The sequence below is a fragment of the Lytechinus variegatus genome, chromosome 5 (genome assembly GCF_018143015.1).
Source record: "Lytechinus variegatus isolate NC3 chromosome 5, Lvar_3.0, whole genome shotgun sequence".
Classification (NCBI taxonomy): Eukaryota; Metazoa; Echinodermata; class Echinoidea; order Temnopleuroida; family Toxopneustidae; genus Lytechinus; species Lytechinus variegatus.
In genome coordinates this window covers 24,876,966-25,021,144 of record NC_054744.1, presented here as the reverse complement: position 1 = coordinate 25,021,144, position 144,179 = coordinate 24,876,966, and the positions used below count along the sequence as shown (strand labels likewise).

Below are 144,179 nucleotides of genomic sequence, written 5' to 3'. Positions count from 1 at the left end.
TACCGACAAGGATTCGAATATAACTGCTTTGTGAAAGCAAGCGAAACTTACATCCGATTTCGAAGAAATTTTCAGTGTTATGCTTGTTGGATTTTTCTCTTTTTATTCGAATCAACATTTTGTTGGATGGACTTGTGCTTTAAAAAATCAATGTTGGTACGATTATCGCACAGGAATTTGTATTTATATATAACGAGTTATATGACCCATAGACGATACATACTAATCCAAGACCACAAAAAGACAAACTTCACCCCGGCATTAGGAACGATAGGCCAGTCATGAAAATACCAGAAAAGAAAGTCCAATACCAAAATGAATACACCCAATAGCGATATTTGACTTGGTGATGTCAATTGGTATAAAGGAAATAATATAGCTTATCGGGGAAAATCATCTTGCACTGACAGAATGCGTCATCCCTCGTAGTGTAAAAACAAATTGCATTGAACATTTTTAAATGAAGATATCACAAAGTGGCGTCAGTCGAAATCGTTTCACTTACGAGAATATGTTTCTGCGTTTCTTCTCTCACTGCAAAATGACAGCATCTCCGAATCTTGTGGGTAAAGTGTACCAGGCAATAATACTTCAAAATGTTAGGATAATACTCTAGGAATTAACATTCGAAGTGCCATAGCCGTGGAAAAGACAAGATCAGGTTTATTTCTATGAAAGCGATTGGCGCCCATGGATGGAAAAGAATTATCTCTCTTTCCGGAACGAAACTGGTAGCAGATCAGAATGTGTATTAAGTCATCTGATCATTATCACATTGAATGCAAACTTCCTTTCCGATATTTTCATTTTGGTTGACATGTGTAAGCATACAAATGTGATACTCCCATATATTCACTGAACCCTCAAACATGGCTAGTAGGAATATACCATGAGTGTATGCTACCATAAATATTTGTCCTATTTCACTGAGAAAACAATCGTGTGGTAAAATCGTGCACGTTTTTAGTATTTGCAAATCGTTGCGTTATATTGAAGTTTCAAAAGTTGATAGGACCTATGACATTATTCGCAAATCGCAATCATTCTAAAATTTATTTCAGGTTTTTCATTAGAAAAAAATATATGTAATCAAACCACATTAAAGATCGAACCTTTACGCATCTAAACAAATGCTGATAAGTATTTCCAGTTTCAGAGGAGCTGCATCTTTATCTTCCAGAGAGTCAAACATCAATGACAAACAGAAAAATTATGTTCACCGCTTGCTTGGCAAAACTCATCTACATTTCGGATTTCCGTTAGCATTTCGTTTACATCTGCAACTTCACTCCACCAGTTTCACACTCCTCTTGATCCCGAGCGTCAATATTCATTATTTCCCATTGCAATACCCTAAAAAAATCATCGGTGATGCTTTTTAAGGCTCATTAGAAATTTCAAGGATCCTGCGTGGTCATCTATTACACGCCTGATTTCATAATGTCTAGGACGTCTCATTCGCTTCGCCACCTTGGCCAATTGTCTTCACACCGATCATCGATGCCCCGTCACGCTGAAGTACGAAACCAACAATACCTGGTCTTTTTATGGGCTCCCGCCACTCAGTCCGAGTAAAATAATACATTTGTTCATCAGTGTCCGTTACAGACGAGTTCAAGCTATATACTACCAAAGAACATGAACACCGAATTTCAATTCAATACAAATCAGAATCGACTATCTACATGTTATCTTTAAGTTCCGTTTAAACACATCTCTTCAACAGGTCCCTTCCTATACGGTATACCAATGAAACCGATTCCAAACCGACTGATGATTACATTGGAAATAAGTCGGGTTCACCGGTGTGGAGCAATATCGATAGGTGTCGGTCTGAGGGATAGACTCTTATCGGTTTTCATTTGGTAAAACTTTACAAGGCTTAACAACTAAGATTTGTGATTTTTTTTTGTTTCAGCGATTCACAACTTCATTTTATTAAATCGACATTTTGGTGGAGTTTTAAATATTTCGTTGCTATCAAGGTATCCATAAATACTAAACGCTGGTACAACTTAAACTCTGATACTCTTCGAACCGGAAATTTGGCACTGTCCTACATATTGCATGGCTTTTAAGTTGTAAGAACTTAGTTGTCTGAACAAATATCAAGTATTTTAGATTAATATGTAGTAAAAGTATCAGTATACATGTACATAAAAGACTAATGACAATCTTTGGACGATCGGGGGTTCTGTTATAACTTGGTTTGCCAAAATGTTGCAATTTAAAATAATGCACACGCTCGTTCTTGCACAACGCACACATGCAGAACCTGCCTCTAAATGCATTTCGACGTTTACCATCCTTTTTATCACTATCTAAGAAATCTAAGAAGTGTCATACGAACGTTTCACGAGGTGTTTGGATAGCCTACTTTTTAAGAAATCCACTACTTTTTCCCACTGATTTTTCAATTCCCATGAATGCCATCGATCAACAAACATGAATCACAAACTTGAAATACATCTCAAAAGCCTTTTTGACTAATGGGTAATTTAGGTGTAGATGTGATCAAAACCAGAAATTCTAAATGGATCGTCAACCATAGCTACATGAAATTCAATGTTCAACAAAATATGCATAGATGTGAGGGCTGCAAACGAGGATGTACATGTTGGATACAAATGGCGCGAAAGAGAAAGAAAATTGTTTTCGATTTCACAGCATAATCTGCCATTACCGGGCCGACGGTAGGCATCAACATGGTCACCAAGTCAATTGCACTAAAATGATCATCTATTAAGTCTTAAATCATTCTTTCTACAGCTTTCCTTCCCTAAACTGTGACGAGTAATTCATTACATCATGTCAAGAAGTTAGAAAAGCCAATGACCATCAAATGCCATTTGTATTGAAATACATACGGGAGTTAATGGATATCCGGTACCCGCCCCTTCCTCGTCAGACGTCGCACCCATTTGACAATGTCAGAAGATTAGTTGGCGCTTCCAAGAATTCTCTCTTCTAGTCAATCTCCTTCGTCATTCGATACCATTTCGCACTACTTGGCCGTCCAGTGAGAAAGGACGCTTTGCTCAAAACTTGTATGTTAATGAAACTCCCTGAAACTTAATCCCATAGAATGCAGCCTTAATGGATATTCACTTTTCACAATCTCGTTACATCCGTTTGGTTTTTTTTTTATTAGACGCGTGTGCAATGTTATTCATACGGTAGATCATAACGAACCTATACAAGTCATGAACATCAAAATTAGTATATCGCATAGAAGATACAACTCATCGTATGACACTTAAATGAGAGACAATGAAAAACCATGTATATTCCAACATTTCTAATCAACTGTAAATAATTATTATTAGGTTATTAATGAAGGAATTATGATATTAAATGGCATAACGGCCAGTAAGTATGATGTTAAGTGATAACTGACACTACATCACCATCGTTAGAATATCGTCATTATTAATCGTTGTTGATATCACATGCATAAAAAGAGGCGTATTTTCAGTTTGCCCTTTTGAAATTGCAGAATGGCATTCTCCCATTTTTAATCAACATAATTATGTTTGCTTTCTTAGTCTCGTTAGACCTCAGTGCAGCTTTATATAAGTGACCATGTCTTATCACTGGATTTCATTATATTACGTTTAACTCAACTTAAAGTCCTCCCGAACTGTTTGGTCGTCAAGGGAAGGCCTTGCTCTGGATCTATCTAAACCCGCGTGGGTTACCAAATATGGTGTACTCCAAGAGTCCGTTGTAGGGCCCATTCTTTTTAGTCTTTACACCATTCCCGTTTATCGCAAGATCAAACTCGGTCTCCGTTATATCACTTTATTGCTAAGCCGATTATATTTAACCGCATTTAGCCTTTGACAATTGCGGACAGGCAGGACTGACAACCGTGATAGGACCTAATCCGCCCTCCGAGAGGTAATAATCATTTGTACTTCTGAAAGTATAGCAGAAGAGCAATGTATATGAGAAATCTTCCGATTTTTATTATGATGATAATAATAATGGATATTTACATATGCCTAAACACAAAAGTATCACAACGCTTGAAATTATTTTCAGACAGAATATAAATATGAATTTTAAGTAAATTAAATTGTGTACATTAAACTGAATCCTCTATAAGTATTTTCAGTTGCGCCAGGTGAGGCCTAGTGACCTCTTGCTTGCTGCTCCGTTCACCAACAATTTAAGGGACAAGCCCGGTCAGCACATCATTCACAGATGCCCTAGTACAGTACTTGAGGCCACCAGGCCCCAGATGGGTTAGCCAATCAAACCAAACAGTGATAGCAAAAATTATCGAATAATATATAAATGAATACAGTATACTATAGGTATTTGGGAAAAGATAGGACTGGAGTTGAGTTATTCCTGAAACTTTACATCCGTTCTGCATAATCAAACAGAAGAGAGAAAAAGCAGTAAGAACATGAAGAAGGGCAAGAACACGAAGGATTGGAAGAACGAGAAAAAGGAAAGACCGAAGAAGAAGGAAAAAAAAGAAAAGGTGGTGGTGAAAAAAAAGTGGGAAAAGGAGGGGAAGGACAGGGGATCCAATAAAACTATGATATTTAAAAGGTTTTTTTTTCTCAACAACGTAGACGCCCTATAATTGTTCTCTGCCCTAGCCAACCAACATTCATTCCTGATTTATTAATAGCAGAAAGTAGAGAAAATGGATGTTTCGTTGGCAACTCTGTTTAAATAGCACGGTTCTTTTCGTTCCACGGAAAAGTACAAACTGCATTCAGACAAAATACAAGATCAGGCCTCTACGTAATAGATAGTTCTACGTGCAAGTATTAACATGTGCGTGATCGGCATACGGTTTTTAGTGCAGGCGTTCGTTTTCTTACATTTGAGCACACGAATCTTGCAAAAGATTAAAGTTATCGACAAACCGCCAAAAGGAAGTGAAGTACTCTTGACGTGCAAGGAATTTAAAATGTGCATAATAAAATTTAAAAAAATCTACAATACCATTTTGACTGCGACGACAATATTTGTGAATCAACAGGACGGGCGTAAATCCCGGGTATGGGGGATATATCCACCCACTTTCGGCTCCCTTGTTCCGATAATCATTTCGGGTTTTCTTTTTTTCCATTATCATCTCAACTCTGAGCAAGAATCATATGTTTTTCATTGACCAAATCTAGACTTAAACCTCATTTGCGATTTTTGGTTTATCAACTATATATTTCTTTTTTCCCTTTTCTTCTAGAGCTTTGATTTTTGATATGTTAACCTGTTCATGCTCCCGTATGTATAATACCATGTATATTTTAAACGACTGAAGCAACTTTTTCAAAGCTCGCTCGCCGCATTTCGCCCATAATTACACATCCCTTGAAAGACAGCTTTAGACATTCTGTCTTCTAACTACTGAAAATATACTCGCTCGCTCGCATTAGGATATTAACCGAAATTCAGCAGCTTATATCATTACAAAACAATGAAATAGCCATCGAAAAAAGTGTAATAGCCCTTTAATGTCAGCACCAAAAGTGGTAGTCTCATTTACACAGCTATATACTCCCGTATACATGTACATCGCCGTTGATGTGATAATTACACACTACTCGAAGGATGATTTTAAACACCATTCTGTCTTCCAGCTTCTGAAAATTTAATCGCTTGCATAGTGATATTAACTGCAATTCAGTAATTTATACAACAAAACGATTACAATATATTCATCGAAATAAAGTCGTAATAGGCCTATAAGTGTTTTTGATGCCCCCCAAAAAAGTCAATATATTGATATTTTTCGGACTGTTCGGACCCAATTTACGCCACTGATAATCAGACCTTTTTTGTTTCACTATTTAAACCATGCTGTCAAACATTGGCGGCGGAAGCCACCAATTTTAGGGGTGACCACCAACATTTTTTGACAAGCAAGCAAAATAAAAAGGTTATTAACCAAAAATTTTAGGGGGGACGCAGGAAAAAACGATTGTCAAGCAATATAAAAAAAGGTTATCAACTAAAATTTTAGGGAGGATCGCCCAACACCTAAAATTTAGGGGGGACGTCCCCCCCCCCCTGCTTCAGCCACCTATGCTGTCACACCAGTGTGACTTGATTCGTGTCTTTCGCCGGGAGTGAAACGTCTCAAAGTATTCATTTTCTTAACGTAAATTTTGCTTTTTAACAGCAAGGTAAAAAACATGACAACGAAATGTTTAGGAATATGAATTAATTATCTGTGTGGGGTCTGTTCTTACAAATTAACTTGACATATCTGCATATTTTTTGTGGAGTATGGGGTTTCGAGAGGTGCAGATATGACTGTTTGCCATGCCTGTTTTCTTTCTATCGTGTTGCGTTTTGAAAGCCTAGCATTAAAGTGGGAAAAAACGTGTTGACATTTCATATATTGTACATAAGATATCAATATATTCCGTACGGAAATGGCTCACTGAAACAAGTGCGAAATTTTAAGCATACTTTACAATATTGATAAAGCAGCACTTACCGCTTTTATAAAGAACAATGTTACCTGATTAAAGACTTAATGCTTCCTTACAATTATACTACACTGGAAACTTCAGACTTACAACGCTAAATCCCTCAAGGCAAAATTGATATGTACCCAATACGTATTTTCTTAACTAAGTTCCGCAACAGCTAATATTAACGTGCAATATGAGCGTGCCACAGTTGAAAATCCACCAGCGATTCCCCAAGAAGAAAATTATGATAACACCTTTGCTAAAATTAGACCATGCCAGTGGAACAATCCTACCCTGTGCCGAACTGCAAGAGAACAAAAAAAATCGGAAAGAAATGCCTTGAAACCACGATGCGAGCCTGCCCCCAATTTTCAGATTATCGGTAAGGAAAATACAATGTCACATTTCTGGGGCTCAATTAGTGGTATTGGATAGCAACGCCATGGGACAATCCCGCCAAGCTATTCTGTTTCAATCTGAAAGAACAACGTCAGGCACTCCAACAAAATTCTGCCTCCTTGTAAGATACGACATAATTAGCATAAGCAATACAATCAATGCGAGAACCGTGCAATGTTCGAATCGTATATATAGGTTCAATTAGCGATATTGATTTTTGAAGCAGGTAGGAATAGATATTATTTGGCTAAATTATTAAGATAATTTTTATATCTCGGATAATAATATACACTATACTATATAGCCATGAGAGCGAAAAGAGGGTTATGATTATGTACTTATACAGTACCTTATTTTTGGACGTCATCTTACCCGCTTATATTAGAAAAACAGTCAATAATGGCCATGTGTTTTATGATTTGGAATCATTAATCGCCTTTCACTCACTCCTTGCCGGGTGTATTGGTGGAATGACAACAAAAATCCTAGTGAAATCCCGTATTGCCACACCAACGACAGAATATGTATATTTTTACAATGTAAATTGGCCAACAAATAATTATTGACTCTTGGTGTACAAGTATATCTTGAAATATTCGAAAAATGACAAAAGACAAATTTGGTCGGAATATTCCACCACAAAGAGTGCAAACCGGTACATCTGCTTATCCATGTTATCTGCAAGACGAAAAAGCATTTATATCGATACACGCACAGCGACAACTGCTCTTAATTCTGCAAATATTCTACTACTTATAATACTACTGCCATTGCTGCTACTACTGCTGTTACTAATTACTGTTGCTACTAATTCTACTGCTAATACTACTTCTACTACTACTACTACTACTACTGCTACTACTACTACTTCTACTACTATTACTACTACTACTTCTTCTTCTTTTTATGCTACTACTACTATACTACGACTACTACTCTTACTAATGATGCTGCTACTAGTACTACTAATACTTCTACTTACGTATTAAAACTGCAACAATGTTCAAATGACCAGTAACGTACCGTGGGTCACTGCATGGGGGACACCAGCAAAAATTTTGAGTCACTTAGTGGCCGCGCGAAGTGCGCTCAATTGCCAGGTATACTGACCTAATAGAGACATTTTACGGACTGTGCCATTAAACGGATATGTATCTCACTGATCAAATAATGCGAGCGCGAAGCGCGAGCTAAAAACCTTTGATATTCAGACTTGAAAATGAACATCATGAGCATTTTTTTATAATGATATGTACCTGTCTCGCTAAACAAAAAATACGAGCGCGAAGCGCTAGCTGAATTTTTTTCATATATTTACCCCAAACAGGGACATTTTAAGGACTACTTTTTAGGAATCCATTAAGAGTATACATATCTCACCATAGTCATCTAATGTAAGTGTCAAGCGCTTGCTGATTTTTGTTAGAATTGCATCTAAACACATAAGCACTTTCTGTAGTCATTGTAATTATGATTATCATATACGCATCTCACTCATCAAATATTGCGATTGCGAGCTGAAAATGTAGGGAATTCAGACCTGGAGGGGCTTGTTTGAAGGAATTCTCTATAAGACCATACGTATTTTTTTTCAAATATATTTAATCAGGATCAGTTTAAAAACTGTTTTACATAATGTTCCCGACATTAAAAATGTAAATAATAATTTATTTAAAATAAGATAAAAATCAAAGTGATATCTGAAAATTTTTGCTTAAAGTGATACAATGCAAAACAAGAAAATTAACAAAATGTTATATAAAGAAATAAAGTAAATGTAATATAAAAAGGGATATGTAATAAATATTAACGAATTAACGAATCTATGTGTACTTGAGGAAAATGGTATATAAAATGTACATGAGACTGCATATCGGAGTTTGGAATATAAAATCTTTCCTTAACATTTGAAACCGTAAAGTAATGTAGTACATATGAACTGCACATCAGGGTTTCACTAATCAAATGTTGCGAGCGCGAATCGCGATCTAGAAAATTGTGATATTCAGATCAGAAAAGGGGACATTTTAAGGACTGATTTTAAGAATTCATGAAGAGCAGACATATCTCATCAATCCACTAATGCGAACTTAAGCACGGAATGGAAATGTTTTATATTCAAAATTCAGATTCAGACCTTAAAATTAGTCATGAAAAAGATGCATATGTCACTATAAAACAATAACAACTCGAAGTGCGAGGAAATATAATTGGTGTATATTGACTTGAAAACGGAATGTTTTCGTAAACAAGGATTATATATCTCTTTAAACAGACAATGCGAGCGCCAGGAACGATGAACAGATAGACCCTGAGCAAATTATGTTTCATGAAGTTATGAAACAAGTTATTTATTAGATGTAACATAATACATATAGATGTATAATAATGAATTACAATATAACATATAATGTATAATGATTTCTTATTTCCCACTTCGTTTCTCTTCCTTTCTCTCTCTCTCTCTCTCTCTCTCTCTCTTTCCCCTTTTCCCCGGTAGTTATATACCCAATATACACAAAAGCAAGCTCTCTATTTTCTTTGTTAACTATCTCCATAAGTTGATCGTTAATTTATATTTCTAACGAAACGCGTATAGTTCAAATTCAAAATCTTTAACAAACACCAAACAAGAAAAGGACAATTACATTAAATATGTATCTAGGTCTTTTTTAACCGACATAGAATTGGCGTCCTGCGTTCACACCACAAACGATACAAACCAACCCGATACCTTTGTTTACCTGCAAGATGAGCCGGCTTGAAATTACAACACCTTTCTCGAAATCGGCTTGTAATTATACCATTCCCACTAAAGTGTGACGTACATAAGAAGTCCATCTGAGAATTGTAAAGTCGGTAATAACGAACCGTAGGTGATAGAGCGCGAATCGACTGGTTAATACCAAGCGACTCTCAGGTCGTTTTTTTGTGTGTTAACCGAAAGGATACTGGGAAGACACTGAGAGACCGAGGTGCGAAAACACAGTTCATACACGTCACGTGAGCGATACAGAGAACAAAAAAAGATTGGTTTGTTCAACCAAAACAAGGATTATTTCAAGGTATTCTTATGAAGTCTGTTAACTTGGTCCGTCATGAAAAGTATATAATGACGTACAGTGTTGACGAAGTGTTCGATACAGTTCACTGTAAGGAAAAAAAAAGAAATAAGAACGAGCGAAGCGAGCGAGTACATAAAATGACTATATACATGATATATAAACATGTTCAATTTCAGTAATTCTTTTGCCCTGTACCAAGTATCTAATAAGTCCAATACTCAAGTATTTTTCATGATAACAATCACATTTTATACTACAATGCAATGATTTTATCAAAATTACAATATTTTCAATGGGGGCCGAGGACTCCAAAATATTCAAGTCCCATCCCGTTTACCACCGGTAAACCGGTGAAAATAATCAGTTATAATTACATCATACAAAACAAACTGAACTATTTATTGCGTATTATTTGGTAAACAATTCCCATTTTTATTTATGTTAAGTATATTCACCTTGTCAATATGTTCATATCTAATGCTGATAGGAATGAAAGTTATATTCTTTTCTATCTTAATTATCTAAAAATGATATATAGGTATTGGAAATCAACATCATCAACATGATCAATTATTCTAGTTTTGGGGGCCTAGAATCAATATAGATTTACTTAAAAATTGTTTCAGTCTGCAGTAATTCATTAGAATACATGTCAAAATTTGCCCCCCCCCCCCCTCTTTAAAATTATATCTTATCTGAAGTACAATCATTTATGAGTTATGCGCTATATAAAAACTTTATTATAGTAATTTTTTATTATTATTTTCATTATCACTATCATCATTATTTTTATTATTATTATTAATATTATCAATATTGTTGTTGTTTTTGTTGTTGTTGATGTTATTTCATTATCTTGTTTCAGTATATTTATCACCTTTAAATCTAGATCCTTCAATTTTGCGAAACATCAAGGAGTTTCTTTTGCCACTGGTGTTGATTTTCACATTTGGGACCAAATGGGCGTTGAGGATATCAGCTAGCCTGAAGGACTCTGGGTAAAATGATTACCCCACGAGCTCCATTACTAGGAGATAATTTCACAGTCAGGAGCCCTCTCAGGGGCAGCCCCCACCCCCTCCCTTCTTACGATCCCCTCATCATATGAAATTTAAAAGATGCGTTGAGGGGGGAATGTGAGATTGATAACCGTAGAGGTGGATTCCCGATTCCCTAATTCTCCTCCTTTTCGTAAATGCCCCCATCAATTCACAAAACGTCACCCCATCCAAACCCCTCTAATAAAATCCCTTGCCATATCACTAACCGTGTGTACGTACTAACCACTTTACAAGGCGAGATTGCTTCCCAATGTCTAGATTGCTTTTTGAAAGGTTCACTAAACCCTTCGAGACGGGGTCTGCTTCTAAACGACGCTCGTTAATGAGAAATCTGAAATAAGGCTCTCCGTAACCATGGTTAAGAAATCCTTATCCTTCGAAATCTGCCATCAAATCAAACGTCTTTAAAACGCGGTATATATTTGGGAATTTTCGATTGGATTACCATGAATCTACTTCTTTAGAATTTGTAGAGATTTCTATCTGTGTAGTTAATTTGGAAAAATTCATTTTTATAGTCGATTTCTCAAACAGATTAGATTTCCTTACCAATGGTTGTTTACGGGTGTGGGTATTTCAATAAAAAGCTTATACACCTGTTTGGGAAAGTGTTATGACAAAAGGTTTATAATAAAAAAAACAGAAAATAGTATTTAAAAAACTGTACGTATTGGTGAAGGTTTGAGGAAAATCCATTAAAGATTACAAAAGTTATTCGTTTTTTAATTTGTGATGCCAGCATCTTCCCCATATATCATGTAGTAAAAAATAAATCAATTAAATGTAATTTTCTCCCCAAAAAATGTTTTTAATTGTATTTTCACAATATCAAGAAACGTTTTTTACACCCACTCCTGAAGGATTTTTTTTCTTGGACTATCAAAAAATGTATATACCTTATATTACATAACAAAATGGGACAGATGCTTGTATATGACATCGCAAATCAAAAACTTCAAATTATAATAAATTTCTTAATCTTTTTCAAACATTCAAAAATATTTCATAGTATTTTACAGCAAACTTTCCCTCATGGTAAATCCCCCCTCCCCCGTTTAAACTTCCATTCCTGTCGTAATGAAGAAAATAATAGAATATTATACCCAATGAGAATAGATTAGGAAATGCATAAATCACGTGATACTAACCCTTTCGACGACGAATGGCACGTCGCTCCAAATGTGACTTTGCAACAGTTTAACCCCCTTACATACCTTTGAATTTAAAAAAAATACATTATTTGCCTGTTTCAGTGATAATTCATTTTTTCATGTTACGAATCAACCATTGTTTTACTGCGATGATTTTGAAAAAGAAAAAAAAATAATAAAAGTATCCAAAAATCACCCAAAATGACATCTTAATTTAAAGTAAGTTGACTCGTTTCTTCATGGTAATCTATCAGAATCCATATCGACTGGGGAATAACAAAAGTAGTACATTTCGCATAGGAACATTCAAATCTGCGTTCACAATGCAATTCATGTTTGTTCAAAAACATCTACTGTATTCGAAAGCCTGCCCAAATAATCAATAAACCAAATCAATGTAGGCGTACTATAAATTAAGAGCGGTAAACGGATTGTTTATAACACTAGGTTATGTCCATCAGCGCACGAGAGAGGTCTTTGCAAATAGGTAATTGTTAATTTCCGCTTTGTTTTGATCTTTCATGTGATGAAATATTTTTTCATAAACAAAACATGCCCACGTGTATCCTACTGTAATGCTGTTTACCATTTTCCAGTAGGCCATAGAGGCCCATACAAAAGTTGATTTAAACTGTTATTTTTAAATCCTGAATGCCTCACCTTAGGAAGGAATAGATTGTTATAGGATTGATATTGAGCCATGTCTCCATGCCTCTCGTCAAAAATTGAATAAAAATTCAACCTCCGTTTTTCAAACAATATTATCTGAAGGCTATTTTTTAATTGTTTGTAAACTTTTACACCTAGGTATTTTTTATGTATTTGCTTAATTTGAATTATTTAGATCTTGTAATCATAATTCAATATGATTCATTTTACCTTGTTGACGTGTCTCCGGCTGACAATTCAAATTCAGAAGGATTTTAGCGATGAAATGATATTTCCACAATGGAAAACTTTATATATATTTTATAATTGTATGAAAAATCAAGTCATTCGTATGTGTACTGTTTCTCAACCGCCTTTCTTACATTATTTATCGGTTTATAGTGGTATATTCATCTATATTCATTCATCCAATTAGAAATTCATTTTTGTGGATTTATTTCCTCCTAATATACCACATGAAGCATCCACCATATGTCATTCCAATACATTTTAATGTATTTTATAGGCCTATTGTATGCATCAAGTTTGTTTCTTGCACGTTGATTTAATGAAAGGGGAAAACATCTAAACGTACTTGGCGTCATGGCACACTGTAACAACACAGTCCCACCGACAAGGTCGACTCGATATCGACCAAAAGCCAGTGGTATACATCGGTCGGTTTGGAGGCGGTTTCGTTGGTGTGACTATATCATTAGACCGTGTATGACCATGGTTTGACCATCCATGAACCCCGATGGAATCTGACCTTCATTTTTAGTCTACCCTAATGCGACGGTTACACCGATGAAAACAGACTCTAAGCCGATCAAATAAGACCATCATTCGGTCCGTTTGGAGACGGTTTCGTTTGGTGTGACTGTAGCGTTTAAACAGACGACCAATCAATTAAAATATTCTCCTTTGTTTCAATGGTACCCTCGATGTCATGTTGTGCATTACAATAACAGAGGGGGACTGTCCATCATTGTCATTGGCATGCTAAGTTGCGTTTACAATTAATGTTAACATGTTGTAACGTCGGGCAACATTGGCGACAGCTTGATATATTCACTGCAAAAACACCGGTGTTGATTTAACACCAGCCCGGTATCTAGATCGGTACACACCAGAAAGGTGTTGAAACAACACCAGTTAAGAATCAGACAGATATTGGTTTAACACTAATTGGTGTTGCTGTCAAATTGGTGTTAGCCTAACGCCAAACCGGTTTTTTTTTCAACACCTCTAGTGTGGACCGACATAAATACCAGGCTGGTATTAAATTAACACCGGCGTTTTTTTTTTTCATTTTATAGTTGATAAAACGATAATTCAAACTCTCATAGCGCCAAAAGCAATCCACGGCATTGGATGTCATATTAATTCGCATCAGTACCCCTCTCATTACCTTTGGATATTTCTGTGTTATTTTTCATTTTTCACATATTTTGCTGTTGAATAGAAATGTGTCCTATGCAGAAAAGGGGTTTGGCCCCAAAACATATCAAAGCTTTATAGGGCCTGATTACAATTATGTTTCATTCACTCTAAAAATTTCAAAAAAAAGTTGGAGAAATTTGCGATCAAATATTGCAAATATTCTCTTGCAATTTTACAACTGATAGATCAACATTAGTGGTAACTTTTTGTTTCAAGGAGCATATTAGCAATCAATCACTAATTTGCAATTAACTGCAAGACATATGATTGATTTAGGGACCAAAATTGACTTGCAATTGTTTCTTGCAACACCCCATTAGAATGGTTGATTCAGCTTTATACAAGGTTGGATATAACATTAAGAAACGGCTGTCACTCCTCCAACCTTTTAATTCTTGATTTTAAGATTTCTTTTTTTTTTAGTGTTCAAATTCATGAGTAATTAGCGCTTTTTAGTTATTCATATTTGAATTATTTGAAATCTTAATTCGGTTTGTCCTGTTATTGTTTTATTCTAGGTGTGGTTGTGAGTTAGAGTAGTCCTGTAACACCGATGGGAAAGGCTATATTGTAGAACTAGCAAGTTTTTTAAGTCATAGGATTAATTACACGGATTCAACCAAAAAATCAATATTATACCGTATACACGCAAAAGAATATTAGCCTGTCTGAAAACCCCGTTATGTACGCATCATGGTTTCACAACGAAAATATAATCTAAAATAAGAAATGAAATTACTAAACACTCTACTTCCTTTCCATCTCTGCTGATTTCTTAATTGTCTTTATTTCTTGATAATCAATAACTGAAGTTACGTGGTGGATTCGTCAAGGTCGCCGTCAGCGCTCCATGGCATGACCTAACAAAAAGGGACTATCCCTTGATGAATATAGCCATATGAAATATTCAATCGCAATGTGAGTCCATCAATTTCATTATCCCCCTCAGCGTTGATTCTTGATTTTCTTTGAATGTGAAGATTCTCACCCACTTTTGTTTCGATTTCCTTCCTCGCTGATTGGACCTTCTGGGAAGGTGCTATCCAGTTATCCGTTTTTATTTCCTGTTTGAAGTTTGATAATATACGCTTTCGAAAAATATCTCCGTGTTAAAAATTGCTTCAAAATGCCCGCAGCGGACTTTAAAAAAGATATCCAAAAAGTTATCCGAAGTTAAAAGTTATCTTTACAAAAGAAGCTGACGGGATTTTCCCCACCTCCGTTAACATAATCAGAGAGCCGCTGTATTTGACGATGTGATTACTGTTATTCAGAACAGACTGGAGAGTTTCACTTTGTTTCGAGTAATTAAACGTCATTGTGTTTGTTTAAAGGCCGGTTCCATTCCATCTATATAGTAATAGTAGTAGAAGTAGTAGTAGTAGTAGTAGTAGTAGTAGTAGTATAGTAGTAGTAGTAGTAGTAGTAGTAGTAGTAGTAGTAGTAGTAGTAGTAGTAGTAGTAGTAGTAGTAGTAGTAGTAGTAGTAGTAGCAGTAGTAGTAGTATGGTGGTAGTAGTAGTAGTAGTAGTAGTAGTAGTAGTAGTAGTAGTAGTAGTAGTAGTAGTAGTAGTAGTAGTAGTAGTAGTAGTAGTAGTAGTAGTAGTAGTAGTAGTAGTAGTAGTAGTAGTAGTAGTAGTAGTAGTAGTAGTAGTAGTAGTAGTATAGTAGTAGTAGTAGTAGTAGTAGTAGTAGTAGTAGTAGTAGTAGTAGTAGTAGTAGTAGTAGTAGTAGTAGTAGTAGTAGTAGTAGTAGTAGTAGTAGTAGTAGTAGTAGTAGTATAGTAGTAGTAGTAGTAGTAGTAGTAGTAGTAGTATAGTAGTAGTAGTAGTAGTAGTAGTAGTAGTATAGTAGTAGTAGTAGTAGTAGTAGTAGTAGTAGTAGTAGTAGTAGTAGTAGTAGTAGTAGTAGTAGTAGTAGTAGTAGTAGTAGTAGCAGTAGTAGTAGTATGGTGGTAGTAGTAGTAGGAGGAGGAGGAGGAGGAGAAGGCCAAGTGGCAGCAGAAGAAGTGTAGACATATTATAACTAATAGTAGTAGTAGTAGTAGTAGTAGTAGAAGTAGTAGTAGTAGTAGTAGTAGTAGTTGTAGTAGTAGTAAGGTGGTAGTAGTAGTAGTAGTAGTATGGTGGTAGTAGTAGTAGTAGTAGAAGTAGTAGGAGGAGGAGGAGGAGGCCAAGTGGCAGCAGAAGAAGTGTAGACATATTAGAACTTAGTAGTAGTATTAGTAGTAATAGTAGTAGTAGTAGTAGTAGTAGTAGTAGTTAAAGTAGTAGTAGTAGTAGTAGTAGTAGTAGTAGTAGTAGTAGTAGTAGTAGTAGTAGTAGTAGTAGTAGTTGTATTAGTAGTAGTAGTAGTAGTAGTAGTAGTAGTAGTAGTAGTAGTAGTAGTAGTAGAAGAAGAAGTAGTAGTAGTAGTAGTAATAGTAGTAGTAGTAGTAGTAGTAGTAGGAGGAGGAGGAGGGGTTTTAAGCAGGAGAAAGAAACCCATGGCATAGGTGGGCAGTTGGCTATCTTTGAAAAAAAAACACGACTACAAAAATATATGTTGTAAAGATCACAGTAAATGGATCACTGATCTGCATCCATATAAAGATTGGGTTTTTGTAAAATGAATGTATGACATTAAACTATATTTTAAAAGGAGTAAGGGCAAGTAAATTTATATTTAGCATGCAGTGAACAATCATTTACTTTTCAATCCTCGGCTGGGTGCACAGTTGCCAGACAACTCACCACTATGACGTCATTTTCCCGCCAAAAGAGGAAAACCGATTTTAACTGCCTGTATTAAATTATCATTCCCATTATATTGTTTGATGGAAGCAAATTTAGCAGCAAACGTACTAAATGCCAAATGGTAATGTCACTTTTCAAAAAATGGCTTTGGTGTATAATTACTTCTTACTAATGTCTTTTAGATTTTTTAAAAAGATAAATGGGCCACTTTATGGGCCCAGGACGCAAATGTTATTGTATCGAGAACAAGAACGCATCTTTATTTTAGTAATGTTGTTTCTTTGAATGCCTGTTTTCGGCTGCATTCAAATACCTTAACTGATCTGTTCGATTTATTAAGGTAGTTTTAGTAATATCATAATGCTTAAAAATAAGGAAATTAATGAAATGGTAGAAAGTCATTTCGAAGTGATTAAGACATGTACACTGCAAAATCTCCTGTGTTGATTTAAAAGAGAAGTGTAATACAAGATCAGTTTGGTTTGGTCTAACACCAGATAGGTGTTTATACAACACCAAATAGTATTAAAACAGCATCGGGTTGATACCAAACTGGTGTTGTTTAACACTTCTCTGGTGTGGATTGTGAATATGTAGATTAATGATTTATGCAATGTTACTATTATTTCATTTTGTCCTCTTTGCAGATGACACAAACTTAATTACTTAAAGTTGTTATACTCTTGTGAAAAATACAAATAAAGAATTTAGTTAGATTCCGACTTGGTTCCAAGCCAATGAATAAGAATAAGTAATAAACCATGATAAGACAACGTTTATGTACTTCAGTAAAGATTTTATAAAGCATTGTTTTTCTGATGTTAATATATTCATGAATGGAGTACCTTTGAGTACTTCGGAAACCACAAAATTTCTTGGATTTACTTTAGATGATTCATCCTATGACAACCATTGTTCTATTATAGCTAATGAAATTGCAAACAAAAGATGCTGGTATTCTTTTTAAACTAAGTAAGTTTTTGCCACAGAAAGAGTTGTTTATGATTTAAAACAGTCTTACCTTATCTTATCTGCAATGTTGCAATATTGTTGAGTTTTTGCAGCGTAGGAGAGAGAAAACATTTGCATAGAACTATGACAAATGAAGTACAAGGGTTTAAGGTAAAGATTTCAAAATAATGATGTAACAGAATGTATAACGATAATCAAAATGTTACATGTTTCACCATAGCTATTAAGCTATACACATATCTTAGACCAAGAAAAGGCCACGCAGGAAAATGACATGGGGTAGAAAGACAAAAGCTTTAATGAACAGACCAGACGAGTCAAACTTCAACTTTACTTCAGCTCATTACGTTGACAATGCTATAATTAAAAGTGCACTGCAAAGTCTATCATACCAAGCTATTGCTGAAACACATGCCGAGATGTCTTTCCGCTTTTGCCATTATAAGAAGAAAGTGCGGTACATGTGCAGAGATATCTTCCAACTGATCTCTTTTGGGGTATCATTGGTTCATGAATTTAAGATCCAATGTAGGCAAACATTTATCTGAAATTGGGAATACCCAACCATTCTATAAAAAAATACTTAACTGTATTTCAAACAACATTCAGAATCACTTGTACCGTCAATTTTATTCTTATGAATTAAAAACAAGTATCATTTCAAGAGAGTATCAGCACGTAAGCTCCGTCATCAAAGTTATAAATGGTTTTATACTAAAAAGAAAAACAATAAGGCTTTCGGAAACAATTTCATTTTTTAATTCAAATTGAGTAAGGTCATACATGTATCTAAAGTGACATTATACATTTATAAGTGTTAACAAGTTTTTTTATCCGTGTTTAAACTAACTGCATCTCGGATGCAATGTAGGCCTAGAAATAAAACATAATTATAGAAAAAGGAGGGACGGCGACAGATAAGAGAGGGGTGTGAATTAATAAATGCGCAATAATTCATAATGGTAGGCATATTATACTGAATTATAAGCAGGCTTCATGGTAATTTGTAGGTAATAGATTAAAGCTAAATGTCGTTTATCACATTCGAAAAGGTCATGCCTAGACGCCATTTTGGAATGACGACAATTATTGATTGTATTTTATAGCCTTAAATTGGGCAATGAATTATACGGATATAGACCTTTTATAGGGGTGTTATTACCATGTGAACCTTTACATCGTATCCTATAGTTAGCAATTCTAACGGGGATCCATCTATCATGCTGTCCTATATGGGGTCCCTTGTGAAACCGCCTCACCCTAAGATTGATGAATCGTCCTGAAATTCCCCTGTGAAATCAACCCCCTAGACGATTATCAACTCTGCATATTTTCATTCATTCACTAATAGACACGGTGGCAGCAGCGGAAGTGTAAGGACCGGTCATTTCAAGGTATTTGCATAATTCAGCAAGACTTATTTCCAGAATTTACAATGTAAATTTTGGGGGCTTTTGACCAACCATTCTCGTGAACTTATTAAAATGTATGTCACCTACTGGAACTGGCTCAGTTGCTGAAAAAGTGGATTGCGAATATATACATAATGCTTCAAACCCTTTTCCAAAATTACCGTAAGTTCCTAAGCTATATAACCTTTCCTACAAAGTATAAGATCGCATCAGGTCCTTCGGATAGGACATTAAGATCATCATCTCTGTGGTTTCATTTTTTACGAGCATTCATGCATTCTCAGCAGCCGGATGAACAAAATCTTTGCCATCCCGTTTGAAATCTCCAAGAACAAACCAAACAATATTGTTGTTTATAGGGCATAATAAAAATAAAGAAGAAGCACTTTTTGTCAAACAGAAGAGTAAGAAAAGGGAAAGGTGAACGTTCGAAAGAAATCAGACAAATAAAGTGCCATGGATAAATGACTGACAAACAAATGTGATCACTAAATCTGTGCAAGTTTCAAATTTACAATTTAGTAGGTCTGTTCTGAAAATATATAGATGGAGCAACCCTTCTTTCTTTTTCCTTTTCTATAAATCATGTACTTGAATATAATTGTTCATGGGGTTCTCCTATAAAAAGCACAATTTATTTCCCAATGAACGGTAATAAAAAATCATATTTGATCTCTGCAAAAAGACCCTGACCGTACAATTACTACAAGTTCATCAACTTTGATTAATGGTGTGGTCGCAGATAAAAGTCTTATCAATAAAATGATTTGTATAATATAATGTCGAAGAGTTTATAATAACGTGTCCTTACAATCTGAACTACATATTAATACCAATATATATATAGGCTCCGACTTGCTTTAACTGACCCAATTTTGCAAAAGCAAATATTATCATTTATGTTTCAGGGTCATATTTACGATGAAAGCTTGAACATGTTACTTAATAAGCTCTCTGATACTTGAGACATCTTTTAGGCTAGAAGCTACGAAAACCAGCAATTAGCTTGTGCAATGGCATGATTTCTGCAGCGGGAATCCATGCTGTAGCGGCAAAATATTGTTTACTCTCACATTTTTTACTCATGTTTACTCAACAGTAAGTATGAATAACAAATCGTGTTCGCGATAATGCTTTCTGAACAATGGGGTCTGTGAATTTATGTTCAAGTATTGCTATCAGGGCATGAGACATACAGTTGATGATTTAAAAGGAAAACCCATAAACATGCAACGTTTGACGTAACACAATTTTAATGACGTCATAATTCAATACATATTCAATTTAAGCACTTGGGTGTTAAATCGACATCTATAAAGAGTCCTGAATTGAATTGAATGGCTAAAAGCGGCAGGCTGGTATTTAAGATGTGTTGGAACTAACACAATGTAATCAAACAAACTGTAGCGTAATTACTTTTGGTCTTCAAATATTGATATGAAACTTTTTTCTTAAAAGAATGTGCAAATCTATATTGTAGGTAATTTGGAAATGTGCACTCCCTCACCCCCTCCCCGCCCCCACCCCCAAAAAATATTCTTGATGGTATAGTGTGTCATTGTAAAACACACAGACAAGAATATATGATACGGCTTAGCATGAACATAGGAGCTGCTAATTTTTATGTGAATAATAATTAAAGTTATGAAGACGATACTATACTCAATAAAAAAGTTATCTTTTAACTCCATTTAAGTTGCGTTCATTAAACAAATTATAAGCTTTGAATCTTGAAAAAAAAATATTCATTGTGTTTTGCGTGATGGTTATAACCAAAACGCAAATCAGAACTGGGAAGAAAAGAATCGTTAATATACCAGCATTTCAAGGTTGAAAGAATGCATCTTAGCTAATATTATTCAGCTGTACTTTCAGGATGATGAAAATGGCGTTAAGTCTGCGAGTTAAAGTCTCTTTTTTAACCACAAAACCCATGGTAATACTTTAAAACCGTTTGGGTAAGTGGTTTCCATAAACATATGGCCACATTCACCAGTTCGATATCATTGTACAGCTTATTCAAATCCAAATCAAAAGATTTTTATTTTCCGAATAATTGGCATGTGGCAAAGACAATCAATCAAGTATTAAGCGTTACATACACCTGCTGGTATAGTTGTAAACCGTTCAATAAAACTTTGGTTTTGAAAAGAGATGTGACAGATACCGTTTTTGTTATTTATTTGTATTGTAACCTGTATTGTGATTTATAATACACTCTAAATTCCAAGGATTTAAAATAAAGCCAAGATCGGCAGTGAATACTGACCAGCCGAATTTTCAATTTGTTTTAAATCTTAGGGATTAATTTTTAAATCCCAAGAGATTTAAATTCAAAGCTTGTAGCTTTATGTATAAATCAACAAGGTTTAAATCTAGATCTGATATTCGGCTGGTCACTATTCACAACCGATCTGAATTTATTTCAAATCCTTGGAATTCAGAGTGTAGAATGTGATAAAAACGAATGACTCTGACACCTCAGCCATGTGCATTCATCATGGGAGGGGGGGGGTAATATTCTAACATTTGATACTTTGCTGAATTATTAGTTACTTTTTGTGTTTATAGTAGGCTTTTTTGCAGTAGAGGTCACATTAAAGGGTTGATGAGGCATTATGTGACGCGATGTCCAGCCACGTAAACGAAACTGACAGATGATATGTTATTCGATATGTCATATTTGTTTTGATCGCAGGGGCGAAAATCTCTCCCAAAAGGTAGGGGGGACAAAGGTCTGAAAAATTTGACAAGCAAAAAAAATTACCTAAAACTTAAGGTCATTTCGACGAAAACATTTTTGACAAGCAAAAAAAAAAAAAAAAAAGGTCATCTCGTCCCAAAACGCACGTTTTATTCCAATTTTTAGTGACATATTCTTAGCATCACCAAAGGCCCAAATTTGTAGGGGGAACATTTGATATTGTGTCCCCCCTACTATTTTTAGTAGGGGGGACACGTCCCCCCTGGGATTTCCGCCCATGTTTGATCGGTATAGGTGTGGCTGTGACATGAATGCGAAAGGAGTGATAATCATATTGTGAAAAGATGCCGTCTGACACAAACCCAACAAAAGTGGTGACATTTACGAGCATAAATATTGGTCGGACAATCTTTTTTTTCTTCCCTATTTGACAATGAATAACCACCTATAAAACTTCAAATAAACTGAAGAGTTTCCTTCAGCTCAAAGAAATTAGTTGGTTATTTGAAAAGACGCATTTTTCACATTTCTGTCAATGCCGTCCCTCACAGCAGATAGAGGAGAATTTTTTTGAATAAATCATCAGCAATCATGAATCCTTTCAAGAAGTTGCACCTTTGTACGCGGTGCATCATATTTTATTCATAAAAATACTAAGTCCCTGTCAAAGTAATTGGTCATGAATATACATTGTACCATGTCGCCTGGCTTAAAAGTTGTTTGCATTATTCACCCATATGGCATTGGGTGACAATGCAATTCTTTTCTGTCAGTCTGAGATGATAGTACTTTGACCTTGTACATGAAATTTTCCAACGTCAATATCATTGTTAAAATGCATGTATTTTGAGCATGCTGATGGGTAATTCAATGAAAAGCGAGGCGTAGTCAAGTTCAGGCAGGGCAATGGAAAATCAACTTTTCGCAATATCACGTATGCATATAGTTTATTATTATTATTATTTGCTTGCCTAACGAAGCAACAGGCACCATTATTGTATACTTAGATCTCTATCAATATTATTACCGTGCATGCTCTCTGATCAATCACCTCAGTACATTGTTTGTTAAAACTATATATAGATATAATATTCATATCGGTATAAATCGAATTTTGGTTGTGGGGTTTATGGTAAATAAATAATTTTACATTCTGTTTTATCTCTCTTCGTTTTCTCCCTCATTTTAATGTACTTGAATAACCAACCACGTTCCTGCAACCCCATCCTCCATCCGCATGAGCGGAATCCTAGGGGGGGCAGGCGGGGCGCCCCCCCCCCACCCAACATGGTAGGGAGATATCGAATGCCCCCCAACTATTTTTGGTATTCTATGATGGAAAGAAATACATCATTGAAAATCGAAAAAACATGTGTTTGGGTCGAAATGACCTTACATGAAATAGGATGATAGTTTTTTTTTTTCCTTTTTTCTTTTTTTGTTGCTTGTCAAATTTTCCAGCCCCTTGCCCTGCCCATTTGTCCTTTACAATCGGCCAAAACTATGACAAATGGTAAGAGGTACCTAATTTGTTCAATCGGGACCATGAAGGTTTCCTTGACTTTCATAGCCGGTAAACATGAAAAGGTGTATGGATTTTTATTACTATTTACAGTTCATCTATTGATTCTATAATCAATACAGAGGCCTCTGCATGCACATGGAATGAATTAAAATCGCTCACTGCAGTTCCACAAACCAAAGCTTATTCAAAATGGGAAGGACATAGGAAAGTATTCATCATCTAGCTATATATTCTAAATTTCCTTTAATCATTCAGCTTCTTAAAACAAGTAATAATTTGAATAGACTATAGCCCATGAAGGCAAGAAAACCAAAATTTCTTTTTATGAGAAATTTAAGTGACACTATAAACGTTGTATCACTTGAAACGATACCCTATATATTGAAGTTTGCATAATATACCATGATTATATTTTCTCCTATTGATATTGTCATTTTTGCATATTTTGCCCATTCGGAGCGAGCCATCGACAATAACTTGTTTTTTCTTTTTGATGTAGGATTTATCCAAAGAATACAAAAAATTAAGGATTATATTTTCTTTAAAATTCGGGAATCATCGCTACATGTATGGGATAAGGGCGCTCGCTGCTTGAAATCCCTTCAATAAAGATTTCGCAGGCGAGCGTATTTTATTTCTTGAATTTTGCTCACCAGTCATGCAGAAATAGAAGTGTTTTGGGCTGAACATAAAGTGCCCGAATTGATTCATATTCAGCTGACAACAATGATAGAGGGTGTTGGTTTTCCTCGGTCACTACGCTCATTCTTATACATTATTTTAGGCCTACAATACATGGAATTTACGGATGGAAAAGACAAGACGGTTTTGGAAAGCTAAAACTTTTGCAAGTTTGGAGACTGGAGTACATGACATTTCTAGATATCTTGATGCTTAGACAATGAAATATATATATAGAGAGAGAGGGGGGTGGAGAGAGTGAGAGGGTGATATAGATATATATTCATCGCTCGCTGCGCCCACTTGTATCTGAGGCAACGTGATTTTACAAGTGATCAGCAATAACTGCCACATCCCTTTTCTACCCGATTGTCTGTTGGTTCTCAATTGTAAGATCAACCAGCTCCCTAATACTGTTTCTGTGTGTCCTATAGAACTTGCCCTAATACCATCTTAAGTAATTAATTTTCATATTCGGTTGTGAACTGAGAGACCAGATAGAAAGAGCGTGAGAGAGAAGGAGACGAGAGACTGAAGAAAGGCGGGGGAGGGGGGTGGAGACCCAACGGATTCTCAAAGTATTTATAACAATACAGCTTCATGCTCCATAGCACTCGTAACAATCTTATAAGCAATCAATGCGGTTTTATGGCTGTGGTTTCATTATTGTTGTGAATATTGTACTCACTGAGGGAATTTGATTAAATTTTATGATTTATGCCATATTCGAAGATCCACAAACACTACCTTGATTAAAATGCACTCAATGATTAAAACTGGTACTATCTAATCAAGAAAATAGACAAGGGTTTGATTCTTTTGAATAATCAATTCACAAAGTTAGGATTGATTTGATGTCACTTTGTTTGGAACACAGTAAAGGAATTAAGATTACGGACAAAGTTCGTGAAATAAACTGAACATAATAAAGATTAAAGGTCAAGTCCACCCCAGTAAAATGTTGATTTGAATCGATAGACAAAAATCAAACAAGCACAACACTGAAAATTTCATCAAAATCAGATGTAAAATAAAAAAGTTATGAGAGTTTAAGTTTCGATTATTTTCACCAAACAGTCATATTCACAACACATTGATATGCGAATGGGAGATTCGATGATGTCTCTCATTCACTATACTTTTTTTCGTTTTTTATTGTTTGAATAATGCAATATTTCATTTTTTACAGAATTGACAATAATGACCAACTTGACTAAACCACAGAGTGGCAAATCATTGGTAATTTCACAGGGAGGAATAATTCTCTCCTATACATCGCAGTGAGGAGAACATGAAAATACTTAGTATAATGAAATACAAAAAGATTTATGGGTGGGGGATGTCATCAGCTCCATCATTTGCATAACGACCAAGATGTCCATATAACTGATGTGTAAAATTAAGCAAAACCTTAGATGTCATAAATTGTTTATTTTACATCAAAATTTTATGAAATATTCAGTGTTATGCAAGTTGGATTTTTCTTATTTTTATTGAAATCAACTTCTTGTTTTGGTGGACTTTTCCTGTGAGATAAGCCCATGCAGGTCTTGTCACATCACTGTCTATAGCTCACGTTACTTAAATATATGGAATCGGTACCATTTCTGTACCCCCTCTATGTTTATCAGATTATAGACTTTGTGGATCCTTTTGGCCTATAGGGCACATGAGAGTAATTCAACCGCGCGCAAAGCATGCCGGACAGGCGTAATGATTTTATTGATTAAAATAATTAATTAAAAATAGATTAAATGTTTGTATATCAAAAGAAAAACGATAGAGAAAATGCTACGTTCATACTCTTTCATAATTAAGGCGTTTGGGGAGGCTAGACTGTATTTTTGTATTTCATTTTAATCAATATTACCCACAATGCAGTTCTGGTTTTTCTTGCAACGAATTGGCCGAAATTATGGTTAGTCTTATTTCAGGCCATTTAACTTTTGATTGAGCTAGGCAAGTACCTGATTAACATATCAAGTCTTAATGTACTGTTAATTGTGACTAATGTCAGTGAATTAAAGCAAAATCTATCGAGGGATTGATTTTTAATGATTTTTTGATTAGCTATGATATAACACGTGAGTGAATGGGGGTCTGTAATACTCATGTGTGCCCTATAATGTTAGAAATATATTTTCATCGTCTTTCGATGCAATCTTGTTGGGATATCATTTAAAGCAATTTTGTATGTCCGGCTTGCCCATACATGGGGATGAATTGAATCTGAACTAATGCCTGATGAGAGAGTGGAATCCTTCGATTTCAATTTCAATACTTACTGACAAATGTATTCCCTAAAATTTAAGTCTTTGAGTGGTCAGCGAAAAATATTGGTGCGCATTTTGATCTTATGCACTGGGGATCATACAGATAAATTCTGAAATTCCAATATGCATTATGTACTCTTGGGTTGTGATTGATAGTAATTTGTGTGAGATCAATAAAGGTATGAAATACGTGCCCTCTTACGAGACGATTGATATCATGAATGATATCAGAGTTCTTTTGATTAAATGATAACAGGGGCCGTTTCACAAAGCTGTTCGTAAGATAAGAGCGACTTTAAGAACGACTGATGAACCTTTCTTACGCGCTAAACCACCGCCAATGAATATACCATTTACCACAAGAAAGGATCACCAGTCGTTCTTAAAGTCGCTCTTAACTTACGAGCAGCTTTATGAAACACCCACCAGGTCAATAGCTTAGCAATGGTGATAAAATTAAAATAAAGCACATTCACAATCAAGCAAAATATCAATGACAGTAATGAATTATACCCAATCGCAGCATCTGCACTCTGTATTACTCAAGGCGCTTTTTGAAAAAATGAAGGAAATTAAGGAGAATAAAACAGGAATAAACTAAGGTTTTTTTAACCAATAAAGTAATTCACAATTTCAATCTGTTTACAAACTAAAGCAATGGAAATGTAAATTGTATAAGTGATTTGTATGATTTTACATTTAAACTGGCTTTACAATCCTGTCACCCTCACGGGGCTCGTATATCATAAGTATTTAAAGGAAACCAAAAGCCAAGAAGAGAAGCAATAAAGAAGAAAGAATGAAATGAGAGGAATGATTTTAAAAAAGTTTCATCGAAATCGGTTATGAAATTAGCAAGTTATGGACGATTGTTGTACTTACTATGTGGATCATCAAATTGGCAAACGTGCTTCAAAATGGCTGATTTTGTGGACAACTCTCCATTTCTTTTGTACACATATTTTCAGATTTTCCCGTTTATTTTGCATGTTTCACATTATCTCCTCCTGACCTTGACATATGATGTGGATTATATTTTCCCATGACATATGCTGTGCTCAGAAGGAGGCAAGATGCAATTTGAAAGAAATTGAGGAAAATCTAAAAATTTGTGTACAAAACAAATGGAGAGTTGTCCACAAAATCAGCCATTTTGAAGCACGTTTGCCAATTTGAGGATGCCCATAGAAAGTACAACAGAAGTTTTCAAACTCCCATAACTTGCTTATTTCATAATCGATTTTTGATGAAACTTTTTTTTAATTGTTCCTATTATTTTACTCTTTCAAACAAGATTACTTCTCTTCTTGGGTTTTGGTTTCCTTTATTACAATGGGCCTATTACACCTATGGTATTATCCAAGCTCTATATCCCAGTAGGAATTCCGAAAAACTAAATGATGAATATTCCTATAAGATCGCGCCAGTGTATTTTGATAGGGCGAGATATCCAAAATTGAGCTTGATTTTTTTTTAGTAAAAGTGAATGGATTTGTGATTCATCCATATATTTTCCGTAGTTCTCTCATATTGAATTTCATTCTATAATCGCTAGCGTTCAATTAGGGGCTCCGGGCGGTTGATTTATAAAGAAAAATTCCACGACCCAGAAAAAACATGTAAAAAAAGACCCCCGAAATAAAGGAAAAGAAAGGGAAATGGTAGAATGTGATGTCATTTTCTGGAGATTATGCCAAACTCTGTCATGAATTCGATTTTCCGTTCGCTCGTTTCATTCCCTCGCTACTATTTTCACCCAAATGACATGTTTTGATCCCTTCACTTTTCCGACACATCAATACTTGAAAACATGAGGTCGTTCCTCGCCCCTATTGTGACACCGCCCTAATACCAGGTCCCCATTCACTATATCTATTAACTATTGGCAGATCCAATTTTCTCCTCTCCCTGAAATGCATGAGACCTATGGCGTAGCAGGTGCAAGGGCTTCATGATTTGGCGACAGTGAACACCAAAAAAACCCAAAAAAACTGAAGAAATGCACAAAAAAATAAAATCATCAAAATAACCCCTTAATTCCATTCTTTTCCCCTTGAATTTATTTTACATCAAATTACCTATCCAGAGAATGTAAAATATTCATACTCATACATGTTAGTGTAAAGAAGCCTCATAGCAGGGCCCTGGGGGTTCCTGAAGTAAATTTGACAAGCAAAAAAAAAAGGGGTCTACAAAATGAAGGTCGTTTTGGTCCCAAGAAAATTGACAGCAAAGAAAGGGCTTCAACACAAAATGTTGGTAATTTTCCTTACATTCCTCCATTTTGCCACGCCCACAAAAAATCCAGGGGGTGCTGCCTATTAGAGAATAATACACGCAGCACCCCCTGGAAAAAATCTTGGGGCGCATCAGCACCCCAGAACCCCCGCTTCCCATGGCTATGTGTCATCGTATAAGGAACAAAGTGATGACATCATGCATCCATAGTCTGGATTTATATGCACATCGCAGTTTGGAGACATGCAGGTAAATGTAAATTTTCATAACGTTGATTGGCATGTGCGATGACTGAGAGAAGTCACGTTTTTTTTTCAAGCCATCTCCCGAAGGGAAATCTTTTTATTTTTTGTGAGTATAGACCTACATCAGTGATCTGCATCATTTCAATGAAGCAAGACCTTCTAGAGCGACTGTTGATAAATGAAACTTCGGGAAAAGACAAGCATATTTCTCGTCGGGAAGGGAATATGCGATAGCGGTATATTATGTAGACTTCTGTAAATGCCGAAGACAAATGTAACAAAAACAGTATCACGGCTTTTTGTTCATACTTTATATTCCTAATACAGTATAGGCCTACATAATTATAAGCCTATTTTACATTATTTATCTCCTCACAAATTTATGAAGAAAATATACCCTAAACATAAACATTATTTCCTGAGATATTAATGTCCCACTGTCATGACTGTACTTCATTTCAATGCGCCGTACAGAATATCGAAATCATAACGAAATTTGAAAATAATCGTTATTCCTTTATAATGACTTTGGATATTACGTAACAAGTATAATCTTGCTTTATACTAGCAGTGCCATCTGAGGACACACGGATGGTGTATGTGTGATGGTAAGTTGATAATCACACCAAAATCAATATCACGCCATCTGGTTGCTCTAATATTCGTCTCATCAAAAACAAAAGGGTCGGTCGAGATCCGAGCCAACTCGATCCCAATTTTAAAATGAGTGTTGTTTTTCAGCTTTAACGCATTTTTTTCTTTTATATTTCAGGAATATTAGATGACAATTCAAAATAAGCTAGAAATTAATGATATTTCAAATAAAATCGATTTTTATTTGCAAAGTAGAATAATATGAACCAAAATTCGAAAGGTCGGATTGTTTGTGATCTTGGTCTGTGGTGCTATACGCTGAATCAACTGAAGGAGAAAGGGTAAGGGGTAAAAAGGAGGGGTGGGGTTAGAAATTTAAAAAAATCCCCAATAATCTCTAAAAGCAAAAGATAGTAAGGTGAGAGGTGGTGGGTCGGAGAGGAGAAAGGGAAAGAGAGGATGAGACTGAGAGGCAGATAAATAGACTGAACAAAAGCAGACAACTGAAGGGGTGCAGATGGTATTGTTGCTTATGGGGGCGATTCCAAACATACGAACCCTTTCCGCTTTTTTTATTGTTAATTTCATTCAGTTTAATCAATGTTGAGCAATAAATTTTCTGCATAATTATTGTATGATTTTGTGAATTTATATTGGTTATAATTGGTTATTTTTTTGTTACTGAATTTATCCACTGTATATGAATATGTTAATACCATGACATTTTGTAAGATTATTTGTTTTATAAAAATGGATAATCAAAAAAGATACATGCCATACGTGTCGTACGGGACATTTTGACAACAATTTCTAGTTTACTAGCCGAATGCTTGAGCAATAAAATAATTTTTTTGTCAGTGATAAAGCTTTAGTTGGTAGTCATGTGAAAAACTAAAACTAACACCAAAAAATTGATTATGGGTAATTTATAGGTGAAAATGTTGTTTGTCGTACGGGACGCAGAAATGTCCCGTACGACTAGCAATATTTTAAGCTCTAATTCACCTATGGACAACATATTATTGTTGGTTGTCAGTTTTTTGCATGTCTACCCAGTAGTACTTTGATATTACCACAAAGCAAATTGAAGTTCTTCGTTCGTTGGGACAGCAGTTTAAAAAAAGTTGTGAAAATGGTTGATTTTTCTAGCATGGAATGGCCCATAATAGATTTAAAAGTCATACTTTTGCTATTTTCAGTATTGTGTAAGATTTTCATAAGAATAATTTCCCATCTATAATTACCAAAAGTGGTACACAATCTTGCTTAATATAGGCGAGGTAACATCAGTAAACTGAGGCCATAAGTTTCATTTGTAACCATAGTAACACATGTCCAATAGAACATTAGAATTTGAAAACGTATACTCAAGATGACGTAATAGGACAATGGCTAGTCGCCAAGTTAAAAATATACATGTGTTACCTGAGTATCATCTCCAGTGTTGTTAGCAAATCAAATATTGATCTGAAACTGTTGTTGTTGATGATGATGATGTTGTTGTTCTTGTTTTAGCTTATCCGACGCGTACCATTCAGCATGTATAGCAGAAAATATTTGCGCCAGCCCCATAGTCTGATTAAATATATTCTGCCTTGAATATAAAAATAAATAATTGTTTTTTTCTCTCAAGATGTACGGAGAATTTCGGTGTATGTTTTTTTAATTGAGCACATTAAACGGTCGCTTATAACTGCCTTAACATAAGCCAGGCTTTCCTCGCGCACGAGGTCATGCTCACAAACAAAACAGCATACAGTTTAAAATTAAAATTCTGTTAAAAACTGATTTACTCGCATTAGAATAAATCAAATATCAGGGGGTTGTTTCATGTACCCGTAAAGATAGTTACTATAGTAATAGGTTCGATTCAAGATTAATAGATTGTTATATCAATGGCTTGATGGGCAAAAACTTTGAGGGGGCGAGATTGACATATCAGGCAAAATTAAAAAAAAAAAAGTTGCGAATGAAGCGAGCAAGCAAAAATTTCGACATAACTATTGCAAAAATCCAATTTCATGATAGATTTTGATATGATATTTAGAAAGTAGAAAGTAATACCATACCTTCTCTCTTTCCTTTTCTTTTTTTTGTTTCTTGGTCGTGATTTTTTTTTTTGGGGGGGGCAAGCACCCCAAGCCCCCCACCCTTCTGTACGCCACTGGATTATAGAATCCAACTTATATACCAACCGAGAAGTCGAATTATCTCAACTAGCTTTCGTCCGCTCCTTAAATTAAGCATGTTTAGACTTTCTCAGATCAAGACTGATCGGTCACACGTTTTTCCAAAAAAATGTTAATTGCCTTGCGATTAATGAACCAAACATAAGTGACTCCATCCAGAGTCCATGAGTGGGATTAAAGGACAATTCCACCCCAACAAAAACTTGATTTGAATAAAAAGAGAAAAAATCAACAAGCATAGCACTGAAAATTTCATCAAAATCGGATGTAAAATAAGAAAGTTATGGCATTTTAAAGTTTCGCTTCATTTCACAAAACAGTTATATGCACATCTCATTCGGTATGCAAATGAGGAACCGATGACATCACTCGCTCACTATTTCTTTTGTATTTCATTATATGAAATATGAAATATTTTTATTTTATCGTCATTGTCATGTGAAATGAAGTTTCATTCCACCCTGAACACGTGGAATTCCATTATTTTAACATTTTGTGCCTCAAAAAGGAGGCAAGGAGGTCCTAATCGTCAAATTCGTAAAAATTGAAATATTGTATAATTCAAACAAAATAAATAGTGAGTGAGTTACACCATCGACTCTCTCATTTGGATGTAACTGGCTCGTTCATATAACTATTTTGTTGAAAATAAGCGAAACTTTGAAATGTCATAACTTCCTTATTTTACATCCGATTTTTATGGAATTTTCAGCATTGTGCTTGTCTGATTTTTCTCTATTGATTCAAATCAACATTTTTCTGAGGTGGACTTGACCTTTAACAGTGCCATCCGATCCAATATTACGTCCTTTGCTCAGTAAATCATATGGTAAAGAGTCAATTTGGATAAAAAGGACATGTCACTCAGCTTTGGTCCATCTTGGTAATTGCAGGACGATGAGAAAACGTGTGACTAATCACTTGGATAGAAATTCCACAGTTTATATACACCAAATTACCAGATTATAAGAATGAATGGAGGGCCTATATCATTTTGACTCGAAATCTTGTCATTTTCGATACAAATCATTTATTATCATTTTGGGAAGGAATAGGGTTTGGGAAGTCGAAAAATATTTATAAATAGCTAATGAATTCCAAGAACAGGTCCACCTCTTAATCGCATATTTTCTTTTATTCATGAATTTCCAGTGGAATCTACTTGACGGCACCTATATAAAAAAAACATATGAGACTATATTAGTCCCACTATATTCAATTCAAGTAAGTATTTTCTGAATGAGAACAGCATTTCGGTTTGGCGTTATGATTGTTATGCTACAGGGGTCAGGGATAAATTTAAAACAAATTGGAACGGAAAAATAAGGTTTTCACCCCTGAATGACTGAATGAAGATGAATTTGGCCGAAAATAATTTGACAAGCCCCCCCCCCCAAAAAAAAAATAATAATAATAATGATAATAATAAGTAATGAAATAAAAAAATGCACTCAAATGAAGGTGATTTTGGGTAACATTTCGATATTATAGCACACCGACCTAATGGCAAGGCGTGCTTCAGCACTCCCACCAGCGCCTCCGCTTCCCATAGCGTTTTGAATGGTGGCGTATAGGATTTTCCAAAGGGGAGGCAAATTCGTCCGCCCAAAAATGTGACAAGCAAAAAAGGAAAAAAGAAGAAAAAAAGGTCTTCAGCCGCAAAAAAAGGACATTTCGCACCAGAAAAAAGAATTGACAAGCAAAAAAAGGGTCTTCAAGTTCAAACAAAGGAGAGGACCACTTGTGGCTTGCTTAGGGATCAGTTGTGACTCGTCAGAGGGGGGGGGGGCAGGGAACGTCCCTTGCATGGGTTGTGACTCGTCAGGGGGGCAGTCTGCCCCCCCCTTAGGTACGCTAGTGGTTTTGAAACTAAAACAACCTGTGCGATCCTACCACTCAAAAATAACGCCATTAATATATCAGACCACACGTACCTTGAAATCAACTGTGGCCCCACTTTATGTTTAGTATATAGTCAAGGAAAACATTTTTTTATATTAGTTATGTTAATTGTATCCTCTTTTCAGTAATGAAAACAAAACCTCTCCTCTACAAATTAAATTAATTAAAAAAATGTTCGCAGATCGATATAATCGACATTCATGAGAACTAAACGGTGAAGATCGGGCCTATACTAACATTACAGCTAACAATGCTATAGGATAATAATCTTTTTCATGACAACGAGAACTTCACTTACCTTCTGTATAGGCCTACAGTACAATCCAATCAGATTCTTCTCTATTTCCTTTCTTTTTTCCACAACCCAAGGTGAAGAAGATTTGGAATTTCTAGCAGATTCACATTAAAAGTACGTTCAGTATTTTGATATCCAAACTCACAAGATCGTTTGAAAGCAATTTATATCTAACCGCGCAAACAATAGTGATGAACTAAAGTCGCTCCGATCCGGAAATGCCATTGATCTGTTGATGGTGTTTGAGAATATCCGCAATGCTCCCTTTGGCTTTGCAAAAATGGCGTTTTCAAACTATCAATGCAGCATTCACACAAAGCACACCAACTCCAAATCGAGCAAAACAACTCCGCCAGTCCACACCATCGATTGAAATGGAGTACCAGTAGTTTGTATTGGTCTGGCTGAGGCGATACACCACCTCGTTCGTGCAGTGGGTTTAATGCGGGGAAAAAATAATCGGTGGTGTACTACCATACAGCTCTTTTGCATGTTATTTCCACTGAAACACCATATCCATCAACGTTCGCGGATCCAGAGGAGAATTGGGGGAGGGGGGCAAATGCCTCCCGTTTAGGACCTCACGTTAAAAAAATGATACCCCGTGGTATACAGTGTCCAATTCCCCCCCCCCCCCATATCCAACAATCAAACTATATATCGTTTTCTGTCGTATATCTTGATGAAATATAGTACAACATAGATTATATTGAGCAACAGTTCGGTATGCATTGAATTGAATTGAAATTGAATATGCATTGAAATTGAATTGAAGTTGAATATGCATGGATCCTACTAGGATCCATGGTATAAAAATGGAGGAGGCTGTTAAAAAGCAGAGCTCTTTAAATCTTTTTGGAGTAAATCCTTTTTTTTTTTGCTCATCAAATTATTTTTGCGGAAAACCGGTTTATGAAAGGCAGTCTCTTTTTTATGCCGTGGGGGGGGTCATAACCTCGTTTTTGCTTTTCATAATACACAATACCCCCCCCCCCCTTCCCGGTTTTCCGAAATCCAGGATCCGCCTCTGCCAACCAAGGTTTAGAATTCGAGAAAACAGTCTGTTTCTGTTATTTCTATAGCTCCCGTAGGAACTCGGCAGGACAGCTTTTTGCTGGTGAACGCGAACTATATGACCAATTACCTATAGGACACATTTTACGTCTAGTTGAATCAGTCATAGTGGCTGACCTAAATGACGTAAGACATTACTCTCGGGCCTTTTTATCAAAGTGGAGACAATGGCAGAGAGGGGATTCGAACTCACAACCTTACGATTATGAGCCCAATGCTCTAAACACTAGACCACTCAGCCTGTCATTTTTTTTTCACTTACAGCATGCTTTCATCAAAGAATATCCTACATGAGAATATGAGACGACAAGATATACCATTCAGTTTTGACTGATTCTGCTTCTCTTTGGACAAAATAAGCAAACGATTCCTTTGAATAATGATCTACTTTATTCTCAGTATGATAGAAATCCAAACTTTCTAGCCAAAGTAAATGTCATTAAACCTACTAAATAAAGCATTATACACTTGGCCAGGCACACACAAATAACTTTTCGAGTAAATTCTCAAGCGTGCATGGTTCTAATATTAATGTCAGGAATTACTTAATGCCGGAAAGAATTCTTATTCACTTCTGGAACATAATCACATATTACCTCACCTGTTTACGCTTTTTTTCTGAGGAAATATAGTATACCCCCTTTTCATCATCTGCTAAAAATCGATGCATACAGAATGATAGTGTAGTTTATAATCCACCGGGTACAGAATTTTTGCCATAAGCATTTCATAACAGGATAAAAAAATATCACTTTCACGAATAAGCTTTTTAACATACAGCAACAAGCTGCTGTTTATAAGTTGTATCATATTCAAGGGAAATGAATAACATTAGAATTATTAATCGCCTCTCTTTAAACTTCGGAGTAAAAAATGAAAAGCTGTTTCGATTTCATACAACGCTGTTTACCATTATAAACCTTACAGTAGTTCTTTAAATGGTTTAAACAAGTTAGTGTTAAAATCTTAACCAAAAGAGTTTGATTTTTAACATTCCATTCTCAACAAATAAACATTGTCGTGTAGTCTGTTAAACAACTACTGAAAGACTCATATAGTAAACAGTGCTTTTACTGTGTAGCCTAAAAGTTAGTTTTAACAGCAGCAGTAGTAGTTTTAGTAGTAGTAGTACCAGTAGTATAGTAGTAGCATGGTGATGATGGTGGTGGTGGTGGTGGTGGTAGCAGTAGTAGTATAGTAGAAATGGTAGTAGTAGTAGTATAGTAGTAGTAGTAGTAGTAGTAGTAGTAGTAGTAGTAGTAGTAGTAGTAGTAGTAGTAGTAGTAGTAGTAGTAGTATAGCAGTAGTTTTTATACAACGCTGCTTTACCATTATAAACCTTACAATAGTTCCTTAAATGGTTTAAACAAGTTAAAATCTTAAACAAAAGAGTTTGATTTTTAACATTTCATTCTCGATAAAAAAACATTGTCGTGTAATCTGTCAAACAACTAGCGAAAGACTCATATAGTAAACAGGGCTTTTACTGTGTAGCCTAAAAGTTAGTTCTAACAGCAGCAGTAGTAGTTTTAGTAGTAGTAGTAGTAGTAGTAGTAGTAGTAATAGAAATAGTAGTATGGTAGTAGTAGTATAGAAGTAGTAGTAGTAGTAGTAGTAGCAGCAGTAGTAGTAGCAGTAGTAGTAGTAGTATAGTAGTAGTAGTAGTAGTAGTAGTAGTAGTAGTAGTAGTAGTAGTAGTAGTAGTAGTAGTAGTAGTAGTAGTAGTAGTAGTAGTAGTAGTAGTAGTAGTAGTAGTAGTAGTAGTAGTAGTGTGGTGGTGGTGGTGGTGGTGGTGGTAGTAGTATTAGAAGTAGTAGCAGTAGTAGTAGTAGTAGTAGTAGTAGTAGTAGTAGTAGTAGTAGTAGTAGTAGTAGTAGTAGTAGTAGTAGTAGTAGTAGTAGTAGTAGTAGTAGTAGTAGTAGTAGTAGTAGTAGTAGTAGTAGTAGTAGTAGTAGTAGAAGCAGCAGCAGCAGCAGCAGCAGCAGTAGTAGTAGTAGTAGTAGTAGTAGTAGTAGTAGTAGTAGTAGTAGTAGTAGTAGTAGTAGTAGTAGTAGTAGTAGTTGGTAATGGTGTTGCTGGTTGTAGTCGCCAGTCTTAGAGTAAAAGCAATGATTATTATTGATAAATGGAAATAGCGTCTACAGTAGAGGCTCTAAAAACAACCATGGCAGTTCATAAATACATCTTCCTGACCACTGTATTAATTAATCACGCATGACAGAACAAAACTGAATTTTATGTGTACTAAACCACTATGACGTACTAATACGACTGAACGATCATGCGAATACGGCCAATACAGGCTTTGTAAAATGCCAAAATTTGAAAGTCATTTGTAAGTTATTCACCTCCCGTCTCATTACATTTTTTTCTTGCGGTCAGAGCATGGGAAATAGAAAATAAGATGTGTTTCTGTAATAAAGAGTCTTTGAGAGGGATAGAAATGGAAAAGTGGAGAAATCATAGCCGTTCTAAGTACGTTTTGAGGAGCTTTTAAGGATGGAGCGATAACCGCATCTGACCACACTGGTGAAGTTATATGAACATGACATACTAAACTATTGATGTTCGACCAGGGAGTAATTCAATTCAGTAGATCTCACCCCCCCCCTGCCGCCTCTATAATTAATAAGTAATATATGTATATTGTTCCAACTTTCCTGACTTATCGAAAGAGAAAAAAATGTACCGTTAAAACTTTTTCACCGATCAATACGATTGCCTTGACTTATCTGATATGACTCTGATACGACCTGAAGTCACCTGATTAACTCTGTTACGATCCATACGATTACTCCACGATTAAGACCGCCGCTTCAATCGTGGCGCAAATCTTGAGAGTGGGAAATAGATAGTAGTATTTTCTGTTTGCTTCTTCTTCATCTTCTTCTACTACTATTACTACTACTACTACTACTACTTATACTTCTATTATACTACTACTATACTACTCTACTATATAAGTACGCATTTTGTCACACTCTCCTCCCTCGCTGTCTCTTTCTATCTCTGCCTTTACTTACTTTCTCCCTTCTCTCACTTTGTTTATTAAATGGTGTTCTTTCTCAGTCTTCTGCAGGTGCAGTGACGAAATGAGTCAAGAATTTTGAAGGGGGCCAGTTATGGCGTATTGGGAAAATTGACTAAAATTTGCGAGCAAGCGAGCAAAAATGTTGACATTTTTATTACAAAAATTGTAGAAAATTGTATCATATTTCACCCTTCTCTTTTTCCTTTTCTCTTGTTTTTCTTGGTTGTGAGTTTTTTTTGGGGGGGGGGTCCCCCAAGTTCCCGCCCACTCATCTGTACACCACTGTGTAGATGCAATAGGACAAATTAAACTGTTTGAATTCAGAATTCAGCGCGAGTTCCCACTTTTTAATTCATTGACTTTATGCTCTCAAACCTTAAGTGGATGCACAATAATTATTGTCACTTTAGTCCCGCATTGATTTCCTGTTTGGTGAAGGGAATGCGGTTTATAGCCCGGGGTTGTATAGATTACACATGGGACAGCGTAACTCCTTCTAATGGACCCATCGCTAAATATGCCAAATGGAATTATAGAATTGATTTCTCTTCTTGTCACATTTGAAACACCGCCATATTTGTCAACCTGATTATAAAAAAAGTTAAAACGGAGGCATGGCACGTTTTTATATATCTGCAGTTAGTAAATTGGAATACTCCGTGCAGGTCTGTATAATTTATAGTTGTTTTCTATTTCACTGATATACCATTAATATATCTTAGTAATTTATATTGAAAATAGTAAAACAAATATTTTCGCAGGCCATTGGTTGATTAGATCAATCTTTTTTTTCTTAAATTTCCCGAAGGCATATATTCCTCTACTGCCCTCTTGGATTCTACTGCCCTCTTGGATGAAGAATGACTAATAGCGATTACCCATTAATAGGCTAAATGAAAAAAATAAATAAATATGTTTTCTTTAAAATGAAGTGTGCTCCATTATGGCCGATCGACAAGTGCACTCATTCATTAATTCTGTATTTGCACAAAAAAGGTGCGGAAAGTTAAGAATAGAAATAATAGGCCTACTTTCACCTCCCCAAAAGATTCCTCTTCAATATGAGGGTACATTTTGCACAAACATGAAATTACATTATTCAACATTAATGATGTAAAATCCATATTTTAATGTATTCTGAAGATTCGATGTATTCACCCTTCTAATGAATGAATGTGAGCTTATTTTATTGAACTGTTCACACAATTTATAGTGTGAAACGTCACAGAAGGTCATTAACATGATTTTATCTTTTATTTGAACAAACTATTAGAAACATTAGGTTGCATTTTATAAATTTTAAGATAATTCTGTGTGATTCATTTTGCATTTCTTTAAAGTGATTCGATAATACCACAATAACACAATCTACCGCATATTGTGTTTTTCCCCTATGACTCAAAATACAAACAATCCTTTTTCAGTTATGACAACACAATATATACACACTTTACATCATTTATATTTTTTTCAATGTTGCGTTATAGAACTGAGTTTCCAAATTAATTTCCATGACCATGAAAATATCATAATGATAAATAGGACTAAAGCATGGTGTAGAGTATGGATTTAGCCCATGCTATATCCTTTGATCATTATACAGGTCCTCTCCATACACATAAGCCACAATTGCAACAGACTGAAAGGATAAACTATACAACTTTGAGAAAAGTAATCCATCGCTGATTAAAAGATATGCAAAACCGGACTGGGTTCAGCACTTTGACTGATTGGAAAATCGACTCCCATATACTACCGATCCTATGATATCGTCTCGAGGGGGCTCAAATTTACAGGCCCACCGATAGTTTGATCATCCAAGTTAAACAAGATGACGATTCCCTTATGAGCGATCGTTATTTGGGATCGACTATCGGGATTATGTCTCAGCGCGATGGATCTTAACTCTAAATATCTTCACCTTCGAAAAAACAAATGCGTTTATTGCTGATTAAAGTGAATAGAAAAAATCTTGTTTTTTCTCACCTGCGATTGACAAAAAATCATCCAGAGTGTCTTGCCGGATATTTCTTTTGCAGATACGGATAATATTGAGAGTGTCTCTTGACGACTGACTCGGCCAACATGTTACTTTCCAATGAACATGATGATATTCATGATTCAAGCGTTTGATTATTCAGTACAACCCCTGTCATTCCCGAGTAGGCCTACACGTGCTAATGGGCTGCTAGTCTCCATCGTACAGTTTGGTTATCGATCGCAAACCAAGCGAATCGATGTGTGAACGAAATGAAAAATAACTATCCCATTCACGTGCAAATTATGACCATGAAAATTTATTTTTTGAGCAGCTTCTGCATACAACAACACAGGCGTCGAAAAAAACACCAGAACGATATACATCACATGCATCTTAACAAACAAGAAACACATTGATTGAAAGTTCATTTACCTCAGTGTATATATAATTCACTTGTCTGAATGAATTTCACAGCCAAGTCCAAGGACATTACATATTGAACGAGCGAAATCGAAGATGATTCGAAGAGAAGTCCTGCATGAATGATGCATCCATAAAAAAGATATTTTCATGCGAACGAATTGATTTCTCAAATCTATTTTTACTCCTTATCCGAACATTAATTTTCACAAGTGCATTTTCCCGTGAAGTTCATGGCCAATGTGTTTGTTCCAATGCCATTGATTTCCATCAGATATACGATAAAAAGGCGAATGTATAGCTCCCAGTATAGGCCTATAGATTGGCGACGGGAAGCGTACTAATTTAAGGGGCGCAGGGGCGTATCCATCTTTCGAAAGCTATAAAGCCAATATAGAGAGTCGAAAAAAAAATTCATCTGCATTCTCCCCTTTCCTTGAACTGCCGCTAAAAGCTGACCTTTTTTATTATTTAATTATCTGAGGAGGTAGTCCAAGATAATGATTCGCATTTTAAGTCCAATTTAGCTTTATTCTTATACAAAAAAAATCTTCAGGATATTTTTGAGGGGGACTGCCCTCCTATCTGAATTACCTCCCCCTCATCTCCCCCCCTCCTCCGTTTACATGTCTAGCAATGTGGATTTGTTTTTAATCTGAATAGTCCATCATATTCTTGACATTGATCCCTCCCTCCTCCCCCCCTCCCTCTCTCTCTCTCTCTCTCTCTCTCCCTTTCGTTCTCCATCCTCTCTTAAAATTCTATCTAAAAACTCAACAAGCAAATTGATGTAGTTACCATACGAAAACATATTGAAGCTATTTTTTCGGCAATATTTCGTGAAAAGGGTAATTTCATTCATGCCGTCGTGAATATGCAATAGATGGACTGCATTTATTACCCCCCCCCCCCCACTTCCTCTTATGTAATTTCGTAAAAAATAATATTTTCATGCATTTGCGTATATCATGTTTCCCTTGAAACAGAGTGAGCTTCAGCAATGATCATCATACACAGTAAATCAGTATTTAATCCTACTTGTTTACATTCTTGGAGGATCAAATTTTGATAATCATAATTTCATGTAATAAAATACAAAGGAATATATCATTGTTTTTATTTACGGCTAGTACACATACTGCTACTTATAAAAAGTAAATTACTGATATGTTGGTAAATGTTATGAAATTTGAAAATGCTGTACAAATATCAATTAATTGGTGTTCTATATCTGCTTACTATCTACCAAACTTACGCAATTCACTTGCAGAAGTCCCCTGACAACTTAAAAAAACAAAACGAGAGAAGATGCAGTAAAACGCTGTTTAATTTTATACAACTTGACAGTATAGTTGTTTAACAATGTGTTTACCAGTAACTGTTTAACATCTATGCTTAATCTGCATATTACATATGAAGAATTAAATGATGCCGTTTAAGCTCTAGCTTTAAACCTTGTTTAAACTTTTAAACCAGTACTGTAAATGTAAAGTTAAACATGGTTGTATAAATTGAAACAGTGTGTGTGCCTATGAACACGGACAGGTAAAAAGAAAGATGGCGCTGTTTACTTTCGTTTGGTATACGCATAGATCAAGCTGCCGCCCCCTCCAACTACCAAGGTTTACCAAAACAAAAGGGGGAAAGAGACGAAAAGGAAAGGGGGAACGAGAGAAGAAAGTGAAGGAAATGGATAAGAGGAGGAGGAAAATTGAATGAAACAGTTGGAAGGAGAGGAATTAATAAAAATAGAAAAAAAAGCAAGTCGTAAAATAAAGCTAACAATATCTCTCGCGCTTCGCGCTCAAAATTCCCTTGAGTGAGATCTGTTCGCAAGGGTATCAAAGGGGTTAAAATATTTTGTTTTTATGTCAATATGCGCACTTTTTCTATTCGCGATTTCCAAGTTTGCATTATAATTTTGCTTCAGCAAGATGCACATCATTAAGATTACAAAATAGTACTGAATATCAAAACATTTTCAACTCGATACGTAATATAATTAGTCATGAATTTGGGCATGCAATCATTGCAATGTCCCATTTTCAGGTCAAAAGGCCCATCCATATCTATATTTTCATCGCTTTGTATTAGCTAAAGTTGTTTAATACACTCCATTTTTATGATTACAAGAGGTGCCTCGATTTATGGTTTAAATCGCACAAACAAAAATCATCTCGCCAAACAGTGGTCAACTTGTTACATTTCGGGTCAGTATATCGAAAATTTTAGCTCGCGCTTCAAGTTCGCACTAACAACGAATGTTTCTTGAAATACATACCGTAGGCCCCCTATGTTCTTTATTAAAAACGTGCTTCAATCAGAATCTTTAGCCCGAACTTCGCGCTCGCATCAGATTAGTGCTATACGCATTCTGTTCGGGTCTAGAAAAAGTACTTAGTAACTTTATAGAAATCGAAGGTCGGAATAACAAAATTTAAGCTCGCACTCCCATTATTTAATTCGTGAGATATAAACCTCACTGCAAATAGTCATAAAATTGTACGGGGTTTTCCAACTATTTTTTTCCCTTTACATATTTTACCTGTATGTTTTACTTGTCTAAATAGATGCAAATAAAAAAAAGGTCACTATTTGGGTCAGTATATTGAAAATGTCAGCTCGCGCTTCGCGCTCGTATTGATTGTTAAATTATTTTGGCATCTTGATCATGTTTGAAAAATGCTCAATAGTGGAGGTTTAATTGATTTTCAGGTCTTTATACATTAAATATCCAATAATTTTGATTTTGCGCTCGCAAAATTAATGTAGACTTAATAGGATACATTATCGTGTTTGTAAGATTAATGTAACAGGACTACCCCCCCCCCCCTAAAAAAAATCAGCTTTTAATTAGCATATCCGATCTCTAGGAGATGCTGGTGAAATATATGATTTTCCACCAAACAAGTAAATTGAGCCCCCCCCAAAAAAAAAAGTAATAATTATACACACATTCCCTTTGATATCTAGCTGATATTACGTTGTATTTTATTTGCCCATGCAGTCACACGATGAAAATATTCAGTAACAATGTATAAAGTTTATCCTAACCGCTTAACGTTTCGAGTGGCGGCAGCACGATTTATTTTATATTATTTTTTAAGCAGGAAGGGGACAAAGGATCTACAGGGGAAATTCCATCCCACGCCCCCCCCCCCCCCCCCTCTCTCTCCGGTGTAGCAAATAGCGTAATGATGATGATGACGATACTCGTCATATGATTCATCATATTTAAATATGATGTTCGATCTTAAACTATTGGGGGTGATAACACTACGTCAGGCCCCTGCCCCCCCCCCCCCGATCGACACCCATGTACGACCCTGACCCTGACCCGCCCCCCCCCTTCCCCATCGAATCCCCATCACCATGATTATCATATATTGTTATTATATTGTTGATGATGATGTGGATGATGATGATGATGATGATGACGATAATGATAATAATGATGATTACTCGTGAACCGTTGGAGGTGATAACATGTCAGGCCACTCCCCCCCCCCCCCTTCCCCCCGATCGACACCTATGTGAGACCCTGACCCCCTAATCGAATCCCCCTTTTCTTTTCTTGTTTTAAATATATAATCGACCCCCTTCCTCCCTCCTCCGCCCCTGCCTTTTCTTGTTCATGCATTACCATTAGCTCAGGAGGCCATCCAGGGGCGCGGTCGTATGATGCGCAGAGATATCGGGAGAGGCGAGGAGGAGTTTAGCAGAGTTTAGTTTCGCCCGCGGACAGTTTTTTAGCCGGGGTCTTGTTGTGTAGTGCTGGTTTAAAACATTAAAATTTGGTTTGTTGGTAAGTACAGTTCACCGCCGAGTGTATTGTATTTCTAATCTGGATTTAAATTGTAATAAGTTCCCCAGTTTGCGAGTTAAGTCCCGGTACCTCTTCTTGTTAAATCAAACCTCGTCCTCGCAGTCGCACAACCAAATACTGGACGTTACCGGTACACATGAATAATGATGCCGGCGATTTCATTTAAGTGCAATATGGATACATAATCACGGAATCGTGATTTCCATAGTATTTGTTTACATTATCATGATTATCGACGAATCGCACACGCAGCTGATAATAATTGTACCAAATTTTATCTTTTCACACACGCCAAATATTATACCTAGGATGTAATATTAGTGCACTTAGCAGGCCAAAGCCAAGGCACTCATTCAGTGAAGAAGATTATGATATTATTTATAACCTAATCCAGAGAGCTCCGGGCCGGCCCGCTTTGGCTTTGCGGGAAGGGGGGGCACTCAGACAGTAGGCCCCTATATAAATTAATGCATAGATCTAGTGGGTATGTCACTATGTGCCATGGCATGGAGGGGACCCCCATTTTTACACTCAAATTTCCGTTCCAGGGCATAGCATTTTTATCATATTTTAAGAAAAAGAACTAAGAAAGCTGCTCCGAAGGCGAAGCATAGCAATAGTAGACCAAAAGCTTCGGTCTCTGTTATGTTGGTTGTTCAGCTGAAATCCGTTGGCTTCTCTGACCAAATACAGAGACCGAAGTTCTAGCGCGATCTGTACAGGGGACTCAATGACAATGGCCATATGTTTATATACTTAAGATCGGATAAAACAGGGAAGTGAATTTGAGACAGCCGAGGTAAGACACTGTTTTTGTTCCTTTTAACTTGATTTTTCTCCGATTTTTGTCAATTAATGCCAAGAGGGAATATTAATTTGCATTTTGGTTGCGTTAATCTTCAAAATTTTTATTCATTAGAGACAAAAATTGAAGATCCCCGACGGGGGGATTTTGCATTGCAAGTCCCCTAATGGTGGCTGCACGATAGCGAGCCGTCTGTGTACGAGAAGAAATTTTTTTTTAAATGTTTAAAAAACTCCTCGAAACAGACGGCTGCCAGCTGTCTCAGCAATAAGCATTTTCTTCTATTGAGAGAAAAGAGGAAATCCGCTCCAAAGCTTCGCATATTTTTTGTTACGCCGTTCTTGTCGCATTGATACGCCACAATGAGCTGCAATTTTGGTGAAAAGCGGCCGCTGAGCGTTGCCTGACCATCGCCTCTGCGCGAACATACCCGGTGCCCGTGCCGCTGGGCTAGCTGCATACACTTATGCCTGTTTTATAGGGATGCACACGCAAGCGACCCATTACAAGGACCCCCGTTTCCACAAACGTTTGTTTTGTAGCCTGTTCCGACAACCCTCTTTTTTACCATAAGGCCCCCGGTTTTTGTCTCGCCCGCGGCACACACCTACCATTTTTGGAGGAAACCCCCCCCACCCGGTCTCGATTCAAGTCGTCTGCGTATAATAGGAAATTGTACAAAGACTCATCAGGTTGCACCTCGTGTACCTCGGGCGAACTATCCGAACCCTCGGGGGGCAAATACTCGCTCTTAAAAACCAGTGACAAATTGTGGCACTTTAATTTCTGGTAACAAAGGCATTTCATGACCAAAACATACATTCAGCTCACTCTACAGTGACTAAACTTACTAGTTATCAGACACACTCACTCCTAGCCCTTTCTTGTAAACGTCTCAAAATCGGTGATTTAAAGCTAAATGAAAGTAGTTGCAGAAAAACACTGGTTTCATGAGAAAGTTTGTAAAACCAAGGTTAAGTAATTACTATATTATCCTGGATCTAGATCTGGTACAGTTACATAAACTGAACTTTGTGAAATCATAAAATCTACGCTTAAAAAATGATCATACTGAAGATCGCCAACACAGATAGACACACATGGGACAGTGTATTATTGCTGGAATAAAAACCTGACGGAAGTGCCTAAATCCGCGCTTATTTTGTTTATTTCTCAGCAATTACAAAATTTCTTCCAGAATGCTTTGGCACATATTTTTTATTCATACAAACAGACACTTGGGTGGTTATTATAGTGGATTCTGTAAAAAGTCATTTTGAGATCATTACCACAACTGGAATTTATCTTGAAAGGGGAATGAAACCTTTGAAACAAATAGGCTTGTGTAGAAACAGAAAAATCAAAGAGTGAGAATAAAGAAAGTTTGAGAAAAATCGGACAAATAATGAAAAAAGTTATGAGCATTTGAATATTGCAATCAGTAATGCTATGGAGATCCTATTGGCAATGCGACAAGGATGTGTGATGTCACTGATGAACAACTTTCCCTTTGGTGGACTATAAAATACCCTCAAAACGTCTCTTTGCTTTTTCTTATGATGATACAAAATTACAAACTCTTTATCCATGATGTATTCTTAAAAAATATGTATTACATGCCCTCATGTAGAAAGAACACATGATCTATGGATAGATGTGATAAAAGAGGTAATTCAATTAAAATTATACTAAAGTAATGGGGAGAGTTGTTCACAAGTGACATCACACATCTTTGTCGCATTGCCAATTTGCTATCTCCATAGCATTAGTGATCGCAATATTCAAATGCTGATAACTTTCTCATTATTTGTCCGATTTTTCTCAAACTTTCGTTGATATGTTTCTTTGATTTTTCTGTTGCCACACAAGCTATCTTATTCCAATGGTTTTATTCTCCTTTAATGCCGGTTTGCAGTACCCCACACGTATTAATTCACTGTCGAATCCAAAATGGCAAACGCAAATTAAGTGCGCAATTCGTGTTCGCCATATACATGAACTATATGTGAATGATGTTTGATAGAAAATTTACAACAACAAAAAAAGAGGTGGGATGTAGGGGTGGTATACCAGCAAAATTCCACTTGTTTATAGGTGAAGCATTGCAGCCAATATTGCGCTCAATACGATTCATGCAATATTAGCCCAACATGAAACTCATTTCATGCACATTCCATTTTGAATTAACCATCCAGTGTATGTATTAAAGGAAGATATTGTTCTTTGCAGGTTTATATTATCACTCCTAGACAGATATGGAGGCATCATTAGCAGCCAATATCATCAGTTTTCTTGGCAAAACAGGTGGAAGAGACAAACTGTACAGGTAAACCATTTTGATGAGTAAATAAAATTATCGTACTTCTTCAAATAATTTTGGCTGCAATGCCTTGGTCTTCATTTCCCCCTCGTATAAATGTACTTTACCCATGTAGACTTTCAATCAAGCATACACAAAAAGCAATGAGAATGTATAAGATGGAAAAAGAGAGTATTGTTCCTGCATCTTTGAAAGGAAAATGACTTAGTTGATCATTTTGCCCCATGATTATTATGTGGACTCTTGTTGTGTGCACTTTAATACACCATTATCATAATTATTTAAGCAGTGCTTCACAAGAGTCCATATCAAGTAAATTATATAGTAATCATGGGGCAAAATGATCAACTAAATCACATTCCCTCCATGAAGAAGCAGGAACAATACTTGTACATTCTCATAGCTTTATCATGTGTATGCTTGATTGAAAGTCTACGGGCACTCTAATGAACTTAGCTGAGCTGTAATTTAAGTGATCACTGTAGATAATCTTGTTCCCTAATTGTATTTGCAAAACACTTGATTCTGGTCAAGGTTCATGAATGCAGATAGTGCTAAAAAATCTATTTATGATATATCTTCTTGTTTCCATTTTAAGTGTGATAATACCAGAAATTTGTTTACTTTATTTGTACTCTGATATCTGTTAATATTCTATTATATCCTCATCAGCATAATCATTTTCTCTGTGACTGGAAGCCTGATATAATGCAGTCAATATCCTATGTGATGGGAACGATTGGTCATTCTCTTGATTTGTCACAATTTCTGTGCCATCAAAAATGGCCATGATCGCCACAATTGCCTTGAACTTCTAAGTCTGATCTGGGCGCTGTAACACAAAGGTTAGCGATTAATCGCTGCTAAATGAAATGACCAATCAAGATCCTCGTTGCATGCGCATTTTGCTAAGTAGATTGACTACGAACCAATCAGAATTGTTCTTTGAATTGAAATTAGCAATCAATCACTAACCTTTGTGTTACGGGACCCTGGTATCTGTTTCATAAAGAATTTGAACTAACAAATTATGTAAATTTTCGTGACGAATCTGTGATCATTCATCAGCCAATCAATTTATGAAATGGTTTCAAGATCTGATAATTCAGTCATTCACAATGCCTGCTTTGATAGCTTGTTGTATGCATATTGTCCAACATGTACCATAGCATGGCCTTGGAGGTAATGTCAAACTTTTAAAGTATATACATTCTTTTTTAATACTCCTTTTTTTCTTTCCTTTTCTTTATTTTCTTTTTAATCATGGACCTTTTGGGGGATTAAGTGGGTTTATTTTCATTTGGTCTATCATCAGCTCGTCCACTATCCGCATGGTCTAATTGCCAATTCGTCCACCCACCATTTCGTCTAATAACCAGTTGGTCCAATAGCCATTTTGACCATATACCATTTGGTCTAATTCGACTAAGTGTTAATTAGGGTAAAATGAATGAAAATAAAATGAATATTAGACCAACTGGTTATGAGACAAAATGATCAAAGACGAACTGATGATTAGACGAATTGATGATTGGACCAAATAGTTGTTAGACAAAATCTTGATGGACAGAATGGCATTAGACTAAATGAAGGTAGACCATGTTGCGAGTGGATGAGTTGGCAGTAGACCAATTGGCAATTTACCATTAACCATTACCATGTCCCTTCAAGCCTCTTTTCTCCAGTCATTCAAAATACCAATAGCTTGTTAAACTTAAACCTCTTTTTCTCACCCCTTTAGGACTTGTCAGTATGGAAGCAGATTTGTGTGGTGGTGTGTACAGGAAAGCAAACGTGATCCAGAATTGGTGAAGAAGCTGAAGGGTTTAGACTCCCATCTGAGCACCAGTAGGAAATGTAAGCATCCTGGTCATACATGTACCTTGAATATTAAAATTGTCCATATTTTTAGTACTGAAGTATTATTATTTGTAAATCCTGTTCATGTAGAAACAAGGAAGTTTTGTATAGGAGCCTACGTAATATTCGTCGGAGCTTGGTCATTTTAGGGATACGGTCTGGTAATTAACCGGGGAGGGGGGGCCACTCACATACATTGGTGGTACGGGGACATGCCGCATTGATGGCCCCCTTTCTCAGACCTAATTTTCAGTTCTCTAGATACTATGGATGACAAAGCTCCGTTCAGAAGCCACCCCGCCCCACTCTCAAAGGCCCCCCCCCCCCCCCCCGATACAAAACATTTCAGTTCCCAGCCCTGCCAAAATATCCACGGTGAGCAGCGCCGCATGCGAGAGCGGCATGTACGGTTTCTCAACTCCCTCCAAAAGAAGCCGCTAGCAGCTCCATGCATACACGGCTAGCCCCCACATACATGCATGGCATGTGTGCACCATACAACGATCCCGTTCCGTAGACCATTTTTCAGACTGCCCATCAAATATGTAGTTCCCAAGACCCCATATTTTACCCTTTTTAATAGTCAGTTCCTTAGACCCCATTTCAGAGTTTTGTGAGCGACACCCCATCAAAATATAATTCGAGTACCCACCCCCCCCCCCCCACCCCGGTATTGAAAAGGCAATTGATGTAGACCAAAAATACACATTTTTAATGCATCGCCATTAAAATCAATCTGTGTAGATAATAATTACTTTTATTACTACTTATTCCAGCCAGAATCCAAGATGGCCACTCAAAGAAACCAAGACAATTTATCTCATGATGTTGTCACAATTAAGAGTCTTAATTTGCAGTTGCAGTTAAAAGAAACTTCTTAAATTCTCTGTGCAATTAGTTTCTGTTCTCGTATGATTTATTAATAGTCAAAGAGATATTTGGGTAAATTATTTAGTATTTGGGGCTAATTTGACAGATGACAGTCTGCTTTCTTGTGACATTTTTCGATTATTAGTGCACTATGAAATGTCAAAATTTAATTGGATTATTCTTGTTTCTGATTTTATGCAGTACTCAGAATTGGAAAAAGTGTTGAGTTTCTACGGGCAGCACAGAAATCCATCCATCGGTCAGACCCCTTTCTCCAGTTCACTATCACCTTAGCCAATATCAACAAGGCCTCCTATCTACTAATTGACCACCTCTTGTGGATGCATCGGATAGGTCTAGTCAAAGTCAATAGTACGTACTACGGTCATCTATCAAGTCGATTCTGGTTGGCCACTCTGCTGCTCAGCCTAAGCACAGACCTATATGCCATACTTGGTGTCCTTGGTACTCTCCTTCAGACTGATACAACAAAGGTGTCTTTGGACTCTGAGAAAGCCGTGAAGCAGTATTCCAATGGCTCTGCCTCAGGGGCAATTCCCAGTCACGAGACCAATGGCCACAGAAACCACACGATGCATAGGACCTCACTAAAGCAGGTTTTGATGACACTATTCCGGTATCACCTAGGACTCATTTTGGACACTCTCAAGAACTTAGCAGACTTGTTCCTGCCATTATCCTATCTCGGTCATATCAATATATCATCAGGATTACAAGGTCTCCTTGGTTTAATAAGTTCTATAATTGGAGTGTTAACTGTATGGGATACCAAATATCGATTGGCAATATGAACACATCTCACAGTATGCTGGGCTCGACACAAGATTTGTGTATCTGTAGTAAAGTTATTCCAACCTGTATAAGAGCTCTATTTGAATGATCAAACTTCTTAATCTTCAGGGTCTAACCTTGAAATTGAAGTCATATTCAATATCACATGAGAACTTTCATGTCTAATCCTGCATTTATGTGCTTGTGATGTATATCTTTCCCACCCATTTTTGTCTCGCCCAACCAGAGGTGAAGGTGAGACTTGGGGATCCAAATGCCGTCCGTCACAAACCTAATGACACATAACTCCTCAACCTTTCAACCAAACTTGGATGGTAGATGGACCTGCAGTCCTGCATGTTATGCTGCAGTTGGAGGTCACATGATAAGGTCAAAGATCATTTTCAGGTCAACGTTATAGTTTTCATGCAAGACTCTTGTGACACCTAACTCCGCAACCGTAAGTCGCATTTCAACCAAACTTGGATGGTAGATGTACTTGGGCGACCTGCATGTTATGCTGCAGTCGGACGTCACATGGTAAGGTCGAAGGTCATTTTCAGGTCAACATTAAAGTTTATGCGCAAGGCTCTTGTGACAAGTGTTATTCCATCCCAGTCATTTCACAATGAAGTTTCAATATAATTCTCTTGCATGCCCTCGCAATTCACGATATTTCTGGTTATGTTCATAAGTGGGCGAGACACAAAATCGCTTTTGCCTTCTTATTCTCTTGTCTCTATATGAAAATAGTGACAATGATCTTGTGAGAATATAACTTAGGGGTTTTCTAAAGGTGATAGAGTTAAATGTGCACATGTAAATTGGGTAGTGTTGAAAGCAGAACTTTTGACTTTAAGATAACACCTACAAGTAGAATTTCAGGTACACTGTACATGTAGGAAGCCTTCAGGGTACTCTGTAAATCCAAGTGAAAAAAAGAATCCATGTACAAAAGTCACAATTTTATCAACAATGGGAATGCAGGTATAAAGTCCATATAGCTAGCAAAAGGTATTGTGGTTTTATTGTACGTTATCGATGCAAGAGGATAAACATGAAAGGGTTTATTTTTATTTGGTCCAATGCCAATTCATCCAATTGCCAACTCGTCTATTATCATTTAGTCTACCATCAGTTCTTCCAATATCCATAATCCACATGTTCTAATTGCCTTTTCATCCAGTCACCATTTCGTCTAATAACCAGTTGGTCCAATATCCATTTAGTCCATATACCATTTGGTCTGATTGTTAATTGGGCAAAATGAATGAAAATAAAAACGAATATTAGGCCAACTGGTTATGAGAAAAAAATGGTCATAGACGAAGTGATGATTGTACCAAATGGTTATTTCACGAAGTACTGTCTATCATCTTCTTGTTTGAGTGCTTCTTCAAGGTTCTGAAGAATAACACAGTAATATTCATGTTTAGCTTAGCTGCAGAGTCAGCAAATCATGTATTTACTTTTATACACAAAGGTCAAGTATGGACCTTACCAAATGCTTCAGGAGAATTCCAGGCATTTGTTATCTCGGAGGGTTGACATACAGGATTGAACTCTTTTTTTTTCTGTAGGTACCAATATAATCACTAAAATCTTGATATAATCCAGTTGGCCCTGCATATGAACCTGACCGCAGAATCAGGGCATTAAAGGGGTACTCCAGGCTGAAAATATATCTATAAAATAAATGGAGTAAACTTCACCAAGCAAAATGATGAAAAGTTCAACAAAAAATCTGATAACAAAAAAGGAAGTTATTGAATTTTAAAGTTTAGCAATATTTTCTGGAAACAATTACATGCATGTTATCATGAATATTCTTCCCCACTTCTTTCTCTTTATGTTACATGAAACAATAGTTATTTCAGAGTTTCATACATGTGTATAGGATGTGCCTCCCATAGTAAAATAAGTTGCAGCAAATGGTATCTAATGCATTAAATCAGTTGTCAATTTTTTTTTTTTTTAGGACAAAGTTCATACAAAAATAATTACATGTACATGTAAAAAAAAATCCAAAAGAACAAGTGGAGATATGACATCATTAGTTTGCTCATTGAATATTCATGAAGACATGCGTAGAACTGTTTCACCAAATAATGAAGGTCTTGAAATGTCAGAAGTACTTTGTTATTCCTTGTCCTATTTTGTTAAAATTTTCAGTGTTTTGTTTGTCTAATTTTTCTTTATATTTTCAAATCATATGTATTCTCAGCCTGGAGTACCCCTTGAAAGATATTTGCATTACTATTAAATGTGACGGAACACTATTTGAATTTTAAATGTTATGATCTTATGTAGTTCACTCACTTCCTCCAACAACTCATTAAAGATACCTGAAGACAAGTTGTGAAATCATTCCGTACATGTATATGTTTTAGTCAGGGTTGTAACAATTTCCAATAAAATTAGATTGTTAAATAATGAGTTTTTGTATGTTTATCGACAATTATTTAATTCGATGCTATTATCATTTTTGGTACTGGAAGTTTTTCATTCAAATTGTTAGGAATGCTGTAAAGAATATTTTCTTCAAAAAAATGCCTTCTAGGTGCTTTATTCAATGAAATGGAGCAAAAAGTATGATTTCATGAATAAATTAGAGTAATTCAATTGATTGATATAAAATAAAACATGAATTTAGTGCAATTTGATATGCAACCGCATAGATCATGCCATTCTCTACTTTTGTGCAAATTTTCATTGTACACATACAATCCACAACCAAGATCGAAGGGGGTGCCAAAAAAGCTTCCCCCCCCCCCCCCCCCCGAATATAAGTTTGCAATACCCAATGTAGCCCAGGAAAGTTAGGGTTAAAAAAAAAAATCTTATTTTGTAACCTGCCTCACACTCAGCATTATATACATGTATTCTTTGAAATACTTCGTACAAAATATCTATATTTTCATTAAAATTTGTATTGCCGTATATGTGTAACGGCATGAATCACTTGTATATTCTTGTTTTATGTAGTTTATTTCTTATATCATTTTTATACACTTGATTATTAATCTATTAATCTAATTTTGCAGCCCTTCAAGAAAATATCTTACTATATGTAACTTGATTATGTTAGAAAGCATTATTTTACATTTAATTTGAATTAATTTACAGTAAAGGCTGGCCTGAAATTTGTCAATCTTACTCAATATAACATACTTGTATGCAAGGAATTCATATCAAACCAAGTGTTGATTGGTTATTAACAATTATTTAATTTGATGTATAACCTGAAAGTGAAAATATGATTGTGCATGTAATGCCTTATTTGTATATTTTTTTTGTAATTTGCAATTGCAATTTGATTCATTGTTTATATAATACAGTATATGGTACTTGTTTATGGTGGTTTACATTTCATAGCATTTTATTCAGTACTTTATAAGGGATGATGCAATCATCAAAAATCATGGAGTGAGAATTAATCTCTAATTGGCATTGTTTGTGATTTGTATAATTTTGCACTTTTGATGTGCTTTTTGAATATTCCATTTCAAGTAATGATTTTGTGATAACATTATGACATCTACATTAAAAATGAAATGAAGTAAATGTTTACTTTTTCTTATTTCATCCTCTTGTTACACCAACGGATTCAGTTCCTGTTCACTTTCATGTGGTTTTATTTTTCAAAGAATACAGTTAACTCTACATAAGTAGACCTTTCTTAAGGTGAATAATCTCCACATTAAAATAAACTTTCCAGACTTAACCCTATCTAGGCCGGGTATTTTGGGAGTTCATATGGGAGGGGGGGGGGCCTCCCGGCCCACCCCCTATAAGATCTTGGCCGTCAACCGCGCCGAAAATTGGCACGCAGGTTGCCTGGGACATAATCTACAAGATTCTATATTAATTTATTTCATGCGAATCGCTATTAAGTGATTATGCTAATTTGTGCGTAATTAGTATGAGAAATCATACTTTTTCCTCTAACCCCTAAATAAAGCTCCAAATGTACTAATTTTTGGTATAGAAACTCTTTGTGGTGTTCTTAGCAAGTATACATGAAAAAAATTGCGATATCGAATCATTTTCTTATGTATTTCTTTGTTTTTTACCTTTTATTTTTCATTGTTTTTTCAATGAAATTTGTTGGGGACTCTTCTGTGTTCATAAAAAGCATAAAATAAATACATCTAGACCAGCAAAACTAAAAATAATCATACATTTATGAATTTGGGTTGAAAACACAATTTGCATTGACTTTGTACACGAAATCACGTTTTTGAGATTTTCAGTCTGACATGCACTTACATACATGTAATGTTGCGTAATTTCCGAACCTCGTACCCGGTGACGCAAAGTTGGTCTTGAAAGTAAAGTCAGTGAGCGGCGCGGTAAAAAAAAACGAAAATAATGCGCGATTCGTTGAGGGGGGCCTCCGAGGCCACCCCCCCCCCCCCCCCCCCCGGCCTAGATAGGGTTAATTATGCCAAACTTGTTATTCATCATCTAAAATCAAATTTCTACTAAATGCACAGATTTTTATGTTCCCAAGATTATTCATTTGAGGCAGAGTTACCTGTAAATCATTTCAAAGAGAGTAAAGAAGGTTCAATCTTAATAGTTTATGGAGGCATTTGGTAAATTAGTTTTCTGGTAACACCGCTAAAAGGCATTAATGTAAAACATTTCCAGTATGACATACATTGTTGGGTGTAGGTGCGTTTGTTTTACTTGGGTACTCTGGGAGCTGAAAATAATTATATCTACATAGATTAAAATTCACTGAGCAAAATGCTGGAAATTTCATCAAAATCTGATAGAGTTATTGAATTTTAAAGTTAGTGATATCTTGTGAAAACAGTTATAAACATATCGTCATGAATGTTTATTAGGTGGGCTGATAAATTGATGTCATACTTCATATTTTCATACATGTGTGTATGATATGTCTCCCTTATAATGAAGTAAGTTGCAGCAATAAATAGCTAATGCATTTAAATCAGTTGTCAAATCCAATACTTTTCATTCTTGGACAAAATTTAAATAAAGCTGATTTCATCTAATAAAATACAAAGGAACAAGTGGCGATATCGCGATATGACATCAGTTTGCTCACTGAATATTCATGAAGGCATGCAAAGAACTATTTAACCAAAATAATGCATATCTTGAAAATGTCAACTTTATTATCCTTTGTCCAATTTGATGACATTTTCAGTGCTGTCTGATTTTTCTTTATCTGTTATTTTCAGCCTGGAGTACCCCTTTAATATAAACCACACTTATTGCAGTGTTTTGGCTACAATCCCATAAAAAATCTACAAAATATGTGTAAAAATAAGGAGGCAAATTCATGAACCACTCTCACATTGAAAGGCATACATCTGTCTACAAAAAAAAGTTCGGCTTTTATGTGGATTACAGTGTACATGGTATATTACAAAGGGTTTAATCTGCTACATTTGAGGGATACATTTATGCCTTCATTATCATATTACATATTCTTTGACTCTGGCAACAATACAATATCCAAATGGTCTTCATTATCACAAGTTCACAACGGTTATTCATTCGACTTGTGCCATCACGTTGGGTCGGGCAATCGCATATATAAAGGGCCCCCTAACTTCCCGAAACGTTGGGTACAATTTACCAAACCATTCAATAAGTTTGCTATAATTAAAAGAAAATCAAGTAAACTGGACCAGATGCTGCCGAGCCCTGTTCTGGAATGGTTAGGTTTCATGATTGCCTGACCCAACACGACAACCCGATGTGATGACACAAGCTGATTCATTCAGAGAAAAATTTGCATGGAAACATGTGGTTGGATCAGAGTCAAATTTCCATTCAGACCAGTAATGTATGCCCGCAAGAATTAAAAAATCTGTTGCATTATTTCCTCTTTATTTGTTTACTATACTTTTACATATAAGTAGGCGAAATATTCACAACCACAAAGAAAATAACATGGCTCACCAGAACATATACAGTACATGTAAATCTCAAATTTATTGCAAGAATACACCGACAATCTTCCATTTGCACTCACTGATCATTCCATACAAAAAACTAGAAAAGCTGGAAGGTTTTTACCTGCTTTTGATGCTGGAATATTTCTTCTTTGATGTACAGTGTACTTGTGTAAGAAACTGCTTGTATATTAGATGTAATTGTTTTCTAGCTGAGCCCCTTTATTCCATGTAATGCTGCTTTGTTCTGATTATGATTGTTATTGTTTTGTTCTGTTTTTTTTTTTTTTTTTTGATTTTGATTATATTTTGATATTTATGTAATCATTTTATCGATCAATAAAAACTTAATGGAAAAAAAAACAGGGCCATGGGAAGTTCAGTATATAACTTAAAAAACTTCTTGAAATGCAAGAACAGAAGGTGAACTCATCACTCATGTCACATCTAAGTACAAGTTACTCTATTCATATTCAAGGTAAATGTATTTGTCATACAATGATAAAACCCTTTTGAAATGCATACACTGACATGTGGGAAAAGTGGTGCCCAGGCTTCAGGGCGAGTGCAGAACTGTCCCCATTCCAAGATTCTATCACCTGTTCCCGAAAGAAGCATAGAAATCATGCCCCTTTTCAACGACTGAACCCCAAAATTTTTGGTTGTTCATGAGACTAATCTTTCAACAAGTTTTTAATTTCTTCTTAACCCAATAAAAAAACATTTGCCTTCACTTTCTTCCCCTCCCCCACCACCTTGAACATTAATGCCTGTTTTCCTGGGGGCTGGGGCACATGTCTCCATAGTCCAGGTTGGATGTTGATGCATGGAAGCTCGCTTTCCCAAAGCTTACATACAGGGGGCCTCTTGGCCACCAATCCCTAACCAAGTGCAAGAAAGATACATGTAGGGCATTGGGACTTGGTTAGGGATTGGGAGTCAGGAGGCCCACTATACATGTATTTTGCTTTGGGAAAGAGACCTTCTATAAATCAACATTAAATTTGGACTAATGCCTCCCCACGCATGCCCCCTTAAACACGTCAAAGGATAATATTTTCAAAAAAAACATGGTCAACATAGTTGTAAATGCTGAACAAAATGTACATCTCAAGTGCAACCACAACCAACAAAAAGAGGCATTCAGGATTGACATTCTGTCTTTTCAATGACTTTTCAAAAGCATTAAGTTTGTCACTTCATAATCATACTTTTAAACATTTGATAGAATCAACACTTTCTGAAAGTGAAAGTTTCATGCCATCATCACTTGTATGTATCCTAGGACAGTAATCTGAAAATTTTTCGCTCATCTTATTTCACTTGTCATAGTGATCTGAAATGAGATATGCAATTAGCTTTATAACTTTTTGCACCACTGACTTGTGTGCTTGTCCATTCACACACTAACAAATTGCTGGAAAGTAATATAGAATATAAATAAATTTTCAGAATACCAGAACTGATAATCATGAAATCATTTGACCCTGATTCTTCATCATCTATGCTCGCTGACTACATAAAATTTACAATCAAAATCCTACAGGGGGAGACAAACAAATCCACCTTTATGAGTCAGTCTATGAATCTAAGTTAAGATGAACATTATGTATCCTCCAAAGTTGGAGAGAAGGAGGGTCAAACTTTAGAAGTTTTTGAAAGACCCACTGTGACTGGCCTGGTACTCCACACACCTTTGCAACTTTCCCAATCATTGTCGATGATAAGAGAGCCTTTCGTACATCATGGATCAGTAATTCAGTAACAAAGTCTTGAAACAAAGGGCACAGAAGGTGACAAGGTCCTAGAACTTCTTTCCTTTGGCAAGTCTATTGTTCCTTTTCATATGCATCTTCCTCAACCTCCTCCAATACTGTGGGGTATCTTGATCCAATTCATCCAGAGGCTTGGACTTTCCAGTGTTCAAAGACCACAACCAGTCTGGGTATTCCTCATCTGCTTTCAGTTGGACATCTGTGCCTTCCTTCAAGAAGTTTGAGCCTGCACAATGAGTGGCAAGGTACTTTGGGTCCGTGTTCACTTCAAGGATGTCATACAGACGCTCGGCTTTAGCACCCTTGGCACCTCCTTTGGCTGTGAATTAAAAAGAGAATTTTCATAGTTTGGTGTAAAACTCAGAAATACATGTAAAAGCAATTAATAGGTGTGTTCGATTCCTTTACAAAAGCAAATGTATGCTGTTCAGATCATAGATGAAACCTATGTATGTTCATACACTGTAACGTTTGTGATAGGGTGTGTCATCAGGGGGGGGGAGGAGCTGTGGTACTGAGCAGTAAATGGAATAATGGACTCGGGAATGAAAATATAGAAAAAAAAATTAGTGAGCAGCTTTCATAGGGCAGGAGTTAAGTAATATTGATTTATTTATTGATTTATTTCCTGTTTAAGGATAACTTATGATTATTACATACTGTTATTTTAGGGAACTTGCCTTGTAACAAGCTTTGCTTTTTTTGCATGTTCCCCCCATATCCAAATCTGTTCATTATTATTATATGCTTTATCGTTCAGTAACATCAATTGTGTAATTTGTATGTATGAGTTATATTATATACTTTGTGATATCATGGATATGATATGGAAATAAATGAAATGAAATGAAATGAAATATCATAAGCAAGTAATCACACAATACAGGTACATGTAGCTTGTCAGAAACACAACAAGAAATTAAAATGTTTAAGGTCATCAGGGCAGTTCTAAGCAAAAGTGAACATTTCCCAAAAATTTATATTGGCTCTATTTCAAATTTGGATCAAATTTTTCTATCAAAACGCATATGGAATTTCATAAATACGAAAGGGGAGCATAATTAGCCACAACTTTTTTTTCTTACGCATCTCCTTATAGGAGAATCCGAACCATATAAGAAATTCTATACATGGGACTATATATCTTGTTTTTTTACTTAATTTCAATGTAACAGAAAACTATTGCTTGTTTTGTGAATTTTTCTTTTGGATAATCTGAATATCATTTTACATCAAATCAAACAAAAATCTTAAAATATAAGTTAATTGTATGCTGTCCGTGAGTGGATATTTCTCATGTCACTCCGTAACCGGGTATGGGTTTACGTTTTAAGTCATAATTAATGAAATAATACATCAATTTTAAATGAAATGCAGCATATTAAAGCTAGAACATACATGTAGAATCCAATCAATAAATCAAACTTATGATAGCAATTCAAAATTGAGCAATATGTTTTCTCCTCAAATATGCATGTCCATTTTGCGTCACTCCGTAAGTCCGTAACCATGATTATGAATATTCATATCTCATTAATTCAGTTGATCAAAATAATGAATTATATTATTTTGAAAAGTGTGTTTCACCAACTACTGTCAGGTACCATTTCTTTGCAAATAACTATTCAAATATGGGTGATATCTTTGTTTGAATGCAAAAAAGTTGCTTCTGAATGTCACTCCGTAACCGTGGAACTGCCCATCACACAAATCACATCTATAAGGCTTTTGATACACAACAGGCAGCCATGATTACAACACACTTTTTTTTTGTTCTGTTCTGAAGCTTTACAAATTTTTCGCGATAGTCACTTTTGAGGTAATGCTTTTTCGTAGAAATGCCAGTTTTTGTTGTTGTACAGTTAAATTACGTCATTATCGTTATTAACTATTTAATGTCTCGATATACATGTATATCGAATGTCGTCTGCTACCTGTGATCGTAGCGGTTTAGCTCACATGTGGAGCAGATCGTATAATATCGAAAGCAATATCGATATCACATTCGTAAATTGTTGACGCCCTCTCCGTTCATTGGTAATTTGGGCTGCCATTTTGGGGTGATTCTCGAGACCAAGACAAGAAAACATCAGTAAAGTACCATTTTCAGAGCTGCCAAGTTGTATTTTGCATTTTCAGTATTCTTATCCCCCAAAATCAGTATTTTGACCAAAAATCTGTATTTTTACCGTGTGAGATAAATATGCATACGTAATGGCAAAGTTCGATCACTTCTTACATTTGCGCCCCACACGTAAACAATTGTGTTGAAGACTAAACACTCCACATTGTACTGAACACTAAACTGGTCCCTCTTTGACGCAATGATACACTTCTATCATTTGCAATATTCCTCCTTGAAATTATTGGGTTGTTGAGCTGATTTAGAAGACATTTTGATGATTTCCACGATGAAATCTCAAATCAAACCACAAAACACCACTGGCAGAGTGCACAGATGAAAACGATGAGATGCGACACATGTTCAATCAACGATGTCCCATATATGCACACGTACACACACACACATGTATATCCATTGGAAAGTTGGAGCACAGATTTACTTCAGTCCCACACATAGACAACTGATGCTACAAGCACCGCACACATACAGAAAACATACACACATGGATATATGAAGTCCGTTGCGAGTGACGCTGGCTGGCCGCTATATTGTTTCCGCCCGAAAGCTCCCGGTGGGGTGAACAATACCTTTTCTTCTCTAATTTGCTTTTTTCCCGTATTTTATCATGAAAAAGCGTACTGCCCTATTTTAAATTGATTTCCGTATGAAATACGGGAAAACCGTACTACTTGGCAGCTCTGTGACAGATTTTCATACCTTTCGATCCATTTTTTGTATATATTTAGTTATTTGTTATATATTCAAGACAGTAGTCAGTATTTAGTAAATCCTTAGACTGTAAATTTGATTTAAAAAAGAAAATTGAAGTCTGGACAGTTAGTTGGCGAATTGGAGGAAGTGATAACACATGCGAGCTCACATTAATGAACTACCGTCGGTAAATGGGGATTATAGTGAAATGTCAGAAATTGTTAAGGAAATCCCCAGAAATGATGGTTATTCCTGTCTATTTTACTGAGCCATCCAATATATAATATAAAAATATTTTTGCTGTTTGAACTGCGACCAATCGCATGTGATGTATTGAAGTCGGCCATGAATAATACGTGTGAGGAATTGGATACTGGCCCAAACTCACCAATTTTGAGGATAACTGGAGGATGGGCACCGAGTGAAATATGGGTGTAGAGTAAGAAATTAAGCTATTTTTCTTTCTCATTATATTTTTGGTAAGAGTTCCATATAACTAAAATTGAAAATAAAAACATGCAGACGGTTCAGAATAATATATCTAGCCTAATATAGAACATATAATGGGGAAGTGGAAATACATACCAAAATATGGCTTTATTCCGTCAAATTTTGAGCAGGATCTAATGCGTGTAAATGTCCATAGACATCGGTATATTTAGTCAGTAAAGGGTCTGTGAGTCAAGACTAGCCGAACTATCAGCTAATAATCGTTAAAGTACCCCTTCTGGTTTCAGCGCTTCTCGCTAGCGTAGCAGGAAAGGTCTTGACTGCAGATAAATTGAGGTGAGTTCGAGTCCCAAGCAAGGTAGGCAACAGTAAAAAAGTGATTAAAAAAATCTAAAGTGAACGAACCGGAAGTCTCAACAATCTTTTGTTATTTTTAGTGGGGGGTGCATATGGAACTCTTTCCTATTTTTTTCTGTAATAATTTTTACAATAAATAACTGTTTTATCCCACCTTTGCCTCCAAACGAGTTCACGGTCCCAAAGTTCGGGAAGGTGGACTGTAGACCAAAAGCTTTGGTCTGTGTTATGTTGGTTGTTCAGCTGAACTCCGTTGGCTTCACTCACCAAATACAGAGACCGAAGTTGTAGCGCGATCTGTACAGGGGACTCAATGGCCATATGTTTATGTACTAAGTTCGGATAAAACAGGAGAGTGAAGTTGCATGACAGCCGAGGTAAGTCAGTGTTTTTTGTTCCTTTTAACTTGATTTTTTCCGTTTTTTGGCAATTAATGCCAAGAGGGAATATTAATTTGCATTTTGGTCGTGTTAATTTTCTAAAGTTTGATTCATTAAAGAGAAAAATTGAAGAGCCCCGATAGCCCCCGATACAGGGATTTTGCATTGACAATGTAAGTCCCTAGGCCTAATTAATGGTGGCTGCATGATAGCTAAACAAAATGGCCGATCGAGACCGGTACCGAGGCTGTTGCGCACGCGTATAAGCCCGGGCTCGATCGGCCATTTTGTTATGAATTTTTAAGAAGGGGAGCTACCGCGACAGAACTTCTTCGTTTTTTTGATGTTCCAGTCTGTACCTCGATGTCGGGAAACCGCCACTCGTTAGACCTTAATCCATATAATCGTTGTAAGTGCTTGATTTTTGTTAGAAGTTTATATTCAGAGAATTATTTTGACCATACTTCACGCTTCTCTGTGAGCCATAGACAAATGCACGTACGATTCTGGGCTCCCGACCGCTACGCGGCCGGGAGCCCTCTGGGTTAAATGATAGCGAGCTATCTGTGTACGAAGAAATTTAAAAAATATAAAATAATTTTAAAAATTCTCGAAACAGACGGCTGCCAGCTGTCTAGTGGAGTGTAGTGTAGCAGTAGTGAAGTGGAGCATGCACAAACTTCGCTCGAGCTGTTACATGTAGGCTAAAGTCATTCATTGATCATCTATTTTTTCAAAGATGGATTTCCTAGAGAAATACATTTTTTTTACGTCTCTTATTCTTATTCTTAATATGGGAGGCGGTGACAAGGCTCCATGATTAAGAAGTATATGTTAAAATACTAAAAAAAATATATCATTATGCCTATGGAGTCCTCAAGGGCAAGGGCAGGCTAGTCATCAGTCCGGAGTCCGAGTAGCTCACTCATATCAATTACAACACACACATACATACACGCTATTCGCGTGACCTGCGACAAGTTCATGTACAATCCAGATACAATGCAACACGAAAACGTGATTATTCCTATTCCCTTGCATGCAAACCGTTCGCGAATCGCGCCGGTACAGACGTCGCCACCCGATCGATCCCATGCACAAAATAATAAATCATAACTAGTATTAGATGTCATTCTACCTGCTTTCTTTGCATATCCTACGCATGGAATATACATCGGTGAAATATCTCCAAGTAAGTTCGGAAAACAATTCAGAACTTTATGCTTCAAGCCTCCTTTACCAAAAAAAGAAGCACAGTTTCGACACAGAAATGTGGCCATTTCGTGATGCGGGTCTCGAGTTGAATTACGAATGGTGTTCTCAAAGGAAATACTAGTATTACGGTAAATGGAAATAATTATCGCTCCTGCCTGCGCCTGCCTTCGCCTGGCCAGCACCCCCAGTCACCGACCCTCCTCCCCAAAAGAAAATGTCTTTAGGGCCTTTGCCTTTCCTTGCTGGTCATAATTTCATACAAATTAGTTTTAGTTAATTTGTTTATGGTATAATGTACATATAATTTCTGCACTGGGGTTTGGGAGTACGGGCCTATTTTTTACAGAGATGCTCCGAGCTGAAATAGAGTAAAATTCCCACTGCAAAATGCTGAAAATTTCATCAAAATCCGATAAGATTTGCATTATTCACAAAACAGTTCTATAGGCATGGTAGGCTGATGATATGTCACATCCCTATATTCCCTTTTCTTATGTTATTACATGAAATTATAATTGTTTCATTTTTTCGTAAAAAATAATGTGATGTACTGTCTCGATTTTTATGAAATAAGTTGCAGCAAGAAACAACTATAATTCACTAAATCAGTTACATCAAATTGTTAAAGTTCTTGGTGGAATTGTTTTAATAGGCCTATAAACCTAATTTCATATGATATAATTCAAAAGAACTAGTGGGGATATTACATCATCAGCCCGTGCCCCTAATCATGCACAGAACTGTTTCACCGGAAGAATATAAATCTTTTTAATTCAATAACTTCTTTATTTGTAATCCGATTTTGATCAAATTTCCAGCATTTTGCTTTGTGATTTCACTCTATTATCTTAACATTTTAAAGCACTTTAATTATTCCTGACTTTCAAATAAATATTTTATGGAGACCTACACCATGAAAAGATTTTTGAATGAAATATTCGTCATGTATATAGGGCAGCAGATGCACATCGGAGAACATATTATAGAATATAATGATAGATTCAGATCATCCTCAAATATTCTCAATTAGGTTAGCCTGGCCTTCGTCTGGAAAATACAGCGATATATATTTATATATACATTTTAACAAAAATATAATGTAGCGTTAGAACTTCCTTTTGATGGCATAGGTATCTTTATATTCGTGGTGGGTAAAGTAGGAGTTTATTTTTGTGGGGGAAAAAATCAAGTTGCCTGACATTAGAAGATATTTTGCAAAGTCCGGGTGTGTATAAAGACTGAGCAAGAACACTTTTTTAGTTTAAAAATGTAAAGAAAACATTCAGAGGCGAATACAGGCTGGTATGGGCACATCCGGCCCGCCCCCCCCCCCTTCCCCTCTGTCGGCGGAAGCCAAAAAAATTAGGACCATCAAAAAAATTTGACAAGCAAAAAAAAAAAGTTCATCAATACAAAATTTAGGGGGGGGGGTCGTGGGTCGTCCCCCACCTCAACTTTAGGAGCGGACACGTCCCCCCGCCCGCTTCCGCCGCCAATGCCCCCCCCCCTTGAGAGGCACATCAAATATGTATAGGGGAATATGTAATTCATTCGCAAGAGAGGACCTTTTTTTTTTACTTATCTATTTTATTCATTGTCATTTTTTTCTTGGCTTGCCAAACTTTTGCTGGAACAAAATTACCTCGATTTTTAAGTGAAAACTTTTGTTTTCGGGGGAGTCCGACCAGGAGAACCACTCCTGATTATATAAGAAAAGTGAAACTAAGAATACATCTTAATCACACGCAAGTTTTTAAAAAGGGAATTTAATAGAATAGATAGTCATTTCTAAGGCTTCTATATTTTCAGGCTTTTTGAAATTACCTCCCAGGGAAATTGCCTATTGCCTTTTGTCTCAAGTTGAGACATTTTATTATATAATCCGTTTTCAGTTTAGGCCTATATCACTCACAAATCATGTGTACATTGTTTTATCAAATGAAATCAATTCTTTTTTAAATTAATAAAGAAAATCGAAAAAGGTTATTTCAAGAACTGTTGGGCAAAAAGAGAATGATTTCTCTTCTAAATCACACACAAAAAATTAACCTATGTGCAATTCCTCTATTTGGCTTTAATTTACGAAATTTCTTTTTAAAAACCTAGTGGTCATATGGGTACCCAGCCTAAGGTCGCATCCTCCATTCACTGAAAAGGGGAAACAAAAAGGGAAAAAAGACGGAATGACATAAAAAAATGTGAGATAATTTTAAAGAAGAAGAAGAATTAAAAAGAAGGAGAAGAAGAATTAAGAAGAATGAGAAGAACAAGAAAAAGGAGAAGAAGAAAAAGAAGAAAAGAAAATGGAAGAAGAAGAAGAAGAAAATTGAAAAGGGAGAAGACGATAAATATGAAGGAGGAGGAAGAGGAGATGAAGTATAACGGTAAAAGAAGAAAAAAATGAAGAATTTATCGCACTTTTTGAAGACACCATAATCTTTATTTAGTGTGGACGATACCATTTAAGTTCACTTTTTTATCGTCATTGATGCAAACAATTTACTTTATTATAATTTACTCAATAATCATTAATAATGTAATGAAATGATGAGCGTATTTTCAAGTCCATATAATGTTGGAAAATGCATTATCTATTTATTTTTCACTTTTATCCTCCTCAGAACTCTTCCCTCAGCGACGTTAGTCCTGCTCCCCCGTAAATTAATGTAGCTGACTTCCGAAGGTCAGTTCAACAACAACAATGAGGTCAATTCACCTGCTATGTTATGATGGTGATGTACTGTGTACGCAGACGATCGAGCCGATCGTAGGTGTTGGCCTGACAACGTGCTAAACAACGCCAGCGCCAGCCGAATTTTTCCCTCGCGACCACCGGATCTCGTATTTCACTGTGGGGTGCAGTATGATACCGCACATTCATTACACCTAAACTTGACTTTCATCCATGTTAGGAATCTTATCGTATACAGGATAAACTCTCGGAGGAGAAAATAATCGAAAAAATCACTCAACAGCGGGGTGAATTTCGAACCAGATTTTTTGGATATATTTACTCCGAAAATGACGAAGCGTTGTATATGCGAGATCTGCACGTGCGGGTAAATATGAAATATTTTCTCATCATCGTTCTTTTCTCTCCAGGGAGCAATATAAATTATTTTGATGAATTTACAATTTTAATGTCTTATACATATGCATATAGGCCTGTACCTTATTAAGTTATCCAGTATGGGAAAGCCTCTGATCTAACATTATCTTTGGAACAATATGCCGGGGCAATACAACATGTACGTCATATTTCTGAATTATATTTATGAGCTTGCGAAATTTTTGGTCTGTAGTCCTACATCACAATGTGTGAAAATCCACTAAAGTAGTTTGTATATATCACACTTAGAGTATAGTTTCGTCGTTCATTTATAATTGAAATTATTACTGATTTCAGGTGTATATTTATTATTCTTGTCACTGCATGAGGAAGTTTCTTCACTACAAAATTCAATGTCGTAAAAATGTTCTAAACATAAATAAATTATGGAGCCGATAATAAACTTGTTTTAGAGAAAATTAATGACAATTATATACGCCCTAACTCTTTTCAAGGACATAGATTAATTGCTCTTGAAATAAATCAAAGTATTATTTGTTGCCTGCCATATATGAGAAACTCGCTCGAAGTCAACAACCAACCTGCTGATAACCCCTGATCCTCGAATATCAGGGGCCCGATCGGGGGAAGAAAAACTTGAGACAAGACATGATATGGATAATGTTTTTATCACTTGTGAAAGTTTTGATGGAATTTCAAAGAGCAAGTAGATCAGTCTTCATTATTATTGTCTGAATTGACTCAGAAATGCCATGACCATCATGTTTGCATCGGGGTTTGCGTTCAATCCAATTTCTGTTACCTTGAGTCGGGCTTGAGCTATTGTTCTCAATAACTTTCTCTGTACATAGCTTTCTTTAAGTTGGCTCAACAAAGGACTGTCAAACAATATAGAATTACTATTGATTTTAAGACTCGGGTTTCTATTGTGCATTGATTACTTTTGCAAAGACTTTTCAGTGCAAAGATTAAATGGCTCTTGTTTGAATGGCCACTACAGCCCTCTTTACTCAGCAAAGGTATTTAAATGATCTCTTTAAATAGATAATAAATAGCCTGTCATTTCTTAAGATGACTTGGCGTATTGCTAGAAAGTCTTTGATGCCTTTCTTCTCAACAATTTTGTTCATTTTTTGTGTCTCAAAAATTGAGTCCAGTTTATTTAACATGAGACTAATCTCCAAAATTTAGTGCTTTTGAACGTTGAGGATATTGCTGACTTTAGTTTAAATCTGGAGTCTAGTGAGATTATAGCTTTGTTGACCCCCCCTGAAAAAAATGATAATACATTTAGTAATAAAGATTAGAAAAATAATAACCATATCAATGAATAATAATGTGTGCTGCTATTATGATGATAGTAATGATGACCATAATAATATAAAAAACATGATAATGATGCTGTGATGATTATGTGGTATCATATTGCTTTTCATTGAATGGATTCTTTGTTCTCTCCTGTTGTCCAAAATTTAAGTACACTGCTATTTTACAGAATAGGCCCATTGTTCCCCATTCAGTCAATCCGCACTATAGCATTTGTGCAGGTTGTTATTAATAATGTTACTATAGATGATAGTGATAGATGATAATAATCCATAACAAAAGTAACAATTTACACATTTATATATTGTCTAAAGTTTTGCAAAAATTTGTGTTTACAAATGAAATGATATAAACTTTTTAAACATATTTGTACTAAAGACCTATGATATATATTTTTGTAAATATCCATTTCCTATATACAGATTTTTTCATTTCCTTTGACTTCATTTTTTGTTTTTGTAGAGAAACAGAAATGATATGGCCTACATGTACATAGTTTTACATATCTCCTTTTGTCTGAGGGTAAAAATGCATTGAGTTTTCATTGCATGATTCATTACAAAAACAAAAAATTATATTTGAGAAGGAACCATTTAATTATTTAATGCACAAAAGCACAATAATTTCCTTAGGACGTTTTAACAATGTGAAATGGATACATTTTTGAAGGTGTAATGAGCAATTAACTAGGCTGATCAAACAAAATTCAGTATAGCGTGGCAATGCGGTTGAACAGTCAAGGCCTAGAAAACCAATAGCATCACCATAGTGACCAGAGTAAACAAATTTAATGGAGCCTGTAGATTTCTTCCGTCCGTAGATTGTCTGTTTGTTCATGGGGATGAAAGGGAGAGAAATTATATTGGCAAATATTATATGTGGTTCATATTGTTATCGGAAATACAAGGATGTGATATTGTGGGATATATGCATATTATTGCTAGATGAAAGTCAGACCATTCTACTCTCTTAATAGACATTTCAATTACCAATGAAGGTTCATATTTTTTAAATTATTAATGTATGATAATGTATAGTAATGGTGATGAAACTAATGATGATGTTGACGACAATGATTGATGACAGTAATAATGCTAATGATGATTATAATAACAAGAATGATAATTGTACCTTAATACATGTATCTGGGGGCTTACATTGAATAATGAATACTCTGTAGATTTTGCATTTCTGCCTTTTTGTTTTTGCATTTTGAAAATATAAATTAGATTGACCTCTGCCATAGATTTGTTTTTGTTTCTACGAATAAGCGGATGTATTTATATTTGTGAAAGAATAATATCTTAATCGCTAGAGGGTATTCATTTGTCTCGCAATCTAATATGGTCAACAAGCAACAAGGAATAATATCTTAAAAAGTACAAATGAAAAAATAGGGAAAATTATTTATTTAAAGATTTGAAAATAAAGAAAAAGGGAAAAGGAGGATGGATTTTAGGTAAGTCATTTACAAAAGGGATTCAATTAAAGTGAATGCAAATACGAGCAGCAAGGAATGTTAGTCTGAAGCATGATCAAGATTAACATGAGGAAATGGAAGGATAAATCATCATGATGATCTTAATACTATCAAGTAATAAACATTAGAATGAGATGTGATATCTATCATAATTATAATTAAATGTCTTACATTGCTTTCCTGTGAAAGCATATAGCCCACTCACAACCACTTCCCCTCCATGTAATGTTTCTTGCATCCATTCCTTGCAAAGCATCTATTGTTGTCATGGCATTGATTTTGTACTACATGTATATCTTCTTCCTTATCCCTGCCCACTCCATCTAGACGGCATCGCTGTCCCCATCGGCCAAAGGGTCCTCAGAAGGCCAATGGACCCTGCACCATCTCTGAATACTCCAACAAGTACAAAGCATATCCAGGCAATGGAATGCGGGAAAATTTCAAGCCCAAGGCCCAAATGTTGAAGAGTGGCGATCCTATATCCGATGCTACAACAAACAGGTAAGGGTTTATTCTTATTTACTACACACATCAAGTTAGTGTTGTGATAATTATATCATTGCTATTGCCTTCTTAGTGAGCATCTTGTATGAAAACTTGAGAAAATGGTACAATTTTATGTATCATGTACATGTATTCACCTGCAGTGTATTAACTGCTTGCTTAAATTCCACAAGCAATTTTATCAACTTGTGTAGATGTATATTCCATTTTTCATTTTTTTTTTCACGTTTCATTTTCTATATTACTTCAGGCTTGATTATATCCCGCATGAAGTTGAAAGACCGGCCATGCATGTCCCAGAACAGTTCAAACCAAAAGAGGGTGACATAGACCTCCTGACATCCTACACTAAAGATTACCCTCATCGTAAAGCACAACCTGCTAAGAGTTACCGTGGCAACCAAACTAGGGCTGTATCTCCTGGTGCATTTAAGGGAACTCCAACATATGTTGGTAAGTTTTTGTGCCTTGCAGTTGATAAAAGTTGATGTTTGTAAGATATCATTTGTTGATGAATCTGCTATCAAAGCAACTTTATTATTCCAGTAAGGATAAAAGATGATTTTGATGACAAGACTTGTAGGATGCTTGTGTCTAAAGTCATTTGGTAATCAAGACTTTTTGTCTTCATATCACAGACGACTACAGGAAGTGGAATCTTCCTCCAAAGGAACAGCTGAAGGATCATCATGCTTACATCCCACCCAATGCAGCTTTCGACGGTCTCTCTACATTCACCAGGGATTTTCCTGCTAAAAGGGCAGCAATGAGACAGAGTATGAAACCCAATGATGAGGCAAAGGTATCAACTACTCCATTTGATGACAAGACATCGCATCGCATGACATACATCCCTCATGCAGCACAACCCAAGTTTGTTCCTACCAAACCCCAGTATAAGAAGAATCCTCACAAGTTTGAAGGCTTGTCGACTTTCCAGAGGGACTTTAACGCGAAGCAGGGGTATGTCCCAGAAAGCTGTAAACCAAGCAACACACCATTAAGGTCCGATCAGCCATTTGATGACAACACTACATTCAGGCAGTCCTACCAGAAGTGGGATTTGGCACGTCCTTACCAACATGTCCCCGAGGCATGGGTGAAACCTGGTGGCCAAATAGACTTGAACACTACACATAACCTGGCATTCCCGGCACACAAGGTCCAACCCGCCCTCCCGGTCCGCCCACACTCTGGCCGTCACGGACAAAATGTCCCCTTCGATGACAGAACCCAGTACAATCAAGACTTCAAGAAATGGAATAGCGTACCAACAAGGCGAGGAGACCCAAGTCAACGGCCGTACGAGAGACCATCGGTTCCATTTGAGGGTATGTCTCACTACCAGACAAACTACCTGGCAAAACATGCACATCCAGCAAAGAGCATGGCTCCTGACAACGTTGCAAATTTAAGCTCAGAGCCCTTTGATGACCGTACCAACTACAAGGCTGAATACATCCCCAAGGAGTTCTCTCCGTGTCCAGCAATAGACCTGAAGAAGAGCGGATTCCAGTATGCCGACGTCGATAATAGGGGTCATCAGATATGGTTGAAGAACCAAACCAATGGATCCATGCAGACAATGCAGAAAACACCACCCCAGCAACTCAATATCGATCAGCCAACGCTTGCATGAGGCTTGTGCTGAAAGCTCTAATGAGAAGTTCATGTACAAAATAGTTACATATTTTACTGTATCATAACTGTTGCCAAAGCTTCTAAAGACTTAAAGTCCAAGTGAATATTTTGAAATAAATTTTGTATATAAAGAATGTACATTGCAGAGATACAAAAATATCAACAAGTTGGAAAGTGTGTTCCCAATGAGTTGGAGATATATACTTGTGTGTAACAATGATACAAGACATTGGCATGATATACCAATAATGAAACAAAGTAATGAAGTAAATATAACAATTGTAAAAATATTAATAGACTTGATAATGGCTTGCCATCGATCAACATAACAGCAGTATGCTGAAATCATATTTCAAATAGTTACTATGTATTATGAAAATAATTTATTGAATTTCTTTTAATAAAAAGTTGAAGTATATTTATACCTAGAAGTACAACTTCATATAAAATCTGTTAGCTGTAGAGAAACTTAGAATAAAGCTGCAACCAGCATTAGGATACTCATGATATATTCATATTCATAATTTTTCATACCCATTTAAAGAACAGATAAGGTTCATTCTTAATCGGTCATTTGTTGCTATGTCAACAAATAATATCTTTTCATGTTTAATTTCACCTGTTATAGTTATATTTAGACATTGATAGCTAAACTGAGACAATCACAACACTGAGACAACACTTTGATTTGTAATTAATAATTGATCGATGGCAAAGTACTTGTATGTGACATCTCCAGGGATAATAATGTGTTTGGCTTGTTACTAAGGAAGGTGTGAATAGGATGGAATTAACCCACAGATGAAAGCTTGCCTCAGTGGGGGATGTCAAGTATTATGGATCCCTAAAATAGCTCAGGGCATTGTATTATTACCCAGGATTTGATTTTTGTTCTAAATGTTTGGGTTCTTACATGTACTTACGAGAGTACATGCATTTCTGCTGGATGAAATTAATAAGTACTCAAATAGTACTAAAAACATTGCAGTGAAACATCTTCAGTTATAACTCAACTTGTGAATTTGCTAAATGGAATGTTGAAATATGTGAATACAATGTAAACTCACATGTACTTATAAAGTGAGTTTGTAAATCCTAATGTATTGACTTTGGCTGTTATATATCTTGACTTTGTAAGAATAATTATGGTTATTTACAGGTTACTGAACACTGCATACTTTTATAAAAAAAGAACCATGGTCCTAACAATATCTATATACCTTACAATGAAATTCCTCTCAATTACAGAGTAATCAAATGAATTGTGTAATTTTGTATCACATCTTGTATCACATTTCTTGTCAAGTATGCACTTTATAAAGATCCAAAGTTCAATCATGTACATGTATATTTGAGGAAATTATCTGATAAAACACAAATACAAATGCTTTATCACCATATACCAAGTGTGAAGCACACGTATTTCAATTGATTTGTTTAAACCTAGAAAGAAACCAATCTGTGATGTCAAACACTTTTGAGACTTGATAACACCATATGTGGCTCTTGCTACAGGGGTTCATGCACACCCGTCCAAAACCACTTGGTCTAGTTTCCAGATTGAATTGAGATATATGTATCTAGATCTTCACGAGGTTTCAAACTTTCCTTGGTCCAAATATCATCATCAGGCTTTAACATCACTTGGTTTGATCTAATTATTATTTCACCAAACTGAAAATTAGCACATATATATATAAATGAATGAAGATAGCAATGGTAGGCATAGCTTAAATCAAGGTTCCTCAGAGCTATCGCCCGTTGGAAAAATTGGTGATGGGGAAAAAATATCTCTGGCGGGAATCGAGCCAGGGCCCCGAGCTTTGAATGCCAGTGCCTTAACCACTAGATCACAGAGATGGGTCAGTAGCTAGGGCGACCCCGACAGAGACACTTTTCGGCATCACCAATTTTTCCAAAGGGTACAGTAGATAGCTCTGGGGAACCTTGATTCAAGCTACGCCTACCATTGTTCTCTTCATCCATTTCTTTACTATATATATATATATATAAATACATGTATATATGTATGTACATGTATGTCCTGAATGGTCTAAGCCTACTCTAGAAAATCAAACAAATTACGCAGTTAATTAGACCAAATGGTTACAGACCAAACAATGAACTCTGCCATGTACATGTACAGGGTACAATTAGTCTTCTCAGGGAGGACGGAAATCATTTTCTTGAATTTCTTCAAAAAGAATAATGGTAAATTTTTGTGTATTTTACTCAGAATTTAAGGATTACTTTCTCGTAAGCATATTGTATCATTCATGAGAAATTTGAAATATATTTACAAGGCTGAGTTTTACACTTTAATAGTACACTGTATGTACATTTTCTTCTATCAAATTGTAATCAATGGAAAGCTTCAAACTACTGAAATAGTGCAATTTGTCAATGATTCTTTTGTTTATTGAGGAAAATCTTAGGACTGTTCACCATACAGAAATCACATTTATTATTATATTTCTTCTGCATTTTGTACTTATAAATAAACTAGTCTGAAATGTATTTTCCTTGCTGTGTATTTACTTGTACAATGCTGTATATTTTAAAGATGCCTTGAGGCATAAAAAGAAGTGAATATAGAAGAGTTTAAGTGGTTTAGATTGACTGTCATTTTGGGGTCAATAATTAGATTGAAATTCTAGATTACCAAGCACTTATTTTTCTATTCCATTACTCAGAATTATCTATTTCTCAATTCTTCCATCTTCATCAGCTTGTATTAAGGGTCAAGACCACCCCAGAAAAAAGGGATATGAATCAATAGAGAAAAATCAAACAAGCCTAATGCTGAAAGTGAAACTTTCATTGAAATCAGATGTAAAATAAGAAAGTTATACCATTTTAAAGTTTGCATATTTTTCACAAAAACAGTTACATGCACAACTCATCATCAGTCCCCTCATTTGCATACTGATCGGGATGTGCATATAACTGTCTTGTGAAATTAAACAAAACTTAAAAATGTCATAACTCTCTTATTTCAAATCTGATTTTTTATGAAATGTTTAGTGTTATGCTTGTTGGATTTTTCTCTTTTTATTTCAAATAAACTTCATGCTTTGGTTGGCTTGTCCTTTAAAGATCTTATCCTTGTCTTTAGTATTATTGACTTTGTAATCTCTACATGTATATTCAAATCATTATGAGAAACCAAATATTTAAATCAAATATCATCCTTGTATCATATGATTAAATTATGAAATAAAAAGTAGAATTATGATCAATGCCAATTGAAATTCCAAGCATTTTTTTGTATTTGTTTTTTTTTTTTACATTTCTTCTTCCTACATGTATTGTTGTTGTTGATGTTTGAAGGATGCATGGTGTAATCGCAAATCAGTCAAGTATATAAACATAACTCTCACCTGATAACTTTTTAATCTTCTAGTACATGTACAGGTATACCTAGAATAACAATAAGAAAAAATATCCTATGTGAATGTTGCCAATTTGAAGAACAAAAGCTGATAAGATAATGATTCAAATAATTGTCTTTTTTTCCAATAAATGAGAGCAATACCCTATTTCTAACACTGACATCTTGTGATCCAAAATCATAAAGCATTAACCAAAATACAGAAATACGTGTACATGTATCAAAGGAAAGATTTAACGAAAGAAAAATGAAACCCTTGAAACAGGATACCTTGTGCAAAAACAGAAAAATCAAAGAAACACATACAAAAAAAAAAGATTGAGAAATGTTGAATGAATAATTAAATTTTGAGCATTTGAAGTTTAGATCATTGTTGTAATGTAGATCCTCCCTTTGGCAATGTGACAAAGATGTGTGATGTCACATGTGAACAACTGTCCCATTACTTTTCTATACATTTCACTTGTCTTAAAATGCCTCTTTTGTCACATCTATCAGTACATGTAGATCATGTATTCTTTCTATATAGAGCATGTACACAGATTTTCAAATAATACGTTATGGATAAACAGTTTGTATCAACCTAAGAAAGAGCAAAAATTGTCATTTTCAGGGTATTTTATAGTCTATCACATGTGACATCACAAATATTTGTCGCATTGTCAATGGGAGGATCTCCATACATGTAGCATTAGTGACTGCAATATTCAAATGCTCGTAACTCATTATTTGTTCAAATTTTTTCTCAAACTTGCTTTGATCTTATTCTTTGATTTTTCTGTTTCCACAAAGCCAACTTGTTCCACTGGATTCATTCCCCCTTTAAAGCTTTGTGAGATAACACCTAGCTTAATACAATATGAAACGAAACTATATCTGCTAACAATTCTTTATTCTTTAAAGTTGAATTAAGAAGGGGGTGAGTTTCCATAAATATGGGTTCCACACACAATATATAGTATATATTAATTGTTCAAACAGATAGCATGTCACAAAAACCATCTGCCTTCTCGATATTTTGCTTAGAAAGTCTATGAAATTAGCCCCCTGTCAGAGCCCGAGAGACGAGTGTACAGAAAAATCACTCTGAGTGTGACGTCACCGGCGGGAATTTAGTGTAAGAGGTGCCTGGGTTTAATACAGAAATGCTATGCAGAGTCAAAGAAAGATATTTTTCAAAGCAACTCGAATCAAACAAATAAGAATCATATGTACAAATCTTTACTTTACCTGTATAAAGAATAGTTTGAATTATTATCATGAACTGTTAAATCATGATGTAAGATTGCAAACAGTGAGTTATTGAATGATATTGTCACTATTTCTCATTCATTTTATCACGATGTACCTTCGAGTGAGTAGCTGGAAAGTAGATCCGGCAGCTAGCTCAGCTCTGCCCGGCCGCCTACACACAACAAACACACAGCAAGCTTAGCGCGCGGCTTTCAACTTTGCTGTATTGCATTTACGTAAACAAACGGTACCGGTATAGTATACTACTACTGCGGTGGCTTTACTTTTCTATTCGACATTTGTTGACGAAGTGAAAGAATGGCCGAAGATACGTTTATCGACTGGTGAGAAGACCTCGATCAAATTTCATATTATTCGCCTTGAAATTATTCCTTTAGGGTCTATGGTATCATTGTGAGGGAATTTACATATTTTGAATAATAGTACGACCATAAATATATTTTTAATCATTTCCTCTTTGCAATTTCTCCGGCTCGAAGATACAACTTCAACTGCAGTTTATGACTTGTTTCGCCATACGGACACAGTACCGAACGAAAACAATGCATTAAATCGTCTAAAATCGCTACAAAGAAAAAAAGTTTAACAATGTAGGGACATATTATTGACTATATGACTTTCAATAATTATTACGGCATTATCGTGATATAGGTAACCACCGTTCACTTCATACAGCAGCGCTTTATTCAGTCGCACGCACGGTTCCCTATTTCCACCTCCATTCACTTTGTACACAAATGCGCGTACACAAATCTATGAGTGGTTTCCAAAACCACGATTTGGCCATTATTACTTCCTTTTAATATCGTTCACATGAAATCAATATCGATAAAATGAAGTTTTGACACAAAAGTAAATATGCAGGCGTACGTGCATAGTACACAAAATGGCATTGCCTTGTTTACTACATACCCGCCGGTGACGTCACAGTCAGATAACCCCCGTCTCGGTAGGCATTGCAGGAGCGAACTCAGGGAAAATGGGTAGGGATAAATCGTTCAAATTCACTATTTTGAAAAAAAAAATTGGGGGGTCGAATCACCTCTTAGTGTTTTGGGGGTTGTAAGGTTGCTATTAATGTAAATATCTCAATATTTGGAATCGTCTTCTTAATTCAACTTTAATACTGACAATGAGCACAAATCAAATTCAATGAAGTGTAATTTTTTAAACACATACAAGAGAATAAAAGTATATAAAATGCAATGTCATAAATTATCACTGCTATTTAGATGCAGAATATCATCATAAATATGATCATAAGATATTATTTGGAATATTTATCATATTCACACATACAAGTAAAATTTGATTATGGATGAGAATAAAAAGAAGGATATCATCCTTTATAATAATATTAATTAAGAAGAAACATTTCACATAAAAATAATTTCCACATATTCATACCATGATCCCCACATTTGAAAGTATTTTAATTTTCCATCCTGTTAAAACAGAGATGCTGTAAAATAGACCTACAAACAAAAGAGTGCATTGTCATGGAACTTGGTTTATTACAATCAACACTCATACTCTAGATTATGTGTTCATCCTCGGCCCGGGGGGGGGGGGGGGCCACTTCCATTCACGAGTGGATACCATGCGCAACCATGGGGTCTCGAAAAGCACCCTAAACACGTAATTTCCATATTATGAAAATGCTACCCTTAACAAGTATTGGTGTGTCAAACCCTACCCTTAACAAGTAATGGAAACAAAACAATAATCTTGGCAAATATTCCCTGAAATGAACCCCTAAACAAGTACAGGAATGTTTTATTGTTACGGGTCCTTCGGTCGTCGGCTTTACCTTATTTGGTTTAGTACAACCCCACCTTCTACACCTCACGCAAATCGGACTCTAAACACGAAGTGTTGGGCCAAAAAGGACATCCTTTATAAAACATTTGAATTTTGTTTTATCATCCCCGCAAATTCGACCCTAAACACGTAATTGTCCAAGCGAAATAGATACCCTTTTTTCATTATTTTTGTGTTTTTGACACCCTTATCACGTTACGTACGTAACGTGCCCAATCGTGAAAAAGACATCCTTTTTACGTGTTTTTTTGGTCGCGCATGGTATCCACTCGTCAATGTAAGTGCCCCCCCCCCCCCCCCCCCCCGGGATCCTAGGCCTAGCTGTGCATGTTTAATGTCTAACAGTGATCTACACACTTCATTCTTACTGTGCATGTGATATGCTAGAAATAGAATATGAAGCCATGTGAGAGTATGAGCCCATTGATTGCAAATAATTTCATATAAACAGTAAAAGCTGTGGGCTTATTTATGTTCAAACCATAGCAACAATATTGCATTTATCACCATGACAAACATCCATGTATTCATTCATTTTTTTACCCTTTCTTCATCTACATGCTTTATCACGCATAACTAATGCATGGAATCTGCATATAATACGGCATGAACTGTAAACCATGATTCATGAACCACCTTTTCACCAAAGTTGTGAATTTGGGCCAACATGTGTTTTTTTTCTCATAAAGAAACTGGGTATAATGGGGTGAGTGTCACAAAGAGTTAAACTCTAAATCATGCAAAAGGGCAAAGGCAAACACGTACAGGTAATTCAATATGTTATTTCATAAACGTGGTTAACACGCCTCCCCTGACCAATTCGGTGATGCAGTACATATATACACAACAAAAAAAGTAAGTCCCCCTTGAACAAACATCAATAATTTCCAAACCAATGCGAGTTTTTGATAAATTTTTACATGAGCGTGTAGGTAATTTTATGAGCTACCATCTGATTAAATGTTATGGACGTATTTTACGTCACGCTTCAGTGAGCACCGCCAGAAGGCAAAATGTCACTTTCAAAAGTCACGAGCCAAATATGACTTTGATTCCATTTTATTGGAACTGATTCCACATTCTCATCATGAAAAATATTCAGAAAGCTTGTAAAATGTACTTTCTAAAAGACGATACAACTTTTTGGGCTAAATTTTACGGTTGAATAAACACAAGTTTATGGAACAAATGCAATTTGTAACTATGGATATCTGTCACAAACCTCCTTGCATGGTTCATTTGATTTGCTTTTTATGAAAATCCTGAAGTTTAATGCATCAGTGAGCACACAATATTCGAAAATTATGCAAATGAGAAAAAAGTCAGAGGCCTTGGCCCCACTGTGTGCCGTATCGAATTGTTATTTTGGTGTGCGCGCCTTTTGGATAGTGTTACTCTGAAGCCATGTGCGAAGTTTTATGAAATAACTGTTGGCAGAAGTAACAAAAAATGTCCATGAAACAAACCCTTATTTCATATTTGTTAAAATTTTGACTTCCTCTCTCATAGACTTGTGTACATTATGGGTGCATATGTTTAAGAATAAGTAACCCCTTATTCAATATAGTGGAACTTTTTTTAAGGCTGTTTTTAGCAGTCATTTGGCAGTAATGTTTTTCAACCTATGGGCAGAATTCTGTGCCAAAATGAAATCGATTTGTTTGTTTATGGATGAGTGAGCACTTATCAATTGGGAAAATGGGTATTTTCAATGCCACAGACTCATTTTAAAGGGTAATAAGGTGAATATTGGGGCAAATTCGGTTTCAAATGTGACTTTAATTGCTGTTGTTTTTATCATCCATCATTTCTATCACCACACACTTTCTGAACTTTTAACATTTTCATGGTTAAGAGCACATCCGAAAACTTAGGAATGAATACTCTTTATACTGCATAAATGCATTCTGTTCCTAACAATTTCTCATGATCAGTTTTAATTTATGGACATATCAGGGCTGGGTCCAGAATTCAAAAATGGGAGAGGGGCCTATAATCGGGAGAGCCACCAACATTTTCAAATTTTAATATGACCTAACAAGTTGTAGAGGATACTACCAAAAACCCCATGATACATCACAAACCAGGGGCCGCGGAACGGTTTTCAAAGTGTGGGGGGGGGCCGACTATGCAAAAAATCACAATCGTATGGTCATTTTTACATTTTTGTACATGCTTTTGGAAAAAAGTGAGGGCCCCCAGCCCCCCCCCCCTCTTTTGCGGTCCCTGCAATATTGTGCTCACTCAACCATGAACATACAATATCAAAATTGTGTGTGGAGTGGCTAAATGATGGATAGTAAAACAGCATTAACACCATAAAAGTTCACCTAACAACAACTTTTGCCCAACTTGATATTTGCACAACCTGAAAAACGACTCTGGTGACTTTCAAAACTGGTCATTTTTAATTAAATCTTTAATTACTCATGCATGACTCAACCGATCAATCTCATTCTTCCCCAGGAGTTTTTAATTTAATTTAATTTAGGGGGGACTTACATTTTTTGTTGTGTATAATACATGCAACTCAGGATTTGAGTGGGATTTTAGCCAGACTTAAATCTTTGTGAAACACCACCATGTTTGAATGTCTTCCTGCTATTCTGTAAATAAATGTAATAATACAGAGACAGTCAATAATATGAAAATCTTATTTTATTTGACAAAAATAAATGTCAAGATTCATCACCTCAAAGACACTTTAAATCTATACCCCTTTCAATTAATATATATCATCTGATGCCTACAAGGCTGTTTGTACTTCGAAGTTTGACAGACACACATACTTTTTCCCACATGTTTGGTAACAAGAACTCCAGATCACTTGGTGGAAAATCAGGCACACTATTCATGTCTGGAAGCAGCTTATGAAACCTACTAAAATCCAGTTTAGACAAACTATCCGTTCCTTGAAACTGAACATGACACTTGTTGGCTTGCTCCACAACCAGTTCAAAACCACACTCGGATGCAGCAAGTTTGATGGACTTATAGACCTCGGAGACTTTCTGATGGAGGCGAGCTCTGTGATTGAAGTAGTCAACCACCATCTTGTTGTCACAGTGGACCCGGACAACGGATCCAGTCCAGTCATGACCCCAGGTTAGGATTGCCACCAGGACAGCTTTCATCTCTAAGAGTTCCATGCAGCGGTAGTTGTTGGTCAGCCATTCATCTTCCCATTGGCTGACAACCCACTTCTTGTCCCACACACAGCCAAGACCGTAACGACCAGAAGCATCGGTGTAGATGTTCACGAGCCTTCGAGATGAGGATTGATTGGTCAACTCTGTTTCTAATAGCTCTGGCATGTACGAGGAAAGATCTGTATTTCTCATGTCTTTATCACTAACTCTCGTTACATCAACAGCTGTTTCTGAATTAGCAGACAAACCACCTGCTCTTTTACCATTCAATTTAATAGCTGATCCAGCAGAAGCTTGATCAGAATTAACGTGTAGGTTGTTATTTGGTAAAACTCTTATATCTGAATTGTCAATGCTATTATGAAGCTTTTTTATTTCTTTATGTTGCCCTGATATGCTGGTCTTCACTCTATCAGGTACACTATGAAAAATACTGGAGTTAGTCCTGCTTTGTATATGATAGGCGTAGCTTTGGGCAGAACCCTGTGAGAAGTGTGACAATCTATGGCAAACCTGTCGTTTGATCCAGAATCTAAGCAGTTGTGAGAACATCACTGGTGAACAGAAGATAGCTCTTTGAATGGCCATAATTGAAATTTACCAGTTTCATGCACTGCTTGGTCATATGATCGATTTCTCTTCAAGTTTTTTGTGAAAAAGATCTTCATTCACTCGGTGTCTCATGAGGTATTTGCCATTGAAGTGAAAGACAGGGATATCATATTGGTAAAGTCGTTTCCATTCCTCATTTCCTGGTGCAGTTATATCAACCTCTTTCAGCACAAACTGAGAATAAACAAGGGAAATTATGAAAATATTAGAATAATGAAAAGCATGGAAGATTTCCCATTATATTTGTGTACATGTGTGTATGTGTAAATGGGTCAGACGTGTATCAATCAGATATGATTATTTATGTCTGGGACCAACCTTTAGTGTCACCATACGAAAGACATGACCAAGGCTGGAATCTCTGCATCAATTTGTAGCTTCCCCACATAGCTTGGATTACGGCTTTTGTAAATGCATACATATAAATAGTGATAAGGTATTGGATTTGTTTATCCAGGCATAAAGAAAAGTGGTTTTCACATATTCAAGAGTTTATATTTATTGTGAAGAAAAGTTTTGATAGTTTACAAAATTATAACCAATTAAAAGTTACTTAAGTGACCAGACACCATGATAAAAAATATAACAATTTTCTTATGAAACTATTACAAATAAGACATGAAGATTACACAATTTGACTTCTAAATGAATATTATCATAATGATTTGAACTCTGAAGAATGGTTAGTTTAACATGTAGGATATTATCATTGATCTTTTTGTCTTAAAATAATTCATATTCCTAGGACTGCATTTGCTGTATATTCAAGAAAAACCAACAAACTTGAAATTTTTAAAGAAAATAATACAATGCTGAAATAAGGTTGATTTTCTGTTTTTGGGGTCTGAAAACACATGTTTGAGACAAGGTTATCAGCTGCTGATGCTGCCACTCTCAAGAAAAGGCAACCACACTAAGCATGCCAATAATCATTTGAACTGTAAAAAATTACAGATTCCGATTAGCATATTTTATAATTTTCAGAGAAGATTATTTTTTCTTGTTTCTCACCTTATTTGAGAATTTCTGTAGAACTTCCTTTGCTTCATCACAAAGCGAACATTGTTCCTGAAAAAGAAAAAAAAACAATCCTATTAAGTGTCACTTTCCCCTTTAAACTCCTACTAAATACCTAGGATAAAATCCTACTCATCTGCAGCTATGAATAGAGACTTTAAAATATAGGCCTACTCACAAAAGTATCTTTAAAAATCGAAATCATAACTTTGGTCATATAAATGTGACTGGGCATTGCCAGTCTACCAACAGTTAGGTCAAGGCCCCATAGGCCAACATCTCCCAGCCAGGAATAAAGAAAATATCACAAGTACACTTAATCAAAGTACTGCAATAAATTAACTTGCAATACACCATCCCCCTCAATTCCTACATCACTGTAAATAATTAAATAGTATGGCTGGGCATAGAAAGTCACATGCAGTTTAATGGGCAAGGCCCTGTAGTTACACCATTCATACATGTAGGTCACCATTCCTGTTAGGTATTCATCCGACTGACACATAGGTGGACATGGCCTTTACAATTTTTATGGCAAACAAATCAGCTGACATACTATTCACTCTAGAGACAAACACTTCGCAGGCCACCATCTCCAAGCCATACATGTAAACTATGTATGGCCCGTTTCCCAGTTAGGAGCAATTTTTTGTAAATTTTGTGTAAAGTCTACCGTATGCAAAATTAAACACAAACTAAAAAAAAATCTTAAACTATCACTTTTGTCACAAAAATTAATGAATTTCACTAACTTATGACATGATTTTCATTTCATAACCTTGGGAATTTAATAATTTTTGACTTACCAGAGCACTCACAAACTGAAATTTTGAGTATATTTGGTGAGGCCCTATGTTGATGGATGGCCAAATATGTAGTTCATACACTCTCTTTTCAAATTAGGAAAATTATAATTTGAATTCTTCAATTTAGTTTCTGACTAAGGGCAGATGATGAATAACTTTACTAGAAACAGAGTGTAGTCAAGGGCGCCGGAAGCGGGGGGGGCACTTGCCCCCCCAAAGAAAATTTGGGGGGGGCAAAACGAGATTTAGCCCCCCCAATGTGCCCCCCTAAAAGTAGAAAAATGATATTATTTAAGGACAAAAGTAAACGATGAAGGCACTTTTCTGCCTAAGAATTGTCATTTCTTTTGTCAAAAATGAAAAAAATTTGCCCCTGACGGGGCAATTACACATCATAGTAAGCCTTGCGTCTTTTGACGAACATGTCCTTCTGTGAAACATACCTTTGATAAGCCCCTTTTCCATCTTATTACAGTGTGATAACGTTTAACCTTTTAATGAATACATTTCAGACTAAAACCGAATGGCAAATTGAAAGTGGTTCAACAGTGCATGCTGGCTGTGTCGGCTAACAAACGCGCGGTCGCCCAGAAACGCTCAGACCGGGGTGGTGTTTCATTAATATTTTCGTCCGACAAGTTGTAAGATCTGATAACTTTCCTGTATTCTGATTGGTTGAGAAGCATTGTTACCATAGTAACTGTCGGATAAAACAGGACTTGTCGGATAAAACGTCCTACAAGTCCTTTCATGAAACGCTCCCCGGATCCGATATCACCAGCGCGCGTGAACGCTAGTTACTCGAGCAACATATGGAATCTGAAAATAGCTGTAAAACCGAAATGTTTAAAGAGTTATAGAGGATTGAGTAGTTGCTTATTGGATAAATGAGAAGATGCTAGCTTGAGTCGGCGAATGGAGTGCAGAGCAGGAGTACTCATCTATCAACTAATCAAGCCTCTTCAAGTCTTAAACCTTTTCTGGTTTACTGTCTTTATCAGGACTACGCTCATTTGAACAAAAAAATACTCGACTATCAACTGTCTACTTCCTCCTATCAATTTCACTTCTTCCTCTATCCACTTTTTCGAAAACTCCACATGGTGTACCGTCAACCACATCCGCTGTTGGAATGTAATTGTTTTCTTCTAAATAATGTTGCATAATGTACATTATGAACTGCCGTAGTTTGTTAATTCATGATTATTTACAAATGAATATTTCCTGGAATTTGATATTCATCATTTCCTAGTTATGGTCACATTTTCCCCAGAAAATATGTAAAGAAAAAAGAAGATTTTGAAGGGGTCATCCAAAAGTGCTTCCCAGCCATACAAAACATGCCAAAGGAAACACATAAATCGAGTAATGTTTTACATTTTCAGAAAAGTTTTAAATTGTTAGACAATAATTAAGCAGGTCATATTTCTTTTTCCTCCAGTTACAAAATATGAAACGTTTTGCCTATGCATGGATAATCAGGGACTCTCTCCAATGCTGAGGTCAGAAATTATTTAAATAGAATGGGGATTTAAGCGCTTATCGTCGTCTGCCACGTCAGAACAGTATGACATTTTGACTTTTAAAAGACATTAATTAGAATGTATTTTGTTTCTGTTGTTACGCTTCTTCTGCTTAATACACTCCTTGAAACTTATGATAATTGTGCTCTCTCGCGTCGTCCGTGTATGTAAATTTACATAAATAAAAATTTCTGAAAGGATATTGCATGAAAAATGTAATTTCTGGTATTTTGAGTCAATATAAGCGTATTACGTAATTTAATTGATCAGACACGAAAACCACATTCCGAATTAAGCGATCGTTTTGCGCGTAGATTTCATAGGTTCTCATAAACTCTGAGTATAGTCTTTCGTAGTGAATTCTATTGTAACAGTAAATTTTGCTGGGTCTATCTATTTTACTCTTACATTTGGCTTTCCATACTTTATTGTTTACATTCAACTTGTTTATTTCCATTCCTACTCATCTCATCCTTCTTTCCATCCTCTCAATCCACATACATTGTCATGATCTCATCTTTCATTCCATCTCCACAATACATCTCACATAGCAACAGGTTCATTGCATTTAATTCATTCATTCAGTTTCCCCTCAGTCATGCTTCCTGGTTTTCCATTAGCTTTCCACTCCACATGGTCTTATTGTTTAATTCTCATTAGGATTCAGTTTAACTCATGATCACCCTTCTCTATTCTCTGATTGGTTCTTATTTTTAAATAGGGTTAGTTCATTTTATAGTTCATACCATTTTCCTTATATTTGATTGGTTGATTTCTATGATTATCCAATGTGGGTACATTGGCAGAAGATAAGATTGGAAAGTAAAGTCAGTGCTGATCTGGACTTCATCTTGTTAACTTCTAATTTATTTTGTGTTCACCCTATCTTCAGTTTGATAATTTTAGTTTAATTAATTAAAGTAAGGAGAGTTTGATTGAGTACAGGAGAGCATAGGAGACTGAGTTTGGAAGTGTACAAACGGTCATGTTACACTATGTTTAATTCTCAAGAAATTTATTTTTGAATTCTCTTAGAAACATAACTTTTAAACTCCATTTTTACACAAAGTCCTTACCGGGGGGGGGGGGGGGGGTCCCACGCCCTCTCACGCTGTCAAAAATATTGTGCCCCCTTCGGGATTTTGCCCCCCCAAAACTGAAAGTGTTCCGGCGCGCCTGAGTGTAGTCACTCATCTAATCATGTCTGAGGCAATCTGTAGTGTGCCAAAAAACAACATACAGGTACTGTACATGTTTGATGGGGTGACCATAATTTGCGAATATTGTAAAAATTATCAGGAGGTTGATATGCAATAATAAAAATTCTCACAATTCATACAAAGTCAACTAAAATCATTAATACCAAACGGAAGGCAAGATCCTCGAGTTCAAATCACTCAACAGAATTAAAACAGCTCAGCTGAAAAAGTGTCATCTTCCTTTGTGCACGATAGTTACATGTATTTCAAAGCTTTGAAAAGTGAAGCAAAAGTAATTTTTATCAGATGGAGGTCAAAATGTCTTTAGAATCGGTTGGTATTAATTTTACATACTTGTTTGAAAACCTGTGCACATATCCCTCCTGGTCCCCCCCCCACACTCTCCACTCTACCATACTCACAGACACACAGCATACGCAGGCCACACCATATCACACGTATAAATAATTTGCTGCCGATTTCAAAACATCGCATGCGCGAGGGTCCGAGCTCAGACCCTCGCGCATGCGATGTTTTTAAATCGGCAGCAAATTATTTAAACATGTGAGGCACTGTATCCTATTGCCGGACACCTTTATTTCAGTGCTTTAAAAATGACAACTAGAGGAAATACAATCAAGAAAAATTCGCACTTGCTATTACAAATATTATGAAAATTATGAATATGATAAAATCATTTTATATTTACCAACCATTTTCTTTGCATCGCACTTGCCGCATACCCCTGACGAAAAACAATTATTTTCGCGCGCGACAAATTCATTATGATTCCGGACGCGCTCCAGACGGGTTAACCGTTAAGATATCCTTGATTATAATGATGTAAAAATAAATTTGTGTGATTTTTTCTTCTTATATCATGAGTAAATTCTAAGTGTTTGTTTGATTTTTTTATATTGAATCTGAGCAGATGTTGGTTATAAATTCGTGTTTGAAAACTTATTGAATTTTTTTTTGTTAGCTGCATGTTCCATGGCACTTTTTATGCTCATTCGCGTTATCGTGATGCTCATCAAGTTCTATCGATGCGCTAGCTGCCGATTGATGGCTCTACTCACAACCTCACACACGGGTTCCCTGAGAACCAGGCCTCGACGATCACCCACATTCCACAATACACCACATCTCTTCATTCGATCGAAGGAGCGGACGAAATTGAAATCCGGCCAATATCACTTTTTAATTTTTATCAGGGCTTTCAGGCTCATATTTCCGTGAGAAAATAATAATATATCAATTGTTAATGCAAAACTATCATGGTCGAGGTCTGATGGTTATATGATATTTCAAGCATTTTCTGTCATTATACTTTATAGTAGTACAGCGCAGCCTACCCTGGGCCTAACTCTGTCTCTAGAGAGTCTAGCTCTGACTCTGAGCCATTGTCATACAAATATTAGTGCTACAGCTACACTAGGACTCAACACGGCGATTTAGCTCGTGTGAAATTCGAAGAGGTATCGCGATAGCGTGATTCCTCAATGCCTCTTGCGTGCTTAAGTCTCGCACGCACGCGCCTGGGCTTGTAGTTGCTCGCAATTTCTTCTAAGATAGTTGTAGCTAAAACAACAAACGCCAATAATGAAAATACCTTTGTATACAAAGTAAGCACGGGTAGATTATCACTAAATCTTCTTCTTAAATATGGTACAACCATAGAACCCGACCGTCTAACCATGTTTTTCCACAGACAATGCATACCGTATCGCGTCGACCCCGTACCGTCCTCGTTTCAATTCAGGAGGGCATTTTTAATCGCGTGTACGTAGAGGGCAGCAAACACTTTGTGAATTTGATAGATTTTCCAGGACCAGGTAAGAACAAATTTTAGTTTTTACCAACTATTCGCATTCCCGAATTTAGGCCTTTTTATAACATGTGCATGACTTTGTACCGGTATATCGTACGTATTTTTTCCAAAAGAAAAGATTACTGAATGTCATGACGAATGACCTAAATCGTGAAGTCTGGCATGGCACCTCGGCCTCCTGTCCCAAGGAGCTCGGGCCCGCGGCCCGAAGCTCCCTGGCCTGGGTTAGGAGGCCTACCTGCTGCTAGCTACGGCTACGCTTTGAAATGGGTGAACGGTAACGGCGAAGTGAGAAAATTTCCACCTATTGGGCAAACATTGCAGACAGAAATAACCATCGTTTCTTGAGTTGGGATTTATTAAAAAAATGAACAATTTCTGACATTTATTTTAGATGAGTCAACGCAGCTCAGTTCAGCGGAACGACCAAAATACAGACTGAGACTGAACTTGAAGCTTTTGGTCGGATCAGGGGCCTGTTGCATGCATTATGCAAGATTATGAGTATGGTCAAACTCAAACCGCTCCACTTATAAAGAACAAGATATCGATCAACTGAAATGTCCAAGTATCAAAGATAAACAAGGCCAACAGGCTTATGGGCTTGATCAGACGAACTGTTGTTTATCTAGACAAAAATAACTTTGCTCTGTTATATAAGTCGCTTGTCTGACCACAAGTTGAGTATGCCCATGCTGTGTGGAACCCTGTAATGAAGAAACATATACATGCATTAGAGAACGTACAAAGAAGGGCAACAAAATTAGTCCCTGAATTAATTAAGGAAGCTTTCCTATCCACAACGACTTAAACAGTTAAAAATCCCAACTCTGGCGTATCAAAGAGTTAGGGGTGATATGATTGAAACATGTAAACCCTTTAATAATTATGATCAATGTACAAAACTTAATCTAGAAGAACAATACATTGAGCATACCAGAGGTCACAGTAAAAAATTGTTCATACCAAGGACAAAGACCCCAAAATATAGGAATTCTTATGTTAGAATGCGTAAGACATGGAATAGCGTAAATAATGATGTTGTCACTGCCCCAAGTGTGCACAGTTTTGAAGCTGCCCTGGATAGATGCTGGAAAAATGAGCCAATAAAATATGACTACGAAAGCCCTGTTCCCGGGAGGAAAAACCTAGAACTGAATTCAGAGGCATAACATGCCTACATTCAGAAACTTCCCTAGGTATCCCTAGGTAAGTAACGTAGCCATAGGCAAAGCTAAAGGGTCATTCTCAAAAACATGTTACAATTCACAAAAAACGTGTATCTTATGGCCACCAGCTCACAACCCTGAACATGTTCAGATCTTCCAACCAAGTTCCAGGGTCTATCTCACACATGGCACCAATTTTTCTCACGCATCAGGACCTGACAGAGAAAAAAAGGGAAAAAATAGCATTATTCGCTAGATGATACGCACTGGGCGACCACCATTCTATTCTTTAAAAATGAAATGTTTGAGTAAACAGCTTTAACATCCGTAATGCACTTTGGCAGTCCTGTTAAGGATTCAGTACTATATAGGGATTATAGGATAAGAGACACCTTTCATAATAAATACAGTTGTCAAAGTTAGGGCTGCTAAATTAGGACCACATTTGACCATAAAGCATAGACATAAACTTCTGTAACGCATTTAAACTTCCATAACATTTTTTCTTGAATATGATACAAATTTGTGCTTTACTGAATCACTCTAGATCATACAGATATAAATCATATTACCCTCCATCTAGGTACCCATAAAAATCATAGCTTTTCATTCTTGTCAAATTATTATTACACCACTTATTTTCAACATCACTTTGAAAAGAGTGAAAATTGCCAACGCGAGCAATTTCCCGAGAATTATATGCGATATTTAATACTTTTAGAATTTTAAAATTCATACTACAAATTTTGAATATTGGCATCTTCCTTAGAACTTAGAATTTCCTTTGCTATAAAGTTCTTTCAGTAATTGTTACGGAATTTAATACACTTCTCTGCTGTACATGTACTTTGCTGAGATTGATAGTACAATTCTAGTTCCAGAACAGGCATCATGGCTTTGTCTAATGCTGAAGTTGGCAGAAAGGGAAGAAGGAGAAATAATTAAGCTTTCATGGACAAAGAAAGAGAAAGAAAAACTTGCAATGACTCATGAGGAGGATTGATATATCACCAATCAAAGATGTGAGCACGAAGCGCAAGCTAAAACTTTTGGATATTCTAACCTGAAAACTTGACATTCTAAGCATTTTTTTGTGTAAAAATGATCAGGATGTTATCTGAATAAGTTATTAATGCGAGTGCAAAGTGCTTGCTGATTTTTTTCTTATTCTGGCTGAAAGCTTGACATTCTAAACACTTTTTGTATCAATTACAAGGATGGGTATCTTAATTGATGCGACTGATTTTTTTTTATATTTTGATCTGAAAAAAATAATTTATGAACGTTTTAATGTGAGAACAAGATGTCCAATGAACAATAATTGCAAATGTAAAACACGCTTTTTGAGGTTAAGACCTCAAAACGGGACATTTTTTTTACTTTTTGTAATCATAAAAAAGGATGGGTGTCTTGCAAAGGAAATGATGCAGAGCGAGTGCGAAGCGTGAGCTGAAAATATGTGTCATTCCAATATGAAAACCAGAGTTTTTAAACACGCTTTCAAATAAAGAGGATATAAATTGAATAAAAAATAATTTCATGCAATAAAATACAAAAGAACAAGTGGGTATTATACACACCATCAATCAACTCTTTTGATATTCATTAGGATATGCTTAGGGTAAACTGTTTCACTAAAATAATGAAAATATTTAAAATGGCATAACTTCATCATTCCTTATTCAATTTTGATCATATTTGCAGTATTTTGTTTGATTATTATCTGTTCAGATAATATTTTTCAGCCTGGATGACCCTTTAATGCGCATGAAAAGCGCTGAAATAATTGATATCTTTTCAGGCCTACTGACATGAAAACATGGAAAGGGATATTTCAAATACTCATGGTCTGTTAGAATTTAAGAATTATATAAGTATTTCGATGATCAAGCATTTTACAATTACAGTCACTGTTTGTACCTCAACAACTAACATTTAAAGCATAATTTGCAAAATTATTTGAAATTAACATTCAATAAAATTCAAAATATTGAAATAATATAATGTTGAAATTACTTTAATTCAAATTTTTATTTTTCGGACAAGGGTCTCTTTCGTTGAAATATCAATGAAAGGTGTCTTTAAAAGGACACCTTGTTCTAAATAACTGGGTGTAATGTGGCATGTGCCTGTAATCCAAGCCATATGGGGAAGTTACAAATTGATGCAGAGGTTTGAGCCCTGGTCATGTCTTTTGGATGGTGATGTTAAAAGTCAATCATATCTGATTGATACACATCTGACAAAACTCAAATACACACACACACACACAAGGAAAATAATGGAGATGTATTTTATCCAGTTATGTTTGTGAATCTTTAAAGCTGTTTCCCCTTTTACCTAAAATAAGCACCATACATGTACATCAATTCTACAACTGTAATAAATAACAAAGTATTTGATCTCCATTTATTGAAATTATAATCTCATGAAATGTATCCCGTAAAAAAAGGGTCAGGTGACGATGAAGACTAACTATTTTGCCGATATCAAACAAAGTTCCAGACTTAGAAGACGAATGCCTTCGTGAAATGGAAAGCGCCAATTTTTCGCCAATCTTCCTATCTCGGAAGAATGGTCCTTGAAAATTCCTACGTATTATTCATGAGTATGTACTTTTGTTAGTATAGTGTGTGTGTGTGTGTCGGGGTGAGTGTGAGGGTGTGTGCATGCTTGGGTATGAATGTTTAATGAGTGTGTCCTTGTGATATGATTCAATTTGTGCTTGTTTAACAATAACAGTAACACATACATGTACATGTAGACAGCTGAGGGTATGTGTTCAATAACTATAAAAATGAATGAAAATAAAACTATTCAGCATTGTTTTTTAAATACAATGTGAGAGACTATGTCTCATTATTACATATTCAGCCCTCTGCGCCCATTTACCCTGTTTTAAAGATTCCAAAAATCTTTCCTTCCAGGTAGTTTGACACTAGCAGTCCTGCTGAACCACAGTGTAGAAGTGGATGGTATTGTGCCTATCAACTATACAACTCAGCAATGCAACATGGGACTAACATGCATATGACGACTAGGGGTGCTTCAATGATGGAAGAACATAATGAAGGGAGTAGTCTCTCAGACATCTTCAAAGAAGCCCTTTGCAATCGGGAACATGGGATACTCCATCTCAACTACAAAGGACTGGTGCAGTTCCCTCCTCAGCTAACCAGTCAAGATGACTATGCACACATCCAGGTTATCTATGCCAAGAGAAACTTGATCACCCATCTTGTAAGTTTTAATAGCAATTTGTCATGTTATGATCTCAGTGGATGATTTCAAGTTCTGTGTCGACCTTATTTTGTTGGAGTTAGGCCAATATTTATGAAGTCAACACATCACTAAACTTCCAGTGAAGCTGATACAGGAACAAATTTCATTATGATCATAGGATGGTAATTTAATAGGGCTATTTAAGGCCTCAGTCACTGTTTTTATTTGGGGGGGGTGTACTTTTTATTTTTTCGCCAAGGAGGATAATGCTGGTCATACTGATTTATTAATGTCCTAAACTTGTTGCAGTAGGCAATACTTGGCATAGAAATTTATGGATTGATTTTTTCATAATTAGTAATTTCAGTAACACTATTTTAGAACTGCAGTGTGCATGGCCGTTCACAGTAATTTTTCTTGGGGTTGGGGGAAGGGGGGGGAGCAAGATGCATAAAAAATAGTCAAGAACTCTAAATCAAGGGAGCAAAGTGACTGAGCTTGTCATTGGGTGCTTTTGCATTTTGTAACTTAGTGAAATTGAAGGATTTTGTGCATGCTCTTGGTGAATTTTGTGAAAATTTTCAGGAAAGAAAATGTGTAACCGCACCTCTCACACCCCCACCCGAGCTGCGTACGGCCATGACAGTGTCTATATGTACAGGATTAATATGTGATGGTTTTCAGTGCCACTTCCAGAACTCCATTTCTGTTGATTTTTTGATTGAGTTTAATCGCAAAATGATATGAAATTTGAACATTATAACTGAAACCTAGTCTGTCTTTTGCTTTTGATACAGCCCTATGATATTCATCGGTTGACAAGCCTGAAAATTCTGTAAGTAATCAACTTTTTTCAGCAATCATTATTCATATTGTTTTCCCCTTTACAATTTGTATGTTAAAGCCTTCATATTATAAATAGTTGAATTCATATCTCTTAAACTCCCTTTCTCTATACTGCCGTGTTTTCCAAAAAGTATATGAATTTTTGATTGGACCTTTCTTTACAGAGAAATATGAATAGGTGGACAAGGTGGTTGAATATTGTTGGAAAATTGCATCCAAATAAGTAAGAAGTCTAGAAGGAAGAAGTCTAGAAGTTTTTTCTGCTTCAAAATATTTTTCATGCCTGAACCATTATTTTGAATCTTTGTTATAATATGAAACCATGATAATATCTAAACAGTTAAGATCTACAACATATATCTAATCATATATCTGTGAATGATAGTAGTCTATGTTTCTTAGCACTGCATTCTATTACCCCTGCTTTATGCACAGCTACCCTGATCGGTTACCCTGTATATTAAAAACTTGGACTATTTTGAAAGAAAAGCATGGTTAAGATTTTGTTTGATCCTTCAATAAAACCTACCCTTTTGCATCATTAGAATTAATAATATGTGATCTGTCTGTGGTAAATTGAATCTCGACTTTTTCTTTTCAGATATCTTCATTCAAACAACTTGTCATCTCTTCCCAAGGGTAATGAAATTTTTCAATGTAAACCCTAAGACACATTTTTACATGGATTTAATTTCAAAGCAAATGTTACCCGTATTAAATGTTGATTGATGAGAAATTTTGAGGAGCCTGAGGCAGCTGTTCATTTTGAGTCTATCAAAATGATTCTATGAATTTGAAGATGTTATTTAATCAATCAAATTTCTGAGTTTACTTCAGCTGTTATGACCTTTTAGACAATAACTTGAAAAATATTTTATGGATTTAATTTTTTTGTTGTTGTGTAGATAGATGACACCAGAATTCAGGCTAAGTTCAAATTCGGAGTCGGCAGGTCAAAGGTCAAATGTCACAGCTCATTAACTATGCGATTGGGTTTCTGCATGATAACTTATGAAATATTTAACAGATTTTTGAAAAATTGGATAAGTTTGTATTCGGAGTCTGCAGGTCAAGGGTCACAGCTCATTATATATGCGAGTTGGTTTACGCATGATAACTTTGGAAATATCCACCAGATATTAAGCATGTTTGGTGGCTGGTTAGATGACACCAAAATAGAGTCAGGTCACATCAAATGACCTGACTGTCATATCTTCCGTCAGAGATTATTATGGAAAGGGTGAGTCTTTAGGTTAAAGGTCTAAATTTGTTTATTATATTTATGTATATTGGTTTCTGCACGATATTAAGTTCAATCATGTTGATTGAATTTCTGATCCCATTAAGCAGGGTCATCTGCACTTTTTTCATTATTTTCATAGTCTAGATTACAAATAACATTTGTGCATATTCTTGATTTTTTTTCCTCTCAAAACAGGCATAGGGATGCATTTGACAGTGTTATGTGCTACAAGCACGCGGGTATTCTAACTGATACAATTGTGAACTAAATTCTCTTTAGAAAAGTAATATGTTACATGAATATTTTAATTCTCTAGTAAGTACTGCTATTATTCAGTTTTTAGAGAAGTGATGTTTGATAGTTATTTTGGGTGTGCTTTTGATCAGTTCTTACATTTAGGATGTGTTTTCTTTCTCTAGAAATGAGTCTGATGAAGTCCCTGGAATCTCTGGACCTGAGTCAGAATCTCTTCACCAGGTTTCCTGATATTTTATGTCGCTGTACCGGCCTTAAAGAGTTGTACATGACAGTTAACCGTCTCTCATCTCTGCCTCCAGGTAAACAGAATGAAAAAGGTTTAAGGACCCTACATGCATGTACATGGTGTATGCACATGTGTCAAGTTCTAGAAGAAAGTATGTTTAGATTAGCACTGTCAAATCCAAAGGGGGCAAGGGCATGGGCATTTAGCCCATGTACAGTATTTGTAGTTGTACTTAATTACAGATATCAATCAAACAGAGAATGTCTTGGCCACCTTTTTAAAGGCACAAATTCTTAGGCCCGAATTCACAAAGGTGGTTTTGAAAACCCATGGTTGAGTCCATGGTTTATGCAGATTTCCTGTATAAATTACACTTAATTTAGCGCGTATCTGGTCGCGTATCTGGTGCGTGTATAAAAAATGTCCAATTCTGATGCGCGCTTTTGTAACAGTGCGCCAAGCTGACGCCTGTTACCATGGTTAGATACGCTATTTTATTCATGAGTCCACTGTTGGAAGAGTGGACTCATTAATAAAATTGCGTACCTAACCATGGTAACAAGCGTCAATTTGGCGCACTGTGTCAAAAGCGCGCATCAGAATTGGCATTTTTATACACGTGCCAGGTACTTGCTAAATTAAGCATAATTTATACAGGAAATCTGCATTAACCATGGACTCATCCGTGGGTTTTCAAAACCACCTTTGTGAATTCGGGCCTTAGTGATTTAGTCAATTTTCCACAGGGGAGGGAGGAGGGAGGGAGGGGGGGGAGATTACAGTGCAGAGCAACCAAGCACGACAAGCAGGGGATGGGATCAGAATTGAGTTCTTCACATTAGGAGTGCTCAAGGTAAATACAAGGGTCAGCTTCTAATTTTTTTATTGATTACATTGCATTAATTAAACCAATCCCACAAATCAGTTGTATGATCAAATAGTTTATTGTCAAGTGGTCCTACTGTGCCCTCAGAATGTCTTTCTTATTTTGATGTTCAATAGAAATTGGAGATCTAAAGGGGCTGACAATCTTAAACCTGATGGATAACCAACTAGAAAGCATCCCATCAGAGATCGGGCTGTGTTCCTCCTTAGAAACCCTTCACCTGGATAGGAACAAGCTTACTACCTTACCTAGGCAACTCATCACATTGAACAATCTCAAAGAACTATCTGTAACAGGCAATAATCTCCTAGTCTTGCCCATGAGTAAGTTGAACTTTTTCTTATATTTCTTTGCAACCTGTAGGAATATCTTGATTCATGTTTTATAGATTGTATCTGAACCCATACAATTTCTCAAAACATTTTTTTTGTGAGTGAAAGCAATTCATTAAAGTTTGATTTAATTGGTATTTGAGTGAAATCAAGCTGCACTGGACTGGAGATCAGGGGTCTGTTGCATAAAACTTTTTACCTGAGAAAACTCTGGTAAAAACTGAAAACTAAGGTTAGTCTGATTTCTGCCATTGACTTTAACACAGGGCAAAAACTCCGGTAAAAACGACCTGAGTTTTCTCAGGTAAAAAGTTTTATGCAACAGGCCCCAGGTGTGTTAAATTACATGTTTACAATAAAATTTTAATTTACAAATATCTGTTTTTGCCATAAGTTGTAAAGATAAACTTTAGGAATTATATTGTCTATAAATTCTATAGAAAACAACACTTCGCAAGATTTTGAATGTTCTTTTTCAATTCCATTGGGATTACTGGGTATACAAAATTTGATAGTAATTTTTCAAGTATAACCTACACATGTACTTTGAATTTGAATGTTGTTTGCAGGATTGGGCTGGCTACCAAATCTGCAACATCTATATGTTGACAGTAATCCAAGACTATGCACGATACCCTTCACGTTACACAGCAAGCAGATAGGAGTCTGTAGGTGAGGAGAAGCTTCTAGTTTAAACCCCCGCTATTAGATGATTGAGTCAAATTGGATGAAATCTACTACATTAATCAAATTCTTTGTTATGTTTATTTCTATAGTATTCTCTCTACATTATTTATTGTTTTATGAGATCCAAGTTGTTCCACAAAAGAATTTTGATGAATTCTATATGAGAAAATGGAGGTCTGATGGCGTAGGAAGTGAAATTATACATATTGTTTAGCGTTTTATACAGAAATTTGATATTTTTATACACAAATTTATGCAATATGCTCTTTCAAGCTGTCATTACAATAGGTAATCTGATGACATGATTCCTTGTCCAAGCTTGTTTCAAAAAGAGGCATGATATCAGGTGGTTATGCAACAATTATGGAGAAAAAAATTCCCCTTCATGTGGATTCAAAATGCAAGTGTGAAAGAACAAATCATAGGTCAATACAATTTGTATCATTCAATCTTTACCAAGCTATGCACTAGCTGTAAAGTTAATCTCAGCTCAAAGAATCCCTCCTGTTCTTATTTCCCATGCAATCAAGCATTCCTGTCTCATCCAACTCTAACTCTTGTCTATTGAATATCCTACCCTCTATGTTTCTATTTAAGGTGCGGCTCAGCCAAGCCTCCAGGTAATAGATGCATTCAGATTGGTGGGCTACATGGAGTTCTTCCTTCAGAGATACAGGTCTATCATGATGAGAGAACATCCATCAATCTACCAAGTACTCTTCTTGAATTAGCATTGAATGCTGTATACCATCATAAGGGTAAGTTGAAGACAAACGAAAGTAGTTGCGGTTAACTCAGATTTCACAGGAAAGTCTGTGAAACCAAGGTTAATTGTCACCGTATCATCCTAGATCGAGGGCGTACAACTGTTGTAACTTTGCCATAATGGTAACTACCAACAGGGCTCAGCAGCTAGTCATAATCAAGGTTACCATGGTAGTTGCCATAATGGCAAAGTTACAACAGTTGCAAGTCCTTTATGAAACGGGCCCCAGGTGCAGTTACATCAACTGAACTTTGTGAAATCATGAAATTTGAGCTGAAAAACGATCACACTGAAGCATATGTGGGACAGTGAATGCTAATTGCTTTGAAAAAGGAGCAACATCTAGATTGAATTTGATGATAATTTTGCTACTTTCTCTGCAATTACAAAATTTCTTCCAGAATCCTTTGGCCCATTCCTTGTATTATACATACAGACACTTGGGTGGTCATTTTATTGGACTCTGTACGGATTCATTAGGAAATTGTTACTTCAATCTTTAAGGTGTACACTAGCCCTAGTTTTCCATTTTCTTTAGTTCTATTTCTGTGTTAATTGGTGTTCCAGGCACCGCATTCAGTATTCTTTGGCAATGTTTACAATCGTATGATAAAGCAGTGGTAAAAAATGATGTTAGAAAAAACACAACTTTCTTTGCAATAAAGTTAAGAAACATGTGCTAAACACTGTAAATAGGTTTGATATGCAGATGTTTTACCATTTTACCATTCTTCATCATTCAATTGTTGGAGCCTGAAAAATGTGTTTTCTGTGGACATCTCCAAACACTGAAATTCCTTGAATTCTGTGAATCTTTCAAACCAAACAGAATCAGAAGGGGGAGAATAAGATTCAGCATGTGGAGCTTTCCTTTTGAAAATATCTTCTGTGAAAAAAAATCAATTTCAGTCCTAGGAGGAAGACTTGCAATCAGTCATAGCCCCAGAAATCAATGCAATATAAACACAAAATTTGTCTTTCCATGGGAACTCTGTGCTTTCCTATTTCAATGAATGAGTGGTATTTCTAATTTCTTTATATGTGTATCTGCTCTCTATCTTCATTTTCCCTGATGACTAGACATCCTGGACGTTGATTCCATGCCCAAGAGTCTTGCTGACCTGATTGCTTGCCCCACTGCCCACTGCGTTGCCCCATCAGGATGTGAAAAACTCATCTTCACAGAGGCCTATGTGCATTTCCTTCAGATACCTTGGATTCAGCAGTTCACACTCGGTGGCAACAGCAATCTGTCTCTGACCGCCTTGTGCTGTTCCATGAAGTGTTTGGAGATGTTCAAGAAGCATCCTGTCCCTACCTGATACCTACATGAACCCGTTGACTACCAATTTCTATAAATCCCATAGTCTTTGTGCAGGGACTACCTGATCCCAGTAGGCAAAGGTTTGATGTAGTCGGGAAGGAGTGAGAGAGGAAAGAGATTGTGGAAAATGTGGCAAACCACAATAGAGAATGTATACAGTAGTCTTTTAGAGAATTCTATGTCTCTTTAACTACTGATGGAAAGTTGATTTGGAAATCGTAAAACCAAATCCAGGCTTTACCATCACCTTCATCTACATTGTATATGCCTCAATACAAGTGGAAGGGTGGTTTCTTGCCACTTGAAGTAATACCAGGGCCCTGTAAAATAAAGATATGATCAATTTTGTAATTAATTGTAACTGGAAGTCTATGGCAATCCATGTACTAAAAAGTTACAATCAATCATAAACATTAAGCGTATCTCTTTGTGTTACACCCCTAAGTGACATATGAAACCACTATGCACATGTACTATGTTCATGTGGTCAACTACATGTATAAATACGGTCTGAGTACCGTTTTGCACAATCAATACTTGCCTGCTGAAATTTTCATATATTTAACACATGTATAGAATGTTTCATGTTCAGAAACAATGTCATGTACGCATCAATGTGAAGACAGCGTGAACAAAGGGAACTCCTTCATTTTAGCAAAGAGAAATTTGGCATTAACAGTACTTCTTGAAGCTGTGTTTAAAAAAAAAATAATTCCAAATTGCATTTTCAAACTGAATTTTTGACATTCATTCAAAATGTGTGTTTCAAAATACTTCAGAATACTAATACTTCCCTATAAATAAGCATAAACAAAGTGCATCTTCAGTCTCAAACTGATAGTCGTTCTCAATTTTTATATGTGCGAGACTTAATAAGCAATTAATTTTTATATTACATTGTATGTCTGTGCCATTCATGTACAAAATATGCTTTCTTTGGACCAATTAAATGTTATCTACCAAATGTATCACTGTCATATATTGTATGTTACATCACTTTTTTGTGTACAGATGGATGTTCAGAATTTGACTTACTTATTGTTTAAGTATCTGGTATGCAATTTTAGAAATAATGAGCTGTAAATAGCCAACTAAAAAGAGTCTGTCTTTGTGATAAAAGGATTGTATTCCTTGATTTTTAAAGTTTTGTGTCATAATTATTTTATTCTTTATTTTATACTTTTTGAATGTCTTTCATAAACATGTAGTTTGTTAAGATAGATAGAGGTTGATCAGTCGACTTAATAATTTAAAATCTTCTGATATTAAGAAGGCTAACAATCGTTTGAAACATGAAAACACTTTATCTTGTGCAATATTATTTCTTTTTTGTTTTACAAGAAAGTGACCAGTGATGAACAAAGAATCGAATTGGGTGAATTAAGGAAATTGAAATCATGACATGAGACTGATGGTATAGTTTCTCCTATGTACTTATTAATCAGAGACTAAGGTTAACAAAATATGGCTGTGAGGCAAACCTCTACTCTGTCACCTGTTTTTACCAGGCTGGTAGTAGGAATATATAGAAAGTAATTACAGAAATATATATCCTACAAAATATGAATTTCTTGAAGTTTTTAATGTATACTGCAACATTACTGTACTTGTGCAATTATAATTATGTCTCTACATTGGCGGCGGAAGCCAATAAATTTAGGGGGTGTCCACCTGAAATTTTGGGATGGACACATGTAAAAAATAGGACAAGCGCCCCAAAATTTTTTGACAAGCAAAAAAAAAAAAAAAAAAAAGGGTCATCAACCTAAATTTTAGGGGGGGACCACACACGTCTGAGGGAGGGCCACGTGAATTTAGGGGGGGACGCAGGAGAAAAATTGACAAGCAAAAAAAAAAAAAAAAAAAAAAAAAAAGGTTATCAAAGTAAAATTTAGGGGGGGACACGTCCCCCCGCTTCCGCCGCCTATGTGTCTCTAAGATTCATTATTGATAGACTTATAAATAATAAAGTCCTTGAAATTTCATTTCCATGTATCATATTCATGTATGCATGATACAACTCCTTTGTGTTTTAGGGGGGGGGGTACTGATTTTAAGAAGCTATTTCCATACATGTATGTATGAAAATTAGACTTCTTGAGAATTCTTTAGAATAGTTTCAAGTTATTTAGAAATGTTACTACATTGGCTGACAATGTATATCTACCTTTGGTTAAGTGCTTTGAAAACAAAATGTAATCTATATGGGATGTGTGTCATACCATCCAATTCAAACTTGAAATTTAAGATTGATTGAATTCTGCCAATAGTATTATAGAGAAGAATAGTACATTCCTGTATTTTATTTATTATTTCTTTATACTAATATGTTGCAAAGATAGTAGACTTGATTATTCTGCCGATGAACAATATTCCTTTGAATGAAAATATATATGTACAATATCATGTCATGATATGTATTATTACATGTATTGTTATTGAAGTATTCATATGAATGAAGATAATTGTATAATGGACTTGATGAGAGTATGGCCAGTTTATAATAGTTTGATCCAGATATAAAGCTTGCTCGTAATGTATTATTGTGTTAGCTGTGGAAGGAAATATGATTTTCTTCATCAAATATCATTCAGTGAGGAAAAATGAAAGCATCAGTACTGCAATATTTCATATACTGTTTGCAATTAGGAATTACAGTGTGATATTAAAGTCACACTAAACTGTCTGGAACAGCCCCCAGGCTCTTGGAAGGAGTCGGAGAATGATAGAATTAGAGTACTTGGTGTATTGGCCCATATATCTTGAGAAAAGGGAAATTTCTTGTCTTTTTATTTCTGAACAAATTTTTTGAGAGGTATTTTTGCAAGATCTACTTTGGCAAGTTGTTGGGTTTATGCCAAATAGGTGTTAACTCCATTAACACTGTACACTCAGTGGTAGACCCTTTAGGTTAAAGCTGAAGAAAGTTGGTTCATCGAAACTTAAAATTTTGCTATGATTGAATTCATTCTCAACTTGATCAGTGATTTACATTACATGTACATGTAACTCAAGTTTGTTCAATGACCTAGTTTTGTTATTTGCTTCTAAGACATTTGATTTCCACTTTAGTAAAGTTCCGGTTTAGTAACATTTGCCCTGCTCCATCCTTGTGTTTTGTAGGGATTGGGTTCCTTGTAGGAAAAATTAACAAGTTAAAGCAGATAATGCCAATGTATTATTGCTCCTACTGATGCCTGAAGTAAACATTTTATGCATGTTCGTTGAGCAATTTATATGACTGTCAGTGTCAAATGAAATATTTATACAAGCAATTATGACATTTTTGATGGAGTGAAGAACAAATCATTACATATAAAATTATTAGAATAGAGAGAGGGAGTCCTGTAACAGACAGATAATCTTGGGTGTTTGTTTATCATCATTTAACACATTTTATATCTATCAATTTAATTGTTGTTGTCATGTTGTTCTATTTGATCTATCCACTGAGGCAATTAAAAAAAAAGAAGTAGTTGTTTGGTGAAATTGGATTGAAGTCATTTGGATAACAACAAACATTAAATAACATCAAGTGATGATTAATTCTTATATGCAACATTTTGTGAATAGTTGGAAAATGCAAATATGACTAAATAAATCTGTCCTCATTTTGTAATATTCTTCCCAACACTTTCAAAAATATGATCAAATTTATATCAAATAAGTTGAAATCAGTACGTTACTTCTAATGATTTATAAATGTATAATATCATTTGCCGTTTATATTTATTTTTGAATAGCCAATTAATATAAAATCATATATATCATACAAATCATTAAATTTATTTAGGGTGTATTTATATCTATGGCCATTCGTTCTTGCTTTTCTATGTGTCATAATATCTTTTGTATTTGATAAAGTAATTTATTTGCATTAAATTTTCATGATCTGTTACATGTATATCTGAGTGTTGTCTCTTTTATTCTGTAAAATTACCACGTTTTGGAAGGCCCTTGAAGTCAAAGGTCCATTAGACAGGAGGTTCACTTGCTTGGAAATAGCCAGATTTCAATCTCTAATGCACATGATATTATGACCAATTCCAGTTCAATAGCGCCCTCTCTCTCATCTCTTGGGGACCATTAAAGGGGAAGTTCACCCTGAAGAAAACTTAGTTGTAAAAATAGCAGAAAAAATAGTAATAAATATTGGTGAGGGTCTGGGGAAAATCGGTTAAAGAGTAAGTAAGTTATTAGAGTTCAAAGTTTTGGAATTGGGACGTCATAAACGAGCAGCTGCCCCATGTGTTATGTAATGTAAATGCATGCATTACAAATTTTGTATCGGTCCTGATGACTTAATTTTGTTTTCTATTCATGATCGGGTGTGAAATGATTTGTCTAATGATATACAAAAGGTACAGTGAAAACCATTTTCTGAGCAAATGACATTTCATTGATTTTTTTACCATTCGCTACGTAGGAATGCTGCTCGCATTGACGTCATAAATCAAATAATTGAAATTCTAATAACTTTTTAATTATTTGATGAAATTTTCTCAAACCTTCGGCAATATTTTTAATTATTTTTTTCTGCTATTTTTATAATGAACTTTTTGTCAGGGTGTCAGGGTGAACTTCCCCTATAAATTTTGTCAAGTGGTCAGACCACATATTCATTTCCTTACACTTTTCAATTGTAATGAAATAAAGAAAGTCAAGGTTATTATGAACTCCATCATTCTATCAAGAACCCAGGGCGTTTTGGGTGGGGTTGCTATGGTCCAAATGTTTAGAGCACCGTAGAGTATATAATATAGTAGCTGCGCTATCCCGTGCGCTATATTAATGGTCGATAATGTTAACATTCTTAATGTGACTTTATCAAGTGATTCAAGAAAATTTAAGAAGGTGAATTAATGGTTGATGTGTAGGCTACTGCGGAAAAAAGGTTTAAATTAACCTTGGGAAAGGAGTAAGTGTGGCATGATTGATGCAGGTGGAGCTTAAAATTGTGGGGGGGGATTTACATACGAATTGGATGCATAGGAATTTACTCTAGTGCAGTGGCGTAGCTACAGGGGGGCCTGGGGGGCACGTGCCCCCCCCTGAGATTTGGTGTGCCCCCCCAGGTGCCCCCCCCCCCCGAAAAAATTGGCAGAGCAAAAAAAAAAAAAAAAAGAGGGAGAAAGAAGAAAGAAAAAGAAGAAGAAAAGAGAATAGGAAAATGAGTGGAGGAAGACGAGTGAATGAAATAATGTGAGGGGAAGACTTGCAATTAAAAAAAAATCTTTTCATGTTTTACTATATAAAATTTTTGCTGGCGCTTCGCGCCATAATTGCCTGTTCGATGGGATTCATATCTTGCTCAATAGGCTGATGTGGAGCAAGTTTTGAAGTCAATATGCAAAACATATTTTAGCTCAGACATCGAGCTTTCATTATTTTTTTTTCATTTACAAATTTAAGTGCTCTGTAAAATGTCCGTTTTATGGTCTACATATCAGCATTTTAAGCTCACGCTGCGTGGTCACATTGTTTGATTTGCCAAGTTCATATTGTTTACGTGTATTCCATAATGTTCCATTAAACAAATGTATTCAGAATGCCCAGATTTTAGGTCTAAATATAAAACACGCGCAATAGCCTGCATGTTCTTTATTTAAAATGTACTTAAATTATCCAGTTTCACATCAGAATATCAATAATTGTCTGCTCACGCTTCATGATCGCATTATTAATGATACCCAATTGACTATATCCTATTTATGACTTCTAAAATATGAATAGAGTGTCCCGCTTTTAGGTCTAAAATCTCAATTTTCTTCCTCTCGTGCTTCGCGCTCGCATCAATTGTTTAGTTACCATACCAAACCCACTAATTAATACAAAAAGTGCTTAGAATGACCATTTTTTAGGTCGGAATGTAAAATAAAATTTTGCTCGCGCTTCGCGCTCGCATTATTCTATACCGTCTTCGTGGGTAACTGTAAGCAGTCCTTAACAGGTCCCTTTTTGATAATGCTAGAACAGTTGATACAAAATTCTGTTCGCGCTTGGGGGTACATACGAATCTTGTTCAGGATCACACATAACACTGCCCAGAAAATTAAATTTTCAGAAAAAAATACATTAAAGAAAAAAAAATCGCTCGCGCTTCGCGCTCGCACTTTTTATAAGGCTTATGAGTCTATTTTATGTTTATGTTGTTTTATAAGAATAAAACTAAGAAGTGACTGATATAGGTGAAGATAATTTTGGGCCCCGTCCCCTATTGGCGAAAGTCGGATCCGCCCTTGTGGACACATACACACACACACCGGAAAAATTCCCGGTGCCCCCCCTGAAAAAGCAAGGACCCCCCAGTGCCCCCCCGGGGAAAAAATCCTAGCTACGCCACTGCTCTAGTGATATAATCCACTTTCACAGGGAGTTGTTCTCCCCATGTTGCTCTTCGATGTAAGTGGGCGGGGCCGGGGTGGGCTGGCCATGAGAGGCGTGTCGGATTGTTTATTTTTTGCTGTTTTTTGGGGGTAGTCGTATGCCAGACGTCTTCAAAATGTATGCGCTGGCTAGGGAAACTTAATAAAGATGCTGATCCCTCTTATATGTTGTATTTATTTAAAAAATCAAATCTTTCTGGTGGCTATTATTATTTATGACTGAAAATTCAAATAAAGTTCTGAAAAGGAACACAAATTTTAATGAATAATTGAGAACGCCTGAAGATACTGTTAGCTCCCGCACGCTTATATCGGCTGTTCTTCCATGATACCCGCGTATGAATGGGTCTCTTTCGAGCCGTCTACCAGCGCAGCCGGAGCCCTGCGCCGCCCGCTTCTCCCGGCGGCAAGGATAGCTAGAGAAGGGCCACCCGCTCGGACTTGCTGAACTAAATTCGAATTTGCCTTGAATTAAAAGCGGAACTATTGACACATGGTACGGTAGGTTGATTGATAATAAATCATGTACTATTAAATGTCAGGAAAGGAAGAGGGTCGAGGGTTGACAAGAGTCAAGACTTTTTAAATAAAAAGTCAAAAGTAAAAAAAATAACCATGAAATTGGAAATGACTTGTGCCTGTGGGACTTGTGACCTTTTCGATCAGTGTCATAATTTTTTCTATAGGAAATTGCAAAATGTCCTTTGTGAACAAAGGGGAGAACTCCAAATAATCAAGAAAACAATGAATTTATGAATACATTAGGCCTATAGGGCCTATCTAAAAAATATTTTGAACAAACGTGCATTTAATATAATATAAGATGCTGACTTTCCAAAGTAGGGTGAGCAATAGACCAAAAGCTTCAGTCTCTGTATTTTGGTTGTTCCACTCCTAGTACCAATGAGGTCCAAACATTACATGTATGGACTGAACGGGATTGGCTCATTCACCAATACATAGACTGAAGAGCTTGGAGGCCCGTACGTACAGACAACGTATTTTAGCAGTAACGTTAGATCTAACAGCGGAAACCCGATTTTCCGATCATTTTTTGTACATAAAATTTCACATTATGAAAAAGAAATCACATCCATATTTACGAAAAAATGTTTAAAATTCAGAAATATCATTCCTTAGACCGCAGTTACTGCTAATTCATTTCAAATGATGATCGAAACATCGTCATCTTCGTACTTTTGTTGGTGAATGAGGATTATAGTAAAATGTCAGAAATTGTTGAATAAATCCCCAGAATTGCAGAAACGACGGTTATTCCTGTCTAGGTGGGCAATGGCACCAGATTTGTGCTGTAAATTTTGTAGTAGGTGAATTTGCCTCAAATTTCATTCTATATTTCGAGTGAACAATGTAGCCAAATGTAGCAACATCTTCACATTTTCTTCAGCCAAGTTGATCATCTATCAATGTGACATGTTTCCATGGCTCCTCACAGAGGCTCAAATACCATAGTCTAGGTCAGCATTAAGACTTAAATGCCTATTTTCAGCCACTAGCCCACACAGTATAGCTTATGGGGATGTACCACGGGCGAAGTTCGTGCACGCTCCACTCCACTTCACTACCCCTATACTATGCTCGGGTAGGTGGAGTGTACTAGTGTAGCGGTAGTGAATTGGAGTGGAGCCTGCACGAACTTCGCCCGAGGTAATGGGGATGGGCCAAAATGCTGTATGCATTTCCAGAAACATTTTATGGAGCATTTAAGCTTTATTTTTTACTATTTAGGAAATTTTATGGTATTAAAAAAAAGTTTTGAGCAACGTATTTGACAAAAATGCTAATAAAGAATATATTGAGGTAATGCTGTTTCGGAGAAATGCCGTTTAGTTTTTTTTTAATTCTTTATCCTAATGTCTTTGCTTGCTTTCCATAGTTACGGATCCTTTCTCTTGTTAATAAACCCCTGGTTGTGTATGTCATCTTCCCCCTCAGTCAAAAACACAGAAAATGTTTGCTTTGCATGCAGCAATTCTAAAGTAACAACACACACGCCGGCCCAGGTCAAAATAATTGTGAACAGTTTGGCCAGTGAGGCCAGGGGCAGAATTTTGCATTCTGGTCACTTTATCCTTCTTCCTGTCAAGTACAGACTGCCGTTGGCATATTGTACTAGTTTGTTTGTGCTTGTTAAGTGCCCAGATAAGTTTAGCAGGTCACAAGACTCCAACAATCATTTCTAAACTACTTGTAGGCCCTACGCGCTGTAAGAAATATGTTGTATGCTGCTGTTGTTATGCATGTGTGATGTAGCAGATAGCATATATGCAACTAGATAGACTTAAAACTGTATGCATTCATTACTGGGATATTGATGAAATAATTTCTCAGAACATGGTTATTTCTGTGCAAGCAGCACACTGGGCTATACTTGTGCTTGCTGGGCTATGCTGCTGGACCAGTTTACAACCACAAGTTTTGAAACCCACCCTAAGTAGGTTTAACCTATTCAAGTCTTCAATTTTTTATCATTATCAATCCATTATTTCTACTTCCTCTGCCATTCAGCCACCTACCTTCATGCATATTCATTTACAAACATCTCAATTCATTTTACAGCACCATGGCCAAGGCAGGAGAGACTTTTGAGGAGTTTGGGGAGAGATTTACCAACCTGGTGATCCATGGGTTTGTTTCACTTTCAACATCTCTAGGAATTCAGTCTGGTCTGTTTGATGCTCTTATCAAGCTCAAGGACGAGGAGAGGACGGTCCAAGAGATTGCTGATACAGCTGGCCTCAAGGAAAGGTATTGATTTTTTTTCATATCTTTTTATTTTTATTGATTTATTTATTTACCAGCTCATGGTATGGAATGCTCTATCAGCAAATGCTGTTTTTGTAGATTTTAGTGGAGATGATATTGTCACAATAATAAGTGTGATGATCCAACTTGAAATACTTTTAGGGCAAGTCCATGGTTCTAAAGGGAAAATTTCTAATAGAAGAGGGCAAATCATATCTGCAAGGCCAATGAGAGGTGCATCAAGGCCAGATGGATCATCCACGACCAAAGAAATTTGACGGCCTTTAGAGATTTATAGAAGCCCAAATAGTGCTTGGTAATGGTGTCAACACAAGTTTGTACAAGCAGCCAGACTTTCAAGCATCATTATCTCAATCAAAATGTAGGCCTTCACCTGGAATATTGTTTGTGATATAAAAAAATGTTATCATAAACAAATGACTAACCTAGTAATGGCGCAAATTGTCTCAACATTATTAGTTGCTGAACTATGTCATATCATATGAATCTATCGTTTCTGTTTTGACATCATTGGTATCATAGACGTAACATTGAAATTGGTCTTAAAATTGTTTTTGGTTGGTGTACAGTCTGTTCAAGATACAGTACATAAATAACATTACAAATGATTGTTGAAATAGCAAATTAAGTCTACACATCCATTAGTTTAAAGACCGGATGTGAGATAAGGGGCTGATCAACATTAAACACTGCAATTTTAAAGTCTTGGAACACTTGTTGGAATGCTCCCCAGGGAGTGGAGATACATTGTACGTGGTCATGACAGGATACAATGACCGGGGTAATAATATATCTGTAAATCCCTTTGAGACGTTGATCCTATGTATTAAGCACTATATAAAAACAGAATATTATTATTATTAATACATAAATAAATCATAGTCAAATCTGTCTTTTAAGGCTACCCAAGAGTAACAGAAAAGTGGCCTGTGATGACAGATGGCTTTGATACATAGGTTTGCTACAACATATTTCTTTCATGGGAGTCAATTTTGATGGCCACTAAAAATGGGTTTACACTAAAAGTCATGTTGCTGCTAAAACAGATTTGACTGTGGTATTTGATTTCTTCAGCTCGATCCTTGTTCTATTTGAACTTTTCAAGGACTTGCAATGCACAGTGGCCTCCCTTTCCATCTTTCATTCCTCATTTAGATACGTAAAGGAATGGCTTGGAGTGATGGTGACAGCCGATATCGTAGACATCAACCCAGAGACTGAGAAATACATTCTCCCCCCTCATCGTATTCCCTACTTTCAACCAGGCAGTAAAGTGTGTGATCTTGCAGCAGTAATCACCGCATTGCCCATGTTTGGTGAAATATACAAGAAGCTGTTAGAATGTCTCAAAAAAGATGGCCCACTAGGTAAATATAAAGAATGTATGTGTACATTAGTAAAGGTACGCATTAAAAAGTCTATATAAAGGTACTTTGATATTACCATCAAATAGACCAGTTCGTAGTTACTTCAGGGACAATTTTGGTCAAATGACCTTTCATTTCTTTCAGTATGATATGCAGATTTCAAAGCAAGATATTTTAAGCTTGCCTTACATAGCAGGATGAAGAAATTGAATAGACCAGATGACTAGAATAGCACACCAATGAACACTTTATGAAGGTATTTGTTGCATTCCTACTTTAAATGCATATCATAGCATGTTGCACAATGTGCTTAATTGGCAAACTGTGAAATACCAGTCATTCGTGGACGCATTGTTGTTTTTTGTGGATGTAAATGAAAACCACTATTCAAAGGAATATATGAATAATCAAGACATCAAAATTGGTGCTTATCTCATTAGATTTTAAACCACCATGTCACTTTAGTACAAATGACCTTCCTCTGATCATGCGTAGAATATTTTGATCATGCGCAGAAAGGAACTACGAACTGGCTTATTGAGTTAATGATATCAGAGGATAGGTCTAGGGAATTAAAACCAAAATAATCAGGTTCCTTGGTATTTTACAGGCTAGTTGTCAGACTTTTGCTCAACACAACTTAATTATGGAAATGCAGACTTTACAGTCTAAGAAAAAAAAGACATTAAATTTTAGAGCAGATAGTGAACTATCAAGATGTGATTTTCTTTTCGAATTTCAAGTACCATGATTTTTGTATCCCTTTTCCCTTCCCCCCCCCCTCACTCATGCGTGAATGGGGAATCATATGAGAGATGGTAAGCTTTACAATGATATCAATCGTCAATACTATCTGAAATTATCAACAATTATTGAGGGCAAATTTTGGGTGGAATACACTGTAAATCATGAGCATGTGTGCAGAAATGTTGAACTATAAATGTTGTTTTTGCAGGATTATCATACTCTGAATACACAGACTTTCACACCATGATGTCCAAGTTTAGCAGTAGATGGTTTCAGCAACATCTGGTTCAAGATTTCATACCATCTATGCCTCAAGTAGAAGAAAGAATGAGTAAGTCTGTATTCTGAATTCTGATGAGGGAAGCCATCCAAATTTGCTCATTCTGTACCCTGGTCTAAATCTCTATTGTTTAGGTATGGATAGCCATGCAGATATGTCTGTACACTGAAGTTCTCCAGAAGCCATGATTGGGATATCAGGGGTCTGTTTCATAAAGATCAACAACCATGGTAACTATAGTAACTGCCATGACCTTTGATTGTGATTGGCTGCACAGTGCTGTTCCCGTGATTGTTACCACAATGGCAACTCTTTACTAAATGGATCCCAGATCATCTTTATATCGAAAGTAGACAATCTGACAATATGAGTATGTTCCAGACCTATATTCATTCTTCTACCAACACTTGAAATAGGCTTTTAGTCCTTGGTTTATAAATTAAATTTTTGTAAATCAGGTCTTTGGGTCGATGGGTAGTGTTAGTGTAAACAGCCAACACTTTGAAAATTCTTGATACACTGCGTATGATGTTCCTTGATTTTCTTTTGTGCCTTCTAGAGTCTGGGATCCGAGTACTAGATTTGGGTTGCGGGAGAGGACTAGCCTCCCTTGCCCTTGCGCAGAACTATCCAAATAGCACCATCATTGGACTAGACTTCTCAAAGGAGGCCACAGACTATGCCAGGGAGTTGGCCAAGGAACAGGGTCTTGCAAACGTCGAGTTCGTCTGTGAGGATGCAGCATGTATACCTGACTCTTGGAACGAGACCATTGATTACATCTTCACGTATGATGTCATCCATGACCTTGGTCACGCGGATAAGGTATTATTAGCTCTGGGACGCATCCTCAAACCTGACGGAGTCTTCTCCATGATAGATCCCGACTGCAACACCAAGCAATCAAGGAATGCTTCCAACGAGTATTTCTCTAGGTTATACACCATGAGTCTCTTCCATTGCCTGCCAATATCGCTCTTCTCTGAGGGCAGTGTGGGACTAGGAACCTGTTGGGGACGAGACAAAGCCACCCAGTTTCTCAAGGCAGCTGGGTTTAGGGTGGATTCGATCACAAACCCTGCAGGAACTAACCAGGCACATTACATGTGTACAAAACAAGTATAAGGTTTAGATTTTTTGCTTTCAATATGGAAGTAAAGTTGATTTATTTTGATTGCTGTCTGCCAAATATGATCTTGTCTTTATAAACTTTATGATCTATGCTATCATTGTGAGTGGCAAAATTTTAAATTAAGGCTGAATCATGAGAGTAATTTGTCTTTCCAAAGGCTTATTGAATGTTATCAGTCATAAACCAGTACTAGTATCCTGATTTATCAATGTTATGATTTTAAAAATCATGAATTCTCATATCTTTCCTACAATTGATAGGCACCTCTATACTATATTATCAGTATTGAATAAACTTGATTCCCGAGCCATTAATCAATGAAATCTCAAGCTAGATGAGCATGTTGTAAGTACCGGTACCCCTTCACTTTCTTGTCTTTCTTCTGCAAAGGAGGCTGCCATATTATGCGCCATATGTCACCATGGAGTGTGCTTTGCAATCTTGAACATTAAGGTTAATTCATAATCGACTGTATTTAGATTGCTTGAACTTGCTATGACAAAAAAAAATTCTCATTCTCAGGAAACATAGCAAAGAAGAAATGCAATATACCAACCCAACTTCTATGATTTAGTTTCAGTTAATGTATCAGATTTAGAAATGATAAATGTAAAGAGAATACCAAAAAATTTCATCTCAGATATTATTTATTAGCATGAAATGTGCTGCTGTTACTTGCTGCATTAGAACACTAAAATGAGAAAATCATTACCAGAATCTGATCAAGTTGGTTGAATTCTTGAATGTCGGACTGAGGCATTGTTCTAATTTTTATGCCTTAGCCCACCTACGATGAATACCAGTGATTTTATGTATGTTGGTTGTCAACAACTCGTCTCTTCTCTCTCTTTTTTTTCTTGCACAGTCAAGGATTCATTTAGTTCATCCCAAAGCTTGTTTATATGTGTGTGTGACTATGTCCACTACGAGTTATCTCTTTCAGGAAACAGTATTGAGTATGAGAGGATAGTTTCATGTTTTCAGAATTGGTGCTTGAATGATGTACATGCAGTAATAGATATATCAATTAAAATCACAAAGAGGTCAATTAAGTGGCACTTAAAATGAAGTTTAATCATGAAGTACAAAATACTGTTTTACAGATATGTATACCTCACCTTTGAACCAATCCAAAATCATTGTTCTTATTATTACTTCATTACATTTTATTCCATTTGAAGTGTTTTTTTTTCACATCTTATTTTATTAAACACCTTGTCTATGCTGCGACTCTGCTGGAAACGTGTTCATTGTCTTTCCCATAGGCACCCATTGTAGAAGAGGGAGGTTAAGACGTACGGAGGCATTGAGCTAGATTCCTGTTAAAAGGTGCGGTTCAGAAGTTTGTTGGATATGTTAAGTTACATTATTATTAAGAGTAGACAATGATTTGATTACCTCTTGAAGCGTTTGAAACTTGTATAGAGATAACTGAAAAAGTTTCAACCGTTTTGCGAGACAACCGAATAATCGTTTACTCTGTTGAATTCATCGCGATGATGAACATCTTCAACATTATTATTGTGCATTAATTTGCCAACATAATTTCTAAGAATATTAAGCTTTCATACATACACATGTATACTAGAGTATAGTGTAATTATATCATGTTTGGTGAAAGATAATTCAGTGACTACTTGTAGTAATGGTTCATCTTGTAATTTTTACTGTAAAGTCAAGCACATGCTACATGATTTGACTATGCGGCAATTTGTTAAAGTTAGTCATGTTACTTTTTCTAGCATGACAAATTTAAGATTTTCCATCTTTTCTTCAACTAATTTAATTATGTAGCCTTGGTCGCAGAGGTCTAATGCTTGGCCTACATGTAGTTTAGCCATGGTGGCTTGAAGTCCTTGTCCTAAGGGTATTTTCTCGAATGAGGCCGGGACAAGACCATTAGGCTGTTTTGTAAAGTTGTTCGGAAGTTAATAGTAACTTTAAGAATGACTGGTGATCCTTTTTTGTGGTAAATGTTATTCATCATTGAATATTCATTGGTTATTAATTAGCACACCAGTCATTCTTAAAGTCGTTCTTAACCTATGAACACCAGGTATTGCTTCACAATTAAGGTAACAATTAATAAATCAACATACATTTACTACTCTTATGCAAAATTATATTAGTGTTGTGATTATATCCTTCTGGCCTTGCATCCGCTAGTGTAGATTGATACTTGCCATATTCTGTAATAGTCCGTTAGCATTGGCTTATGTCGAAAGGGTGGATGCTGTCGCGTTAGGGTGCGTCAACGCGAACGCGAAGATTCGTCCAAAGCCCCCCCGGTTTGGCCGAAAGGGTGCGTTGGGAGCGCCACGTCGCGTCGCGTTCACTGGAACGCGCCCTTTTGTCCAAAGCCCCCCCCCCCGGTTTGGACGAAAGGGTGTGTTTAATAATAATGAATAAATTAATACAAATATTTATAAGAAAGCTGAATATAAGGTATTTTGTCAAATATTGCCAATTTGCACGTAAAATAGTGGATTTTCAATCATTTAAAGCATTGACAATTTGAAGAAAAGAAAGAAAAGTTCAACTAAGAATAATAATGATAATAATAATAATGATAATAATAATAATAAAATCAGATACCCACCCTTGCAATGAGCCACTTGGCGCCAATTTTTCACTCCAAATTGGAGTGAATTAATTCATTCTTTGGGGTGAAAATTATTATTATCAGTATTATAAGTATTATTATTATTGTTATTATTTTTATTATTATAAGTATTATTATTATTATTATTATACAAACAACACACACATATTATTATTATTATACACACAACACGCACACATACACAACAGATACATCTCACAAAATATGTAGAGGCAGGGTCTCAAGTGTGAAATATAGTAAGGTAGGGTCTGAAGAGTTAAACGTTGTGAATGCTGACCCGACATCAATTTTGGCCTTGCCCTTCCAGGACACATCTGCCGTAAGTTTTATAATTTGGGGGACATCAAATATCTCCAGGTATACGAATGTTTTCCTTTGTAATAAATACACACCTGCAAAGTATAAAATTGAAGGTAAGTTACTTTTTTATTTGAAAGAACCTTGAAATCAGTCATAATTTTTACATGTATCAATATTACACCATAAAACATTTCCACCGAAAAATCCTCATGCAGCATGCCGTCATTGTTTTTTTTTACCTTAAGAATGTTTGTGCCATATGATGATTTATGTTCCTATGCAAATTTCACATATCACTCGTCTTTTTTGTTTGTTCAGCTTTCTTATAAATATTTGTATTTATTTATTCATTATTATTAAACACACCCTTTCGTCCAAACCGGGGGGGCTTTGGACGAAAGGGCGCGTTCCAGTGAACGCGACGCGACGTGGCGCTCCCAACGCACCCTTTCGGCCAAACCGGGGGGGGGCTTTGGACGAATCTTCGCGTTCGCGTTGACGCACCCTAACGCGACAGCACCCACCCTTTCGAAATAAGCCGTTAGCATTAGCATTGGTCAATTTATGTGCAATGGTATTAAGAATCTTTCATTGTTTAATCATTCTTGGCTACAGAAATAGAATCTACTTGGACATTGTACCTTTCGCCAAACAGGTAGATTTTTTTTCACAAAAGGAATATAGTGAAGCTTGTATGCCTTGGCTATGACTCATTTTTTTTTTTCATTCTCACTGACCAAAACAAATTACAGTTCTAAAAGAGAGTGTAGCCTGTCTCTGACTTGTGTAAGTGTTGAGTTTTAAAACTCACTTGTAAATTTGATATAAAGCAAGCCCAGACAATGTTCTTATCAAGGTTATCATTTAAATCAATATTACTCGCCACATGACTTGCAAGGTATAGGTAAAAAAACCTTGAGGTTAGAAGTTTACGTACACCCAGGAAATTCAAAGAAAAATTGACACTTGCCAAACATCATAAAATTAACGGTATCTTATAAAATATTTGTGCTATCATGAAAAATTTGATATCAAACAAATGAATATATCATACCCCTTCATCACATTGCTTTATTATCAGGAGCTGAAAATTTTTAGGTGTCATTTTTCCCCCATAAATCTTCATATTTTAGACAAATTAAATATAAAAACTGGACAAAAACATCTTATATTTGTGCAAGTTTCTTCTCATCACAAACATTTCAGATTACACTTTTTTTATTCAGTGGTGAAATATGATAGAAAAATTTAAATATAAATCATATATTTGACATTCATATATTTTTATGAAACGATGTTTGAAAATATAACAAACAAACAAAATATAACAAACAATAGAATACATTTGGCAGGAATATTACTTTTCTTCAAAGAAGATTCCACCTGAAATATACTTTAATCCCAATGGCATCCCAACCATGTGAAAGAACTTAAAACACTCTTTCATTTGATACCAAATTTGTCATGGTAGTATTTATATTTCTAAAGATACAGTAAATTTTACGTTGTTTGGCAAGCGAATAAGTTTCACTGAATTCCATGGGTATATGTAAACTATTGGCCTCAACTGTATGTAATGCTCTGGGGAGCGTTTCATGAAAGGACTTGTCGGACGTCTTATCCGACAAGTCCCATTTTATCCGACAGTTACCATAGGAACAGTGCCTCTCGGCCAATCATAATCAAGGAAAGATGTCAGATCTGACAACTTGTCAGACAAAAATGTCGATGAAACGGTCCCCTGTTCTTGAAAATCCTTTAAAATGTATGGTTTAATTATTTTACTGTTCACAAGCCCATTGTAGATAAAGATTTCAACACAACTAAAAAATAAATGTAACTGAGTCCCAAATGCATGCTTCTGATTGGTTGAAAATCAAATTGCATTCAATTTTGGGAGTTGCATTTAGTTGCAACCATTTGGCAACAGATCCCAGATCAGATATTTTACATATTTATGTTGACTAGTTTAAACGACACAGGTTTGGTGACTTCAGGGGCTCATCACCTTTAGGCTCATGGTCTTTCAAAAAATGGTCTTGAAAAAACATCAATAGCATTAACAACAATTTGTCTTGTACCCCTGATATTATCAAAACAGAACAACAAATTTTTATACGTGATCTACCTGAGCTCTTTTTAATAAAGACTTACAATTATGGTATTTTGTCATTATTGTAATCAACCATGGAAGCATTAGTTTTGATTAGCTGCTGAGCCCTGTTGCCATGGTAGTTACTAGTCACAATATTGGCAAAGTTACCGAAATCAAAAGCCTTTGATCTTACATTATATTCACTGAAAAATTAAGAGTACATCTCGATTAATTTGGCAGTGATATACATGCACATATGCTTAAGGGATGCAACAACTTGTCTCAAAATCTTGGAATATCATAGTAAAGTAGAATAATCTCATAGAAGGTAGCCACAAGTTGTCTTTTCTAATGTGTGAGAATTCCTATTACCTAAATAATAAATTGAATTTATGATACATGTATCGTTACTGTGTTTTTTGAAAACTTTCATTCAGTACTGATCACACAATATATTTTCCTACGACATTTGGTCAGGTGTAAAGATCTCAGAGGGCATGGTTAGAGTACGGATAGTGAGCATTATATTCAAAATAAAATCAAGATTACAATTAGGGTTTATTTAGTTTTGGAGGTTAAGTGTGTTTGGCTTTACGTCATGTCTGTCTTTCTTTCACTTTCTTTTTTTCCTTCTTTCCTTTTTTTCTTTCTTCCTTTCTCTCTTTCTATTTTTCTTTCCTTCCTTTTTCCCCCACCCCTCTCTCACTCTTGTATATCTTCAAAAATTTCTCAAGAATCCACATCGAATATTTTCTTATAATTAAAAGTCTTTCCTTTCCCACGGCAAAAAAAATGTAGCTATACTAAGAAGCAGTGTGGCACTTGAGGTTTTAGAAATGCGATCTTAAGAAACATTCAATAATTGCAACTGAGGTCCGGCACGTGTTTTCTTTTTATTAGCAAACAGACTAGACATTTTGATGACAATCACTTTCATTTGTCTTCTACCATAATATCCCCTCCCAACTTCGTAAACTTGCTGTCGATCGAAAGAGAGTAGGCCTATGTTTATACCTTCAAATATGAATTACCATTGTTTTTTAAGTATATGATATATATTTCAGTTAGATTTCTTCGGCAAACTGTTGCCCACAAGACAATGCAGGAAAGAGAATCGCATTAAGGTATCGTAACTCTTTTTCCATCATGCTCAGGCAAGTTGAGAATGTGTAGGAGAAAAAAAAATGAAGTTATCCCCCATCAATGTGCAAATTATACGTCACAACACGGTCAAAGGGGTGAGAGGAAAATGTTGGACAGAGTATTTATATAGAAAAGGAAGTGATTTCATTTGTTTAGTAAAAAGAAAATGTAACAAATTATGCATTACAATGATATGATTTTTGCTTTGTGAACGGTTAAAAGAACAACGAAAGATCTTCGGAAACTCAGAAAACAACTGTTTTTTATACTCAGTTTTTTATGGGGATTTTTTTTCAAACATGTTTCAGGGAGGAATTGTTTATCATGAAGTTAAAAATACTTACTACCCCCTTTTCACTAATAGAAGAGTATGGTTTGAAACACAAAAGTTGAAATAAATTTATGTTCGATTTCTTCGGAGGCCTATACTTTTCCAAAGTAAATAATTCGTTGTATTATGTTCCAAAAAGAAACTGAAATTTTCTATTATTTTCACGCACTGTCATGCGGATTGGGACAGCGGAATGGTTTGGTAAGGGGGGGGGGGGGCTGAGCTTGAAAAATTTGGTCATAATAGTACGCTTTTTATGGAAAAGAGTGAGGGGTTGAAGCCCAATCAACCCTACCCCCCCCCCCCCCCCCGTTCCGCGGCCCCTTTTTTTGCAATCGTCTTGAATCGTATCTAAATTGAAAATTAAACAGCATGTCACCCTAATATTAAACGAAATGTATCCCTTATGGTGATGTCCCGCCACTTTCAAAGACGCTTCGCTACCCCTGCATTATATCGTCACTATATAACATTTCTCATATTAGTAAAACATCAATGACTTTTCAGTTTTGAAATTAAAACACTAAGTGGAGTTTGTGTGAAACTAAAAGCTCTTTAAATATTGATTGCTTAAGATAATTTATATGTATGATATTAGCGCATGAATAAAGTCATGATACTTATGATGATGACATAATTATCGAGTCTTCGACCCCTGCAATATTATTCGTTTAACACGACCAAGCATTTGAGGAGTGCATTTTTTATCCGAAGGATCTTGTGCACATTTTGGTGGAAAAGACACTTGTATTCAAAATAAGTGAAAATAAATTTGTTAAGTGCGATGTATTTGAACGGTAATCTCGGCTAATTCGTAGTTGCGACAACCAGCATTTTTGTTTTCAAAAAAGAAAAAAGAAAAAATTGTGGAGTATCCCCCCTTCCCCTACATTTTCTTTTGGCATCCACCCCCCCCCCTTAAAATCCTGGTGCCGCCACTGAATATAACCAAGGACAGTGTTATACAGACTTAAAGGACAAGTCCACCCCAACAAAAAGTTGATTTGAAAACATGGAGAAAAATTCAACAAACAAAACACTGAACATTTCATCAAAGTCGGATGTAAAATAAGAAAGTTACGACATTTTAAAGTTTCGCTTAATTTCAAAAAACAGTTATATGCACATCCTGGTTGGTATGCGAATTGGCAGACTGATGACGTCACCCACTCACTATTTCTTTTGTATTTGATTATATGAAATATTCTAATTTTCTCCTCCTTGTCAAGTGAAACAAAGTTTTATTTCTCCCTGAACATGTGGAACTACCATTATTTCAACAGTTTATCGTTAAATTAAGTTGGTCCTTATTGTCAAATTTGTAAAAATTGAAATATTGTATTATTCAAACAATAAAAAACAAAAGAAATAGTGAGTGATGGACATCATCGACTCTCATTTCCATATCACTGAGATGTGCATTTAACTGTTTTGTGATAAATAAGCGAAACTTAAAAATGTCATAACTTTCTTATTTTACATCCGATTTCAATAAAATTTGCAGCGTTATGTTTGTTTGATTTTTCTCTATCAATTCAAATCAACAATTTTCTGGGGTGGACTTGACCTTTAAGGAAGAGCGGTCTTAATTGGGTATGGAACTGTAATGCTCGTTTAGATGAAAAACAACAACAAAAACACCCAGTCAGGAGAGTGTTTCATCAAGTATACCGTCAGGTGATTTGCACTGACGAATTTGCCCTTAGCCAATCAGATGCAAGGATTTCAGTAGCTTATAACAAGTCGTGAAAATCCCTGTTTGTTTCATGACATGCCACCCATCTTTCTATCCACTGCAATATCCCCTCGTCAGTATCAAAACACCCTTGTAATTCGCCTACTCAAAGCTGTATACGGTCCTTTCACTTCTCCTTATTTTCAGAAGTTTTCTTATTTTTAGGTGTAGGCCTACAAGGAATTGCAAAATAACAAGGATTCTCAAGGATATTTGGGACTTTGACCAAAAAGTTATTCTAACAGAATAGGGGGGGGGATCCTTTTCATCAACATTTTGCCTGTTTTAAGTTAAGATCAAGCATTGGAGTCTTAATTGTGCTGCAATAAATAGATGCATATTCCACGACACACCTTCCGATATTATATTCTCAGCAATTCGATTTTTTTAATTAATTTCCTTATTTGTTCATTCATTTATTAATATCATTATTTATTATCATCATTGTAGGAGAGAGGGAATTCGGAGTTCAGAGTTCGCTGCAGGATCAATAATCAAGAAAAGTAGTATCTATATCGCACCCTCATTTCCACCCCACTATATCTCACCCCCCCCCCTCCAAATCCTTGCACCCGCCCTCTAATTAACAAGCAGTCCCTCTTATAACATCCAAATCGCCGGCCAAAGGCGGCCAAATCGTCACCTAAATCAATCATACTGTTCTCCTAGGTCACCCGTCACTTTCTCTTAAATGATATCAAAGGGAAAACCCCAAATTATACAAACCATTGAAAGTTACAAATTGACATCATAGACTTGTGGTTACATGCAGGCTTTAATTACATTCTATGACAAAACCAAACATCTTACCATGACGTCACAATATAATAACCAATCACAATGTCAACGTAGTCTATTGTCTCATAAAGACGAGTTTCCAGTAGTGGTAAAAATAGCTTATCATATCATTTTTCATTGCAATTTTCAGGGTAGTCTAACGTGGTGTCTGATGTGGTCCATTATAAACATGATAAACCTATAGTATATAGGGTCCGGTCATTTCTGCCCCTTCTGCAAACTCAAAATCAATTCAAGTGATACCCACAAAGCAAAATAACAAAACAGGATTGCACATGAGCTTTGTTTAAAGACTATCATCAAAGCCTGAAGTGAATAGGGATTTCCCCGAAAATTTTCTACTCTAAATTCGACTTTCTAATTGCCAACTTTTTTCAAAGTCACATTCAGATGTCTCGTTGGTATGGTAACAGCATTTACCAACAAACTAAACAAGTGGTGACGATTTTTTTTTCCCAAAATAATAAGACTCTCCCTAATAGCACAAAAATATGAATCCCTCGGGATGGCGCGAGGATGGTTTATGCAGGGTGATGGTGGGGTAATACGACGACATTTGTAAAATCAATATTGAATAGAAAAGTGATCTTAAAGTTACACGGCCCCTGCTGCAGACATCTCTCTCTCTCTTTAACTAATCGAAATTATCAGTGTTATGCCCCCCATTTTTTTCCTTTTCTTCTCCTTTCTTGCTTTTTTCCCTCTACTACGCGGTAAACTCTATCTCAGGCTCATGCACCCCCCTGCAAGTGAACTTGTCACCCCCTCCTCTTCATAGGGTAAATTGCCAATTCGGCCAACTCGTCCACTCACCACATGGTCTACCTTCGTTTAGTATAATGCCATTCCGTCCATCAACATTTCGTCTAACAGCAACTTGGTCCAATAACCATTTGGTCCCATAACCAGTTGGCCCAATATTCGTTTTATCTTGATTGATTTTGCCCACTTGATACCAATACTTAGTCTAATTAGGCCAATGGTATATAGCTATTGGACTGGTTATTAGAGGAAATGGTGAGTGGACGAAATGGCAATTAGAATATGTGGATATTGGACGAACTGATGGTAGACCAAAATTTGATCCAATTGCCAACTCATCTACTATCATTAAATTGGCAATGGACCAAATGAAAATAAACCTCCTCTATAGGTGGTCAACCTTACGCATTTTTCCTAGAGATAATAGTGATAATGATAATTACTTCTTATATCAGACGCTTTTTCAAAAGTTAGAAAGCGCTGTACAAATGACAAAACAAATACCCAAGAGATACCCAAGAATTGAAATGGGTTATAAGATTTTGACCAATTAACGGATTTTTAAAAGGGAAGTTAGCAAAATCAAGGCCTTTCAAAATTACCCCCTAAATTTCACGATTGTTCGGGCTAACTTCGGGGAGATTACTACACTCATTAGTTGATATACTTTAATATTTCGGAAAAAGAAAATGCTTGAAAACCCCCTTTTCAATGATATTTCATGATCTGCTCCCCGAACAGTGAGCCCCTAAAATACAACCCTTTCTCCAAAAATTCGAAAACGCGAGATAAATACGGGCGGGGGGGGGCTCGGATGGGGAAGGGGGCGCTCATCCTACAGACCTATATTATAAACTTCGATGAAGTAGACTATACTTTGGAATCTTCTCAATATGATAAGATTCTCGATCTCACTCTTGGTTTCATACAGTGAAATATACATTTTGGTGGGATTTTCGTTAACTATAATTAAAATGCATTTTTTTTACGGGAGGTTTCGCTCGTTCCACCCATGGGATGGAACCTGTATTTTAGCACAGAAAGAATAACTTGCAGTCTGATGACAGTGACTTGAAAAAATTTGTTATAATCCCAAATACAAAGTACTATGATTTTAATTTTTTTATGCCACGAAAACTTTAAATGTATATATATTATTGTAGAAAGTTCCTTATAAAATCGCAGCTGGATTTGGCATTTATTAGCCATATATTCTTGTTTCCAAAAACCAGAAACTCATGAAGCAACATCTCTCTTTCCGAAGATCATATCACATTTCTCTTGAAGGGGAAGCAAGTGGGTAAAACCATAGATCAGAACATAGCGGATATAGAATGTTGCTTTTTATACAACTATTTTTTTCCTGTACAATATACCCTTAATTCAAGAATCAAAAGTCCAAAGGACTTAAAAGAATAAAAACATGTATTCATAGAAGTGTAAATCGATCAGGGGGCGGCAGATTATTCAGCGGTCACTATAGACAGGGGTAATTACCTTCCTCTTCCCCCCCCCCATGAGGTTTTTCAAGTACTGTAAAAGTGAAAAGGGGGACTCAGAAAAAAGAGGGAAAAGAGGAACGAAAGGAGGGGAGAAGAGAGAAAGGTAAAAAAAATATCATGGTCATGCATCTTTATTAATAATTCTAGTCGTCTGCACCCCCTCCCCCCTTTCCATCAAAATTCACTCCGTAGTACCAGCGGCAGTACAGCGCAATGTTTTCCCGGCATTTTGCCGCCCCCCCACCATTTTTGCAGTGAACCCTCCTTTACCAGAAGGGTATTCAAGGCTTACAAATATAAGCCCGATGGGGGGGGTATAGTAAGTTAACGGACCTAATGGTAATGGCGACTTAATTTTTAGATGAAAGAAATGTCAAAAGTCTCTTTTTTATATACCTTTCTTCCTTCCCCTTTTCTTTCTCCTTTTCTTTCCTTTTTTTCGGTCATCCCTTATTTTCAATCATAGAGGGGGGGGGGCAGTCGCTCATCCATTGACGCAGGTCTTTTATTTAGTTTTCTCTTTTTTTTGGTCAAGAAATAATTGAAAATTATTGTAAAAATTACAATCATGGTACATAACTGCAAATGTGATAATATTCTATTGACAAAAGCTTTTAATAGCTGTAAACACAATTAACGTTTGGGCCTATATTTTAGTTAACAAAAAACCTTCCATCCACCCGTTTTCCTCCTTTCTCTCTTTCCCATGCAGCCTTACCACACATTTACAAAAACTCGATCAAAATCGGCAATCTGTCAAATAGATTGATTTTTCCTCGTCTCTGTCAACAATCTTTCCTTCAAAATCTATTTCCTCCACTTTTCAACCGGATATCTTATACGTCTTATCTTCTCTTATTTCTTTCCCTTGCATGGTCGGAAGCAGATTTTGTTTTTCATGGGGGGGGGGGGGGGGGGGGACATGATGGGTAAAAAAATTCGGAAGAAACTAAAAAGCGAGGGAGCAAAGCAACCAAGATTGTAACCCTATGGGCATTTTTGCATGGATTTCATGCATACTTCTGGTGAATTTTATGAAAATTTTCATTACAAAAATTTAAGAGTTCAAATTTTGTCGGGGGGGAGAACAGCACTACCCCATCTCCTTCCTTCAATCCCTTCTCACCATGGAAATATATTGTTAATATACCCCTCAGCTTTTGTTCGCTGTACGATTGGATGCTTGTCATTGTAATTGACGCCCCCCCAAAAAAAAAAAAAGTAAACAAAACACACTTTTTGCAAATTTTCACAAAAATTACATTAAAGTAGGTCATTTCTTTTTCAAAAAGTATTTTTTTCAAATATGTTTTTTTTTTATATTTGGACATTTTGATTGCAGATTTTACCCATGACATATCGTACTCATGTGCTTTAAAATAATGTTCTTTCATTATATCTGACAATGAGTTTAATCATGTGTGAATAATCTTGTGATCTCACCAAAACTTGGAAAGAGTGAGCACCTTGTATCTCTTCATTTTCAGCATTCAATCTTGACTTGGAAAATGCTAAATTATATTTTTCCTTTTATATACAATGTACATATTGATATTACGCTTGTATGTTCTTCTCCAAATTTCACCCTTTAAAATTAGGGTTTTCTCCCAGGTTTACATTGTACAGTACTAAAAAAAAAGAGTACAGCCTTTGCAAAGGTTAGTACATATCCATGGAATTCTTCACAATGATGGTACTGGATTGCAAGCGTTATAGACATTGTAGAATAGACACTGTGTTTTATATATGTATTTTAAAAAACACCCACAAAGTGGATATCTATATTCTGAATTCTGAAATAATGCAGTTATGCAAAAAAGAAAAATGTGGTAGCAACAAGAGAGTCTTGTATCTTGACAATGTGAACAAATCAGAACTAATTTTGCATTAATCTTATTTATCAATTAAGTATAAAAATACCGGTGCTCTGTGAATGCAATGGTTATTTCTGACATTAAAGTTGACAGATAAATTATCTGTAAAGGGGAGCACGGAACTCTTTCTAATCTACTTCAATTACATTACTTGTTATGAATATGGGAATGGAGGTTTGGGAGAATATTCATGACCCGCTCTCAGTGGCAGATCCAGTACCGTAGGGGCAAATCCAGCGATCCTTGACCCCCCCCCCTCCCCATTGAGAGGGACCCCCCTTGGAAAATCCTGGATTCGCCCCTGCCCTGCCCCCTCAGTATCTTCCTGTCAACTGAACAGATAAACAAATCACATTCACAGCATACTCATATTTTCTACCTAGGTCACAACCATGTAAAATGTGCAAATTTTAATTGATAAATGGCATCATGGCATTATTAATCACGATTTGATCACATTGCCTAAGGAGAGATAACACAAGGGTACAAGGGTGTACGGGTCGTGTGGTCCAGTGGTTAGAGCATAGGACTCATAATCGTAAGGTTGTGAGTTCGAATCCCAACTCTGCCATTGTCTCCACTTTGATAAAAAGGCCCGAGAGTGATATCTGTCGTCTATAACGTCAGCCACTATGACTGATTAACCTAGACGTAAAATGTTTCATAGGTAATTGGTTTTATACCAGCTTGGCGTTTACCAGCAAAATGCTGTCCTGCCGAGTTCCTGCGGGAGTTACCACAAACAGAAACAGAAAGGGTGTACACACTCATGTTACTACCATCATCCTCATACATGGGTAAAACTTCAGATTTCACCATACGAATATCCAATGTGTCTTTTATTTTCTTTTATGTATAAAACACAATGTTCATTCTATAATGTCTGTGAAACTTGCAATAAAAAAACCCCATTGATGTAAAGAGTCAAGTTGATATGTACCTGTACCCGGGACCTGTACTAGCCGTTGCAAGTGGTGTACTCACTTCTGTTGATCACTGAGTAGACTCAAAGAAAACAAAATATGTAAAAGTCTTATTTGATTTTAGTTTATTTGTTCATTCATAGAATGTACTGTATTTGATACATGACCAGAGACACACATGTAGGGTTTACACACACACAAAAAGCATTTCTATTTACAATAAACTATAGTTATACTATACAAAGATTTGTTTACAATAGCACATTCATAGTTAAGTCAGATAAAGAACTTTGTTAATCACATGGTATTTCGTCTCAGTTATGCTACAAGAAACACAAGTTCCTATTAATATGAAACTAGCACATGATGCTAAAAAGTACACTGAAACTAACACTCTATTGGTACAATGATCAAAGATTAATATTAATTGAATCTCATCTAAAAAAAGAAGTTATCAAATGCACAAATGCATGATATTTTTTTAGTATTTTGTATAGGTATTCCAAGTTTAAAGCAAGTGGCAAAGTTATCAAAACAATGCCAAACATTGGCCAGAAAATCAGAAAATAAATGAAATCTAGATGACACTAATGATGCTAAATTGGCATTTGCAGCATTGAAGCAATTTTAAACAAAAATCGCTAATAATTCTTTTAATTCAGCTCTCTCTGTTTAAAGTATAATTACATAAGTATTTCAGTTTCACATTGAATGATTATATGCACTCTGAAAAATGCTGCTTCATAATGAATTTCTTGTCCCAAATTTGGAAGGATCTTCAAAAGGAGGAAAGTGGGAAATCTAAAGGGTCTAGAGAACAATTGCTCTTTGCCCAGGAAAGCCTTTTGGGTTCTTAAATTTTATGTTCATTTATAATGGGCATACAAATGGTTCAAACTCAAATAAGAGTTTTAATGCACGAAATCACAAGTTCAAATGCATTTCTTACTTCTCTGCACGAGACTTCATAAGTTTTTGTGCATATTTGTGGAATAATCATGAAAAGAGGGGACAAACCAACCAGACCTTAAAGTGTACTCCAAATATTCATCAATGACCACTATAGTATTCATAAAACCTTTTGAATATACATACACGTATGACTTTATATTTGAGCATGTGCACGACCCACATCCTTCTCCCAGCCAAATTGAGTTTGGGATGCAATAGCTAAGACATGACCCCAACTTTGGTGTAATTTAATGTATATCCTGGAATACCACCAAGTGCTGAAATAGATGAAAAACTCACCCAAATCCTCACTGACCAAACATAAAAATACTCTTGATTTTAATGATTTACTTGATATAAATTGTCATGGACTTTAGTCTCTTACATATCCATACCCTTATCTGACCTCTGGTAACTTTTCCTTTTTTATGAAATCTCAGCGCATCCTCTTTCCCTGACATTCATATTTCATGTGGGCAAGGAAAGGCATCAAATAATTTATATCAATTTGTAAAGCATCGAGGTAATTATCATAACAGGATGAAAAATAATACAGTTCAGAACCCATTTCCTGTAATGCACAATATCAGTGGGTTCCTAAAATAGGCTTGATCATTTTGAAGGACCAAACCTCAACAGGAACCTTGAGCATATTTTCCATGAATTCAGACAAAATCAAGGTTGTGAAAGTATAAATAGCTCTGCACAACCCAACAGTGATTGATTACTCATTTTGCTAACCACAATTAGGGTGGAAATGATGGTCTGTTTCGGATATATATATATATACATGTATATATATACCTTACTGGAAAATGGAAAAATGTCCAAATAAGGGCATTATAGTTCATAAATCAATCAATATTGTTTAGGTGATGTTTCAGGAAGAACGGTTTCAAATGATGACATTCAATAAAATTAAAGATATCACTGAGTGTTGTACATAATAACCATGACGTTTCCACAATCATAACAACAACTAACACATTCAAAATTTAAAGCGTGGTTCAATAAAGTACATGTATATCACAATAATTAATCTAAATGATTTGAATTAAATATCATACATCAAAGCACGAAATTTCATAACATCCTGTTTAAATGTGATTAATGATAATCAATGATATTAAAACAGGATGATATCAAAATATTTAGTACATCCAGCTTTTGGGGGGTGGGGGGGGGGGGGAATTCAATATCAAAAAAAGTTATAAAAGTCCTCCACAAGAAGGATGGATGTAATAGACCATAATAATGAAGCAAAAACTGAGTCTGAAATGACAGTGAAAGCAAAATATTGATATTCATTTTCCAACAATGCCATTGTTGGTGCGCATTTTTTTTTTTAGGTGGTGGGGTCATGCAATTGAATGAATAAAGTGGCAGAAACAAAACAAAAGAAAATCTTATCCCAAATGCTAATATTACACCAGGGGCCCGAAACACAGAGCTTAGTATATGATCGTAGACCATTTCTCTAAGATTTATTGCAATGACTCCAATGTACAATCAATCGTGAAAATCGAGTGTACGATCAATCGCTAACCTTGGTTTTACAGGATCCAGTAGGAGAGATTGGTGGTGATTTTTTACCTGATTGCTAAGAAAGCATGAATGCTTGTAAGCAAGCAACCAGAGGACCGACGGCTTAAGGTCCTCTCCGAAGGACCTGGTACTGAGGATTAATGCCTTACCAAAGGGCACTAGCGCACCTAGTGGGAATCGAACCCGGGTCACCGAAATACGAATCCCCCGCTCTACCAACTGAGCTATCGCGCCTCCAGTAGATAATTCCAACTGGGGTAAACCATAATATATTTCTTTCCACAGACTTCTATTTCCTTCTGTGGTCACTGTTTGTGAGGCGTATCAAGATTCTTCCTCAGTAATGAAACCATATTGACCGGGAACACACCTCTCATCTAAAATAGGCTGTGAATTACAGTTTTATGACAGTCAGTATGAATTGTAATTGTGATTAAGCTGCTTTCACATGCCATATAGTATGGTGTGCTGCTCCCATTTCTGATACATGTATGCAATCATTGTTATTATTTTAATACCAGTCTAAAAAAATTCAACTGTAAAAAAAAACATACTCATTAATCTACGCATATGTTCATTATGATTACTCTACGCATAAATCTGTCAAGAACACATAAAAGAGCACGTACTCATCCTAGACTTCTCATTGTCTTAGTGATTACATTATACATGGCAGTTTGGTTCAGAAGCACATAATCATCTAATTTTTCCTCTAAAACATACTAAATAAATATGTTACTACACAGCATGTGCATGAATTACATTGTATGTCTGAATTCACATGACATGTATATGCAGCAATGGACATCAACATACACATGCTATCACATTTTTATGTGCCTCTAAAAGATTCTATGATCATTTGGGGAAAAGGGATTTTTCATATTTTCAGGAACTATTTCAACATTAAAATAAAAGGCAAGATTAGAGGCATATTTGATAACATTTCAAATGTGAAAAGAAATGATTAGAAATCAACTATGCCTGCTTTTGTATACACTGTCCAATCCTTTAAGACACATTTCATTAACTTACATGTTGCTTCTTCTACATCTCCTGAAGATACATTTAAAGTCCTCAGCCGGTAGAGTATTCAAAATCAAGTGTTGATTTTGTTACTTTTTTGTAAATTGTTCTTTACTTTGCCGAGCTAAATTCAAGCAAAATACTTACTAATATCCATTGTGATGTCATAAAGATGTCATAATGCACAATGAATGTATCCATCTGTGTGCAGAATGTATGACTGCGCGTATCACATTTATAAACTGCACACATGCCAGACTTAAGTCTGGAAGGCGATTGACTTGTATTTAAGCACAATACTTGGCCCAAAAATGCAATCGAATATCAAAGATGGTTAAGGATCAAATTGAATACTGGCCCTGCAACCTATAAGGATGAAATTTCTCTTAAAGTACAGCAACTCAATAACCGTTCAAACCAGTTCTCTCAAGCTTTTTTTTTAAAATAATTTCTCCATTGGTACTGAGTCTGTATTGAAAGACTACTAAGAGAGAAGATGATAGTACACCAATCCGGATATGACAATGGAAAACAAGAGAGCTTGAGACACAAGAAATGTATAAATAGTTCCTGTAGATGCTAACTCAAATCACAGCCATACATTAAGTCATTGATCCTGAATTCTTGAACATTGTTTAAGTAATAAACCATGTATTTGAAAACTGTATTGATATACCAAAGTGAAGGCTTTAATAAGGCAAGACTTGGTTTGGCACCTGGGTTTTGGCACTGAACATGTACCAGTACTTGCATGCTGTCTTCTTTCCATCTATAAATCATGATGAAATATTTCAGAATATGGGATAGATACTCAAGTTTTCATATGATATATTACACATTGTTCATAAATGAATTTTAATATTCATTTAACTCATGACCCCATCCACAAGAATTTGTTGCTAAACCTATTTCTACTCTTGCCAGACTGTGCTTATGCATATGAAGTCAATTGCATTCCAAGTCTCAAAAATGAATTCATAATCTCAGTTGCCACTTGACAGTTGTTTCTGAAGGGCCTCTTTTTGCTAGATCTAGAGAGACCAAACAAGATTTGTGCAATTAATTACAGATCTATGGCCCAATCCATGGATGAAAAAAGATTTATTTTTAGCTGAATTTCATAAGGAATATTCCAGACATTGCTCACCACTGACCAGTGAACAGTTAACATACATAACATGGCAAGGATGATGACAGTACCGAAGAGTGACATCAGTTGCCATGGTGGGCTGGTTCTAAACAGAGTTGAAGCTGACGATGGTCTGTACACATTTGTATAAATTTGCAAATGACTTTGGCTCATCTGAAAAATAGGTTGCAAGCGGTCAAATTCCGATACCAGCCATTTTCTCCCATGAGAAACACACGCTTTCATTCAGCGGGTTTATTTGTTTAGAACCAGGCCGCCATGAAACCATGGCAACTGACGTCATCGCTTCAGTACTCTATTGCAAATGGAATAGACCAGAAAATGAGGGATCCGAATACTTTTCTGATATCAAGTTATCGTGAGGCTCCATCTTGGTTCAGTTCCTGGATCGCATCCTGGAAGTTTACTCTTGAGTCACACTGATGTTCCAAATGAATCTAGAGCCATTATTTGGCCTGGTCACTAGAAAGGCCTGGATACTCAAAGTTTAGCAATGATCATAGACATAATTTTATCATTGATTGCACTGACCACAATGTACAATCAATCATACAAAGCAAGTATGAAATCAATTGCTTGGTTCTGTGTAACCTACCCCTAGCATTCAATTTCTCTGTGTGACTATGGGTCTCATTACCTACATGTATCATTCACTTCAACAGCTCCATGTTTCTTTCTAATGGGTTTCATTTGAATCGACATATCTTCCTGTTCTTTCCTCTGCTTCCTCCTAGATAATGAAAACCAGCCCTTCTTCTCTGACTTCTGCTTGGGACTTGGTGGTGAGCTGTATTTTTTGTCAGGTGTTGCTGTTTGTGCTGATTTTTTTTCTGGTACTAGCTTGATTGGTTTTGTGGTCTTTCTTGGTACTTGTGAAGCTTGAGGCGAAGGTTCTATCTCTTTTTTGACAGGTTTTGATAGGTTGCCAACCTCCACAGAACTATCACTGTCTTTCCTAGGTCTTGTAATCGCAGTGTGAAGTCGACCCCAGAAATCATCACTGTTCTCATAACGGATGCCGACATGATGCCGGAGAAGTCTTGGATACTTCGACTTTGGAAGACCAACGTAAATTGGAATCACATTGTAGTTGGTGGAGGCATGCATTTTACGAGAGAACTCTCCACACCCAAGGGCTTCTGTTGAAATCATAAGTATAATATTTGCGGTATTCCGGATGGCTTGTTCGATGGCTGTTAGTTTATACTGCCCTATAATCTTGTCTCTTTCGTAGATGTACCCTCGTAGACCGAGTTTCTCCATCTGTTCATAGATTCTGTCTGCTTCCTCTTTATTAGATTCATGGTTCCACACAAGGAAATCAAATGCCTTTTCTGGCTCCTCAATGGTCTCATGTTTGTCCTTTGATCCAACCACATTTTCATTTGCATCACTGACAGAGGTAACATTGTACGGAGCAGAATCAGTAGAAGACTGTGTATCAGCAACGCTCACCACAGTAAGGTCTTCCTTCATAGGCATACTCATTTTGGACAAACAAACTTGATATGCTCTCCAGCTTCAACTTTGTAAGTCAACTCCATTATACAGGCTTATGCAGATACAGGCTACACTACCTATGTTCCCAGTAGAAATGAATCATACTTTTTACCAGGAAGTACTAAAATCACTTGCAATGTCTTTAATAAATATCTGCTATCCAATCCCAAACAATATGGAAAAACACTTGATAGCAATAAGATAAAGAGGAAACCAAGTCAAATACATGTATGACTCCCAACAGATAAAATTTCCATCAACTTTCTGCTTGTTCTTTCTATTTCCCTCCCAAAAGAAAGGAAAACTGTTCATGAACGGAGGTTGCTGGCTCAGACCATAGTCAGTCAAGTGCAATGTTCCTCTTTCAACGGCCAACTTCCACTTTCGGCTATAGAGAACAATGCATGTGCTTGTTGCTGAAATATCAGTTGTTGTTGTTACACACCAAGTTGCAATACTCTTTCCTGCTGCACAAGTAATTGTCACACTGTTTATTGTCCATGCACTTAATTGGTACTGATCAGCTCATTCATTGGTGAATAAAACTTGGCTACAAATCTTCTGATGACATTGCCTTTAATTAAGCAGTGTAATGGATGGAGCTGTAGATAAAAAGAAAAAAAATGAAAAATGTAAATATTTTCCAAAAGTGAAAAAAAAAATGGGTTAAATGGTCGAGTTGAATCGGGAGAAAATTGAAAGAGGAAGAAAGAAAAGGGGTTGGGAGAGAGAAAGAGAGAGTGAGAGACAAGCAGATATAGAGAGTAAAGTGATTTAATCCAAAACATAATCAACCATCAGATTAAAGAAGTCAAATTCAACTACCAATATGTACAGTCAAATACAATTTAGAAAAATTCATCATAGAGTATCATATGAATCGATCTTATAATTAAAAAATGAAATAAAGCAACTGATACGATGATTTTCTTTCAGTTTACCAATATCTTCATCAAAGTGCCTGTGATTAATTCAACCTTGATGAGGAAATAACTGCATGAAATTTGAAAGCAGGTGAATGAGTAAAAAAAATAAGTAAAACATTTAGAAAAAATAGACAAGGAATAATAATCAATGTATAAATGTCTAAAAAATTAGATCATAAAGCAATAATCAAAAGTGTGGATAACTGTAACATTTGCTAAAACATATATAGCTATCCACAAAAAATTGAGGATAACTCTCACATTTGCTTATCAAAGCTATCTGTAATTATTTTATATTTTCTCTTTCCTAAGCATCTATTTACATTGGCCAGAAACTCAAATGAAAATAACAAATAATAAGAGAATCTAGAGGCAACCTTTGGAGTAAAACACATAATATTAAAAGAATGTTCAAGTTAATATTAGTTTATTCACAATACAGGAATGGGTTTATCAACTCATAATAAAGCAGGGCCCGCTGGGAGAACAGTTTTCAGAACTGAAGTGGCTTCCCTGGGTTAATATACCTGTATTATCAGTAAATTATTATTATTAGTAGTAGTAGTAGTAGTAGTAGTAGTAGTAGTAGTAGTAGTACAAGTAGTAGTAGTACAAGTAGTAGTAGTAGTAGTAGTAGTAGTACAAGTAGTAGTAGTAGTACAAGTAGTAGTAGTAGTAGTAGTAGTAGTAGTAGTAGTAGTAGTAGTAGTAGTAGTAGTAGTAGTAGTAGTAGTAGTAGTAGTAGTAGTAGTAGTAGTAGTAGTAGTAGTAGTAGTAGTAGTAGTAGTAGTAGTAGTAGTAGTAGTAGTAGTAGTAGTAGTAGTAGTATTAGTAGTAGTAGTAGTAGTAGTAGTAGTAGTAGTAGTAGTAGTAGTAGTAGTAGTAGTAGTAGTAGTAGTAGTAGTAGTAGTAGTAGTAGTAGTAGTAGTAGTAGTAGTAGTAGTAGTAGTAGTAGTAGTAGTAGTAGTAGTAGTAGTAGTACCTAATCCATTTTCATTTTTTTTCTTTAATCCTCACACACTAATACAGAAACACTTATTAAGCTTGTAAGAACACTTTCATCAATGTGATTCCCAGATTTTCATGTTTCTTTCAATATCAAAGAAAGGGTTTTCAGTTGGAAAGAAGCACCATAGCATTCAGATCAGGCAAATTGTTGGTTTCTCTTAGAGCTAGAAAATTTCAAGTTACATGTTAAAGTACAAATTTATTGACTAGCAGGGCCCTGGGAACATTTTTTTTCACTGGGGTGCTGATGTAAATTTGAAAAGAAAAAAAAAGAAGAAAAAACACATTTAAGGGTTTTATTACAAAATGGTGATCAAATTGATCCCAAGAAATTTGAGAAGCAAAGCCAAAAACATAAGTTTTTCACTACTAAGTACAAATAAAATTGATCCCAAGAAATAGTGGAAAAGCCAAAAAAAAAGGTTTCACTCCAAAATTAAGGTCATTTTGGTTAGATTTTTAATTTTTTCATATCTTCCAAAATACTTGGGGATGCTGCCTACATTATGGAGAATAATAAATGTAGGTCTACACAAAGCAGTATATTCTATCAGGAATAATTCATATCAGATAAAATAAACACACTTGAACCTTAACACAACGTTCAAGACAATACATCATCAATTGCTCATCATAATAAACAGGCATGCACACTGTTTGTACAAAACCATAGGTTGCTGAGCAGCCATGAATATTATCCTAGACTATATATAGTTCAGTTAGATATTACTGTCCCATTAATAACCATTATTTCCTCATTTTGTGAAACCATAACTCAGTTTGGTTTCTAAGTGACGTAAAATGCAAAGGATGTATTGTCATTGGAGCTGTGTTTATCAATTATCTGTATAATAGCCTTAGCAAAATGGCTAAGAGTCAGAAAAAATAAATATATGGACGAGTCTGATACAATCTTAATGTGAATATAGGTTGATGTTTTATCAGTACACCCTAACAGTGTATTAAAAGAATGGTGCTGTGTAAAATGTAATAATAGACTCTTCCGAAATGGAGTTACTTTTCTAATTTCCCTCAAGTTTATTGAAATGATAATCACTCCAAGAATTATTCTAATCATCCCCAAAACAAGGAGAATGTGGACCATTCTCTAAAATACTATGAATACATGTTCATCTACAATGATGGATTCTGATTTGTACCCATCAATGCTGAAAATCATCAAAGAAGATTTATTTTTACACAAGCTAGAAAATGCCAAATAATCTGCATTTCCTATATTTTACAGTCTTTATTTTTCATTCTGTTTATTTCCATTTCAAAAGATTAGAACATACATGTAGTGTTTGATTTTGTACATCTTGATATAAGCTATAAAATACATGTATATAATTTTTATGTATATTATCATACAACAGGATGAGAATGGAGGAGGCTGCTAAAAACGGAGCTTGTAGATTGCAGCCTCCTTTTGATATCTATCCCTGAAATTTTTTGTATGAAAATTAAACTCCAGAAATCATTTGATACCATGATAGAATGGACAACAGTTCAAATGAAAAACAAGTAACTTCACATTTTAAAACCAGTGTCAACATAACACAAATATATTTTTGTAGGGGGGGGCCTGAGTACTTGGATGTTTTTTAAGATTATATTTTCGATAGCTCCAAACACTTGACCTTAATTTCCAATGAAAGCAGTTTACTTCCTGGCTTTGTCTTTTTGTATTTGACCTCATTTTGAGTTTAACCCGAATTTGATGTAATACAAAACAAGAAACTGAGCAACTGCACCAAAGGGCTAAAATCATTGTCACTTTTTTACCAACTTTTTCTGATATCATGAAATTATTCATGAATAATATCAACATTGACATTTAAGAGGAAAATATTTTATCTCACAAAATATTATCATTGAATTAGTTTATAGCCATATAGGTACAGGTAAACATCCTGCCACAAGAAGCTTAAAATGGAGTCCCACTATATAATAGCTAACAATTAATTTCATAAAAATGACAGATCAAATATGACGGGATGCTCAAGGAGAGCCAAAGACAGAGCTCAGTGCAAGTGCTACTCAACAATATACTTGATGGATTTAATTCATTTAACACCAATACCTACCTATCTCTCGTGCTCTGAGGTTGTGTCCATTCTAGAAGCAGTTTCTGCAAAATTTAGTTCAACTTCCTCCACCTTGGCAGTATTGGGCGAGTGAAATGTCGAAACAGGCTGGATACTTGTTGGTGGACTCGAGCATGAACACTCCTTTGAGCCAGCAGGCACGCATACAAGTAACTTACGAAGAGATTTCAAGTTCTTTCTTGATTTGCATTTACCACCCTTGGCCTTCTTTTTATAGTCACTTGAGGTCTTTAACTTTCTCTTGAACTTTTTCTTTTTGTTGTTCTTGAATAATCCTCTGAATATCTTGTGCTTTTTCCTGCATTTGACAGGAAGAGGCTTCTCAGCTGGATCATTGTTATTATTTGTCAAGTCAAGATGAGCATTGGAGGATGGGTCATTTTGATTGGAGTCTACCCTGGATTCAACAGAAGCTTCTTTGGTAACTTCAACACAAGAGTGGTTGTTCAGAATGTGAGCTGCTAACTCGTCCCAGAAGAGGTCGGTGTCCGAGTAAGATCGACCGACCCTGGTACTCACGCCACGTTGCTCCTTCAAAGGAATATCCACATAGATCGGAAGCACCTCTGGATGATTTGGTTTGGTCCGCTTACTCTCCACCTCATGTGCAATGCTCCTGTACTTCTGAAAGACCTTATTCTTGAATGAAGACGGCGAGATGAGTTCAATGATAAAGCTAGAAGCCTGCCATGCTCTCACAAGTTGCCGTTGTTTGATAACACCCACCACACAGTCTCGCTTGCTGAGATACCCTTTTAGCTTGTATGTTCCTTCTAAAACTGCAAAGAACCTCTCAGCTAAGCCTTTGTCTTTTTCTCCATGCAGGATAGCAAAGTCATAGGTACAAGTGCAAGAGCTTGTCCCTGGAAACATGCGATCAGACTTGCCTCTACTTTCACAACCTGATACAGAGTCCTCACCAGACACTCGCACCACGTCCATTTCCATGTAAATCGTCTTGCTACATGCTCACTTTAATTGTGGCTAACCGATTCACTGAAACCACATGATCCACTCACCCAGTCAGCCTCAAATCATAACATCAGTACCGACCGCAACAACTTCATGCGCGAGAATGATAACGAGACTCCCAAACAGCTGTTATCATATATGTACGACGTTAAAACTGAAGTAGACACAGCGATGCAACGGGACACATCCTTCCTGGTTCCATCCTATGGTACAAATGCAATGTAACCTCATAGCACCTTGCCACCATTTCCTATACGTAAAAAGAAAGGAAGTAAAATGAATATCATCAGTTTCTAATTCATGATATGATCTGTATTTGGAAAATCTATTTTTAAAACAAATTTGTTATCATCAAATCAGTAAGACACAGCTTGTTGGTACTGACTTCAAGACTTTCTCTCTTTCCATTTCCTTTAATTCAGTAAATTATACCATTTCTTGTAATACTGATCAGGCTTATTCAGGAGAATACTTTTAAAAATTGCTTTAATGTTTCTCTTATCTTAAATAATAATAATAATGTATACCATAAAATTCAGATAAGGAGGTCAATAGTATTTTACTATAAACCAACTGCAGATACATTATCTTTAAAGCTTGGAATAGTAAGAGAAAGAAGTGAGGATAGTGACTCAGGAAACATACTAAGATTAAACTTGCCAACATAATTTTTTTTTTTTCAATGAGCAAATTTAATATTTTGCTTTTCAGGGAAATGAATTATTCAAACAATTAGAATACATGAACCAGTACTTCCCTCCAATGGTATTATTTTCTCAAAACCAAGATAAATACAAAATGTATCAAAGTCAATAAATATTGTTCATCAGAAAATGATGACATGTTTGTCCCAATTCTTGATTCCCGACTGATAGTAGTTTGCATAGGTCCTGGAATTAGACTTACTATACGAATTAGATTTATCAATATTTATTTAAAGTCAATCATTTGCTAGTTATAAGTTTTTTTTTAAGTCAATGATTATTGAAATATCCTGCACTCACAGGCATACTGGTGGTGGGGTTATGTTATGGGGGTACCGCTGCCCCCCCCCCCAAAAAAAAAAAAATATATATATATATATATTTGGGATCAATTTGCCATAAAAGAAATCGATATACAATAAGAAAAAGAAAAGAAGTTGGATTATGTTGATTATTTAACCAGAGGGACATGTATTTCTTGATATTCTTTCTTATTATTTTTGTAAATGAAAATTTGAAATGAAATTTACATGTATGTGTCAAGATGGTGGTCGAAAATTTTGAACTGCTGAGAAATAAGCAAAAGTACTGTATGCATGGCTCTCCTGCTAGGCGACGGGTATTTATCCAAGTAATATCATGTTCCCACAAACATGTGCTAATGTTAGATGCCGATCTTAAGTGCACTGGCTTCACAATGTTTATCCCATAGTGTAAATTTACTACGATGATATTATAACAATTAACCAATTCTTGCTTGCTGCAACTGACTGTTTCTATAGCTTTTATCTATAGTTGTTAGGCTTAACTTGTAAATTTAGAAAGTCATAGGTCTTTGAATGAAACTATCCTAAACATGACCGAAACAACCACATGGTACTGTGAAAGCTAACGTTTACTTTTCATTCTGGATTGAATTTCAAGCAGCACCGTAAACATGTACTCAGTTACATGTGCATCAAGATTAATGACCGTTCACGTTGTTGCTCATTTCAACACTGACATACATATTCAACAGATTCTATAAGATGAAAAGATTTTGGACAAGGAATCATTCTTTACTCAATTAAGATACAAACTAGGCCTGTCAAGGTAAAAAAAAAAATGCGCACTTTTTTATTAACCTGGAGGGGGTTGGAGGTGACCATGTGCATAATGCCCTTCTCCTTTTAAAGCCCTTCAATCACCCTTTTATGACTGAACAAGAGTGTCGCTAAGGCAAGCACATAATACGCCCGTCATACCGTGGAAAATGGAGATGTTGGTCAAGCAAGAAAAGAAGAAGTTGGCGATTTCACCTTTGAATGTCTGACCTCAAAATCAAGAGAATTCTTTGGATCTATGCTAGTATCATACACACCAAATTACATGAGCCTATAGGTTAAGTTAAACTAAAGTTATCATGTTTACAAGGACTGCAGAAGGAAAGATGAAAACATGTCACTGTGACCTTGACCTTTGACATTTTGATCTAAAATCAATAGACTTTCTGGGATCCATGCAAGTATCATACACACCAAATTATCTGAGCCTAGGTTAAGTTTAACTATTATCGCGTTTACAAGGACTGCAGAAGGGTAAGATGAAAACATGTCACTGTGACTTTTGACCTAGATGGGCATATAAAAATGCCATTTTGATGTAATAAATGCTATCCTTTTGTTGCACATGTTGCTAATCTCTTTACGATCATTGCCCCCCCCCCCACCCCCTGACAGTGGCAAATTACACCAAATAGATAAATTCTCTATCCCCTCATACCAAAATCGATACAGAATTTCACTTTCCTTTTATATGAATTAGGAGAGGCATTATTGGAGGATCTGTTTTCTTATCAATACCGCACAGCATATTTCAAATAATTTCTGCTTTTCCATCAAAATCTTGCAAAATGGTGTTGGAGTTTAAGCGCATTTGCTAGTGTTTACAAAATCCATCACAATGTGTTCAAAGTCAAAGGAGTTCTGGGTTTCTGATCGTTGCGTGAATATGCAAGAAATTGCAGAATCTCAATGATTTTTAACAATACTTCAGCAATCTGATCACGAGCCAAGACTATTTCAATTCATATGCACGCATTTCGCACGAATCATTTTGGTGACCACATGATCTGTGTGATGAACCAATCAGCGGTCTCTGAATCGCTATGTAGAGCTTGGATTTCCACTGAATGCAGTCAATGGACAATATGCCAAATCTGTGCCCCACCCCCTTTCACCAAATTTCCATTTGCAATAATAATGCCATAAAAATGGAATGTACAACCCTTGTTTGTCTTTTAGATAAGTTAAATGACATCAACAGTTTGCTAAATGCATAGGCCTATTCAAGAAGGCACGCATGCATCCCTGGCATGCATAAAGAACTGTTTCACCAAAATAGTTTAATTTACAATTTTATCACTTGATTATTACTTGGTAAATTTCGATGAAATTTTCAGTGGATTTTGTTTTGTCGACTTTTTTATTTTATTTGTTCAAATCATAGCCTGGAGTACACCTTTAAAGGGCATACATGTACAAACCAGCCACCTAACTTAAAGGCGTTTTCTTGTCTGAAATTATTTAATAAATAAAGTAAAATTCACATAGCAAAGTGCTAAAAATTTCATCAAAATCGGAACAAATAACGATGTAATTGAATTTTAAAGTTTAGCAATATTCTTTAAATAGTTAATTAGATCGGCTCATGATGTCACATCCCCACTTTCCTTTTTCTTATTTTATTACATGAAATCATAATTGATTCATTTTATCACACATGTGTGTTAGTAGGTCCATGGTTAAATAATATGTCCATTTTATAATGAAATAAGTTAGAGCAATGAATATCTAATGCACTTAATCAGTTGTCAATCCAATTTTTTTTTAGTTCTTGGTCAAAATATATTGGAATAAACCTGATTCATATAATAAAATACAAAAGAACAAGTGGGTATGTGACATCATCATCAATTTTCTCATTGAATGTTCATCAAGACATGCTTAGAACAATTTCATCAGAATAATGTAAATCTTCAAAATGGCATAACTTTGCTATTCCTTGTCCATTTAAGATCAAATTTTCAGTGTTTTCATTTCCCATTATTAATGCATTTTCTTGTCATATAGGCCCGCTTTAATGATAAGACAAAAATTCACTCCTCAGTGCATAAATAATTAAATCTATTTATGTTGCCAAGGAGCAAATACATGTTGTTCTCTTTCAACTCAAAATTTTTTCAGTTTTTCTAGACATGAATTAAGTTATTACTGAGTATTGACTATTTATCCTCTTTAATTGTAAATATCAATATACTAGACTAATTGTTATCTCAAAATGTATATTTTAACATAACATAAGAGCCATTTACATAGCACAGAGTATGTATATGTAGTTGTACAGTTTTGGCCAGTTTGCCTCCCGGCTTCCCCTCCCCTAGGGCTAGGGTTCAAGAGGCACAGACTGGAACCTCAAAAAAACGAAAAGTTCTCTCCCTCTACCCCAGTCTCGGTCGGCCATTTTGCTATGATTCATAACAAAAACGGCCGATCGAGACTGGGGTAGGAGGGAACTTTTTGTTTTTTGAGGTTCCAGTCTGAGCCCCGATGTCAGGAAACTGCCACTCGTTAGACCTTCATCCATATAATCGTGGTAAGTGCATAATTTCTGTTTTCACGATTCATTTGGAGAAATATTTAGACCATAAATCACGCTAGTCCCGTGAGCATGGACAAATACACGGTAAGCCCTGGCTGGGCTCCCGCCCGCGCAGCGAGCTCCCTGGGTTAGGGTTCAAGTAGCAGCAGTAACTTTCCCCTTGGTCTTGTCTTTAATTTAATCAAGCTTAATAATATATTCTGTTTTTCTTAATCTTATTTTCATGCTTTCGCCAAAATCATACCAAGGTCAAGTATAGGAATGAATTTCCATCAAGACAATACACATTTCATGAGCATGTAGGATCATGGCATGTGCGACTCCAGTCCACAAAACTACACTCTAATCTTACTGGATCCGTGGCCTGGGGATATCGGGATGGAGCACGGTCTTGGTTGAGCGAAACAGCGTGCATCCTCCCTGATGAAGCCCGACCCACTGCCCTGGCTGAATTGGAGTGAAGTTGAATTTGACATGCACGATGTCCTCAAAATACTTACACAAACAAACAATCATTCTGTAAAATATCTAGATGTTTTCGCACTTTGCAGCTTCCGAATTACAAAGATTAGAAGACAGGATCTTCATCCGAGTGATATTTTGAACGAATAACACAAAGTGTAGAAATCTCAGGAAGAATCTTCAACCACCGCCCGTCCACTGCCAACATACGTGTAGATCGTAGAGATGTACAGTGTAGATTGATTGGTTTGTTTATTCATTCATTTATAATCTAGAGTAAGAATTACGTAGTCTTGAATTATAATCTTAAAGAAATTCATATCAAATTTATTTTATTCAATGATGATTTTTTCCTTTATCATATCAGATCACAAATTAGTTTTTTTTACTATTTACGACAAAATTCTAGAATGAGGTCGAGAGGGGGATTCCCTTCTTCATTTATGGGCGTGGTCAAAACTGAGAGTTTTGCCCTCTTCCTTCAACTGTGGATCGCTCCCAGACTACCCAGAGATCATTTCGATTTTTTCAATTTCAATTTATTAATTCATTTTCAACAGAAGAACAAAGTAATGTGATCAAAATAGTTACAATGAACTTATACAGATAAAATAAATTCAGGCATGTACAGTATTTGATATTTATCTATAAAACGAAGTAAAGCAAAACAGAATATATATAAGCAAATATCATAACCATTTTAAAATAAAAATTCTGTGAAAATGGAGGGATCCACTAAAAAGCAGTGCTTGTATTGTGTGGACCCCTCTAAATAATTATTTTAGAATTGCCTACGAAGACAGACAAGTTTACAAAACAGAGAACAGCAGAACAAAGAACAAGAAACAAACAATTGAAGCACACACAAAGGATATGAAAATAAAAATGAAAAGAGATAAAGAAAGATAACAGAGATAATACAGCAGGACTTCAACGCGCGGATAATTTTACCAAAGAAAAAAAAATAAGGAGGCATGAAATGGTGAATTTAATGATAAAATTATTTAAAACTGAGTAAATGATGACCTGTATGATTTCAGAAAATTATTTTTAAGTTTCATTTTAAAAGAACAAAGGGATGGGCTTCTAATTATATCTTCACTAAGGGAGTTCCAGAATCTCGGGCCATCGTATATAAATGTTTTTTTAGCTAATAATGTTCTTAAAAGAGGTAAATGAAACTCATTAGACTGTCTTGTAGGGTAATGATGAATTGAACGATTTTGGGGGAACATTGAATCAAATACGTGAGGAAGTGAATTGTTATTATATTTATACATAAATTGGCCTAAGTGAAACAGATATAGATCATTTATTTTTAGCAGCTTGTTTTCGGCAAACAATGGATCTGTATGTGAAAGAAATGAAGAATGGTTAATTATACGGAGAGACTTCTTTTGTAATAAAAGAAGTCTGTTTAATAAAACTTGGTGGGTATTGCCCCAAACAAGAATGCCGTAGTTCAAATACGGTAAGATTAAAGAAGAATAAAGCATTAATAAGGTTTGTGGAGGAAAATGAAATTTCAGTTTATTTATTATGCCGATGTTGCGTGAAATCGCTTTGCAAATATTTTCAATGTGATATTTCCACGAAAGTTTATTATCGACAGTTATGCCTAAGAACTTTATGAACGAAACAACTTCTAAAGGGGTATCATCAAACATAATGTTTGCCGGCAGTGTGTCTATAGTATTACTAAATAACATGTATTTGGTTTTTTTTTTAGATTAAGGGATAGTTTGTTAGCTCTTATCCACTGAGTAACCTTTTCTAGCTCAGAATTTACTATATCTAGTAGTGTTTTTGGATTTTTATGAGAATAAAAAAGATTTGAATCGTCGGCAAAAAATATGAACGAAAGAATATCGGATGAATTACAAAAATCATTAATATAAATGATAAATAATAAAGGACC

The 144,179-nt window shown here is 35.8% G+C and overlaps 7 protein-coding genes across 10 annotated transcripts; 4 read left to right on the top strand and 3 right to left on the bottom strand.

Annotated features, from left to right (window-relative positions):
* Positions 1–44,210: 44,210 nt before the first annotated feature.
* Positions 44,211–51,045, top strand: LOC121414837 (peroxisomal membrane protein 11B-like). The gene is made up of 4 exons (XM_041607893.1): positions 44,211–44,285; positions 47,341–47,437; positions 49,173–49,288; positions 50,363–51,045. Exons 2-4 carry the CDS (start codon positions 47,367–47,369, stop codon positions 50,971–50,973), a joined length of 798 nt encoding a protein of 265 aa, XP_041463827.1. The 5' UTR covers positions 44,211–44,285; positions 47,341–47,366; the 3' UTR covers positions 50,974–51,045.
* Positions 51,046–57,948: 6,903 nt separating this feature from the next.
* LOC121415796 (39S ribosomal protein L54, mitochondrial-like) lies at positions 57,949–64,010 on the bottom strand. The gene is made up of 2 exons (XM_041609127.1): positions 63,823–64,010; positions 57,949–58,980 (listed from the first exon to the last, which is right to left on the bottom strand). The coding sequence occupies exons 1-2, from the start codon at positions 63,962–63,964 to the stop codon at positions 58,691–58,693; spliced, it is 432 nt and encodes a 143-aa protein (XP_041465061.1). The 5' UTR covers positions 63,965–64,010; the 3' UTR covers positions 57,949–58,690.
* A 2,623-nt stretch (positions 64,011–66,633) lies between these two features.
* LOC121415795 (stabilizer of axonemal microtubules 2-like) lies at positions 66,634–73,103 on the top strand. Its single transcript, XM_041609126.1, has 4 exons — positions 66,634–66,958; positions 70,103–70,279; positions 70,533–70,735; positions 70,921–73,103. The coding sequence occupies exons 1-4, from the start codon at positions 66,921–66,923 to the stop codon at positions 71,919–71,921; spliced, it is 1,419 nt and encodes a 472-aa protein (XP_041465060.1). The 5' UTR covers positions 66,634–66,920; the 3' UTR covers positions 71,922–73,103.
* Positions 73,104–81,188: 8,085 nt separating this feature from the next.
* On the bottom strand, positions 81,189–88,447 carry LOC121415794 (glutaredoxin-like protein C5orf63 homolog). Its single transcript, XM_041609125.1, has 3 exons — positions 88,308–88,447; positions 83,162–83,218; positions 81,189–82,324 (listed from the first exon to the last, which is right to left on the bottom strand). Exons 1-3 carry the CDS (start codon positions 88,413–88,415, stop codon positions 82,160–82,162), a joined length of 330 nt encoding a protein of 109 aa, XP_041465059.1. The 5' UTR covers positions 88,416–88,447; the 3' UTR covers positions 81,189–82,159.
* A 30-nt stretch (positions 88,448–88,477) lies between these two features.
* LOC121415793 (leucine-rich repeat-containing protein 28-like) lies at positions 88,478–101,187 on the top strand. Of its 2 annotated transcripts, none has more exons than XM_041609123.1 (9): positions 88,478–88,530; positions 92,623–92,935; positions 93,715–93,752; positions 94,365–94,402; positions 95,426–95,563; positions 96,493–96,699; positions 97,278–97,380; positions 97,993–98,153; positions 99,242–101,187. In XM_041609123.1, the coding sequence occupies exons 2-9, from the start codon at positions 92,702–92,704 to the stop codon at positions 99,481–99,483; spliced, it is 1,161 nt and encodes a 386-aa protein (XP_041465057.1). In that variant the 5' UTR covers positions 88,478–88,530; positions 92,623–92,701; the 3' UTR covers positions 99,484–101,187. The 2 variants fall into 2 exon arrangements, with proteins under 2 accessions (XP_041465057.1, XP_041465058.1); XM_041609124.1 differs by having other exon boundaries at positions 88,493–88,530; positions 92,627–92,935.
* Positions 101,188–106,208: 5,021 nt separating this feature from the next.
* Positions 106,209–114,417, top strand: LOC121415792 (uncharacterized S-adenosylmethionine-dependent methyltransferase Rv2258c-like). 2 transcript variants are annotated; one of them, XM_041609122.1, is made up of 5 exons: positions 106,209–106,367; positions 108,452–108,640; positions 109,814–110,025; positions 110,981–111,103; positions 111,612–114,417. In XM_041609122.1, the coding sequence occupies exons 2-5, from the start codon at positions 108,456–108,458 to the stop codon at positions 112,175–112,177; spliced, it is 1,086 nt and encodes a 361-aa protein (XP_041465056.1). In that variant the 5' UTR covers positions 106,209–106,367; positions 108,452–108,455; the 3' UTR covers positions 112,178–114,417. The 2 variants fall into 2 exon arrangements, with proteins under 2 accessions (XP_041465056.1, XP_041465054.1); XM_041609120.1 differs by having other exon boundaries at positions 106,209–106,372.
* An 18,514-nt stretch (positions 114,418–132,931) lies between these two features.
* LOC121415791 lies at positions 132,932–142,462 on the bottom strand. 2 transcript variants are annotated; one of them, XM_041609119.1, is made up of 3 exons: positions 142,300–142,462; positions 136,464–137,706; positions 132,932–133,016 (listed from the first exon to the last, which is right to left on the bottom strand). In XM_041609119.1, the coding sequence occupies exon 2, from the start codon at positions 137,430–137,432 to the stop codon at positions 136,464–136,466; it is 969 nt and encodes a 322-aa protein (XP_041465053.1). In that variant the 5' UTR covers positions 137,433–137,706; positions 142,300–142,462; the 3' UTR covers positions 132,932–133,016. The 2 variants fall into 2 exon arrangements, with proteins under 2 accessions (XP_041465053.1, XP_041465052.1); XM_041609118.1 differs by having other exon boundaries at positions 132,959–133,044.
* Between the last annotated feature and the right edge of the window lie 1,717 nt (positions 142,463–144,179).

Excerpts from the sequence above, each read along its gene's own strand:
- LOC121414837 (XM_041607893.1), top strand. The coding sequence starts at position 47,367 with ATGGAGGCATCATTAGCAGCCAATATCATCAGTTTTCTTGGCAAAACA. Across the intron at positions 47,438-49,172 it reads GGAAGAGACAAACTGTACAG|GACTTGTCAGTATGGAAGCA; the intron begins GTAAACCATTTT and ends TCACCCCTTTAG. Across the intron at positions 49,289-50,362 it reads TCTGAGCACCAGTAGGAAAT|TACTCAGAATTGGAAAAAGT; the intron begins GTAAGCATCCTG and ends GATTTTATGCAG.
- LOC121415796 (XM_041609127.1), bottom strand. The coding sequence starts at position 63,964 with ATGGCCACATTTCTGTGTCGAAACTGTGCTTCTTTTTTTGGTAAAGGA. Across the intron at positions 58,981-63,822 it reads AGGATATGCAAAGAAAGCAG|CCAAAGGAGGTGCCAAGGGT; the intron begins GTAGAATGACAT and ends TTTAATTCACAG.
- LOC121415795 (XM_041609126.1), top strand. The coding sequence starts at position 66,921 with ATGACGAAGCGTTGTATATGCGAGATCTGCACGTGCGG. Across the intron at positions 66,959-70,102 it reads TGCGAGATCTGCACGTGCGG|ACGGCATCGCTGTCCCCATC; the intron begins GTAAATATGAAA and ends CACTCCATCTAG. Across the intron at positions 70,280-70,532 it reads TCCGATGCTACAACAAACAG|GCTTGATTATATCCCGCATG; the intron begins GTAAGGGTTTAT and ends ATATTACTTCAG.
- LOC121415794 (XM_041609125.1), bottom strand. The coding sequence starts at position 88,415 with ATGCATTGTCTGTGGAAAAACATGGTTAGACGGTCGGGTTCTATGGTT. Across the intron at positions 83,219-88,307 it reads TGCTTACTTTGTATACAAAG|GAACAATGTTCGCTTTGTGA; the intron begins GTATTTTCATTA and ends TTTCTTTTTCAG. Across the intron at positions 82,325-83,161 it reads TACAGAAATTCTCAAATAAG|TTTGTGCTGAAAGAGGTTGA; the intron begins GTGAGAAACAAG and ends GTTTATTCTCAG.
- LOC121415793 (XM_041609123.1), top strand. The coding sequence starts at position 92,702 with ATGCAACATGGGACTAACATGCATATGACGACTAGGGGTGCTTCAATG. Across the intron at positions 92,936-93,714 it reads GAAACTTGATCACCCATCTT|CCCTATGATATTCATCGGTT; the intron begins GTAAGTTTTAAT and ends CTTTTGATACAG. Across the intron at positions 98,154-99,241 it reads TGCTGTATACCATCATAAGG|ACATCCTGGACGTTGATTCC; the intron begins GTAAGTTGAAGA and ends CCTGATGACTAG.
- LOC121415792 (XM_041609120.1), top strand. Across the intron at positions 110,026-110,980 it reads CAAAAAAGATGGCCCACTAG|GATTATCATACTCTGAATAC; the intron begins GTAAATATAAAG and ends TTGTTTTTGCAG. Across the intron at positions 111,104-111,611 it reads TCAAGTAGAAGAAAGAATGA|AGTCTGGGATCCGAGTACTA; the intron begins GTAAGTCTGTAT and ends TGTGCCTTCTAG.
- LOC121415791 (XM_041609119.1), bottom strand. The coding sequence starts at position 137,432 with ATGGAAATGGACGTGGTGCGAGTGTCTGGTGAGGACTCTGTATCAGGT.